The sequence below is a fragment of the Oncorhynchus tshawytscha genome, linkage group LG21, assembly GCF_018296145.1.
Source record: "Oncorhynchus tshawytscha isolate Ot180627B linkage group LG21, Otsh_v2.0, whole genome shotgun sequence".
In the NCBI taxonomy this organism is placed as follows: Eukaryota; Metazoa; Chordata; class Actinopteri; order Salmoniformes; family Salmonidae; genus Oncorhynchus; species Oncorhynchus tshawytscha.
This window is the reverse complement of record NC_056449.1, coordinates 8,687,158-8,831,336: the sequence shown is the minus strand read 5'-3', so window position 1 is coordinate 8,831,336 and position 144,179 is coordinate 8,687,158. Positions and strand designations below refer to the sequence as shown.

The following is a 144,179-nucleotide window of genomic DNA, read 5'->3' as shown; positions in this document are numbered from 1 at the left end:
AATATGCAAGTATTTTCTCCTCCTGCCATTTGTCACAAACTATTTCATAACGGTAATACAATTGTTAGATGTCTCCCATGCATTCACTTGTATTAAGTTGGCGACACCTTAAAAAAAAAAAAAAAAAAAAACATGATTTGTTTTACCATTTTTGTTTGGAGGTCCAACAGTTTTCTGACTCTGAATGGCCGAACTATGACAGAAAGAAAAGAAAAAAACGAAGAGCAATGTTGTGCTGCAGGAACAATTTGGACCATATGGTAATGGTTCATTGAGTAACAAGAAGTCACTTACCACTCTCTCTCCTTGTCAAAAGGTAAAGCAAATGGCAGATGTAAGGAGACTGAAACAACAACTCAATCATTATTTAAATAGCAATGCAATCTAATGCCAATGTAAAAACTCAAGACATTCATTGATATCATCAGAGTGGGGGGGGAGAGAATACAACCCCTGCACATACCAAATTCTCCTCAGTCACAAAGCTGAAGATGAAGCCATAGATGGCTCGAAGATGGTCCTTGGAGTCGATCATGTCGAAAACAGTCAGCACCCACCGAAGGAAAAGAACCTGGAACACACCCCATAAGACCAGTTTCAAGCACGTAAAGGGAAAGAGTACACAGAGTAATCCTGATGAAACTAGTACTGTAATGTTACGTTCGGTCTTCAGTGTCAACCTTTAAATCTGTGAGTGTGACTTAGACCTTTGAGACAGAGGAGCTCTTTACCTGCGTGCTGATTGCTATCTTGCCGACACATAACCACGACACTGCTCGAACAACAGCCTCCTGTGGCACCACGGTTGCGGGGATTAGAAACTTCAGGACCCGAACACACATCACACCTCCTGCTCAGGGAAGAGAAACGCTGAAATGTTATGTATGGTCAAATTAATTCAGCATAGTGTAAATCTAAATTTCATGTCAGTCTGTAGTTGCAGTGGCTGCTGGTTGTTCGTACCCATACATAAGCTCATAGCGAAGTCCAACATGACGGAGATGGCCTCAGGAGGCAGTCCTCGACTGAGCCCCACTCTCTCCACCAGCACCAGGTTCCTCTTCAGTACATCGTTCCCCGCGCGTGGGGTACCTGCCTTCACTAGGAAACAAACAGCTCATGTGAAGCCATGGACATTCTGTGACTGGATGCGGTTTAGTTACTATAGCTAGCTAGTTAGCTATTGAATTCCAATGTACTTCATTAATAGCAAACAATGTTAGTAGGTAACATCCAGCTGTAACATTTCGAATCACATGATTGTATTTATTTTGTACGTTGTGTAACGTTAGCTAGATATCCTCTTATTGTTTATGTGTGATTAACCTTAGCATTAAATAAATCTGTTGAATAATAAAATTAAGTTATATGCAATTGTTGTACTTCGTAACTAAATGATCACTTGCAAATTGTGCATACTACATACCTTCCTTTCCTTGTTCAGTCAAACCATACCCCACCCACGCTGGTTATGCATTAGCTAACTAACGTCAGCAAAATAAGTTACAGTAAAAGTTCACTTTGGAACACAACATCGGCAGTCTCTGTAATGGTTTTTCCTATGTTGTGTCCAAGATAAGTAAAATGGTGTTTCCAAAACAAGAAGACTGGGCGGGGTCTGATAAGATCACATAGCAATAAACTGGGCTGCCATACGGTCAAATAGCTAGTTCACTTTGGTTAAAAGGTAGCTACAACATTAACGTTAGCTACGCTTGCCTTCTGCAAGCAATGTTATACTAGCAGGCTAGCAAACGTTAGCTTCTCTTGCTACCTTCTGAGAAGTACTTCAGCGCAAGTACAAATGGATCACCGGTCTGGTTCTTTCTTCTTTCCTTCTCTGCCAGTCGCAAACTTCTACAAGAAGTTCGGCTTGAAACTGACAACTGGCTTTCAAATGAAGAGTCCAAATCTGTCCTCGTCAGGTTGGAAGATTTTGACATTGCTAGCTCCATAGTTAAAAATCCACGTATTATCTTTTCCCCAGGCACGAAGTCAATCAAACAAAACTCAAATACTGCGCGCGACCGTTTGTTTTAACAGGCGCACTAACTACTTCCGAAAATGTCTTGCGCACTAGTTTAGTGGGAATTAGTGGTCCAACGTTTCTTCGATTAGGTTTAACGGCGGTTGGCATCTAATCTATGTTACATTACCGCCACCTACTAGACTGGAGTACTCACTTATACTTTGCTTAAAAAATGTTTAAAAAAATACTCTACCATCTAACACTACACTCACAAAACAAAATAAAATAATAATTATAAAAAATAACACCACCCTACTCCACTATTTAAATATATTTTATCCTACCTCAGGCCAACAAGCTGAAAGGATGGGACACCACCACTTAACACACCTTGTAACTCTTCTGATGTCAAGTCACACCCACATACCTCTATGCAGCTGCCACCACAACCTCCATTTCTGCAATACAGTTGATAACCATTGCTATAAATGCTAAAAATCCAATCTTACTGAAACATAAATCACTTGTTGGCCTATCCCTCAGTACTGGTACAGATCTACTATACACACAACTCCTCTCAAGATCCCACCCCCTTGACCTATCTTCCTATACTTTCTTCACTGCCTCAGCATATGCCCACTTCTGCACTACTCTAACCCTGGAAACTTCAACCTGCCTCTCTCCCACAGGACATTTCTGATCCCCAGCCCCCATGGGCACCCCTACAATTAACACATACCACTACTTTCCCCAATGCCACACATTCCTTTGTCTCATGCCCTTCTGCACACTTCTCACACCTAGGAATCTCCCTCCTACATACTGCTGCCACATGCCCATAAGCTTGACACCTGTAACAACGTAATGTATTCGGCACAAAAGCTCCTACAGGATAACTTATATATCCTAATATCACTTTGTCGGGAAAAGACTCAACATCAAAACTCAAAAGAACAGAACAGACAATCCAATATGTTGCATTACCGATCCCCCAACTGAACTATAGTATAGATCCAATATACTTTGTGATAAAAAAAAAAATCGGAACAGGGATTTATTTTTATTTTTATATATACATATACAGTGCCTTGCGAATGTATTCGGCCCCCTTGAACTTTGCGACCTTTTGCCACATTTCAGGCTTCAAACATAAAGATATAAAACTGTATTTTTTGGTGAAGAATCAACAACAAGTGGGACACAATCATGAAGTGGAACGACATTTATTGGATATTTCAAACTTTTTTAACAAATCAAAAACTGAAAAATTGGCCGTGCAAAATTATTCAGCCCCTTTACTTTCAGTGCAGCAAACTCTCTCCAGAAGTTCAGTGAGGATCTCTGAATGATCCAATGTTGACCTAAATGACTAATGATGATTAATACAATCCACCTGTGTGTAATTAAGTCTCCGTATAAATGCACCTGCACTGTGATAGTCTCAGAGGTCCGTTAAAAGCGCAGAGAGCATCATGAAGAACAAGGAACACACCAGGCAGGTCCGAGATACTGTTGTGAAGATGTTTAAAGCCGGATTTGGATACAAAAAGATTTCCCAAGCTTTAAACATCCCAAGGAGCACTGTGCAAGCGATAATATTGAAATGGAAGGAGTATCAGACCACTGCAAATCTACCAAGACCTGGCCGTCCCTCTAAACTTTCAGCTCATACAAGGAGAAGACTGATCAGAGATGCAGCCAAGAGGCCCATGATCACTCTGGATGAACTGCAGAGATCTACAGCTGAGGTGGGAGACTCTGTCCACAGGACAACAATCAGTCGTATATTGCACAAATCTGGCCTTTATGGATGAGTGGCAAGAAGAAAGCCATTTCTTAAAGATATTCATAAAAAGCGTCGTTTAAAGTTTGCCACAAGCCACCTGGGAGACACACCAAACATGTGGAAGAAGGAGCTCTGGTCAGATTAAACCAAAATTGAACTTTTTTGGCAACAATGCAAAACGTTATGTTTGGCGTAAAAGCAACACAGCTCATCACCCTGAACACACCATCCCCACTGTCAAACATGGTGGTGGCAGCATCATGGTTTGGGTCTGCTTTTCTTCAGCAGGGACAGGGAAGATGGTTAAAATTGATGGGATGATGGATGGAGCCAAATACAGGACCATTCTGGAAGAAAACCTGATGGAGTCTGCAAAAGACCTGAGACTGGGATGGAGATTTGTCTTCCAACAAGACAATGATCCAAAACATAAAGCAAAATCTACAATGGAATGGTTCAAAAATAAACATATCCAGGTGTTAGAATGGCCAAGTCAAAGTCCAGACCTGAATCCAATCGAGAATCTGTGGAAAGAACTGAAAACTGCTGTTCACAAATGCTCTCCATCCAACCTCACTGAGCTTGAGCTGTTTTGCAAGGAGGAATGGGAAAAATGTCAGTCTCTCGATGTGCAAAACTGATAGAGACATACCCCAAGCGACTTACAGCTGTAATCGCAGCAAAAGGTGGCGCTACAAAGTATTAACTTAAGGGGGCTGAATAATTTTGCACGCCCAATTTTTCAGTTTTTGATTTGTTAAAAAAGTTTGAAATATCCAATAAATGTCGTTCCACTTCATGATTGTGTCCCACTTGTTGTTGATTCCTCACAAAAAATACAGTTTTATATCTTTATGTTTGAAGCCTGAAATGTGGCAAAAGGTCGCAAAGTTCAAGGGGGCCGAACACTTTCGCAAGGCACTGTACTTGAATTACCCTACCAACGAACCCTATACTCATGATAATCTGATCACCTTATTCCACTACTTTAGCCCGATCTGATCCTACCCCAGGCCAACACCTGAGAGGACGGGACACTACCACTCAACATATGCTGTAACTCTTCTGAAGTCAAATATTGTACCCCCAAGCACTTATCTGCAGCTGCCACTACAACATCTATTTTCTGTGATTTACTTTCCATTTCAGCGGTGCAGTTGATAACCATTGCTTTGAACGTTAAGAAGCCAACCTTACTGAAGCATATACAGTGCATTTGGAAAGTATTCAGACCCCTTGACTTTTTCCACATTTTGTTACGTTACAGCCTTATTCTAAAATGCATTAAATAAAAACTTTCCTCATCAATCTACACACAATACCCCATTACGACAAAGCAAAAACAGGTGGAAAAAAAATAAACAAAAATACCTTATTTACATAAGTATTCATACACTTTGCTATGAGACTCGAACTTGAGCTCAGGTGCATCTTGTTTCCATTGATCATTCTTGAGATGTTTCTACAACTTGATTGGAGTCCCCCTGTGGTAAAGTTGCTTGATTGGACATGATTTGGAAAGGGGCACACCGGTCTATATAAGGGCCCACAGTTGACAGTGCATGTCAGAGGAAAAACCTAAACATGAGGTCGAAGGAATTGTCCGTAGAGCTCCGAGACAGGATTGTGTCGAGGCACAGATCTGGGGAAGGGTGCCAAAACATTTCTGCAGCATCGAAGGTCCCCAAGAACACAGTGGCCCCCATCATTCTTAAATGGAAGATGTTTGGAACCACCAAGACTCTTCCTAGAGCCAAACTGAGCAATTGGTGAAGGGCCTTCTTCAGGGAGTTGACCAAGAACCCAATGGTCACTCTGACTGAGTCCCAGAGTTCCTATGTGGAGAACTTTTGAGAAGTACAACTATTTCTGCAGCACTCCACCAATCAGGCATTTTTGGTAGAGTGGCCAGACGGAAGAAACTCCTCAGTAAAAGGCAAGTGACAGCCCGCTTGGAGTTTGCCTAAAGAAACCTAAAGGACTCACAGACTATGAGAAAAAGATTCTCTGGTCTGATGAAACCAAGATTGAAGTCTTTGGCAGGAATGCCAAGAGTCACGTTTGGATGAAACCTGGCGCCATCCGTGCGGTGAAGCATGGTGGTGGCAGCATCATTCTGTGGAGATGTTTTTCAGCGGCAGCGGCTGGGAGACTAGTAAGGATCGAGGCAAAGATGAACAGAGCAAAGTACAGAGAGATCCTTGATGAAAGCCTGCTCCAATGTGCTCAGGACATCAGACTGGTGCAAAGGTTCACCTTCCAACAGGCCAACAACCTTAAGCACACAGCCAAGACAATGCAGGACAAGTCTTTAAATGTCCTTGAGTGGCCCATCCAAAGCTCAGACTTGAACCCGATCAAACATCTCTGGAGATACCTGAAAATAGCTGTGCAGCGACACTCCCCATCCAACCTGACAGAGCTGGAGAGGATCTGCAGAGAAGAATTAGGGAAAGCCCCAAATACACACGTGCCAAGTTTGTAGCGTCATACCCAAGAAGACTCGAGGCTGTAATCACTGCCAAAGGTGCTTTAAAGTAAAGTGTCTGAATGCTTTTGTAAATGTGATGTTTCAGTTTATTTTTATTACACTTGCAAAGATGTCTAAAAACCTGTTTTTGTCATTATGGGGTATTGTGTGTAGATTGATGGGGGAAAAACAATTTAATAAAGTTTAGAATAAGGCTGTAACGTAGCAAAATGTGGAAAAAACCAAGGGGTCTGAATACTTTCCCAATGCACTGTATCACTCATTGGCCTATCCCGCTGTGCTGGAACAGATCAACTATTCACATGGATCCTCTCAGAATCCCTCACCCTTGACTCATCCTCCTCTACTTTCTTCACTGCCTCAGCATACCACACCTTCTGCTCTAATCTGACTCTAGCCATGTCAAACTGCCTCTCTTTCGTCGGACACTTCCGATCCCCAGAAACACGTGCACCCCTACAGTTGACACAAACAACATTATCCACCGAAACTACACAATCCTCTATCCCAGACCTCCTGCACACTTTCCACATCTTGGAATCTCCCTCCTACACATTTATGTGACATGAACATAAATGTTGCACCAGAAATAGCACAGTGGATTCACCACAAAAGCTCTAAAAAGATAACTGATATATCCTAACATGAGCTTGTCAGGTAAAGACCCCGACTCAAAACTCAGAAGGACTGAGAGTGACTCCTATGTTTCACTAGCCCATTGTCCTACTGAAAAACAAATGATAGTCCCACTAAGCCCAAACCAGATGGGATGGCATATCGCTGCAGAATGCTGTGGTAGCCATGCTGGTTAAGTGTGCCTTGAATGATGATCTCCACACCATCACACCACCTCCTTCATGCTTCACGGTGGGAACCACATATGCGGAGATCATCCGTTCACCTACTCTGCATCTCACAAATACGCGTTGGTTGGATCCAAAAATCTAATATTTGGACTCATTGGACCAAAGGACAAATTTCCACCGGTCTAATGTCCATTGCACGTGTTTCTTGGCCCAAGCAAGTCTCTTCTTATTATTGGTGTCCTTTAGTAGTGGTTTCTTTGCAGCAATTCAACCATGAAGGGCTGATTCACACAGTCTCCTCTGAACAGTTGATGTTGAGATGTGTCTGTTACTTGAACTCTGTGAAGAATTTATTTGGGCTGCAATTTCTGAGGCTGGTAACTCTAATGAACACCTCCTCTGCAGCAGAGGTAACTCTGGGTCTTCCTTTCCAGTGGCGGTCCTCATGAGAGCCAGTTTCATCATACATAGCGCTTGATGGTTTTTGCGACAGCACTTGAATACATTTGAAAAGTTCTTGACATTTTCCGGATTGACTCACATTCATGTCTTAATAAAGTAATGATGGACTGTCATTTCTCTTTGTTTATTTGAGTGGTTATTGCCATAATATGGACTTGGTCTTTTACCAAATAGGGCTATGTTCTGTATACCACCCCTACCTTGTAACAACACAACTGATTGCCTCGAACACATTAAGAATGAAATAAATTTTAACAAGGTACACCTGTTAATTGAAATGCATTCCAGGTGACTACCTAATTAAGCTGGTTGAGAGAATGCCAAGAGTGTGCAAAGCTGTGTTGTGGAACATTCTAATCAAGAGAGAGAGACTTTGTAATTTCTTCAAACAATCATCTTTATTTAATATTGATTAATTATTGCAATAATGAAGCTGGTCGATCCTACAGTCTGAAGTGTGATGACAAGAGCTCAACAAGCAGAACTGAGCCACAGTATTTTATAGTTAAGACACATCCACATGACAAACAACAGATGTCTGGAATAGGTCTAACAGGTTAGGATTTATATGTGAGAAAGGAGTATCCCCCAGCCAGATAACATTTACTGTGAAGACTGTTCCAATTGTATAGAAACCAGGGTTTGGCCCCTAAGACAAGGCTCCTCCCATCAGCCGTCCATACCAGAGACATCTCCTCCCTGGTATCTCACCGTATACAAATACCAACTCATTCTATGGAATGCAGGCTGTAGGTTTTCTCACTAAGCCATCATAAATCAATTGCCAGCGCCAAGCCCCAGAGGTCCAACTCAGTTCCACAGACATAGATGAGAGAGTGCTCATCAAATCTTATTTGATGCATAAACAGTATTAAAACATCATCTTGTAATTTTTTCTACCATAGCTGTCATCAAGGCAAAGGGTGGCTACTTTGAAGAATCTGAAATATAAAATATGTTTTGATTTGTTTAAAACTTTTTTGGTTACTACTTGATTCCATATGTGTTATTTCATCATTTTGATGTCTTCACTATTATTCTGCAATGAAGAAATAGTAAAAATAAAGAAAACCCCTGGAATGAGTAGGTGTGTCCAAACATTTGACTGGTACTGTATGTAAATAAGGTATCTGTTTTTTATTTTTAATATATTTGCAGAAATGTCTAAAAAACTGTTTTTGCTTCGTCATTATGGGGCATTATTTGTAGATTGATGAGGACATTTAAAAAAAATCTATTTTAGAATAAGGCTGTAACTTAATTTTTTTTAGAAAAAGTCAAGGGGTCTGAATACTTTCCGAATGCACTGTATACATAGAAATGTCAATAGAAAAAAAGGTCAAACAAAATTAAATGCAGCTACTTTGCTGTTATTCTAGCTCCACGGTTTGACGTGACTGTGTTAACCGTAGTTGGCTAGCTAGCAAGCAAGGGATAAGAGCATTGCCAGCCAGCATTGCAACGGAACATTTAAAACGAACGACTGGGACATAGAACAAAGACGTAATTTTAGTATAAGCAGAACCCAGAGATGTTCAAACAGACGGCCAGACTCTGGTCTCATGTGTACGCCGGCGCCCCCTCCTCCAGTCCAGAGTACACCCGCAAAATAGACAAACTCTGTGGCATAGGCTTCGACAAAGTCATTGGGCCCCACGTGACTAGCTCTAATGCTGTCTCAGCAGTAGATACCTTCATCACATTTTATTATGGTTCACCAATGGATCTGTTTTGTGTTTGAATACTGTAGCATAGTTATGACTGTGTTATAAACTTCCTTCTCTACTGTTTGTCCCGTCTCCACAGAATGCAGTAATAGTGGCGTTGTCGTCGAAATCCTGGGACGTGGAGACTGCGACAGAGCTACTGCTCAGTAACTGAGTCTCAATGGCCCCCTGGTCCCAAACCACCCATCACACCACCTCACCCGGCCCCCATCTGACTCCTCTATACACACCCTCTCCCTTCAGTCTCCCTCCATCTGAAGCACCCTCCTCTGTTCCTCTGACCCCTTACCTCCACACCTGTTGGATACCCCCTCTCAACCTACTGGCACTTCTCCCCTTAGTCATAATCACCATCGTCTCTGCTCTGTACCATGCTCCAGCTTTCCTGCCATCTTCACATTGGCACTATACCCTTCCATTTCACATACCTCAATCAAATGACTTGAACCAAGTGCCCTTCCTCTGTGCGCATGCTGGACCCCATTCACACGCTGGCTTTGTCCAAACACTCTTCACTGGCATCCTATTTAACTATACAATCCTTTTAAATCAGCTATGACCTTGAAGAAAGTAAGAAAGCAGTGTTAGATTGTTTGAACAGAGCCATTTTCTTCACTCCACTCTTTTGGCACTTGCTAGGAAACATTACTGATGTTTCTTTGCAGTAGCCACATCCATATCATGCCCATCAAGTCACCTGTCTTTTCAGTTTTAACCTTCCGAAACTCCCCTCCCCAGCCCATCCCATCTGCAGGTAGCCCCACCCCCCTCATGATTCATAATCATCACTCTTTCCTCCCCCTTTTTATTTGGTTCTGGCCTCCTACAGGAAGACATTTGGATTCCCATTTTTTGAAAGAAAGAAAGAAAACAAAAAGCAGAAAACGCTCACCTCATCGTTCACCGATAACGTTACTCAAGCAAATTGGGATTGGAAGTTTAATTTTTTTTTGAAAGAATGAATCTGTAAATAAAGCTATTAAAGTCTGTGTTAATTCATCCAAAACCTGTATTTTGTACTATGTGCTTTTAAGAAATGCATAATATTGTATAATTATCTATGATTTTGTGTGTTTGCATTTGCGTGTGCGATTAGTAGTCTTCCCTGTGTGTGTGTGTGTGTGTGTGTGTGTGTGTGTGTGTGTGTGTGTGTGTGTGTGTGTGTGTGTGTGTGTGTGTGTGTGTGTGTGTGTGTGTGTGTGTGTGTGTGTGCGTGTGCGTGTGCGTGTCTATGTGTGTGTAAAAATCTGGGGTGAGAGGCTACTTTTATGATGCTGGGGAAACAAAGTCTAGTGGGAATTATATACTTGGGGAAAGCAGAACGAGCATATTCATTACAATAGAATTGTGGGCGTATGCAGTTAACCATGCTGCATACATATGCATATTTATTTAAGAAATCACTCCTTTCAATGGTGCCCTGTTCCTAAGAGCAAAGCAAGAAACAGATCTTGACTCAAGTTGTGTGACACGGAGCACCTGCTCCCTCTGGTCAGAAGAAACACAAACAAATATCACAAGTATCACGAGTCCACTACAGGTTACCTTCACTGATTCAATGGCACCCAACTCCTTTCCCAACCGCCCTTAAACCACAAATGGATCCACATAAAAGGCAAGGATCCACTTTCTCCAAAAATGCCACTCCTACTGGACCAAACGTATCTTTATCATAACCATGTCCATCAATGCAAGGCTTGGGCTCTGAGCTCCTCACAACACCTTCTACCCCTTCCATTTCACCTCCAGAACTTGAACTGGCGTCCGGCTCACATGTTTGAACTTGACACCAATCTTCCTCGACATACCCTCTCCCTTGTTATTGCGAGCTTCAACAGATTCAAATCCCTTAGTCTTTTCAACCTCCTCTCTCTTTCCCTAAAACTCACCTCACTTAGCCAATTACCCAACTCTTGAAAATATTAATATTTTCTAAGCCAAAATCTCTTTTTAGCCCCCTCGAGAGACACGCTAAGCCCTATACTTCCTCAACTTCAAACTCGACCCATCTGCCAGTTCGCTTTCCTTCCTACATGCATAAACTGATGTGAAGGTAATGATTTATATACATAATTGTGTGTAGTAGGCTCATTCACTTCAAGGATGCAAGTTCAGGTACTCTAAATTTGCAATGAACTGAATGCAAATCCAAGCGTTCATTCTTCTTTTCACACACTTTATGTTTGGAATGTTTTGCAAATAACTGCTGACTTGAACTGGATTGAAATGATACACAATGAACACACAGCTTGGAGATCCACCTGTACATTTTTTTATTGAGCTCATCTTGTTTTGCAGAAGTATTGTGAATGTTAAAGACCACCTGAACAACCGCTCATCTGACCAAAAACCTCCCTTTATCTACTCATCATTACTGAAGGTAGCACCACTTATATATTAATCAAATACATTTACATTACAAGAAGAACCCAGTGGTAATGTTAATACTCATATGAATACTTATCTAATATAGTAATTCAACAGAATACTATTAAAAAAAATCAAAGCGCAAAATAGACTCACAGATAAACATAAGCCTTTGTTGTCACTGGATGTAAAGAGAGACAGTCCTTTATTAAGAGACAAATATCAAGTCCTTTATTGGACATGTCAATTGACACAGCATTTGACAAAGTAGCTGGACTACTGACTGTGTTCCAGAGACATAGAGACAGCACTAGGCTAGCAACCATAGACATATTATGTATGTACATAATTGCTAGCAAAATGCCTTCCTATAGGTCTCTCCTCCATATGAGTTCTTGAACAAAAGTGTTGGGTGCAACAAAGTGATTCATCAATTTGTGATGAGCGAAAGACTTGTCATTTGACCGTTCAATTTTTCTTTGGGGAAAAGGGGTACATTTTCATGCATAGGAATACTTACAAGAAAATCGAATGAACAGGTAAAAGCTTTAACGAAAGTCATCTGAATTCACTGAAATGATTCTTATTTTACTAATACCAATGGAAATATGTGATATTGTGTATTATATTTAAATAAATGTGAGTCAATATTCACCAACAATATATCTTGAACAGTGGTGATAGGATATGAGTTTGTTTTAAACCATTTAATATGAACTATGCTTAATTGTTGTAAAATAACAATTGAATTCAAGGGATATCATTAGCTTTCTAGCTAAAATGTGAAAAATAGAAAAGTACCAATCTTCAATAGCGGAAAACATTAGCAGTCTCAAAGCCAACAAAGTCACTCAAATTAGTATTTGTGTCAAAAAGAAACATAAAAATATCACTTGTAAAATAGCGACTGTGTTTCTTTTGAATCAGAATTGCTACAATCCAAAGAAATACACAAGGTTCCATTTTGCTGTTGCTCTGCCCAGACTAGACGATTGGGCTGGATTAGGACTGCTTGACTTTGTTCTTTTCCTGGACATTGATGTGTTCTTCCCTGCTCTCCTCCCTCTCAGGCCGGTCCTCACTCTGCCGGGCAATGAGCAGTCGGCAGGTGAGCAGAATGCCAAAGACCAGAGCATGGGCATATCGTTTCAGGGGGTCTCCTACTAGCTGGTGGAAGAAAAGGACCGCCAGCATGACCAGCAAGAGCAGGAAGTTAGCCACATCCTTGGGTCTCCCTGGCACCAACGTCAGAACCACACCACAGCCCACCTCTAGTGAGCCAACGATCTTACGGAGCAGCACCGAACTGATACCCATCTTCTTTAGACCTGGCAAGGCCTTTGCGTAGCTTTTGTATGCCCTTTTCTAAAGAAAAAAACGTGAGAGAGAACATTTCAGCATTCATTTTCATAGATATCAAAGAGAGAACTTGCTCATTAGTGGTATACTATAGGCTACAGTATATACTTTCTCCGATTTGTAGAACCTGTAAGGAAGTTCCAGATCTATATCAAAAGTTGGAGTGAGACGATACATTTAATGTCTTAATAGAAATTACGCATTGCCTCTTATCCGCTCGTCGTCCTCTTATGCCATAGTTTGTACATCTCAATTGTCAGTAGAAACCACGTTTGTTTAAGCAAGTCAGCCATATGTTTTTTTTAAAAGGCAGTAAATGAGGCTGAATGAACTGTTTCCCTGCCAGACAAGGCTCCGTTGATAGCCAGGTGTAGCAGTGGTAAGGATTCACTCCATGTTCCTGAAAAGAAAGCTCTGCTGTTGGGAGAGCTTTATGTAGTCCTAACAGTTTGTGGGCACCGTTTGTCACCGTTATAGTGCAATTCATGTTTTGATACGTGTTGGGTAGTGGCTTTGCTGGCATGCATCTAAACATTGTTTTGTTGTTGTTGAGGTTGCCCCACCAAGATGTACATGCTAAAATCGCCACTGACACTAACAGATATTTTTCTGTTGTTTTTCACAAAATAGTCTAACTATAGGGTTTAAGAGTTGTACTTGTAAGTAGCCTATGCAAGCACCACCAAAACCACTGTCCTTGATATCGGCCTATTACATAAAATGTTCTATCGTTGGGGCCTCCCGAGTGGTGCAGCGGTCTAAGGAACTGCATCGCAGTGCTAGAGGTATCACTACAGATCCGATCACGGGCTGTTTCGCAGCCGGCCATGACCGGGAGATCCATGAGGCGGCACACAATTGACCCAGCTTCGTCCGGGTTAGGGGAGGGTTTGGCTGGCCAGGATGTCCTTGTCCCATCGCGCTCTAGCGACTCCTGTGGCGGGCCGGGTACATGCACGCTGACAAGGTTGCCAGATCGGATGCACATTGGTGCGGCTGGCTTCCTGGTTAAGCGAGCAGTGTGTCAAGAAGCCGTGCTGGTTGGCGGCGTCAGGTTTTGGAGGACACATGGCTCTCGACCTTCACCTCTACCTATTCCGTACTGGGACAAGACTGTAACTACCAATTGGATATCACTAAATTGGGGAGAAAATGTGGTAAATGTACAAAAATAAATAAATAATAATAATACTCAATGACCAAAATATAGGCTAATGAAGGGGCCTATTCACCATATAATAAGAATTACATTAGAACATATATGAATGAAGAGAAAAGCACAGATGAGCATTAACATCATTGGTAGGGAGAAACTCAACATCAGCCCCACACCGGCAGGTGCACCCCTAGCTAATTAAACTCAACTCCACGATTTGCAATGGAGTTGAGTGGGGGCTAGTGTCGGCGGACTGGAGCTCCGACATCACATAAAGGGACGTTTTTAACAAAAACGACTGATTTCAGCACCCAAAGAATAGCTCGAAATTACACAGAACAATGTCGTGATGTCGGAGCTCCAGTCCGCCCACAGTAGTCGCCGCTCAACTCCATCATTAAAGAGTTTAATCGACTGGTCGGCTAGTGAATCCCAGAATTTGACTATAGAATTTGTTCGAATGCGCTGCCTAGTCTAAAATGTACCTTCAAATACCATTAAGTCATATTTGGCTAATAATAACAAATAATTCGCCATAAAACACTACTGAACAAACGTGTAGGCTACTGTTAGCCTATATCCTAGTCTTATCGTATTTCAAACAAACAGGCCTATATACCTGTAGCCAATTCATTCGATTTCAATTATGTGGGTTTATCTGAAATGCCTAATGGTAATATTTAGTTTTTTTGTCATAATAGTCATGTATTTCTATCGTCAGACTTCAATAAATAATTTTGCCTATTATAGGCTATATAATAATGCAGCAGGTACCATCATCTCCTTGCTTGCTTAAATTCATTCCCAAGATTGAAACAAAACATACATTCAAATCATATGTGTCAGTTAGATATGATATGCTATTTTATTTCATGATCCAAATGTGGGTCAGCAGCGCACAGCACATTAGAGCCTGAGAGCGTCCATAGCCAGAACAATGGCTTTCGCTTCCAGCTGCGGTTTGTTGCTAAAGGTTTACTTACCATCTCACTGTACGCATCTTTGCTTAATCTTGGTGTGAGCTTTATAGTGCCCATGAAGACGAAAAAAAGACCAAGAGCAAAAGAGAGGGCCACAATTGTTATCGTCCTCGGTGAAGCCATCTTCAGTGTTGTGTGTCCCGATCCCCCCACCAACCTGTGTGTCTCGGCGCGGCCGCTATTTAGTGGAGGCCTATTCACTGAAACAACTGGCTGTAATGTGTTCTGTCCTGTCAAGATGCTGAGGGGGGTGGGCTTCTCGAAGAGCGAAAAAATGGCGAAAGTGAATTTGTACACAGGGTTCAAGGTCCAAATGCCCAATTATGGAGCCCATACCAAGATATATTATCAGTTTATATGTAATATAATTACATAAATTACGAATGGATATTATTTGTACATAGTCCAACAATATATATATATTTTTTTAGCAGTTTCTTTTCCAGCATGCATAAGTAAATAATAGCTAATACCGAATGAAATAGGAAACATGGTTACATATGGCTGACTATTAGTTTGGCGCTTGACCTATTTGTTTGGACTGTTTTGAATCTGGGTCAAACAACAGAGCATTATCATCTTCAAGGTGAACGAACACGAGCACACTTCAAGGCATATGGTACATTGTAAAAGGAAGCACGTGATTGTTTATTGTACATTTCAGTTTTGTATTTGTTCTTTGTTCAAAATTGACCTGCTGGTGTTCTCTTCAAATTCTATTTTCCTTTCACTGACCCTTTTGTGTTGTTGAAAAACAGGGTCTGTGAGACATTTGTCAAATAGTCATATAAAAAGAAAACGAACATTACAAAAGCATGTCACTTTTTCCATCAAAATTACAATATACACAGATAAACTCTATTCATATTTATGAGGGATTAAAATATTTTGGCCAGTACATTCATCATGTTTGTAAACAACTGTTTACTTATACTGCAGATAATTAAGTAACCACTAATAAATAAATATTTCATATAACATATTTTGGTAAGATAAAATAAACACATTTCTCAGGGGGTGCATTGTGGATTTGCAGTTCCTGCACAGTAGCAGCGAAGAAAAACATCCATCAAGTATTTTGAAATTGTCCTTCAAAAGCTGTTGAATACTCCAATTGTAATCCAGAAGTTAGAAATGTGAGGTAATTGAATGGAAAATGAGGTTGTGGAGGATTTGCAGGCAGGGCATGTCTCCCTCTGTCAATCAGTCAGTCAGGTCGCTGTCTGGGTGGTTTGCAGGGAAGAGGCTGGGGGTGAGTCACTAAGGTGTCTCAGCGTGTTTATAAATCACTGGAGTGCTGCCCTTGCCAGGATAGCAGACTGCGTCATCACACACTGCACCTAGGACTCTCTGTCAGCCCTCTCCTCTCACTGGCCCTGATTCTGTCGCTCTTTCAGAGCCAAAATGGCTTTTCGGTAAAGATCTATCAAGAAACAGGGAAATCACATATCTCAGACAGTCTCATTTTTTGCATTGCATTTCAGTGTGAGTTAAAAAGGAGAGACTGGGGGCTCACCAAAGGTCGCAGAGAGGTCAACTGGCTGGGAGTATGCTCCTGGCATCTTCTCAGAGTTTATCCTGTTCTTTTTCACTTTCACCACTTTTTTCTTCTTCTTCTTGTCCCCTTTATCAACAGATGAGAAAATGTGAACGTTATCAACTCAGATGCACATTTCAATATTAAAAAGTGCCAACAACATGTTGTAACTTGTTAATACATCATAAAACATGCTCCAATACATTGGAGGTAGATTGAAGTGTTGTTTGAGGAGCACAGCTACCTTTATTCAAGTTGTCTTTGTCTTCGTTGTCAACTGATTCTGGGAGCTCTTGGGTCTCTTCCTTCACTTTGGCTTTACGTTTCAGCTTCCTTCGTTTCGGAGGTATTAGGGGACTGTTGGCCTTCTCTTTCTGCACACTGTGTTCTGGGTCTGCCTCTGTGCTACCTTCCTCCTCCTCCGCATTCTCTCCTTCGCTTTTCTCTTCTGTGTCCTTAATCTTCACCTGTTGTTTCTTCTTTTTATTAAGCCTCTTTTTCAGAGTGCTCTCCTACAATAAACAAGGCTTTTCAGTTCACATATTCCAGCAGTGAAAATGAATGTGCACCTCCAGATGTACTAAAACTAGTAGATTGTTTCACTACAAATAATCAATTGGAATCTTATCAAGATCAAATGGATCTACAACTAAAGATTATCAGTTGATTTGTACATTTCAATGTCTTTACCTTTTTCAAGATGTTTCGAATGGGTTGTAGCGAGGGGGTCTTGGGTCTTAGGTCCCTTTCATGAGGGCTTTGTACTTTACGAAGGTCATTTTTGCTGGCACGGATTCTACACATAGACATTTCACATAAGAAAGGGTCCATACCATGATGCTTTAGCTAACATGGGCCATGTCTTTGCAGTAGTTCATGGATACATTCTGTGAATGCAATATTAACACATTGGCCAAGACAGATGATATCCTGTCTAACTGAAGGCACATCCCACTCATGGGCACACCATGTCATTTCAACGTGGAAATGTGGATACCAATTGGTTGAGAAGTTGATCAATGAGATTTATAACTTTTATTCACCGACTCCAATAGACAGACAGGTTGTTGAATTCCCAATGTGTTATCACTGTGCTTTCAACCATCTAAAAGGACACCAACGTTCAAATGGAAATACAATGTCAGACATTTTGTATTTATACAACAACGTAACGGGTTATCACTGTGCATTACCTAATAGCAGAAACAAATGGATTGCTGTTGAGATTACATTAAAAGTACATAGTGCAAGTGATCAATGCTGTTCAAGATTCTGCTCAGATTATTACAGCAATTGTGAAGATCTCCACAGACCTGCGAGCTTTGCATGCTATCTTGAACTTGCACGCTTTCTATGATTACGTACTGTAAGAAGACATTTACAGTTCCAGTAACCTCAATTTGTCCATGGAAGTGTTACTCATTTTAAGGTTGAATAAATACGTTTACATTAGTTTGTAAGAGCCTTTACTTTAAGCTATTTACTCTTACTACAAAAAGATAATTGAATTGTGTTTGGTTGACATTGTAACCAAATGTCAACATTTAAAGGATATGCTTGGATAATTTCATTTGAGCCACTGGCTTAATCCTATTATTTAACTTGTATTTTTGGTTTATTTGGAGATGTGAATTGGAGAGTTTACTTGTCTGGAAATCTACCAATCCTCCATCGTTAACACAATGGAAAGGTCAAATGCTTTATCTAAATGTTGAAAGTGCGTGAGCGAGAAACAAAATGGTGCAGTTTGAGGCCATGTGGCAGAGGGCCACTGGAGATGGGGGTGTGAGCAGGTGGGTCTGGGCAGGGGGGATGTTGTGGATGTTTGTGTAAGTCTGTATGTTGTCATTTGTATGTTTATGTTTTTTATTGTAAAACAAAAAAAACAAAAAAATCTTTGAGCTATTGTTTAATAAAATATTTAACAATGGCTGTTGATGACTTTGCAAATGCTATATAGGCTTAAATAGTATAATTGATGATATTTTACCTAATAAGTATGGTTTCATTTAATTTGCCCTGTTAAACCTACCCTTTGGAATGACTTCAATAGCAACAGTGAATATATTTAGTTATTAAGGGATCTCTCAATAATCATTCTCACGATAGCACATTGGTAGTAGTCAGTGACAAAAATCAAAGCTGGGCTTAGTTAAAATCCTGGATGGGAAACCAAATGAATAGCTTTAGATCAACTCTCCAGTAGGAGGTGCTGCTATATTTTTTAAATAGTGTATATGACGTTGAAGTTCTGAAATAGTTTCAAAGGTACAAATTCAACATATTTTATACAGGGTGTGTCTATCTTGAAAATTGTATTGTAACCTTAAATTTCACACTCAAAGCAACAGTTTCCATTGATTACTTTTTAAAATCCACGTCACAATACGTTGACAAATTACATTGAAACAACGTTGATTCAACCAGTTTGTGCCAATTGGGATAGTTATGGTCGCTCTTACCTTTCCTCTTTGGGCTTGCGGCTCCTCTCTATCTTCCCACGCCTGTCCCTCTCGTCTGGTGCTAGAGGTCTCCTGTCCCTGATGTCCCTGATTATGCGAGAACAGAGTTCTGGGTAATCCAGATTGACAGCACGCAGAAGCCAGCGAAGACCCCGCAGCGTCTTCCTGTCTGTCCACCTCCGCAGGTCTATTAAGGCTGAGCAAGGCTCCTAGAGCGAAAAGGCACAACATAATCAAATATATTTGGCCTACATGGATTTCTGTCTGTCTATGTATCTATCTGTCTCTTGAACATAATAAACATAATCTGTCTGTCTGTCTGTTTGCCTGGCTGTCAGTTTGTCTGGCTGTCTGTCTGTCTGGATCTTATGTCTGGCTCTTCTGTCTGGCTGTCTGTCTAGCTCTTCTGTCTGGCTGTGTGGAGAGTGGTGTGTGTGAGAACTAGACTCACAATGTGGCACAGAGAACGGCTCTGGTTCACCAGTCTCTCCAGAGACAGGAGCTCAATTATCTCACATCCCAGCAGGGCATTCATCTTGTCTTGCTTGTTGGCCAGCCTAAAACACAACACAGTTTATTCAGTGGAATCAAAAAAGGAAAAAAAACTACACTGAAAGCACTAATCAGTTTCGTTACTGTGCTTCCTTGCCCACTGTACCATGGCAACACTAAGGTTTTAATGTAGGTAGTATAGATTCTGTCACTTTGTCATGTACATCTCATAGAATATTGTATAACATACTTATAAACTATAAATATAACAAATATAGCTTTACTTTTTATTTTAAGGTTGATCAAGTATTCTATTCACATGAACTCAAACTTGATATAAGAATTATTCCTTACACCAGTAGTGGTTTTCCCGCCACTCTAGGTTGCTTCAGCAGGTCCGTCAGAAGTTCCTTGACCTCTTTAATCCTCTGCCGGTCACTGGAGTCCACCACAAAGATGAACCCATGGACCTCCCCATAGAGATCCCTCCAGGACCCCCGCAACTCCGGGGCCCCACTGATGTCAAGCAGGGTGACCAGGAAGTTCTCCACTCTCAGCTCCGTGCGGACACACCCATGTGTTGGACCCACGTCCACCGGGGGCACTGCAGACAGCGAGAATAGTTACAAGAGGACCTCAGTCAGCCATACGCAGATTTCTGTGTAATGTCTACTATAATGTTACTGTTAATTGTTTTGTATTGAAGTCACTGTTACATTACCTCTTAACATCCCCCTGACAGTGGATGTTTTTCCTGCTTTATCAAGACCGACCACGAGTACATTGACTTTCCTGTGTGAAAATACGAGACATGGGGCTGGAGTTAGCATATGGAGCAATTTAAGTCAGAGTATTTGTAATCACAAGTGACTGAGGGACTGTTAATGTTAATCCATTTGAGAGAAAGTAATTCTTACCTGATGGGTTGCTGGAACTTGGAGACCCAGCTGCAGCAGTTGGTTATCAGGTTGAACATGTTCAGTTGTGGTGAAACAGAACAAGGTGAGCACAGCGGCAACCATCTTCTCCTCAGTCCCCACCTGAAAGAAGAGCTCATTTTGACACAGGGTCGACGTGCAAACTATAGACTTACAGAATGACCGGTGCTAAGTCAGCTGAGGTAACAAAGGCTACTGTCAGGTGATCAGGGTCAGGGCCAATAAACCCCTGAGGACTTCAGAGCCATTTAGATCTTTATGTAAAAGTTGATCATTTATTTACTGTTTGAAATCTCTTTGACAAAGGTTAGCATTATCTGTGTGACTATATAAACTTCACTATTAGAAAAAAAATACTCTTTGTAGAACGTAAAATGGTTCTTCAGCTGTCCCCAAAGGGGAACCCTTTGAATAACTCTTTTTGGTTCCAAGTAGAACCATTTTGGTTCCAGGTAGAACCATTTTTGGGCTCCATTAGGACCCTTTCCACAGAGGGTTCTACATGGAACCCAAAAGGGTTCTTCTATGGGGACACGCAAAGAACCCTTTCAACCCTTTTCTCTAAGAGCATGGGTTATAGTACCTGGCTAAACTAGGTAACTTCGTTTGTACCCACAGTGCATTCCTATCCCTTTCGGGATACACTATTCATTGGGTCTGTGCATTACCTGCTTACTGTATATCCTTTTTTGCTATCCCCATAAACTAGTCCATCGGTTTCCACCATGGGGTTTGTTTTATTGTTTTACAATGCACAGCATAAATGTATGGAGACTCTCGACTACATGTTACGGAACTATGTGGCTGAACTGGCTGGCACAGTCTGGTTACATAGCCTACCAGTTGTCTGACAAATATTTGTACATGTGTGTAGTCTGCCACAGACTGTGTAGAACCAAACAGCAGGTGTGTGAGTGTGTCCATCTGAGGTGTGCTAAATAAATCCAGCAGGCCTCAGCTCTCTGCCCTCTGCATCTGCTCAATCTCCCTAAGCTGCCTAAGCCCAGACTAGTCAGGTAGAGCATAAACTAGCAACAAGACTTCAAATGACAGCATGGTTATCCAACTGGCGAGACTCGGGCAGATTTAGTACAAAAATAAAATACACACACACACAGTTGAAGTCAGACGTTTACATACACCTTCACCAAATACATTTAAACTCAGTTTTTCACAATTCCTGACATTTAATCCTAGTAAAAATGCCCTGTCTTTGGTCAGTTAGGATCACCACTTTATTTTAAGAATGTGAAATGTCAGAATAATAGTAGAGAGAAATATTTATTTCATCACATTCCCAGTGGGTCAGAAGTTTACATACACTCAATTAGTATTTGGTAGCATTACCTTTAAATTGTTTAACTTGGGTCAAACATTTTGGGTAGCCTTCGACAAGCTTACAACAATAAGTTGGGTGAATTTTGGCCCATTCCTCCTGACAGAGCTGGTGTAACTGAGTCATGTTTGTAGGCCTCCTTACTCGCACACACTTTTTCAGTTCTGCCCACAAATTGTCTATAGGATTGAGGTCAGGACTTTGTAATGTCCACTCCAATACCTTGACTTTGTGGTCCTTAAGCCTTTTTGCCACAACTTTGGAAGTATGCTTGGGGTCATTGTCCATTTGGAAGACCCATTTGTGACCGAGCTTTAACTTCCTGACTGATGTCTTGAGATGTTGCTTCAATATGTCCACATCATTTTCTTTCCTCATGGTGCCATCTATTTTGTGAAGTGCACCAGTCCCTCCTGTAGCAAAGCACCCCCACAACATGATGCTGCCACCCCGTGCTTCACGGTTGGGATGGTGTTCGTCGGCTTGCAAGCCTCCCCCTTTTTCCTCCAAACATAACAATGGTCATTATGACCAAACAGTTCTATTATTGTTTCATCAGGCCAGAGGACATTTCTCCAAAAAGTACGATCTTTGTCCCCATGTGCAGTTGCAAACCGTAGTCTGGCTTTTTTAATGGTTGTTTTGGAGCAGTGGCTTCATCTTTGCAGAGCGGCATTACAGGTTATGTCGATATAGGACTAGTTTTTCTGTGGATATAGATACTTTTGTACCCGTTTCCTCCAGTATGTTCACAAGGTACTTTGCTGTTGTTCTGGGATTGATTTGCACTTTTCACACCAAAGTACATTCATCTCTAGGAGACAGAACGTATCTCCTTCCTGAGCGGTATGATGGCTGCGCGGTCCCATGGTGTTTATACTTGCGTACTATTGTTTGTACAGATGAACGTGGTACCTTCAGGCGCTTGGAAATTGCTCCCAAGGATGACTTGTGGAGGTCTACAATTTTTTCTCTGAGGTCTTGGCTGATTTCTTTTGATTTTCCCATGATGTCAAGCAAAGAGGCACTGAGTTTGAAGGTAGGCCTATATCCACAGGTACACCTCCAATTGACTCAAATGATGTCAATTAGCCTATTAGACGCTTCTAAAGCCATGACATAATTTTCTGGAATTTTCCAAGCTGTTTAAAGGCACAGTCAACTTTGTGTATGTAAACTCCTGACCCACTGGAATTGTGATACAGTGAATTATAAGTGAAATAATCTGTCTGTAAACAATTGTTGGAAAAATTACTTGTGTGCATGACACAACAGACTTGCCAAAATATTAGTTTGTAACAAGAAATTTGTGGAGTGGTTGAAAAACGAGTTTTAATGACTCTAACCTAAGTGTATGTAAACTTCCGACTTCAACTGTATATACAATCTAATTTTGGAAATATGTTCCCAAGTATTCCCACGCATAATAGAGATGTGATTGTACACAAATGTAAGCATGGTTTGAAATTATTATGTTTTAGTGAAGTATTATATCTGTGGTCAATTTGTAGTATACAAATTATGTGTAATTGTGGATGTTCATAAATTCAGTGCACTCTGGCGTTCGTAGATTCAGAGCGCTGTCATATTGTCCGTTCTTAAATTCAGAGCGTATCACTCTCGAGGCGTTCAGAGCCACAGTAGGGTTGATCCAAGCGTTGTCACAACTGCAGTCAAGCACCCAAGCTAACTGGCTAAATTTGGCTAGCTACTTCCAGTCACAAATGAGAGAACAACTCACTCCGTCCTTTTACTCGCCCTATCAGAGCTGGTTAAGCTGATATCATGAAATCTAGATAGAGTGTTGTGGTGACTGTAACTGTGCTGCTGGCAACAATTGAATAAAACAAATTTGTTTTACGTTTTACTGACACCGGTCATATTCAACAGGTGTTGCACATTCGGAAATTAATCAGTTATTCTGTACTCTGGCTCATTCAGACAGAGTCCTCTGAAATCGGAGTAGATAGCCAGAGTGAATTTATGTTTCCCGGCCCCTCGACCATCCGCGCAAGAAAAAAATCGTCCCAAAATTGATCCCTGACCTACAGAATATATTTTCAATATTCATATTTCTTATTGATACGGTTTCGGGTGTCAGGTGAATTATTTATCAAATAAATGTTTGTCTCTATACAAATTCCAATGTAGCAATAAAAGGCTATTTAAGTTCAGACATTTAGACCATAAAAGTGCAAATTAAGCACGTTGTCAGATTAAAGTAAAAAGAAAAAACTGATTTAAATAAAATACGTCACTGACTGCAATGATGAATATTGATATGGTTGAATCTGAAGACAACAGAGTGTGCTTTATTAGTAAACAGTGATAACCATGTGTACAACCTCTTAATGTAAACAATGTGCAAAAGCCTAAATGCATTGCCCATCATATAAATTATGCAAAACTGTATTAGTCCATGACAAAATATCCAATCCACACACAGCATTGTTCACTCAAAAACTCGTTCATATTACTTGTTTAATCCCGCAAATAGAACACTTTCACCACTGTTCTCAGGGGTAAATCTATGAAAATAGAAGCCGCGTGAAATGATAGATAGAATATAAACAAAATAACATCTCAGCATACTTACAGTAGGATGTCAGTGTCCATACGTTTGTTTGAGTGTGTTTCTCTTGTGGCATCTTGTATGTACCAGATAACTAATCAGGGCTCAATAATTCCACTAATCCTGTGGTCACCTCATGTAGGTGGTGCAACCTGGGAAACACAGTGGTAACCTGTCTACCAATCATTCGGGTGTTTGTTAGATCGGCCTTCAACCGGATAGGTTGCTCTACTGTAAAGGTCCAATGCGGCCGTTTTTATCTGAATATCAAATCATTTCTGGGTAACAATTAAGCACCTTACTCTGATTGTTTTCAATTAAAAGAGTTAAAAATGAACAAAAATAGATTCTTAGTAAAGATACATTTCTCAAGCTAGAATTTTGCTAAAACTTTCTGGATTTATTCTGAGTGGGTAGGGGAAATCTGAGAACTAGCTGTAATTGGCAGAGAGGTTTGGAAAGCTCTTTCTTATTGGTTTATTAACACATTTACGCCAATGGTGATCTCACCTGGCAGTCCAAAACTCCATCCCAGCAAAATATGCTGGAAATTCAGGCTGTCTTTTCAAACAGCTCTTATGCTAAAAGGGTATTATGATAATTTTCACAATTTCACAATATTATTCCAACCACATATTGTGGAAATATTTATAAAATGAATCACGTTTTTGATTGCATTGTGATTTAGCTTGGCCAGATCAGGACACCTGCTCATGGCCAATTTTAACAAAGATGTTTCATGATGTGGTTTTAAAAACAATTATTTATTTTTTTTACATCTAGTGCCCCTCCTTTAACAATGGAAGAGAGAAATCCAGATTGTTGGTACTACCAGAATCCCCTCACATTTAATTGAGTTCAATTTGACCTATGATCTCCTGTGATGTCCATAATGAGTGGATAGAGAGGTGGTATCTTTACACCGATGGAAATAAAACAGGATAAACATTCAGTATGAGGCAAATGTAAGTATGTTTCATTTTATTATTGACGCCTTGTAACATTGTAACATCTTTACAAGTTAATACATTATTACAATGGCCACTAGATGGCCTCAATTTCTATGGAACCATTCACATAATGGAGCTGTGATTACGTCACGGTGTGTGGTCTTGCTAAACAAGAGCTGACATAGGGAGGAAAGAATTTGCCCTGCAGTCTGTCTACTCATGACAACAAACAAAAACATCTCCAAGCGAACCTTCTTAACAACCCACAACAATACTTAAGAAAATTGTAATTTTATAAACAGTTAGTCCCAGTACAGTCAGTATGGAAAATGCAAAGTAAAATCTGAGAGATTTGCTTACTTTAAATGTTTTCCATAACAAGGATAACATATCCTGGAACTGCCCTATGTGTACATCCTTCATCTCGTTAAGTCATTACCCCAGTGTCCAATCAGGCATGGGCTTCATCTGCTGACTAGACTCATCCGAGGCTCTGACCACTTCGTCAGCTGGCAATGACACACACATACACACACACACACACACACATGCACATACACACAACACACACACACACACACAGCAGCAGAAGCAGCAGCAAAGGCTTAGCACAACGTCCTTATGCCCTGCCCTATATACCCATGGCCCCACGCACCTAACATCTCTGAGAGACCTGACAGCTGAATTTATGTCGGAGGGTTATGTTCCCTCTGAAGTCGCTCTGCTTTCGTTTAGAATGATCTACTAACTAGGGCTACAGAATGTTACTACGGAATAGTACACCACTGAACATCTATATGCCTCTGATGACTGTTGGATATACTGTTTCAAACTGATTTCATTAGTTTGAATCTTGGCTCGGATTGTCTTCAGCTTTTTGTTCAATGACAGAATAGGGAGTGTGTGTGTACATACAGGGTGGGGTCCTAAAGACCTGCTAGGCCACTAATGACAGGGCCTTGGTTCTACACTGCCGCCTTCCTTCCAGAAAGTAAACAACCACTACGGTTTGCAGCCACTGACCCACAGCGCTGTCTCGCCACTCACATTAATTAATAATAGGAGGAGGGCCTCCAGCAGACATTCACAATGCAGCGCCCACATCATTGCCTGTCTGAGACCCATCTGGTTACACTGGGGGAGTGATTTTCATTTTGGGCTGAGCTATGGGTAACATTGTGCCTTTGAGCTATTATTGTACTGCTCTGGAAAAACATGAATGTTTAATCTGGATTAAGGCTTTCATATGGAAAACAGTGCCCTGGGATCATAATACGAATTCAAAAATGAGATCGATTTATCATCCAAACTAGTGTTATTGAAACAATCTACATAACAGTCTGTATTTGAAGTACTCTGTTGATGGGCACAACATCTTATTTCAAGCTTAGCAACAGTTTGAAATGACTGGCCAGATTGAAGTCAACATTCAATTAAAGGAACCACATTTGCACTGATGAGCAAAAGCAAAAGGTGGTCAAAGGAAGCAGATGGGATCCCTCTCATAGGCCGAGCACCAATTCTAATAATCCCTGTTTGCACAGTAGCCCGAGCAAACAGAAAACCGTTTCACTAGGTTCCATTCATTCTAAAGGATGTGATGTAGTTGGTCATTTGTTTACTAAAATGTAGTACCAAGTGTAAATGTAATCCAAATGTAACATTGTGTCAAGTTACGAAAATACAAATCCTCAATTTTGGGGTATGAGCTAGCCTGGCCTTCCCACAGCACATGTTGACATAGCAGCGTTCCACATAGCTCTGGTGCTGTAACAGGGCCAAGTCTGTCCTAGTGGTGGTGTGATAGCCTAAAAAGGGAAACAGGACAACTGATCTATCTGGGCTCCTGCCCTGCACAACACACAGGCACTGAGAGAGAGAAGGTTGAGATGTACTGTATATAGCTGGCTGTAGTAGTGTTTCTAAGCTGTCATGATTTGTAGTAGCCCCACCTACTTCAATAACCTTCTGAAAGTAATTGCCCAAGATTTCAACTTTTTTCTATTCTGTGCTTTTGTGATATCCCCACATTACCATTGGGGCTTTCGTTATAGTTTTTTAGGATCCAAAACAGTGATGGCACTCTTATTGAAAATAGTCAAGTATAAATAGGTTGCAAGCATGCACTCTCGATGACATGCACACAGCTGCACGCAGTAAGCGTAGATAAAGGCTCAGGACCCAGGAGCAGTGGGAGGGAGCACTCACCCTCCAAGACCTATGTGAAGCTAGCCACAATAACGGTTAACCACAATAGTGGCGTTTGCGGTTCGCCTTCAAATTAAAAGTTCCCAATTGAACGTGACCCATTGAAAGTGATGCCATTTGTACTAGATCAAGGTTGGGATGTTGTTATATAAATTCAACAAAATACAATAATTAGCTAATTTGACCCCCAAAAATAAATAAAAGGGCTGAAATTGCACTGTGGATTTATTTAACTTAAGAATTTCTTTGGACGCATTCTTAGATTTCACTGTACAGTCTTATCTATGGATTGTGTCTCCGTGAAATGGTGTATCAGCCTACTCAGTGACACGCACAGAACATAACTGTGAAGAGTTTACCCAAATATTAGTGTCGTAGCTCTTATTAGGTACGACTAGCTGTCACAATTGGCGTCGGCTAATGGGGATCCTAATCAAATCTATTAGGGGACTTTGTGGTAAATCACCTCCCCAGTCAGCCTATTGTGCGTTTTGGCATTCATATTTCACTGTAGAGCCTTACATATGGACTGTGGATCCATGGAATTGTGTATCAGTCTACTCAACACAACTGTGAAGAGTTTACACAAATATTAGCATCGTAGATCTTATTGCAGGTCTTTGACACCAGTGTGAACTGAGGCACGCTAGTTCACCAGTCAACCTACAATGTGCATTGAACATTCATATTGCAATGTTCAGCTTTACCTATAGATTGTGGATCCATGGAATTGGGATATCAGTCTACTCAGTGACACCCACAGAACATAACTTTGAAGAGTTTACACAAATATTAGCATTGTAGCTCTTATTAGGGAACTTTAACTATGGCAATTCCCCTCACTATTCAGCATATTTACGCATATTGACGTTAATATTTCATACCCCATTTCATGGATCCACAATCCATACGTAAGGCTGTACAGTGAAACATGAATGTAAATACGCACAATAGGCTGACTGGGAGGCGATTTACCACAAAGTCCCCTAATGATAGTATCAAGGCTAACATTTGTGTTAACTCTTCACAGATGTGTTCTATGGGTTTCACTGAGTAAGCTGATACACAGTGGTGTAAAGCACTTAAGTAAAAATGCTTTAAAGTACTACTTAAGTAGGTTTTTGGGGTATCTGTACTGTACTTTATTTTTGACTACTTTTACTTTTACTTCACTTCATTCCTGAAGAAAATAATGTACTTTTTACTCCATACATTTTCCCTGACACCCAAAAGGTACTCATTACATTTAGAATGCTTAGCAGCACAGGGAAATGGTCCAATTTACGCACTTCTCAAGAGAACATCCCTGGTCATCCCTACTGCCTCTGATCTGACGGACTCACTAAACACAAATGCTTTGTTTGTAAATGATGTCTTAGTGTTGGAGTGTGCCTCTGGCTATCTTTAAAAAATGTAAAATAAAAATATGGTGCTATCTGGTTTGCTTAATATATGGAATAAATGATTTATACTTTTACTTTTGATACTTAAGTATATTTTAGCAATTACATTTACTTTTGATACTTACGTATATTTTAGCAATAACATTTACTTTTAATACTTAAATATATTTAAAACCAAATACTTTTAGACTTTTACTCAAGTATTTTACTAGGTAACTTTCACTTTTACTTAAGTAATTTTCTATTAAGATATCTTTACTTTTACTCAAGTATGACAATTGGGTACTTTTTCCATCACTGCTGACACACCATTTCATGGATCCACAATCCAAAGGTAAGATTGTACAGTGAAATATAACTTTGACCCCAAAGCAATTCTGAATTCTAACACATCCACAGTGCAATTTCAACTGACCTTTTTTTGTTGTTGGTTAAATTAACTAATTATTGTATTTTGTTGAATTTATATAACAACGTTGGACCATTATCTAGTCCAAATATGTCATAATTCCACTATTTTTATCCGTTTGCACCACTTTCTATTGTGAACTCTTATTTTGAAGGCAGATTCGACTAGCGTTGCTAATCGTTATTGTTGCTAGCTTCGCATAGGTGTGAAGTTAGCAGCAATAGCATGTTCAGACACACCTGCCTTCTTGTTCAGTGGAGGAGCTAAAAAAAACATTCACTTTTGCATTTCCTCAAGTTTTCAATGGGACTCTACAGCGAATAAATTGCTTCAGTTTTGATTATGGTTCAACAGTCGACTTTGCTTTGCAACAAGTAAATGTGGGTATTGAGCCCATCATTTGCAGGCAGACATCAGCGGCATGACTTTTGCATTGCGCTGGAAAATGTATTTGCCGATCTTTAAGGTTGTGGGAGTATGACTCGTATTTACACGTATGAAACAACCACTGGATTCGATTTGGAAGACTACCCTAGAGATACTATATGGGTGGTGGTTTATTTTGTATTTTTTGTATTGTGGCCACGGGTGGCAATGCCACGTAATATAGGCTATTGATACACAAAGGAGTTATTCTTGATGTGCGTGGAAAGTGGGCGAAAGGACAGGACCTACCGCAGCAAACAATAAAACGTTAAAGACGTTGTTTAACAAACTTGATACATTCATGAATGATAACAAACTGAAGTGCTTTGTTTGAAGAAGTCGATACATTGTTGCTGGATAAGGATACATACAATCTGACACTTGGAAACTACACTTTTCTTTGAACCGTTCGTCAGCCCTATAGGTCTCCATTGTGTGACGTTGATTTTAGTCTTTGAGCCATGGAAGAAGAGGGCGAGCCAGTCGTAAACATCTCGGACGTCGAGCAATTCCACCAGGAATCCCCCTCTGAAAACGGAGTCATGTTGGTTGTAAACCACAGTAACATTCAACCCCCTTTCAGCGTGGTGTTGGCCACTTTGTTGTATTGCGCTGAGTTTGTCTGCGCGGCTGTGCTTTGCAACATGTACCACAAGAGCGATGACGACACCTGGATGGGGTTGACCATCACCTTCATGTTGGTGCCCGCTGTATTGACTCAATTGGCGCTGACATTCATTCATAGAGACTTGGGAAGAGACCGCCCCCTGGTCCTCTTCTTGCATCTACTTCTCCTGGGCCCACTCATTAGGTAGGTAGTAGAATAATGTCATGAGTGTTGCACTGCCTTTACCCAAGGCCCAGGCTTTCCTGGTACAGGGAATAGTGCTCTCACCTCTGGCCCCCAATCAGCTGTTCTCTCTCCCTACATTGGTGGGATCATTCTGGTGCTCTCTCGGGTAGGATGCTGGGGAAGCGTACCAGTTGACAGGTGGAACTGTGAGCGAGGAGGCTTTTCGAAGGAGAGGGTAAAATGGCTTATATAGGACTGTTCTACTGCCTCACAGGGACTAGAGCACTTGACTGCACCACAGGTTCATATACTTTAGTCCCCAGTGAACTCTCTTTCCCGCAACAGCGCTGCAGGCCTACTAAGAAATGCCTCTGTGGAGAGTAAAATGCTCTACAAGTTAAATTCACTTATCCTAGAATCAGGGCAGTAAGGGCAGTATTTTCCCGTCTCTTCAAACCTGTTTGACCAGATGTGAAGTGGGTCACGGTTAAGATAGACGCTCTCATTTACACCTCTGTTAGACATGTGACTCACGCAGCCTACTGTAGATACAACTGCTAATTTGTCAACCCACTTCTAAATGGGTTTGAACTGCCACTGCCAGAGGTGTATTTATTACGCAGTTCTGTTGCCAAACGGCACAAAGCGGGAAAGGCCCTACCTGAATTTGTCCAATAGAAACTCAAGATTTGCTCTGTTTGGTCCCTAAACGGTTTCCGTAATGAGTATACCCCAGGCACATGTGACAATTCACAATGAGATCAACCTCATTTTTGAGGTTATTGGTATTCCGAAATTAATCTTAGTTTAGATCAGACATATTTCATTCGTTTCACATACAGCTGAAGTTGTTTCACTTTGGTCAAATGTTTCTGGTAGCCTTCCACAAGCTTCCCATAATAAGTTGCCTGCATTTTGGCCCATTCCTCCTGACAGAGCTGGTGTAACTGAGTCAGGTTTGTAGGCCTCCTTGCTGACACGCTTTTTCAGTTTTGCCCACAAATTTTCTATAGGATTGACGTCAGGGCTTTGTGATGGCTACTCCAATACCTTGACTTTGTTTTACTTAAGCCATTTTGCCACAACTTTAAGTATCAAATCAAATCAATCAAATTTTATTTGTCACATACACATGGTTAGCAGATGTTAATGCGAGTGTAGCGAAATGCTTGTGCTTCTAGTTCCGACAATGCAGTACTAATCCAACAAGTAATCTAACTAACAATTCCAAAAAAAACTGTCTTATACACAGTGTAAGGGGATAAAGAATATGTACATAAAGATATATGAATGAGTGATGGTACAGAGCGGCATAGGCAAGATACAGTAGATGGTATCGAGTACAGTATATGCATATGAGATGAGTATGTAAACAAAGTGGCATAGTTAAAGTGGCTAGTGATACATGTATTACATAAGGATGCAGTAGATGATATAGAGTACAGTATATACGTATACATATGAGATGAATAATGTAGGGTATGTAAACATTATATTAGGTAGCATTGTTTAAAGTGGCTAGTGATATATTTTACATCATTTCCCATCAATTCCCATTATTAAAGTGGCTGGAGTTGAGTCAGTGTGTTGGCAGCAGCCACTCAATGTTAGTGGTGGCTGTTTAACAGTCTGATGGCCTTGAGATAGAAGCTGTTTTTCAGTCTCTCGGTCCCAGCTTTGATGCACCTGTACTGACCTCGCCTTCTGGATGATAGCGGGGTGAACAGGCAGTGGCTCGGGTGGTTGTTGTCCTTGATGATCTTTATGGCCTTCCTGTAACATCGGGTGGTGTAGGTGTCCTGGAGGGCAGGTAGTTTGCCCCCGGTGATGCGTTGTGCAGACCTCACTACCCTCTGGAGAGCCTTACGGTTGTGGGCGGAGCAGTTGCCGTACCAGGCGGTGATACAGCCCGCCAGGATGCTCTTGATTGTGCCTCTGTAGAAGTTTGTGAGTGCTTTTGGTGACAAGCCGAATTTCTTCAGCCTCCTGAGGTTGAAGAGGCGCAAAGTATGCTTTGGGTCATTGTCGATTTGGAAGACCCATTTGCTACCGAGCTTTAACTTCCTGACTGATGTCTTGAGATGTTGCTTCAATATGTCCACATAATTTTCTTTCCTCATGGTGCCATCTATTTTGTGAAGTGCACCAGTCCCTCCTGCAGCAAAGCACCCCCACAACATGATGCTGCCACCCCGTGCTTCACGGTTGGGATGGTGTTCTTCGGCTTGCAAGCCTTCCCCTTTTTCCTCCAAACATAACAGTTCTATTTTTGTTTCATCAGACCAGAGGACATTTCTCCAAAAAGTACAATCTTTGTCCCCATTTGCAGTTGCAAACCTTAGTCGGGCTTTTTTATGGTAGTTTTGGAGCAGTGGCTTCTTCCTTGCTGAGCGGCCTTTCAGGTTATGTCAATAGAGGACTAGTTTTACTGTGGATATAGATACTTTTGTACCAGTTTCCTCGAGTATGTTTACAAGGTCCTTGCACCAAAGTACGTTCAACTCTAGGAGAGAGAACGCGTCTCCTTCCTGATATGACGGTTGCGTAGTCCCATTGTGTTTATACTTGCGTACTATTGTTTGTACTGAAGAACGTGGTACCTTCAGGCGTTTGGAAATTGCTCCCAAGGATGAACCAGACTTGTGGAGGTCTACAATTTTTTCTCTGAGGTCTTGGCTGATTTCTTTTGATTTTCCCATGATGTCAAGCAAAGAGGCACTGAGTTTGAAGGTAGGCCTTGAAATACATCCACTGGTACACCTCCAATTGACTCAAATGATGTCAATTAGCCTATTAGACGCTTCTAAAGCCATGACATAATTTTCTGGAATTTTCCAAGTTGTTTAAAGGCACAGTAAACTTAGTGTATGTAAAATTCTGACCCACAGTAATTTATACAGTGAATTATGAGTGAAATAATCTCTGTAAACAATTGTTATAATAATCTCTGTAAACAAAAATGACTTGTCATGCACAAAGTAGATTTCCTAACCGACTTGCCAAAACTATAGTGTGTTAACAATACATTTGTGGAGTGGTTGAAAACTAGTTTTAATGACTCCAACCTAAGTGTATGTAAACTTCTGACTTCAACTGTATCTAATTGGCTGAAATGACACCAATCATAGCTCTCATTTTGTTTTGGTGTGGAAAATGCACACACTTTGAAGGCTCTAATACTGACATTTCTGTAAAGCACTCTACCCCATGACAGTTAAGGTTTCTCTTTGTTTCTAGACCTGTTTGAACAAGCCGTCATTTGTCACTGGTGAATTAAGGTTAAGGTGGAGTCTGGTTGCTGTTTCAAAACTGAGCATATCTGAGTGATACTGTTGGTTAACTTTGGTGTGTCAACAGAACCTTGGATTTTACAATTTGATCACTGTCGGCCTAGTAGATAGCTGCGGGTGTGGCCCATAACACTGTACAAAGTAGACCTTCAGCATGTTGACTTTACCTCTGCATTGCTTACCATTCAAAGAGCCAGAAAAGCAGAATAACGGTGTTCCATATTTCATTTGAGGTGTTCTGCATTCAATCTTTTCAATTCCGCAACAAGGACTGCCTTGAATCTGCGAGGTGAATGTGCTCCGTTAGAAGTGAAGCGTGATTATCAGCTATGTGTGTCAAGTATTCAAATATCTAGGAGAGCCTAGGACTGGAATGTGGAAGCAGTGCCCTGTGTCATATCACTTGAGATTTCTCTAAATGTTATATATTGTAAGATAATAGATGGTTCTATTCTAATAAACACCTTATCTACATACAGTGCCTTTTGGAAAGAATTCAGACCCCATTATTTTTTCCACATTTTGTTATCTAATCTAATTTTATTTGTCACATACACATGGGTAGCAGATGTTAGTGCAAGTGTAGCGAAATGCGTGTGCTTCTAGTTCCAACGGTGCAGTAATATCTAACAAGTAATCTAACAATTCCCCAACAACTCCTAATACACACAAATCTAAAGGGGTGAATGAGAATATGTACATGTAAGTATATGGATGAGCGATGGCCGAGCGCTATAGACAAGGTGCAATAGATGGTATAAAATACAGTATATACATGTGACTTGAGTAATGTAAGATATGTAAACATTACTTAGAGTGGCATTGTATAAAGTGACTAGTGATCCATTTTGTGGCCAGTGATTGGGTCTCAATGTAGCCTCTCTGAGTTAGTGATTGCTGTTTAGTAGTCTGATGGACTTGAGATAGAAGCTGTTTTTCAGTCTCTCGGTCCAGCTTTGGTGCACCTGTACTGACCTCGCCTTCAGGATGATAGCGGTGTGAACAGGCAGTGGCTCGGGTGGTTATTGTCCTTGATGATCTTTTTGGCCTTCCTGTGACATCGGGTGCTGTAGGTGTCATGGAGAGCAGGTAGTTTACCCCTGGTGATGCGTTGTGCAGACCACACCACCCTCTGGAGAGCCTTGCGGTTGAGGGAAGTGCAGTTGCAGTACCAAGCTGTGATACAGCCCTACAGGATTCTCTCGATTGTGCATCTGTAAAAGTTTGTCAGGGTTTTGAGTGACAAGCCAAATTTCTTCAGCCTCCTGAGGTTGAAGAGGCGCTGTTGTGCCTTCTTCACCACACTGTCTGTGTGGGTGGACCATTTCAGTTTGTCTGTGATGTGTACATCAAGGAACTTAACTTTCCACCTTCTCCACTGCTGTCCCTTCGATGTGGATAGGGGGGTGCTCCCTCTGCTGTTTCCTGAAATCCACAATCATCTTCTTTGTTTTGTTGACGTTGAGTGAGAGGTTGTTTTCCTGACACCACACTCCGAGTGCCCTCACCACCTCCCTGTAGGCTGTCTCGTCGTTGTTGGTAATCAAGGCCACTACTGTTGTGTCGTCTGCAAACTTGATGATTGAGTTGGAGGCATGCATTGCCACACAGTCGTGGGTGAACAGGGAGTACAGGAAGGGGCTAAGCACGCACCCTTTTGGGGCCCCAGTGTTGAGGGTCAGCGAAGTGGATATGTTGTTTCCTCCCTTCACCACCTGGGGGCGGCCAATCAAAGTCCAGGACCCAATTGCACAGGGCGGGTTTGAGACCCAAGGCCTGCAGCTTGATGAGGAGCTTGGATGGTACTATGGTGTTGAATGCTGAGCTGTAGTTAAAGACTTATTCTAAAATGGATTAAATAAAAATTAAAAATGTCCTTAGCAATCTACACACAATAGCCCATAATGACAAAGTGAAAACAGGTTTTTAAAACCTGTTTTTGCTTTGTCATAGGGTATTGTGTGTAAATTGAATGGGGGGGGACTATTTAATCCATTTCACTACAGACACCCTGGTTCGAATCCACGCTGTATCACAACCGGCAGTGATTGGGAGTCCCATAGGGCGGCGCACAATTGGCCCAGCGTCGTCTGGGTTTGGTCGGTATAGGTTATTGTAAATAAGAATTTGTTCTTAACTGACTTGCACAGTTAAATAAAAAAATACAATAAAATACCCATAAGGACTTAAGGCTGTAATTGCTGCCAAAGGTGCTTCAACAAAGTACTGAGTAAAGGGTCTGAATATTTATGTAAATGTGGTATTTAATTAAAAAAATATGAATTTGCAAAAAAATGTTTTACTTGTTTTTGCTTTGTCATTATGGGGTATTGTGTGTTGATTTATGAGGGGGAAAAACTATTCAATCAATATCATAATAAGGCTGTAAAGTAACAAAATGTGGAAAACATCAAGGGGTCTGAATACTTTCCTGTATATGCACGGTATATGTTCAATTCAAAGGGCAGGTTTGGCGTGATCTCTGACTGTACTAGCTCCACCTTTTATGACAAATCAAGTGACTGACTTGCAGGCATTTTCCAAGCCCGCACAAGGCATCACATTGGCACACTGTTTACAGCCATGCTCCCCCACTCCCTCACTGTAGCAGTACTGATCAGTGAGAATCAGACCTTTTTTATTTGTTTTGTTTTCAGAAGAACTAGATCAAGGTTCGGTTTCAGGGTTTTTCTGCTACAGCTACACAGTTCTATAATCATACTCTGGAGGGTGGCTTGTTTGGGGATGTGGTTCCCTCCGTAGAGGAAGCTACATATCATTCCCGTCCTGACATTTTCCTGCCTTAAACCATATTTTGTTTCTAAGTGAACAGTTAACTAGATAAACAGATGCACTAGATAAACAGCTGTGCGTTAGTTCCAGTTACTCCCACAGGCCACATCTCCGCTCTGGGCTGATCTGCTGTGCACTTCCTGTGGAGCATGGTGGATGATGTCATCATCAGATCATCTGCTGTGTAGGCGCAATTCAATATTGCATGTTGCCCAGCAACTCCACCCAAGGGTTTGAATGTTGTTGACTGCACGGCTTGCTTTACCAAGTAACAGGCAAGGACTCTAGCTCACAGGGTTGTATCCGTCTTGTAACTCACATTCTCACATGTCAATGAATGAACACACAGTAAAGTTTCACAAGCAACGTAGCTTAGAATCTTTCTAAGATAATACTGTATGTTGACAAGATGTCACATGGCCAACTGGGAATCTCTGTATAGTGTCAGGTTGGTTCCCTGCTTGAGTGACCCTTGTCACAGCTTGTCTAAGAGAATATAATTATCCTCCGAGGCAGAGGAGACTACATACTTAGTCATTACTGTCCCTGTCCCATCATGCAACTCTGAAAGTGTTTACACACAGCGAGGAAAGGTTGGTGTCTTGTGATGTCCTGTATTCTGAAATGCTAACCTAGTGCAAACACTCAAAGAAATTGAATTTGTCCGAAGGTCAAAATTGATCTCTTTTTTTTGGGGCACCAATGTCTCTTGTGGGTGTTAAGTCAAAGCACTGTTAAGCATAACAGGGTGAGAAATCTCTACTGGACCTTAAGGAGCATGTTGAAAGTATTTCCTGATGATGAAACCGCCCTTGTGACATTTTCTATGAAAACAAAAGCCGCAGTTGCTTGAACTGCAGCCCATACCTTAAAGCAGGGTTTCTCAAATCCTGCCCACAACTGGCAGCACCTAAGTGATCATAAATTCGGAGCACAGGTGCAGCTGACCCGTTCGTAATGCTCGTGGTCAATTTGGTTTGACATTTGATATCCCTATGGGGCTAGTTGGGGACCATCATTAAATAACATGGGACAATATATGAAAATGGCAATAGCTCCACATTTGAGTGACAAACCTCAAACCAACTATAAATTGTAGAAATTAATATACAAATATTGAAAGTGTTAAAATACACTATTTACAAAAGTATGTGACAGACAACCCCTTCAAATGAGTGAATTTGGCTATTTCAGTGACACACGTTGCTGACAGGTGTATAAAATTGAGCACACAGCCATGCAATCTCCATAGACAAACCTTGACAGTAGAATGGCCTTACTGAAGAGCTCTGACTTTCAACGTGGTACTGTCAAGTTTGTTTCTGCACTGCTAGAGCTGCCCTTGTAACTGTAAGTGCTGTTATAGTTAAGTGGAAACGTCTAGGAGCAACAATGGCTCAGCCGCAAAGTGGTAGGACACAAGCTCACAGAACGGGACCGCCGAGTGCTGAAGCGCGTTGCGTGTAAAAAAAAATAGTCTCTCCTCGGTTGCAACACTCATTACCGAGTTCCAAACTGCCTCTTGAACAATGCGCAATGCCGAGTGTCGGTTGGAGTGGTGTGAAGCTCGCCACCATTGTACTCTGGAGCAGTGGAAACGCGTTGGAGTGATGAATCACACTTCACCATCTGGCTGTCCGATGAACGAATCTGGGTTTGGAGGATGCCAGGAGAACGCTACCTGCCTGAATGCATAGTGCCAACTGTAAAGTTTGGTGGAGGAGAAATAATGGTCTGGGGCTGTTTTTCATGGTTTGGGCTAGACCCCTTAGTTCCAGTGAATGGAAATCTTAACGCTACAGCATACAATTACATTCTAGATGATTCTGTGCTTCCAACTTTGTGGCAACAGTTTGGGGAAGGCCCTTTCCTGTTTCAGCATGACAATGCCCCCGTCCACAAAGTGAGGTCCATACAGAAATGGTTTATCAATTCTGCGAGCCAGACCTAATCGCCCAACATCAGTGCCCGACCTCACTAATGCTCTTGTGGCTGAATGGAAGCAAGTCCCCGCAGCAATGTTCCAACCTCTAGTGGAAAGCCTTCTCAGAAGAGTGGAGGCTGTTATAGCAGCAAAGGGGGGACCAACTCCATATTGATGGCCATGATTTTGGCATGAGATGTTTGAGCACATGTCCACGTACTTTTGGACGTGTACTGTATGTGCTTCATGAAAATATTGTCCCATTTACATTGTGTAACATTGAAATGGGCTATCCAATGTCAAACCACACCAGCCAGCTGAAGCTAGTTGGCTAGCACTATCTAGCCTAGGCGACTTCAAGACACACAACTTGAAAACAGTGTAACCGGGTCATCTAGAAGGGTGAGTGACTAGCTGTGAACTGTTTTGACAGTGTGACTGTACAAACACTTGCCACTTGCGAACACACACACACACACACACACACACACACACACACACACACGAGACACCCACATTACCCCCCCAAGACAACTAATTTGGCTTCAGTCATGGCCACTGCATTTCAGCCCCCCCTATTTAAGTTCCTTATTGCATGTGTGTTTTACTTTGCTCTTTTTACAAGAACTTGTACTGTAAGCTGAGAACAAAGTGATTTTTATGGCCTGGGAGTGATTACCTGGCAGTAGGCACTTTGCTTCAGCCAATGGTACCATTAGATGCTGCTGTGGACATCGGGCATATTGATTCTGCCAGCCAACCTTTTTCTCAGCTGTGCTTTTTCCTGTAAGTGTAATGCATTTAGTCTCTTAGTCATTTTTTTTCAGTGCTGGCTGGCTAGACTGACTCAGCACTCATTCTCAGCTGCATTATGATGCCAAATTTCCCTGGAAGTAAATCAGTCTTGTGCCTGCTACTTCTCTCCATCTGTAGACCTTAGTTTCACGATTGTGCAATCAGACAAGATGGCCTCGATTCTTATGCATGGGCTACCAGTATTGTAATACCACTCGAGCGATGAGGCAGCTTGTGGATGGCACAGAGTGCCTTCCCTACCCCTCCTTTAAATGTATCTCAGTTCAGCGAGAGTTGAAGTCAAAGACGAGAGGCAGCATGTTTTGGTTATGCACCGCAAGGTCACAGCCAACGTGATTCCACCAGCAGCACAACAGCTGAAAAAACACAGTGGCTGAAAATGGCTGACGGACTGTATGCCAAGAGGGCTCTCGTAGCAGCACAAAGCTGAGCTGCCAGGAAGTGAATCCTAGTAGTAGCCAGCCTGTCTGTGTGTTCTCTCCCCTAAAGCCCATGTCCAAAGTAGGAGCTGTTTTAGTCTGAAAGACAACATTCCAGCAACGTGCTGTGTGATTTAGTAGTTGAGTGTGGATACATTGGATGTTATTAAGTGTCTTGTGTACAGCTAACCCCTGCACTAGTACTATTCAACATAAACAGACGTAAAGGAGAGCTACACCACATGTTTATCAGTGAACAGTGAAAGCATTTACCTCTGGGAAGGGAACACACCCTTCTTAGGTTTCGGTGCTATAGGCTTAGGTTTCAGTCATGCTGTCACATAGACTGCCCTCTGGTGGAGTCATATATAAATGTCACATTTCAGTATCAAATTTAAATGTGAAGCAAAATATGATATTTATTGAATGATAATACAAACCCTTGACTGAAAATAAACAAGACAATGTTTTTTTGTTAGCCCGTGTTTCCCTTTGGTGGTTATGTGAAATTGCTCAATTTTCAATGGCCCTCTTCTGTCCTCAGGTGTTTTGAGGCTCTGATGGTTTATTTTAAGGCAGGCAAAAAGGAGGAGCCGTACGTGACCATCTCCAGGAAGATCAAGCTGAAGAAAGACCAGGGCACGCCCATGGAGTGGGAGATTGGCCACTCAGAGCGCAAGCTGGCCACCCACCGGAACGCCTTCAAACGCACCGCCGTCATCCAGGCCTTCCTTGGCTCCACCCCTCAGCTCACCCTGCAGCTGTACGCCACCATCCAGGAGAAGTACTTACTCCCCGTCAGAAGTAAGAGTTCTCTTGATGGCATTAATGGTGAATGCTGTATGTCTTGTTTTGGAGGGTCTAACGAGTGCTTTGTCTCTGTGTTCATCCCAGTGACTCTGATGATTATCTGCCTCATCTCCGTCACCTACGGGGCCCTGGTGTGCAGCGTGCTGGCCATCAACATCCGCTACGACGACTACAAGGTGCGGCTGCGCCCGGCCGCCTACCTCTGCATGATCCTGTGGCGGGTCCTGGAGATCGCCACGCGTGTCACCTCCCTGGTACTGTTCAGCACGGCGCTCACCTACTGGGTGATCCCCGTTGGCCTAGGCAACCTTCTTTTCTTCTTCCTGCTGCCCTGGGTCGAATTCTGGGCACGACGCGCCTCGCTGCCCGACAACGTAGAGAAGAACTTCAGCAAGGTGGGCACCACAGTGGTACTGTCGCTGGTTACCTTCCTGTACGCCTGCATCAACATCTTCTGCTGGTCGGCCGTGCAGCTGGACCTGGGCCACCGCGACCTTATCGAGAAGAAGCAGCGCTGGGGCCGCCTGGCCGCCTACTACGGCGGACGCTTCCTGGAGAACGGCGCGCTCATCACCCTCTGGTACTTCCACAAGTCGGACTTCTACGAGTACGTGTGTGCCCCGTTGTTGGTGGCTCAGCTGCTCATCTGCTACAGCCTGGCCGTGCTCTTCATGCTACTCTTCTACCAGTTCTGCCACCCGTGTCGGCGCCTCTTCAGGCACAACGTGCACGACTGCCTGGCCTGCGTCTGCTGCTGTATCTGCTGCCGCAGGGGTGTGGGGAGAGAGGGGCAGGGGCAACCCAATTCCTATTCCACCACTGCCACCATGGTGCTGGTGCCATTGGAGCCGCCAGAACTGCAGCCCCCCGACCTAACCAGCCAGCTGGTGGAGCGGGAGACAGCCATCATTGAAGACATAATGGAGGCGGCTTGAGAAGGCCCCATGTGATGATTTGATGATATGGGGTCATTGCGTGGTACAGCTACTGAACTAATGGCTATGTACACTCAGGACTGTTATACTGTGAGTGGTGCAGATGAGACGGACAGAGCTGCTAGTTCTGCACTGCGGTGCACAGAGGACAAGTTGGTCCCAAGTGGTTAGCTAAGCGCATTTGAAATTGGTACCATGATTTTATTGATTTTCCTCATTTTAGAATAACACGTGCATGCAGAGCTTTGGGCTCGAAAAGATCAGCTGTGATATAGACAATGTTGCATCACTGTTGTTGAATGGGCATACTGTACAGGTAGAGAGGCAGTGGGCCACGGGAGACCAAAGAATATACTCTGATAAGATATGCCGCCGTGATGCATAAAGGCAGACTTGAGAATAGCAGCATGGGGGTCAGATACAGGGGGGCCAGGTGTGTGGAAACATGTGGCCTCGGGCCGACTTGCCCTGTTAACTGGGACTTCCCCTGATTACCAGCGGTTTACTTAATGAATAAACCCAACTTGTTGCATTAGGTCTCTTTCATCCACACGTCAAAGCCCATATGTAACATGAAGGAAATGAAAGGTCAGATGAAATCCAAGCTACCTTCCTCAAACACCACTCCACCAACTGTGTATTTAATGAATGGTTTGTACTATTAGTACCTGGCCTTTTTTTTGTTGCCTTTTGCGCACAGTGTTTAATTAAAAGTCAAGCTCAGTGAGTCATGCCGTGTTCACTTGCTAGTCGGGAACTAGGAAACTCAAATGTCCAACTTGCTAACCGGTTGAACGCGGCACGACTTACAAGTTGGACATTTCAGAGTTTTGTAGTTCCAACTAGCACGTGAACGTGGCAATTAGACATGGATCATTTTAAAGAACAAATGGGTTAAAGAGACAATGGAGATTTTATGTAATCACACACATTGTAATTGAGATGCAATTCACAACTGTTTACGTTCAATGATGCCTTACCGGTAGTCTGAGTACCAGTCTCTTTACCTAACGTTCCACTCCTTTTCATTGCCAATTGGGATTAGCTAAAGAGACTGGTACCCAGGCTACCTTAATGGTACCGTATGTCTGAAATATTCAAGTCCATTATTAGTCTGCTTTTTAAGTGTATGGTCTGTTCAATGGCATGTTAAGTGCCTTAACTACTACATTATTACTTGAATAAAAAGGTTATTGAATACTAAATTCTGTAATATAAAGAAAACACATTTTAATTTTAGCAGTAGTAGCCTGTATGGACTTTCCTAAAACCATATATAGTTCATTCTGAAAATATTCAGACAACTTGACTTTTTCCACATTGTTACATGCCTTAATCTATAATTTATTCAATTGTCCCCCCCCTCCATCTGCACACAATACCCCACAATGACAAAGCAAAAACAGGTTTTTAGAAATGTTAGCAAATCCATTAAAGAAATCACTGAAATAACATATCCGTAAGTATTCAGACCCTTTTGTTGAAGCACCTTTGGCAGCGATTACAGCCTTGAGTCTTCTTTGGTATGATGCTACAAGCTTGGCACACCTGTGTTTGGGGAGTTTCTCCCATTCTTCTCTGCAGATCCTCTCAAGATCTGTCAGGTTGCATAGGGAGTGTTGCTGCACAGCAATTTTCAGGTCTCTCCAGAGATGTTTGATCGGGTTTGTCTGGGCTTTGGCTGGGCCACTCGGAGACTTGTCCCAAAGCCACTCCTGCGTCGTCTTGGCTGTGTACTTGGGGTCATTGTCCTGTTGAAAGGTTAATATTGACCCCAGTATGAGGTCCTGAGTGCTCTGCAGCAGGTTTTCATCAAGGATCTCTCTGTACTTTGCTCCGTTCATCTTTGCCTCGATCCTGACTAGTCTCCCAGTCCCTGCCACGGAAAAACATACCCACAACATGATGCTTCCACCACCATGTTTCACCATAGAGTTGGTGCCAGGTTTCCTCCAGATGTGACGCTTGGCATTCAGGCCAAAGAGTTCAATCTTGGTTTCATTAGACCAGAGAATCTTGTTTCTCATGAGAGTCCTTTAGGGGCCTTTTGGCGAACTCCAAGCGGGCTATCGTGCATTTTATTGAGGAGTGGCTTCCGTCTGGCCACTATATCATAAAGGCCTGATTGGTAGATTGCTGCAAAGACAGTTGTCCTTCTGTTAGGTTCTCCCATCTCCAGAGAGGGACTCTGGAGCTCTGTCAGTGTGATCATCGGGTTCTTTGTCACCTCCCTGACCAATACACTTCTCCCCTGATTGCTCAGTTTGGCTGGGTGGCCAGCTCTAGGAAGAGTCTTGGTGGTTCCAAACATCTTCCATTTAAGAATGATGGGGGCCACTGTGTTCTTGGGGACCTTTGACGCTGCATAAATGTTTTGGTACCCTTCCCCAGATGTGTGCCTCGAACACAATCCTGTCTCGGAGCTCTATGGACAATTCCTTCGACCTCATGTTTTGGTTTTTGCTCTGACTTGCACTGTCAACTGTGAGACCTCATATAGACAGAGCGTGTACCTTTCCAAATCATGTCCAATCAATTGAATTTACCACAGGTAGAATCCAATCAAATTGTAAAAACTTCTCAAGGACGATCAATGGAAACAGGATGCACTGAAGCTCAATTTCGAATATCATAGCAAAGGGTATGAATACTTATGTAAATAAGGTATTTCTGATGTTTTTTTAATACATTTGCAAAAAATATATAAAAACCTGTTTTCACTTTGTCATTTTGGGGTATTGTGTGTAAATTGATGAGGGGGAATAAAATACAATTTTCGAATAACACTGTAAAGTAACAATGTGGAAAAAGTCAAGGAGTCTGAATACTTTCCGAATGCACTTTAGATCCATAGGAAAGTAACTTGAGATGTTCTATAGGTGCAGGCATGGATAGACATGATCGGGTGGTGGTTTACCCGAATATGGCTCAAAATTGTCTAAAGAAAAAGGCCTCTCCTCAATTCCTCTGCTTGGAGCCCAAGAGCCAACCAAAGTCGGTCCAAAAAAAAGTCTTCCTCATTCCAAAGGCGTGGGAAAGGGGATTCTGACACGCTCTCAACAAAAATAAATGATTACATCCTCCCTGGGGAAATGCAATTTGGATGGACTGTATTTCCTTGGCATAACTTTGACTACTGACCTGAAATGGGTGGGGTTCGAACAGGTGCACTGTATAAAAACGACTGGTAACGGCTTAAAGACCAGTAGTGGTGGATGGCAAAAGTCATTCAAAATGGGCAACTGGATCATTAACCATGGACTGACATACTTCATACTGGTAAGAATATGATGTATTACCTTAATCATATTGGATAATGTAGGCTATAGTCAATGTATCATTTGAGTGAATGCGATACATGTATTTGGGCTTTTAAGGACAGCCAGACAAAGCGCATTTGAGTGATGCCCCAGATGCGTAATATCTCTACAAATGCACAAAATAGGATAACTTGGTTAGCTTTACTGAAACCCCAAAAGGTCGTGTCTATACTTGACACTTGCATGCGACTTCTGCTACCAGAATATGAAGATTGCATTGAAAAGACGGGTCTATTCGCTTCGTGGTCTGATATTGTACAGATCTGGCTGACCACTTCACGAGGTGGTCAGGGATGTGTGCGGATTTCTCCTTAGTCTGAACGCAATCAAGCTACCGAAAGGGCATACATTGGGCGAGCTCATCACCTATCCCCCCGCAAGGCTCCAGAAAACTTGTGTTTTGGACCGAGAGGCAGCTTTTTATTAATAAGTTGAAGGAAAAACGTTCCTAGCGTGTGAAGGCACGTGTCTACTGGCCTCATACACGCTAGCTAATATGTTTGGTTTGGCTAGAGTTACGCTAACCCGTTTGAAATCGCTTTAGCATTGCTTGCTGGCTAGCTACTGAGGTAGTTACTGCCACCAGTTGTTGTTGTGTTGTCGTATTTAGCCTATTCCACTGTTCGTAGAACGCATACTGTCATTTGAAAATAGCGCGGGAATCCGGACACCCTGTGGACAGGGTAGACATAATTTAAAATGTAGTGTCCGTGCATGACTCGTTAGGGAATTCCATGATCACCCTTACAAAAAAAGATTACCGTTTTTAAACTGTAGTCGACTGTGGTATTTCGGACGCAGTAATTGCAGCGGTCTAAAGGCACTGCATCTCAGTGCAAGAGGCGTCACTGTAGTCCCTGGTTCGAATCCAGGCTGCATCACATCCGGCCGTGATTGGGAGTCCCATAGTGCGGCGCACAATTAGCCCAGAGTCATCCGGGGTAGGCCGTCATTGTAAATAAGAATTTGTTCTTAACTGACTTCCCTAGTTAAATAAAGGTAAAATAAATACGTTGCAGAATAACTGAAATGTAACTGCAGTTACTCTGCAAAATTACTGTAGTAAAAAAAAGTGTTATTTTGGACGCAGTATTTGGAACATACTGCAGTTAGACTGCACTTTTTCTCCAGTTGTACTGCAGTTATGCTGCACTCTGACTGCAATTTTTTTTTGTAAAGGCAGAACTATGATCAGAATACTAAAGCTGCATGAACTGTCAAGTCTAGACAACTGCAAGATATGTTATTTTGAGAGGAAGGCATGTTATTTTTAAGAGTAATAAATAGAAGACTACAATATTCCCAATCCTGCTGTTTTGGTCATCTTTTCCTGGCTGGATTTACAGGTGGTCTGGATGGCCATCAACATATTCATTTTCGTCTGGTTCTACTTCTTGTACGACTTGGGGGATCGGTTTTTCTACACGCGACACCTTTTAGGGGTGAGTCTTACCATAATATTTAGGCCTTGGGTAGTATAAACATAGTATACCGTAAATGCTCAATTAATAATGCATTCCTATGATTTAAGTAGGACTAGTATGAAGTATCTGACTTTGTCTGTTGAATTTGTTTCTATTTAGTAGTTTACACCATTCCTTATGATAGGACAGATGTCACAGAGGGTATGTATAGGATAACACACTGCAGAGGTTGACATGGGTGTCCTTGGGCTTTCAGTCTGCATTGGCCTGGGCCAGAGCCCCTGCAGCCGTCCTCAACTTCAACTGCCTGCTGATTCTGCTGCCTGTGTGTCGGAACCTGCTGTCTCTTGTCCGCGGCTCCTTCGTGGTAAAACTAATCCTCAGGGTTTAGCCAAGGGGTCATGCAATTATTGTCTAATTTGTCATCACAGCATCTTGAAGCAAACATTCCTCTGTACATTACTGTATACTTATATTGTCTGATGATAACTATAACGGAACGGACTTGTATGGTTGAAGTGCTTTGCCAATATATTAAAGGTTCATGGCTTTTAATTGACTTTCATTGTCATCCTCCTAATTTGTCTTGAACTTCCTTGTGTTGCTGTTTCAGTGCTGTGGGCGAACTATGAGGAAACAGCTGGACAAAAATATCAGTTTCCACAAGCTGGTGGCCTACATGATTGGCCTGATGACAGGTATGCGATGCTTGCTTCCTGGTCAGATAACCAGCGGAAAACCCTAACCTGAAGCCTTTACTTTCTCATGCACTGATAAGTAATCTACTCGTAAACAAAAAGTTCGATTTTAGGTGACAATGGTGATGAAACGTTTAAGATTTATTTGAAATTGTTACCAGTGTTATTTGGTCAACACAAAATATGACACTTTCTTATTGTGGCAATGGCACAATTAAGGTCAAGGGGTGAAAAAGACCAGGAGACTGAAGCTGGAAATGGACTTACTAGGGTTGTTGGATGGGGAGATCCTGACCTCGGAGAGACTAAAGGCCTTACAAAGTATTTCTCAACAAGAACCGAGTAAACAGATCTGTCACATTTGATAGAACATTTGAACATTCATCCAGTATCTTTTGATATCGCCTGATGGAGTATTCAGGCTATGTTGAAGATGTCATTGAAAACCTCAGCTTCGGTTTAAATACCAGTACATGGTTCAACATAGATTGAAATGCTCGAGGAATGGAGAACGACATTCAGACACTGCTTCTTTCATGTTGTTTGTTATCCCTGTGCCGTTATCCCTGTGCCGTTGTCCCTGTGACATTATCCCTGTGCCATACCAGCACATGGTTCAAAGTAGATTAAACCATTTCAACATAGATTGTGCCATTATCTTTGCCAATTTCTACACTTTTCTATTCTTAAATAATAGTGTTTCTATAGAATGGAGTAGTGGTATCCAATCAAGGCAGTGACTCCGATCCAAAGTTCAACTCATTTACCTGCGCTGCCCTGACTGGATGTCAAATTTGGGGGTGGTTTATTCAGATCCCCATTAGATTTTGCCAAAGCAGCAGCTATTCTTCCTGGGGTGGAATGATCCTGTTGAACATATAGGAATCTTGAGTCTATTCCTAATGCTAATTTAAACGTTAAAGTGTCTATTTCCTCTTGTTTTGTGGCAGCGGTTCACATCATTGCCCATTTGCTGAACGTGGAGTGGTACTACAACAGCTGGCATGGAGAGTATGATGCCCTCAGCATGGCCCTGTCCAGACTTAACGACTCGGGCAACACCACCTACCTGAACCCAATCCGCTCTACAACCACTGTACGGCTTGCAAGCCATTGGAGTTTTAATCACTTGTTCAGTACTGTATTATAATTCTTTGTATGTTATTGTAATTAGGGCACCAAGTTTTTCCTAGTCAGGTCTGGTATACCAAACAAACTCCTGGCACAAGTCCTTGTAGAAGTTTTATATAGGCCTAGAGGTCATGTGAATGACTTGGGTGCATTCTGATTGGCTCCTTCTGCCTCAGACTCCGAACCTCCTGGTGTTCACCACCATCGCTGGGATCACGGGCGTAATCATCACGCTGGCACTCATCCTTATGATCACCTCGTCCATGGAGGTCATCAGGCGCAGCTACTTCGAGGTCTTCTGGTTCACACACCACCTCTTCATTGTCTTCTTTGCTGGGCTGGTCATCCATGGAGCCGGGTAAGGTACTCTCTTTTAAAGCTACAATATCTGACCAAATTCACATAGAAATGGCAGTTAGAAATCTCATTCTCATTGAAAGCAAAGCTAAGAAGCAGTAGATCTGTTCTATATGCACTATTTCTATGTTTCCTGTTTTTAAGTTTAGTTTTTGGTTTAGTACACCAGCTTCAAACAGCTGACAATAGAATGTTTTTTGTTATGGAAAAGGTATTTCACAGAGGTTTAGATGGTGCAATGATTCTCTACACTACACTTGCTAGTTTTGTCACATAAACAGAAATTATGCGAACTACTGTATTAGAATTTTTGCAACCAGGAAATGGTGGAGTGATTTCTGCATAGTGCACATTTAAGAGTAAAGGTTTGTTTTGGATTAGAAGTCAATGGTTATGTCCATTGTCCCTACAGACGCATAGTTCGAAGTCAAACAAACGCCAATCCACCATATAATATCACCTTCTGTAAAGATCATATAGAAGACTGGGGGAAGAAAAAGATGTGTCCCGTCCCTCAGTTTGCAGGGGGGTTCCCACAGGTAAGAGGTTCCTCAATCACACGTAATAATATCACCTACAATCAAAAATAACTTCAAGAGAATCGTCTTAGATACAGTATGTCCTGTGTTTCCATGTCCTTATAGACCTGGATGTGGGTGATCGGTCCCATGGTCCTCTATGTGTGTGAGCGCTTGCTGCGCTTCATCCGCTACATTCAGGCTGTCAAATACAGAAAGGTAAGTGTGCACTGCAGCAACTACTAACTATTCTGTGTAATTGACAATAATTTTATTTTCCTTTCCATGACCAGATAATCAATATCTGTTTCTCTAACGCTCCCCTCTTAGATAGTGATTCGGCCGTCCAAAGTACTGGAACTGCAGCTGGTGAAGAATGGTTTCAAAATGGACGTGGGCCAGTACGTCTTCCTCAACTGCCCAGCCATCTCCCAGCTGGAGTGGCACCCCTTCACCATGACCTCTGCCCCCGAGGAGGACTTCTTCAGCGTGCACATTCGCTCTGTAGGTGACTGGACCCAGAAACTCATCAGCATCGTGGAGCAGCTCCCTGAGGGGGCTCAGGGACCGAAGTAAGTTTTCTTTATAGAAAAGCAGACAATGGCTTATAATGTAGCAGCAAGCTCCTCATCTTTGTTGATGGGGAGGATAAGGGGCATCAATGCATGATTTCTGTGAAAGGTCCAAGTTATATGCACAGATTAAGTTGGAAATCATTCCTGAATGCATAGGAATTAGGTTTAGCTGGTCAAATCTTTCTGCCCTCCTATCCTGTTTGTGATGGCTTGACCTTTGACCTGTCCCTCAGAATGGGTGTGGATGGACCGTTTGGTACGGCCAGTGAGGATGTGTTTGACTACGAAGTCGCCATGCTGGTTGGCGCTGGAATCGGAGTCACCCCCTTCGCCTCCATCCTCAAGTCCATCTGGTACAAATTCAAGGACTCCAACCCCGAGCTACGCACCAGAAAGGTAGGGAACATATTGATACTCTCTGGCTTTCCATTGAAGCTACTAACCAGACACCTTTAGTCCTGCATACCAGTCTAATTCCATGATGCACCTGAATGTCTCTGTGAACATTAGTATTTTTCATGGACTTTTGCCAGCATAGCATGTTATAGCTTCGGTATTGAATTGTTTGAAATCACATCCTCATATTTACTTCCTGGTTGCAGATCTACTTCTATTGGCTGTGCAGGGAGACGCATGCATTCGAGTGGTTTGCAGATCTGTTGCAGGTGCTGGAGAGGGAGATGGAGGACAGAGGCATGGGAGACTTCCTCACCTACAAACTCTACCTCACTGGATGGGATCAGAGCCATGTATGTGAGGCAGTATACATACACCCACCGACAATCTGAATTACCATATTCCACTGTGAGACATGCAATAGTTGTGGTAGCGTCTGTTCTTTCTTCCCCATAGGCAACTCATGTGATGGTTCATGCCGATGCGGACACAGATGTGGTCACTGGTCTGAAGCAGAAAACCAACTACGGCAGGCCCAACTGGGATAAGGAGTTTGAACAAGTGTGCCAAGAGAATCCGACGTACGTTAGTTTACAACACGTCTTGACATGACAATATTCCCTTATAAATCAGTTCTGGACAGTAGTAAAAGCTGCCATGTGTAACTTTTTGGGGCGACTCTACCAAATTCACTCATTCAATTCATTCATTCAAGTCTAAGAAGCTGTACATCTGTTCTATGGGCACTATTTCTATGCTTCCCATTCTTATGTGCACAAAATGAGAGAAATAAACTTTTTAGAATTTTAGCGACCAAGAAAAGGCAGAGCGATTTCTGCATCTTTAAAAACAGGGGTATTACATATAGCTTGGACTGTACCCTTCATTGACTAAACTACTATATATGTCTCTCTTATCAATGTCTACAGGTCAGTGGTGGGCACGTTCTTGTGTGGCCCTGTGGTCTTAGCTACCGTCTTGTCAAAGAAATGTGTCAAATACACGGATGTTGATCCCCGAAAGACCAAATTCTACTTCAACAAGGAGAACTTCTGAGCAAAACAATGTCTAATCTGCCCCCCAACCAAAGCTGGCTCTTTGGTCTTCAAAATGTTTGCAAAGAGTTTTTTAAAAACTATTCATCTGGGAGCTTCTTGAGTGGTGCAGCGGTACTTCCGGCCGGGATTTCCTTGTTCCATCGCGCTCTAGCGACTCCTTGTGGTGGGCCGGGCGCCTGCAAGCTTACTTCGGTTGCCAGCCCGACAGTGTTTCCTCCTACACATTGTTGCGGCTAACTTCCGGGTTAAGCAAGCAGTGCGACTTGGCAGGGTCATGTTTCAGGGGATGCATGGTTTTTGACTTCGCCTCTGAGTCCGTAGGGGAGTTGCAGCAATGGGACAAGACTATAACCAAATGGATATCAAGAAATTGAGGGGGAAATATATTTTTTACAAGAATCTGAACATGACAGATGCTGTAGAATATATCAGCCCTTAATACCTTTTTCTGGTTCCTCCACAGAAAACTGACAAGCCTTGCACATTTAGACAAATGTCTACAAAATGAGAAATAAGCTTTTTGTGCATATGAAACATTTCATTTCAACTCAAACATGCAACCAACACTTTAAATGTTTTATTCAGTGTAGAATAAAGAATCAACAATGGCTCTTCAATCTGAACATGACACTGAGACCTCTGAGTGTCACGCTTTCAAGGTGTAGCTACAGAGAAGGAAATGATAAATGTTTTTACAAAAGCCCTATTGTATATCCATTTCCTTGTAAACGATACAGGTGCACTGAAATGTTAAGAGGGCGAGGCATTGCCAGTCAAAGCTACATAATCTGTTCTAGAACAAATGAGTCACAATCCTATGAAGCATGTATAAACATGTACTTTCCTCACATTTACAAAATAATTCCAAGGACTCTTCCACTCCGTGTACCCCCTCAACCTACACAATTGTTTCACTTCATTTGTATGTCCTTTTCTTATGAGCAAATAGTTTGTTTTAATCTACAATGACACTTTAAATCCTCTCCTGTACATACCAACATCCCATCTGAATAAAATACAGTACTGAAATTGTTGTCTTTTATTGATAGACAATATAAAAACCCATAACATCCGGCAATACTTCTGTTGAAGTGTTGCCATTTGAAGATGAACTGACATTCTTCAAATCACAAGCACTCACTTCAATCTTCCATTAAAAAAAGACAATATAATACAAAACAATCTACAAAATGTTTCAAATTAGGATGGGGTGACGTCGACATTATAGGGGACAGGGAGTTGGTTGTTCTTTAGGGTGCCCCGGCGGTCTTCTGGATCTGCTCTTTGAGGATGAGGATGCTCTGCCTCTGCTCTGGGGGCAGCATGGCAATCTGTTCTGGGGTCAGCTGCAGCACCTGCATGATCAAGGCGGCCTGGAACACAATAGACAAACTGGTGAACCACACTGCTCTCAGATCAGATATTGACAGGCAGGCAGTAATGTTAAAACCAAAATACCTCCAAAAGCACAACTTGTATACAAAAGGAAAGTCAGATCTTTCAAAATAGTTTACACAGAACACGTTCAATTGAATAACTACGTCATGTAGTGTATTCCATTGGTTGTTATCGCATTGAAATAAATGGCTTTTCATTGAGTGCTAATGCATTGCTTATTTTGTTGCCCTGACTCGTTACTCTTCAGGTAGCCAAAGAAAGCAACGAGCCCCAAGTTGTCTCCACAAACTCAAGTGCTTGAGATGTCATCCTCTTCTCACCCCATTCCTCAATAACTTCCTCCCAGACTGCTGACAGGTTAGGACAGACAGAGACCTTTCATTTAAAAGTTGGGGTTTAAGCTTATTGTCATTGAGCATCTTTTTTATTTGACCTTTATTTAACCAGGTAGGCCAGTTGAGAACAAGTTCTCAATTACATCTGCGACCTGGCCAAGATATAGCAAAGCAGTGCAACAAAAACAGTTACATAAACGTTCAGTCAATAACACAATAGAAACATCTATGTACAGTGTGTGCAAATGTAGAAGAGTAGAGAGGTAATAAATAGGCCATAGAGGCTAAATAATTACAATTTAGCATTAACACTGGAGTGATAGATGTGCAGATGATGTGCAAGTAGAGATACTGGGGTGCAAAAGAGCAAGACGGTAAGTAATAATATGGGGATGAGGTAGTTGGGTGTGCCATTTGGCTGTGTACAGGTACAGTGATCGGTAAGTTGCTCTGACAGCTGATGCTTAAAGTTAGAGAGGGAGAGATAAGACTCCAGCTTCAGTGATTTTTGCAATTCATTCCAGTCATTGGCAGCAGAAAACTGGAAGGAAAGGCGGCCAAAGGAAGTGTTGGCTTTGGGGATGACCAGTGAAATATACCTGCTGGAGCGCATGCTACGGGTGGGTGTTGCTATGGTAAACGGTGAGCTGAGATAATGCAGGGCTTTACCTAGCAAAGACTTAGATGACCTGGAGCCACTGAGTTTGGTGACGAATATGTAGTGAGGACCAGCCAACGAGAGCATACAGGTCGCAGTGGTGGGTAGTATATGGGGCTATGGTGACAAAACGGATGGCATTGTGATAGACTACATCCAATTTGCTGAGTAGAGTGTAAATGACGTCGCCGAAGTCAAGGATTGGTAGGATAGTCAGTTTTACAAGGATATATTTGGCAGCATGAGTGAAGTAGGCTTTGTTGCGAAATAGGAAGCCGATTCTAGATTTAATTTTGGATTGGAGATGCTTAATGTGAGTCTGGAAGGAGAGTTTACAGTCTAGCCAGACACCTAGGTATTTGTAGTTATCCACATATTCTAGGTCAGAATCGTCCAGAGTAGTGATGCTAGTCGGGCGGGAGGGTGCGGGCAGCAATCGGTTGAAGAGCATGCACTTAGTTTTACTAGCATTTAAAAGCAGTTGGAGGCCACGGAAGGAGTGTTGTATGGCATTGAAGCTCGTCTGGAGGTTTGTTAACACAGTGTCCAAAGATGGGCCAGAAGTATACAGAATGGTGTCATCTGCGTAGAAATGGGTCAGAGAATCACCAGCAGCAAGAGTGACATCATTGATATATACAGAGAAAAAACGAGTCAGCCCGAGAATTGAACCCTGTGGAACCCCCATAGAGACTGCCAGAGGTCCGGACAACAGGCCCTCCGATTTGACACACTGAACTATCTGAGAAGTAGTTGGTGAACCAGGCGAGGCAGTCATTTGAGAAGCCAAGGCTGTTGAGTCTGCCAATAAGAAAGTGATGATTGACAGAGTCGAAAGCCTTGGCCAGGTCGATGAAGACAGCTGTACAGTACAGTGCCTTCAGAAAGTATTCACACCCCTTGACTTTCACATTTTGTTGCGTTACAGCCGGAATTTAAAATTGTGATTTGTCACTGGCCTACACACAACAACCCATTATGTCAAAGTGGAATTGTGTTTTTTACAAATCAATAAAAGTGGAAAAGCTGAAATGTCTTGAGGCAATAAGTATTCAAACCTTTTGTTATGGCAAGCCTAAATAAGTTCAAGAGTATAAATATGCTTTACAAGTCACATAATAAGTTGCATGGACTTTGAATACAAGAGTGTTTAAACATTATTTTTGAATGGCTACCTCATGTCTGTACCCCACACATAATTTTAAAGGTCCCTCAGCTCGAGCAGTAAATTTCAAACAGATTGAACCGCAAAGAATGGAGGTTTTCCAATGCCTCGCAAAGGGCACCTATTTGTAGATGGGTAAAAAAAGAAAGAAAAAGACATTGAATATCCCTTTGAGCATGGTGATGTTATTACACTTTGGATGGTGTATCAATACACCCAGTCACTGCAAAGATACAGGCGTCCTTACTAACTCATTTGCCGGAGAGGAAGAAAACCGCTCAGGGACTTCACCATGAGGCCAATGGTGACTTTAAAACAGTTACAGAGTTGAATGGCTGTGATAGGAGAAAACTGAGGATGGATCAACATTGTAGTTAGTGCCTTCGGAAAGTATTCACACCCCTTGACTTTTTCCACATTCTGTTATGTTACAGCCTTATTCTAAAATTTATTAAATTGTTTTCCCCCATAATGACAAAGCAAAAACAGGTTTAGAAATGTTTGTGAATGTATTAAAAATAAACTGAAATGTCACATTTACATAAGTATTTAGACCCTTAAAAATAAGTACTTTGTTGAAGCACCTTTGGCAGTATCGATCGAGTCTTCTTGGGTATGACGCTACAATCTTGGCACACCTGTATTTAGGGAGTTTATCCCATTCTTCTCTGCAGATCCTCTCAAGCGCTGTCAGGTTGGATGGGGAGTGTTGCTGCACAGCTATTTTCAGGTCTTTCCAGGTATGATCGATCGGGTTCTAGTCCGAGCTCTGGCTGGGCCACTCAAGGACATTCAGAGACTTGTCCAGAAGCCAGTCCTGAGTTGTCTTGGCTGTGTGCCTAGGGTGGTTGTCCTGTTGGAACGTGAACCTTCACCCCAGTCGGAGGTCCTGAGCGCTCTGGAGCAGGTTGTCATCAAGGATCTCTGTACTTCATCTTTGCCTCGATCCTGACTAGTCTCCCAGTCCCTGCTGATGAAAAACATCCCCACAACCATGCTTCACCATAGGGAAGTGCTGCAGGGATGGTTATCCTTCTGGAAGGTTCTCCCATCTCCACAGAGGAACTCGGTCAGTGACCATCAGGTTCTTGGTCACCTTCCTGACCAATGCCTTTCTCCCCTGATTGCTCAGCTTGGCCGGGCGGCCAGCTCTAGGAAGAGTCTTGGTGGTTCCAAACTTCTTCCATTTAAGAATGATGGAGGCCACTGTGTTCTTGGGAACCTTCAATGCAGCAGACATTTTTTGGTACCCTTCCCCAGATCTGTGCCTTGACACAATCCTATCTCGGAGCTCCAGGGACAATTCCTTCAACCTCACGTGTTGGTTTTTGCTCTGACTTGCACCGTCAACTGTGAGACCTCATATAGACAGGTGTGTGCCTTTCCAAATCATGTCCAATCAAGTTGTAGAAACATCTCAAGAATGAGTAATGGAAACCAAGATGCACCTGAGCTCAATTTCAAGTCTCATAGCAAAGGGTCTGAATGGTTATGTAAATAAGGCATCGGTTTAATTTGTATACATTTGCAGGCATTTCTAAAAACCTGTTTTCGCTTTGTCATTATGGGGTTGTGTGTGTAGATTTCTGAGGACTTCTATCCCTTTTAGAATAAGGCTGCAACGTAACAAAATGTTGAAAAAGTAAAGGGGTCTGAATACTTTCCAAAGGTTATGTATGCCACAATACTAACCTGCTGAACAGAGTGAAAAGGAAGCAAGCCTTTACAGAATAACATTTTCCTAAACATGCATTCTGTTTGAACAAGGCACTAAAGTAATACTGTAAAAAATGTTGCAAAGCAATTAACCTTTTGTCCTGAATACAAAGTGTTATGTTTGTGGAAAATCCAATACAACATGACCGAGTACAACTTTCCATACTTTCAAGCATAGTGGTGGCTGCATCATGTTATGGGCATGATTGTAATAGTTAAGGACTCGGGAGCTTTATAGGATAAAACAAAGACAGAATGGAGATAAGCACAGGCAAAATTCTAGAGGAACTCCTGGTTCAGTCTGCTTTCCAACAGACACTAGATGACAAACATACCTTTCAGAAGGACAAAAACCTAAAGTACAGGGCCAAATCTACACTGGAGTTGCTTACCAATTAGACCTTGAAGGTTCCTGAGTGGCCGTTTTAAAGCGACATAAAAATCTATGGCAAGACCTGAAAACGATTGTTTAGCAATGATCAACAACCAATTTGACAGAGCTTGAAGGATTTTGAAAATAAGAAAATGGGCAAATGTTGCACAATCCAGGTGTGCAAAGCTCTTCGAGACTTACAGTTGCAATCGTTGCCAAAGGTTATTCTAACATGCATTGACTCAGGGGGTTGAATACTTATGTAATCAAGACAGTGTTTTTTTTTATACAAATGTTTGAATTGTTCTTCCACTTTGACATTAGGGTATTTTGTGCAGATCATTGACCAAAATAAATCACAATTAAATACATTTCAATCACACTTTAACACAACAAAATGTGGAAAAAGTCAATAGATGTGAATACTTTCTGAAGGCACTTAATGCTCTAGTTTCTCTAGACAGCCAACACTAATTTGAGCCAATATCTTCTAGTACTAGCCAGGCATTTTAAGGTGAAACTGAAAGTTAATCGTGACACAATGGTGACATGACAAACCCACCTTCTCATGGTCCTGTGAAGTCACCTGGCTTTGCCCTGGGCTGAAGCTACCTCCAGACTGTGGTACACCAGGACCCTGAAAAAAAACAGTTATTAGAACTGTTTTCTTTCATTTCTTTTGACAAAGACCTAATGTTGAAGACATTTGCTGTAGGTAGGCAGTACCGGTCTGGCAGTTGGAGGGGCATTAGGATTCATGGAGTGAGGGGGGGGACCCTGCATTCCTTGGGCCATGGGAACCCTCTGGCCTGACACTGGTCCACGGGTGTCCACCGCTCTGGGGTCACGACCTTTAGAAACAACAGCCATTCCTCACGTGATTACTCATTACAGATCTGATCTAACTAGTCTAAGCACAGGAGCTTTTCCACCTGTTTTCCACACAATTCTAAATTATGGCAATAATGCTTCTTATAAAATGTCTGCTAATAAAATAAACTTAATTGGACTTGACGTTAATACTGTGATGTGGTTACCTCTTGTCTCCATGGGGGGTCCCCTGGGCTCCATCATGGGTGGTCCCCGGGGCTCCCCCATCATGCCCCTGGATTCACCCATGGGGGGTCCCCGGGGCTCCCCCATCATGCCCCTGGGTTCACCCATGGGGGGTCCCCGGGGCTCCCCCATCATGCCCCTGGGTTCACCCATGGGGGGTCCCCGGGGCTCTCCCATCATGCCCCTGGGTTCACCCATGGGGGGTCCTCTCATGTCGTGAGGTGGCCTCATGTCCGAAGGAGGCCCGCCAACGATCTGGTTCATGTGCATGGGGGGCCCCTGGTGTGGTGGGGGGGCGCCAATGAAGGCTCCTCCCCGACTGGACACAAAGAGAACAGAATAAGCCAGTCAGTCGTTCACAGAAATTGAAAAGGTGCTTTAAGAATGCAATTGATTTAACTCAATGACGGTAAAACTACACTAACAACAATGGCTCCTCTTTCACCTGGGTTCGATGACCTCTCCTGTGACTGAGAGCAGGGTTCCTCCTCGGGGGTCGTTGGGGCCGTCGCCAAGCAGGCCTCTGGGGGGGATACCACCTGGTCCTGAGGGGGGTATACATCAGTCAGCTATAGACATGTCGGAGGGACACCACCTATCACAGAACACAACATCACTACACCGTAATGCATCCAAAGAACTACAGTTCTAATTCTATGGTCATGTCACTCATCACACCATGGTGATTTAATTTCACAATGACTCCCATAGGTCACACAGAAAGACACACTAACCACAGCACAGAAATGACCCATCACACCAGACAGAGGACCGAGGTAAAAACAACAAGGAGTTTTATACAAAAGGAGCACGGCATATCTTTGAAAATGTTCCGTTTTCAAGTCGTTTGCCTACTTGCGTCTTGCACATCTGGTATTGTTGGACCGGACACGTCAATAGAAGAGGCATGTGTTAGCGACATGAAAAAAGGCCATTGGTGTTACCATGAAATTGCTAAAACAGCATTAGCACAAATCTATTTTGTTGACTACAATAAATGTATTAATCCCATTCCTCATCATGGAATTTTCTAACAGGTGATTACAATTGAGGTTATTTGTTCATGCGGCCGCCTTTGGAAAATCACACTTGTATCTTGGGACTATTGTTCATATTTGCAGTTGCATCACACTGACATGATAGGGTGTGAATGTGTATTTTTAGCCTGAAGTAAAACACCCACTGCATGACCAGTCAGATTAACAATACATTTCTAAATGACAAAAATGTATTTACTCTAACAGGACATAATTTATGCTCTCATGGTCTAAAAAGAGTCCATATTAACAAAAGGAAACTGAAGGACTAACAGTACAGTTAGATATCAATTTTTAAAAACTGTACCATAGAGGTACAAAATAAGTTAGAGGAAAAACAAAAAGAAATGGGGGAACTTACTCAAGAAAGAGCAAGTGTAATATATTATATAAATAAATCGAAATGGAATGCACCAAATTATTTTACAATCTTCAACATAGAAATGCTACAATTTTTTTTTATTGAAACATGTTAAATGGAGTCACGCATGATACTCTTTTCAAAATATTGTTCAGTGTAAGTGAAGTACGTTAAGAATATGTTTCCATTTCAGTTTCCTCCATCTCCACTAACCAAAGCTAATTGTATGGATTTTTTCCCTATTAATAACGTAAAATTAACATCTGTACAGAAAGACTCATGTGAAAGCCAAATTGCAGAGGAGGAACTTCTTGATGCAATTAAAGCCTTTATCGCTGGGAAAACTCCAGGGCTGGATGTCATACCAGTGGAAGTATACCAAACATGTATTTTTAGATATACTTAGTAGACCAATATTAGCATGTTTTAAGCACTCCTATATAAACAGATTACACAACAAGAAGGTTGGATTTCATTATTACTGAAACAGGATCCAAGTGATATATATATATATTAATCTCCGAGGTCGACCGATTAATCGGAATGGCCGATTAATTAGGGCCGATTTCAAGTTTTCATAACTATCAGAAATCTGTATTTTTGGGCGCAGATTTAAAAAAAATAAAAAAAAAATGGTATACCTTTATTTAACTAGGCAAGTCAGCTAAGAACACATTCTTATTTTCAATGACAGCCTAGGAACGGTAGGTTAACTGCCTTGTTCAGGGGCAGAACGATAGATTTTCACCTTGTCAGCTCGGGGGATTCAATCTTGCAACCTTACAGTTAACTAGTCCAACGCAATAACGACCTGCCTCTCTCTCTCGTTGCACTCCACAAGGAGACTGCCTGTTACGAGAATGCAGTAAGCCAAGGTAAGTTGCTAGCTAGCATTAAACTTATCTTTAAAAAAACAATCAATCAGAATCACTAGTTAACTACACATGGTTGATGATATTACTAGATATTATCTAGCGTGTCCTGCGTTGCATATAATCTGACTGAGCATACAAGTATCTGACTGAGCGGTGGTAGGCAGAAGCAGGCGCGTAAACATGAATTCAAACAGCACTTTCGTGCGTTTTGCCAGCAGCTCTTCGTTGTGCGTCAAGCATTGCGCTGTTTATGACTACAAGCCTATCAACTCCCGAGATGAGGCTGGTGCAACCGAAGTGAAATGGCTAGCTAGTTAGCGCACGCTAATAGTGTTTCAAACATCACTCGCTCTGAGCCTTCTAGTAGTTGTTCCCCTTGCTCTGCATGGGTAACACTGCTTCGATGGTGGCTGTTGTCGTTGTGTTGCTGGTTCGAGCCCAGGGAGGAGCGAGGAGAGGGACGGAAGATATACCGTTACACTGGCAATACTAAAGTGCCTATAAAAACATCCAATAGTCAAAGGTTAATGAAATACAAATGGTATAGAGAGAAATAGTCCTATAATAACTACAACCTAAAACTTCTTACCTGGGAATATTGAAGACTCTTGTTAAAAGGAACCACCAGCTTTCATATGTTCTCATGTTCTGTAGGTACTGAAACGTTAACTTTCTTACATAGCACATATTGCACTTTTACTTTCTTCTCCAACACTTTGTTTTTGCATTATTTAAACCAAATCTGAACATGTTTCATTATTTACATGAGGCAAAATAGATTTTATAGATGTATTATATTAAGTTAAAATAAGTGTTCATTCAGTATTGTTGTAATTGTCATTATTACAAATAAAAGTTAAAATATATACATTTTATTTTAAAATCGGCCGATTTATCGGTATCGGCTTTTTTGGTCATCCAATAATTGGTATCGGCGTTGAAGAATCATAATCGGTCGACCTCATATATACATACACACACACACTGCTAAAAAAATAAAGGGAACACTAAAATAACACATCCTAGATCTGAATGAATGAAATATTCTTATTAAATACTTTTTTCTTTACATAGTTGAATGTGCTGACAACAAAATCACACAAAAATGATCAATGGAAATCAGATTTATCAACCCATGGAGGTCTGGATTTGGAGGAGTCACACTCAAAATGAAAGTGGAAAACCACACTACAGGCTGATCCAACTTTGATGTAATGCCCTTAAAACAAGTCAAAATGAGGCTCAGTAGTGTGTGTGGCCTCCACGTGCCTGTATGACCTCCCTACAACGCCTGGGCATGCTCCTGATGAGGTGGCGGATGGTCTCCTGAGGGATCTCCTCCCAGACCTGGACTAAAGCATCCACCAACTCCTGGACAGTCTGTGGTGCAACGTGGCGTTGGTGGATGGAGCGAGACATGATGTCCCAGATGTGCTCAATTGGATTCAGGTCTGGGGAACGGGCGGGCCAGTCCATAGTATCAATGCCTTTCTCTTGCAGGAACTGCTGACACACTCTAGCCACATGAGGTCTAGCATTGTCTTGCAATAGGAGGAACCCAGGGCCAACCGCACCAGCATATGGTCTCACAAGGGGTCTGAGGATCTCATCTCGGTACCTAATGGCAGTCAGGCTACCTCTGGCGAGCACATGGATGGCAGTGCGCCCCCCCCAAAGAAATGCCACCCCATACCATGACTGACCCACCGCCAAACCGGTCAAGCTGGAGGATGTTGCAGGCAGCATAACGTTCTCCACGGCGTCTCCAGACTCTGTCACGTCTGTCACATGTGCTCAGTGTGAACCTGCTTCATCTGTGAAGAGCACAGGGCGCCAGTGGCGAATTTGCCAATCTTGGTGTTCTCTGGCAAATGCCACACGTCCTGCACGGTGTTGGGCTTTAAGCACAACCCCCACCTGTGGACGTCGGGCCCTCATACCACCCTCATGGAGTCTGTTTCTGACTGTTTGAGCAGACACATGCACATTTGTGGCCTGCTGGAGGTCCTTTTGCAGGGCTCTGGCAGTGCTCCTCCTTGCACAAAGGCGGAGGTAGCGGTCCTGCTGCTGGGTTGTTGCCCTCCTACGGCCTCCTCCACATCTCCTGATGTACTGGCCTGTCTCCTGGTAGCGCCTCCATGTTCTGGACACTACGCTGACAGACACAGCAAACCTTCTTGCCACAGCTCGTATTGATGTGCCATCCTGGATGAGCTGCACTACCTGAGCCACTTGTGTGGGTTGTAGACTCCGTCTCATGCTACCACTAGAGTGAAAGCACCGCCAGCATTCAAAAGTGACCAAAACATCTGCCAGGAAGCATAGGAACTGAGAAGTGGTCACCACCTGCAGAACCACTCCTTTATTGGGGGTGTCTTGCTAATTGCCTATAATTTCCACCTGTTGTCTATTCCATTTGCACAACAGCATGTGAAATGTATTGTCAATCAGTGTTGCTTCCTAAGTGGACAGTGATTTCACAGAAGTGTGATTTACTTAGAGTTACATTGTGTTGTTTAAGTGTTCCCTTTATTTTTTGAGCAGTGTATATATAAAGAACCAGTCCATTAAAAAAATTGGAGGCCTCTTACACTTCAGTGTTGTGATGCAAAAATAGCTAAATGCTTGGCGCATAGAATTTAAAAAAAGGTTTTGTCAGATATTATTCATCCTAATCAGACAGGTTTTTAACATGGACGACACATTGGAGATAAGAGAAGTAATGGAAACAATAGAAAACCAGGCCTGGTATTCATAGCAGCCTTTAAAAAGGCTTTTGATAAAGTACGACTGCAGTTCATATATAAATGCCTGGAATATTTCAATTTCGGAGAATCTCTTATAAAATGGGTTAAAGTTATGTATAGTAATGCTAGGTGTTAAATTGTAAATAATGTCTACATCTCAGAAAGTTTTAAACTGTCGAGGAGTAAAACAAGGTTGTCCATTTTCCACATATCTATTTATTATTTCCATTGAAATGTTAGCTGTTAAAAGTAGACCCAAACAATAATATTAAGGGATTAGAAATCCGTACACTGATGATTCATGTTGTTTTCTTTTAAAACCACAATTAGAATCCCTCCACAGCCTCAGAGGATCTAGATAGTTTTTCTAACCTCTCTGGATTAAAACCACATTATGATAAGTGTATTATCAATATTACATATTGGATCAATAAAAAAATGCAACTTTTACATTACTGTGTAGTTTACCAATAAAATGGTCTGATGGTGATGTGGACATAACTTGTTATACATATCCTGAAAGAAAGAAATGATCTCACTCCAATAACTTTTAATAGAAAGTTGGCAAAAATAGATAAGATCTTACTACCATTGAAAGAAAAATAGCTGTCTATTTGTGGAAAAATCCCAGATTAACTCTAGTCAAATCACAGTTTACCTATTTGCTTATGGTTTTGCCTAAACCTAGTGACCTGCTTTTTAAATTATATGAACAAAAAAAAATATTCACTTTTATCTGGAATGGCAAGCCAGACAAAATTAAAAGGGCCTATCTATTTAACGAACATGAATTCGGAGGGCAGAAATGAAATATTAAAGCATTAGCCCTCTCACTAGAGGCATCAGTCGTACAAAAGTTATACTTAGTCATTTAATAGAGAAATCCGAAATGGTTAAGACTGTCTCACCCCATGTTCAAGAATGGCCTTTTTCCCTTTATTCAGATTACAACTGCTCGCTTTCGGTTATTTGAAAACAAAATCTCCAAAATATCGTTATTTTTTTTAAACAAGCCTTAGAAAGTTGGATGAAATTTCAGTTCAATCCACCTGAAAAGACAACAAATAATACAACAAATAGTGGTTAAACTCAAATATACTAATTGATTAAAAAAAATAAAAAAATCCCCCTTTTCTACATTTAGCGAAAAATAAAACTAATCTTTGTAAATTATATCATAAATAGGATATATGGAGTTGTCATACATGCAGCTAACAAACACAAATGGAAATGTCTGCTCTACCCAAAATTACAACCAACTAATTGCAGCATTACCATAAAAATGGAAGAGGCAAAAGTAAGGAACTTGTCTGTTGGCCCTGCATTAAATACCAAAAATGGTTAAATAAAACTGTGATAAATAAAAAAATGTATACCAATTTCATTGAAGGACCCCCCAAAAATGACAGCTGTGCCATATACATTTCTAAATAGTTGGGAAGAGATTTGCAATATACCGATTATATGGCACATGGTTTATGAATTGACAAGCAAAATTATGCCGGATTCAAAACGTCTAATTTTTCAATTTAAATTATACAAAATTCTTGCGACAGACACACAGTTGAAGTCGGAAGTTTACAAATATCTTAACCAAATACATTTAAACTCAATATCACAATTCCCGACATTTAATCCTAATAAAATGTTCTTGTCTTACAATGGGTCAGAAGTTTACATACACTCAATTAGTATTCGGAAGCATTGCCTTTAAATTGTTTAACTTTGATCAAACATTTCTGGTAGCTTTCCACAAGCTTTCCACAATAAGTTGGGTGAATTTTGGCCCATTCCTCCTGACAGAGCCGATGTAACTGAGTCAGGTTTGTAGGCCTCCTTGCTTGCACACGCTTTTTCAGTTCTGTCCACAAATTTTCTATGGGATTGAGGTCAGGGCTTTGTGATGGCCACTCCAATACCTTGACTTTGTTGTCCTAAAGCCATTTTTCCACAACTTTGGAAGTATCCTTGGTGTCATTGTCCATTTGCGACCAAGCTTTAACTTCCTGACTGATGTCTTGAGATGTTGCTTCAATATAATCCACATAATTTTCCATCCTCATGATGCTATTTTTTTGAAGTGACCAGTCCCTCCTGCAGCAAAGCACCCCCACAACATGATGCTGCCACTTCCATGCTTCACAGTTGGGATGGTGTTCTTCAGCTTGCAAGGATCCCTCTTTTTCCTCCAAACATAACGATGGTCGTTATGGCCAAACAGTTCTATTTTTGTTCTTTCATCAGACCAGGTTTCCTTCCTGAGCGGTATAACGGTTGCGTGGTCCCATGGTGTTTATACTTGCGTACTATCGTTTGTACCTTCAGGCGTTTGGAAATTGCTCCCAAGGATTAACCAGACTTGTGGAGGTCTACAATTTTTTTTCCTGAGGTCTTGGCTGATTTCTTTTGATTTTCCCATGATGTCAAGCAAAGAGGCACTGAGTTTGAAGGTAGGCCTTGAAATACATCCACAGGTACACCTCCAATTGACCTCATATTATGTCAATTAGCCTATCAGAAGCTTCTAAAGCCATGATATCATTTTCTGGAATTTTCCAAGCTGTTTAAAAGGCAGTCAACTTTGTGTAGGTAAACTTCTGACCCACTGGAATTGTGATACAGTGAAATAATCTGTTTGTAAACAATAGTTGGAAAAATTACTTGTGTCATGCACAAAGTAGGTGTCCTAACCGACTTGCCAAAACAATAGTTTGTTAACAAGAAATTTGTGGAGTGGTTGAAAAACGAGTTTTAATGACTCCAACCTAAATGTATGTAAACTTCCGACTAACTGTATGTATGCATGTATGTGCTGGGCGATATGGACAAAATATCATGTCACCGTATACAAATGGTATTTGACAGCATATTGTTTTTAAATTATAAAATGTCTAAATTAGCTTTATAAGTAGTGCATGACCTCAGTGTCAACATATACATTCTAAGTGATTTCAATGGTCTTTCTCCATTCTTATCGTTTCAGAAAATGTTAAATTCAACCCCAATTTTGTTGTTGTTGCATTTTCATACATTTCTTGATTTCATGCACACATTTGAGATCATTTCGACACTGCCATGTAGGGCTTCACGATACGGGAAAACAATCTAAACTTTATTTTGAACCAAATGTTGCAATAGCGATTTGACTTATGATTTAGAGCTAAACACTTGGGTAAAATGTTGGAATCATGGAAATAGAATGACTATTCTAATTCTATAGTTAGAATATGGTGGGCAATTTAAATAGTGTTGTTTGACATGAAAACAAATGAAAATGCCAGGGAGGAGTTAGTGATAGGAACCAAAGTATTGATAATTGTTTCCTAGGGGACCCTATAATCTTTGGCTACATTGTCTGTTCTCTCTTAGCTACTTCATGTAGCTAACCTATTAATGCTTCTTGTATTCCTCTTTGATTTAGAAGGTACTGTTGCACAAACAGCATGTTGATTTAGGTGTACACCATCACTGGTATTATCAGGCTCTATAACTAATTATGTTTGCTCTAACTCAGTACATTATCTAGCTACCTAGCGATTAGCGGCTTTAGGCCCAACTTGCAAAGAAAAACTAGCAGATGTAAGCAACACAAACTAAGTGTAATTATAGAACGCTACTGGAAGAATATATGAAGAAGCAAAGTGAAAACAGCATTGTTGCATTGACCATGCAGACTGAATACAAGTGTCTTGTGGTCGAGGAACAACAAATGCGCTCCTTGAGTGACAGGGGGCAGGGCTAGGTCTGTGTGGAAACCGGCATTGAGAGAGCGAGAGGACTCAAGAAGCAAACTATAAAAATGGACGTTAAACACAGCGCATCATATTTAACAAACCAAACATTGAAATACCGTTATAGAAGGTGAAGTAAAAACCCAAATCGGTCCATGAATCAATACAGGTTTATCGTAAAATACAGTATACTGCCCAGCATACATACATACTTTACCCAAAAAACATATGGGGGATTGGAAATGGTGCAGACAATTACATTAATGGGAGCAACAATCTATCCGCAATATTAAAGCCGATCCACCACCTGAAATTAAAATATATAAAAAAATAATGCATGCGCTCAAGAGACAGCCTATAACAGTTGGCTTGGCTGGAGTCTGGGACAGGCCAGAGCCTGGGGTTAGGGTGTGAGTGATACCTTGAGGCCGCTCGATAGCAGCTTGCCCAGACGATCCTACGGGAGAGTGCTGGAGGTTTCCTGAGCCAGCATTAAGTGAAAAAAACAAACAGGAGACAACTCAGAGAGCAAAGCAGCAACACATAGGAGTGCACCCACCGCATGCCACACTGACAGAGAAGCCCACAGACTTCATAGCAGGAGCTCAGAACACACACAGAAAGCAGCACTACTGACATGGATGGCTGAAGTGGATGAGGTGGCAGAGGTGCGTTTAGTGGTTAAAATGTACACACACGTGTGTGTGTGTGTGTGTGTGTGTGTGTGTGTGTGTGTATGTATGTATGTATGTATGTATGTATGTATGTATGTATGTATGTATGTATGTATGTATGTATATATATATATATATATATATATATATATACGTGGTTAAAATGTACACACACATGTGTGTATATATATATATATATATATCAGATAGAAATGTACTTATGTTCTTAATCCCCCCAAGAAAATAGTCTCGGTAATCTTTACATAGTTGGACAATCATCAGGCTCCCGAGTAGAGCAGCGGTCTAAGGCACTGCATCTCAGTCCTAAAGGCGTCATGGGAGACACCTCGAATCCAGGCTGTATCACAACCGGCTGTGATTGGGAGTCCCATAGGGCGGCGCACAATTGGCCCAGCGTCGTCCGGGTTTGGCCGGTGTAGGCCATCATTGTAAATAAGAATTTGTTCTTAACTGACTTGCCTAGTTAAATAAAGGTTAAATAAATAAATCCAAAATAAAATCATGGCTGATCTATTACTTTAACTGCAATGCTATGATCTCATCCACCCGAGTTGGCCCCATGTCCTGAGGCACTTAAACCACTAGTTTCCTCTGCCACCAAGTGTCAACAAAGAGTAATGACATGCACAGGAGGAAAGGAAGACATGAACAGGTAATGCTAAGACTTAACTGGTAAATACTTCAATTGAAGCCCCGGCTAGGAATGGATGGATTGTAATGCCATTAAAACTAGTTTCATTGGAGACACAGGGGACAAGGTAATCTAACATGCCTATCGATAGGAACGGGACCTCCCTGAGGCATTCCTATCGGTGGCTGTATCCCACCTGGGGTGAGATGGCAAGGTGAAGCACAACAGGGGTGCCCCTTTGACTTTTGGATACCGAGAGGCTGTCTATGGGTGTGGGTGTGTGTGTTGGTTCTTCTATCCTTGTGGAGACCTAAAATCCCCACAAGGATAGTAAAACAAGGAAAATTCTCCATTGTGGGGACATTTCCCACATCCCGATTAGGACAAAAGCTATTTTAAGCTTAGGGGTTAGGTTTAAGAAAATGTATTTTAGGTCCCCATGAGGATAGAACATAAACGTGTGTGTGTGAGAGATAAAGGGTCTCTCTTTACCTGGTGGTCCCACTAGTCCCTGCCCTGGCATGGGCCCAGGTCCTCCACCTATGGGAGGGGGCTGCATCATCTGGGGGGCTCCGTTCATGTGCATGCCCGGCTGACGACCACACACACAACCAGACATTAGGACGGGGAACACCACACATGAATCATGTAACAATTATTAAAATGTACAGTACCAGTCAAAAGTTGACACCTACTCATTCCAGAGTTAGTTTATTTGTACTATTTTCTACATCGTTATTCTACAGTGAAGACATCAAAACTATGAAATAACACATATGGAATCATGCAGTAACCCCCCCCAAAAAAGTGTTTAACAAATCAAAATATATTTTATATTTGAGATTCTTCAAAGTAGCATTCCAGGTGAAGCTGATTGAGAGAATGCCAAGAGTGTGCAAAGCTGTCATCAAGGCAAAGGGTGACTACTTTAAAGAATCTAAAATACATTTTGACTTGTTTAACACATGATTCCATGTGTTATTTCATAGTTTTGATGTCCTCACTATTATTCCACAATTTAGAAAATAGTCTAAATAAAGAAAGACTCTGGAATGAGTAGGTGTCCAAACTTTTGACTGGTCCTAGATTTAGCATTAGAGATTGTGTAGGTTGATCTCAGATGTAGGAAACTGACAGATGGTCTTCAGTTGACCTAAATCATAATAAATTGAATGATTTGCTATTAAACAATTAGTTATGGGTCTGCCAAAGTGGAGTCACCATTGGCTGTGACTGGGAGACAGGAGCGTTGGGCAGTGGAATAGGCTGGTTGGCCACTGGCACTGGTCCAGCTTGACTGTTGGGAACCAATGGCTGCACTGGGGTTTGACGGTGAAGCATTTTCTACAGCAGAGGTCAAACGAGCAGAGGAACATCAAGTTAAACGTTGACGATTCTCTTGACGACAACATGTGCAACAATATCTCTGAATGAGTTCATGCTCAAGGTCTATGAAGAATACAATCTTAACCATTACGCTCTAAAGTCAGTAAGACACCTAACCCCATATCACTGGAGTGCATTTGCACTGACCCAAGTTTCGAGTAACCAGGTCTCACCAAGGCGATCTCAGGGTCTACGATCCTCATGACCACCTGGGCCTGGAGCAGGGCAAAGGCCAGCTGGGGGTTCTGCAACAGCATGTTCCTGGCCTCCTGGGGACTGTTTTGCACACACAGCTGGAGGGGATAATTACACCACAATGGGAGTCAAATGAATTTGTCTTTGGATTATCCACAAGTGACTGTCTATGCATGGATGTGATGATATACAATCTCAAAACAAGGAAACTGGGGTCTAAAGAGAGAAAACTCACCTTCATCTGTTTCATGAGCTCAAACATCTGCTCTGGGGGCAGACTGGCCACAGCTCTGCTTATAGACTCTGGAGCCTCATCTGGTATTATGTTGTCCCCGTAGGGAGACTCAATGATAGGGGCCCCTGTCCCCAAACCTAGGGGAGACAACAGGAGTTATGTCCGAAGAGTTATGCTGAAAGCTTCACACTACCAATTATTGAGAAGCAGCAAAACATGTCCCAACCCATTTTCAGATGTTTGCTATGGTGAATAGTGCACTGCACACATTCCATTGTGGTTAATCGTGCACTGCAGTGTAGCGGGCCAATAGACCTGCGGGTTCTGACATTACGGGATGAGATCATTACGGTGCAGTCTGCATTTTTTATGCTGCGGTTGTGAGTGGGCGGTCACAAAGACAGACACCTTTGGGATTAAAATATTTGTTGTCGTCCCGCAGATTATTTCAAAACTGACATTATCTGCTTTGCATGCACTAGCCTACCTATTGTATTAAAAGCACATCTGTCGCATTATTCACACTCAGAATTCGCTGCTTCAAGTTAAGTAGCATATCTCCTAGTTGGGCGTGCTAGATCAAGTGCACCTAGAATGTTTAGTCTCAATGAAATAGAGTAGACTGCCTATGCATGGACGGAGATTGACGTGGCATTAACTTTCCAAGGAAATTAAATATGATTTGACTATATTTTCCTACAGTAGCTGGGTTGCCATCCAATTTGCGACAGATTATCATGAGAATATTTTAAAATCTGCATTAAACAATTTGCACGGTTTCCCACCAGAGATGTTTCCATCAAACATACCTTTTGCGGATAAAAAGACTGCGCATGATGACGTAGTGCACATAAAAACACTTTTGCTGTTAAAAAAAAACACACAAAAACAAGTTAAATGGGTTTCCATCGCATTTTCAACTTTTTCAAATGTTTTAATTGAACCTTCATTTAACTACGCAAGTCAGTTAAGAACAAATTCTTATTTACAATGATGGCCTACCCCAGCCGATACTGGGCAAATTGTACTCCGCCCTATGGGACTCCCAATCACGGCCGGATGTGATACAGTCTTGATACGAACCAGGGACTGTAGTGACACCTCTTGCACGGAGATGCAGTGCCTTATGCAACTCGGGAACTCTGGTTGCCACAAAAACGGTTGCATTATACAGCGCATTCGGAAAGTATTCAGAAACCTTGACTTTTAGCACATTTTATGTTACCGCTTATTCTAAATTTGATTAAATAGTATATCCCCCCCTCAATCTACTATTAAATCTATTAAAATTTTTAAAAAACTGAAATGTCACATTTACATAAGTATTCAGACCCTTTACTCACTACTTTGTAGAAGCACCTTTCGCAGCAATTACATCAGAGTCTTCTTGGGTATGACGCTACAAGTTTGGCACACCTGTATTTGGGGAGTGTCTCGCAGGACAATCTCGGAACTCATGACACGCGATGGCGCCGACAGAGGGGTCTGTCTGCCTCGCTTCTCGTTCTTAGCAAACTTTGCAGTATTTTGTTGTGTATTATTTCTTACATTTTTATCCCAGAAAATGTTGTGTTATGCAATAGTTATTCCCGGCTGTATGTAATATCAGAGCGGCGGTAACTCACCAACACTAACAGTATTTTTGACTTTCCCGAAGCGGATAATTTGTTCGCGCCATCCAGGGCAATTTAACTGATTCTAGAGGCCAACACAAAACAACACTGGTGGAGAAGAAGAATTCGGAGCGGTCTTCTAGTCAGACTTAGGAGGAGCGCACACCACCCACCGCATCCGAGTATATTACTCGCCAATGTTCAGTCCATGGGAAACAAAGTTGACGAGATCAGGCAACGGTTTCTTTCCAGAGAGACATCAGGGATTGTAAAATAGTCCATTTCACAGAAACATGGCTCTCTCTGGATATTCTGTCGGAGTCAGTCTAGCCATCTGGATTCTCAGTTCAACGCGCCTCCAGGAAGGGTGGGGTGTATGTTTCATGATTAACAACTCATGGTGCAATTGTAATAACATACAGGAACTCAATTCCTTTTGTTCACCCGACCAAGAATACCGCAAACAAATGCTGATCGAATTCTCTTCGGTTATTGTCACAGCCGTGTATATCCCCCCTCAAGCTGATACCATGAGGGCCCTCAAACTTCACTGGACTTTATGCAAACCATAAATACTGAGGCTGCATTTATTGTAGCTGAGGATTTTAAAGAAAATTAGGAAAAGGCTACCTAAATTCTATCAGCATATCGACTGTAGTACTCACGCTGGAAAAACACCGACCATTGCTTCTCCAACTTCCGGGATGCATACAAGGCCCTACCCCGCCCTGCTTTTGGCAAATCTGACCATGACTCCATTTTGGTCATCCCTTCCTATAGGCAGAAACTCAAACAGCCATGAAGTGCTTTGTGAGGCTAGTTACGGAAAATACCACCGCCACCTTACCGGTCACTCTAGACCCACTTCCATTTGCTTACCACCCCAAAAGGTCCACAGACGATGCAATCGCCATCACACTACCCATGGGAATACCCGTGTAAGAATGCTGTTCATTGATTACAGCTCAGCATTCAACACCATAGTACCCTCCAAGCTCATCATTAAGCTCAGGGCCGTGGGTCTGAACCTCACCCTGTGCAATTGGGTCCTGGACTTCCTGACAGGCCACCCCTAGGTGGTGATGGTAGGAAACAACACCTACACTTCGCTGATACTCAACACTGGCGCCCCCACAAGGCTGCGTGCTAAGACCCCTCCTGTACTCCCTGTTCACCCATGACTGCGTGGCCATGCACGCCTCCAAGTCAATCATCAAGTTTGCAGACGACAACAGTAGTAGGCTTGGTTACCAACAATGACGAGACAGCCTACAGGGAAAAGGCGAGAGGCTCTGGGAGTGTGGTGTCAGGAAAATAACCTCTCAACGTCAACAAAAGAGATGATTGTGACCTTCAGGAAACAGCAGAGGGAGCCACCCCCTATCCACATCGACGGGACAGCAGAGGAGAAGGTGGAAAGCTTCAAGTTCCTCGGTGTACACATCACTGACGATCTGAAATGATCCACCCACACAGACAGCGCAACAGCACCTCTTCAACCTCAGGAGGCAGAAGAAATTTGGCTTGTCACCTAAAACTTCTACAGATGCACAATTTAGAGAATCCTGTCGGGCTGTATCACCGCCTGGTATGGCAACTGCACCACCCACTACGGCAGGGCTCTCCAGAGGGTGGTGCGGCCTGCAAAACACATCACCGGGGGCAAACTACTCCAGGACACCTACAGCACCCGATGTCACAGGAAGGCCAAAAAGCTCATCAAGGACAACAACCACCCGAGCCACAGCCTGTTCACCCCGCTGTCATCAGAAGGCAAGTACAGGTGCATCAAAGCTGGGACCGAGAGGCACTAGCAGAACGGCTGCTGCCTACATACAGACTTGAAATCATTGGCCACTTTAAGAAATGTAACACTAGTCACTTTAATAATATTCACATACAGTTGAAGTCAGAAGTTACATACACTTAGGTTGGAGTCATTAAAACTTGTTTTTCAACCACTCTACAAATGTATTGTTAAACTATAGCTTTGGCAAGTCGGTTAGGACATACAGTGCCTTGCGAAAGTATTCGGCCCCCTTGAACTTTGCGACCTTTTGCCACATTTCAGGCTTCAAACATAAAGATATAAAACTGTATTTTTTTGTGAAGAATCAACAACAAGTGGGACACAATCATGAAGTGGAACGACATTTACTGGATATTTCAAACTTTAACAAATCAAAAACTGAAAAATTGGGCGTGCAAAATTATTCAGCCCCTTTACTTTCAGTGCAGCAAACTCTCTCCAGAAGTTCAGTGAGGATCTCTGAATGATCCAATGTTGACCTAAATGACTAATGATGATAAATACAATCCACCTGTGTGTAATCAAGTCTCCGTATAAATGCACCTGCACTGTGATAGTCTCAGAGGTCCGTTAAAAGCGTAGAGAGCATCATGAAGAACAAGGAACACACCAGGCAGGTCCGAGATACTGTTGTGAAGAAGTTTAAAGCCGGATTTGGATACAAAAAGATTTAAACATCCCAAGGAGCACTGTGCAAGCGATAATATTGAAATGAAAGGAGTATCAGACCACTGCAAATCTACCAAGACCTGGCCGTCCCTCTAAACTTTCAGCTCATACAAGGAGAAGACTGATCAGAGATGCAGGCAAGAGGCCCATGATCACTCTGGATGAACTGCAGAGATCTACAGCTGAGGTGGGAGACTCTGTCCATAGGACAACAATCAGTCGTATATTGCACAAATCTGGCCTTCATGGAAGAGTGGCAAGAAGAAAGCAATTTCTTAAAGATATCCATAAAAAGTGTTGTTTAAAGTTTGCCACAAGCCACCTGGGAGACACACCAAACATGTGGAAGAAGGTGCTCTGGTCAGATGAAACCAAAATTGAACTTTTTGGCAAAAATGCAAAACGTTATGTTTGGCGTAAAAGCAACACAGCTCATCACCCTGAATACACCATCCCCACTGTCAAACATGGTGGTGACAGCATCATGGTTTGGGCCTGCTTTTCTTCAGCAGGGACAGGGAAGATGGTTAAAATTGATGGGAAGATGGATGGAGCCAAATACAGGACCATTCTGGAAGAAAACCTGATGGAGTCTGCAAAAGACCTGAGACTGGGACGGAGATTTGTCTTCCAACAAGAGAATGATCCAAAACATAATGCAAAATCTACAATGGAATGGTTCAAAAATAAACATATCCAGGTGTTAGAATGGCCATGTCAAAGTCCAGACCTGAATCCAATCGAGAATCTGTGGAAAGAACTGAAAACTGCTGTTCACAAATGCTCTCCATCCAACCTCACTGAGCTCGAGCTGTTTTGCAAGGAGGAATGGGAAAAAAATTCAGTCTCTCGATGTGCAAAACTGATAGAGACATACCCCAAGCGACTTACAGCTGTAATCGCAGCAAAAGGTGGCGCTACAAAGTATTAACTTAAGGGGGCTGAATAATTTCGCACGCCCAATTTTTCCGTTTTTGATTTGTTAAAAAAGTTTGAAATATCCAATAAATGTCGTTCCACTTCATGATTGTGTCCCACTTGTTGTTGATTCTTCACAAAAAAATACAGTTTTATATCTTTATGTTTGAAACCTGAAATGTGGCAAAAGGTCGCAAAGTTCAAGGGGGCCGAATACTTTCGCAAGGCACTGTACTTCGTGCATGACACAAGTAACTTTTCCAACAATTGTTTACAGACAGATTATTTCACTGTATCACAGTGGGTCAGAAGTTTACATACACTAAGTTGACTGTGCCTTTAAACAGCTTGGAAAATTCCAGAAAATTACGTCATGGCTTTAGAAGCTTCTGATAGGCTAATTGACATAATTGGAGTCAATTGGAGGTGTACCTGTGGATGTATTTCAAGGCCTACCTTCAAACTCAGTGCCTCTTTGCTTGACATCATGGGAAAATCAAAAGAAATCAGCCAAGACCTCAGGAAAAAAAATTGTAGACCTCCACAAGTCTGGTTAATCCTTGGGAGCAATTTCCAAACGCCTGAAGGTACAGCATTCATCTGTACAAACAATAGTATGCAAGTATTAACACCATGGGACCACGCAGCCATAATACTGCTCAGGAAGGAGATGCGTTCTGTCTCCTAGAGATGAACGTACGTTGGTGCAAAAAGTGCAACTCAATCCCAAAACAACAGCAAAGGACCTTGTGAAGATGCTGGAGGAAACAGGTACAAAAGTATCTATATCCACAGTAAAATGAGGAGGGACTGGTGCACTTCACAAAATAGATGGCATCATGAGATAGGATTTTTATGTGGATATATTGAAGCAACATTTCAAGACATCAGTCAGGACGTTAAAGCTCAGGTCGCAAATGGGTCTTCCAAATCGACAGTGACCCAAAGCATACTTAAAGTTGTGGCAAAATGGCTCTAGGACAACAAAGTCTAGGTATTGGAGTGGCCACCTCAATCCTATAGAACATTTATGGGCAGAACTGCAAAAGCGTGTGCGGGCAAGGATGCCTACAAACCTGACTCAGTTACATCAGCTCTGTCAGGAGGAATGGGTCAAAATTCACCCAACTTATTGTGGGAAGCTTGTGTAAGGTTACCCGAAACGTTTGACCCAAGTTAAACAATTTAAAGGCAATTCCACCAACTACTAATTGAGTGCATGTAAACTTCTGACCACTGGGAATGTGATGAAAGAAAGAAAAGCTGAAATAATTGTCTACTATTATTCTGACATTTCACATTCTTAAAATAAAGTGGTGATTCTAACTGACCTAATAGAGGGAATTTTTACTTGGATTAAATGTCAGGGAAAAACTGAGTTGAAATATATTTGGCTACGGTGTATGTAACAACTATCTTGCATTACTCTTCTCATATGTATATACTGTATTCTATACTATCTACTGTGTCTTAGTCTAGAAGCACAAGCATTTCGCTACACCCGCAATAACATCTCTAAACCCGTATGTGACCAATAATGTTATTTGATATCCTTCGACCTCATGGCTTGGTTTTTGCTCTGACATGCACAGTCAACTGTGGGACCTTATATAGACAGATGTGTGCCTTTCCAAATCATGTCTAATCAATTGAATTTACCACAGGTGGACTCCAAGCAAGTTCAAATCAAATTGTATTTGTCACATACACATGGTTAGCAGATGTTAATGCGACTGTAGCGAAATGCTTGTGCTTCTAGTTCCGACAATGCAGTAATAACCAACAAGTAATCTATCTAACAATTCCAAAACTACTACCTTATAGACAAGTGTAAGGGGATAAAGAATATGTACATAAAGATATATGAATGAGTGATGGTACAGAGCGGCATAGGCAAGATACAGTAGATGGTATTGAGTGCAGTATATACATATGAGATGAGTATGTAAACAAAGTGGCATAGTTAAAGTGGCTAGTGATACATGTATTACATAAAGATGCAGTAGATGATATAGAGTACAGTATATACGTATACATATGAGATGAATAATGTAGGGTATGTAAACATTATATTAGGTAGCATTGTTTAAAGTGGCTAGTGATATATTTGACATCATTTCCCATCAATTCCCATTATTAAAGTGGCTGGAGTTGAGTCAGTGTGTTGGCAGCAGCCACTCAATGTTAGTGGTGGCTGTTTAACAGTCTGATGGCCTTGAGATAGAAGCTGTTTTTCAGTCTCTCGGTCCCAGCTTTGATGCACCTGTACTGACCTCGCCTTCTGGATGATAGCGGGGTGAACAGGCAGTGGCTCGGGTGGTTGTTGTCCTTGATTATCTTTATGGCCTTCCTGTAACATCGGGTGGTGTAGGTGTCCTGGAGGGCAGGTAGTTTGCCCCCGGTGATGCGTTGTGCAGACCTCACTACCCTCTGGAGAGTCTTACGGTTGTGGGTGGAGCAGTTGCCGTACCAGGCTGTGATACAGCCCGACAGGATGCTCTCGATTGTGCATCTGTAGAAGTTTGTGAGTGCTTTTGGTGACAAGCCGAATTTCTTCAGCCTCCTGAGGTTGAAGAGGCGCTGCTGCGCCTTCTTCACGATGCTGTCTGTGTGAGTGGACCAATTCAGTTTGTCTGTGATGTGTATGCCAAGGAACTTAAAACTTACTACCCTCTCCACTACTGTTCCATCGATGTTTTTTTAATTTTTTTTTATTTCACCTTTATTTAACCAGGTAGGCCAGTTGAGAACAAGTTCTCATTTGCAACTGCGACCTGGCCAAGATAAAGCAAAGCAGTTCGACAGATACAACGACACAGAGTTACACATGGAGTAAAACAAACATACAGTCAATAATACAGTATAAACAAGTCTATATACAATGTGAGCAAATGAGGTGAGAAGGGAGGTAAAGGCAAAAAAGGCCATGGTGGCAAAGTAAATACAATATAGCAAGTAAAACACTGGAATGGTAGTTTTGCAATGGAAGAATGTGCAAAGTAGAAATAAAAATAATGGGGTGCAAAGGAGCAAAATAAATAAATAAATTAAAATGAAATACAGTTGGGAAAGAGGTAGTTGTTTGGGCTAAATTATAGGTGGGCTATGTACAGGTGCAGTAATCTGTGAGCTGCTCTGACAGTTGGTGCTTAAAGCTAGTGAGGGAGATAAGTGTTTCCAGTTTCAGAGATTTTTGTAGTTCGTTCCAGTCATTGGCAGCAGAGAACTGGAAGGAGAGGCGGCCAAAGAAAGAATTGGTTTTGGGGGTGACTAGAGAGATATACCTGCTGGAGCGTGTGCTACAGGTGGGAGATGCTATGGTGACCAGCGAGCTGAGATAAGGGGGACTTTACCTAGCAGGGTCTTGTAGATGACATGGAGCCAGTGGGTTTGGCGACGAGTATGAAGCGAGGGCCAGCCAACGAGAGCGTACAGGTCGCAATGGTGGGTAGTATATGGGGCTTTGGTGACAAAACGGATTGCACTGTGATAGACTGCATCCAATTTGTTGAGTAGGGTATTGGAGGCTATTTTGTAAATGACATCGCCAAAGTCGAGGATTGGTAGGATGGTCAGTTTTACAAGGGTATGTTTGGCAGCCTGAGTGAAGGATGCTTTGTTGCGAAATAGGAAGCCAATTCTAGATTTAACTTTGGATTGGAGATGTTTGATATGGGTCTGGAAGGAGAGTTTACAGTCTAACCAGACACCTAAGTATTTGTAGTTGTCCACGTATTCTAAGTCAGAGCCGTCCAGAGTAGTGATGTTGGACAGGCGGGTAGGTGCAGGTAGCGATCGGTCGAAGAGCATGCATTTAGTTTTACTTGTATTTAAGAGCAATTGGAGGCCACGGAAGGAGAGTTGTATGGCATTGAAGCTTGCCTGGAGGATTGTTAACACAGTGTCCAAAGAAGGGCCGGAAGTATACAGAATGGTGTCGTCTGCGTAGAGGTGGATCAGAGACTCACCAGCAGCAAGAGCGACCTCATTGATGTATACAGAGAAGAGAGTCGGTCCAAGAATTGAACCCTGTGGCACCCCCATAAAGACTGCCAGAGGTCCGGACAGAAGACCCTCCGATTTGACACACTGAACTCTATCAGAGAAGTAGTTGGTGAACCAGGCGAGGCAATCATTTGAGAAACCAAGGCTGTCGAGTCTGCCGATGAGGATGTGGTGATTGACAGAGTCGAAAGCCTTGGCCAGATCAATGAATACGGCTGCACAGTAATGTTTCTTATCGATGGCGGTTAAGATATCGTTTAGGACCTTGAGCGTGGCTGAGGTGCACCCATGACCAGCTCTGAAACCAGATTGCATAGCAGAGAAGGTATGGTGAGATTCGAAATGGTCGGTAATCTGTTTGTTGACTTGGCTTTCGAAGACCTTAGAAAGGCATGGTAGGATAGATATAGGTCTGTAGCAGTTTGGGTCAAGAGTGTCCCCCCCTTTGAAGAGGGGGATGACCGCAGCTGCTTTCCAATCTTTGGGAATCTCAGACGACACGAAAGAGAGGTTGAACAGGCTAGTAATAGGGGTGGCAACAATTTCGGCAGATAATTTTAGAAAGAAAGGGTCCAGATTGTCTATGTGGATAGGGGGGTGTTCCCTCTGCTGTTTTCTGAAGTCCACAATCATCTCCTTAGTTTTGTTGACATTGAGTGTGAGGTTATTTTCCTGACACCACACTCCGAGGGCCCTCACCTCCTCCCTGTAGGCCATCTCGTCGTTGTTGGTAATCAAGCCTACCACTGTTGTGTCGTCCGCAAACTTGATGATTGAGTTGGAGGCGTGCGTGGCCACGCAGTCGTGGGTGAACAGGGAGTACAGGAGAGGGCTCAGATCGCACCCTTGTGGGGCCCCAGTGTTGAGGATCAGCGGGGTGGAGATGTTGTTGCCTACCCTCACCACCTGGGGACGGCCCGTCAGGAAGTCCAGTACCCAGTTGCACAGGGCGGGGTCGAGACCCAGGGTCTCGAGATTGATGACGAGCTTGGAGGGCACTATGGTGTTAAATGCCGAGCTGTAGTCGATGAACAGCATTCTCACATAGGTATTCCTCTTGTCCAGATGGGTTAGGGCAGTGTGCAGTGTGGTTGAGATTGCATCGTCTGTGGACCTATTTGGGCGGTAAGCAAATTGGAGTGGGTCTAGGGTGTCAGGTAGGGTGGAGGTGATATGGTCCTTGACTAGTCTCTCAAAGCACTTCATGATGACGGAAGTGAGTGCTACGGGCGGTAGTCGTTTAGCTCAGTTACCTTAGCTTTATTGGGAACAGGAACAATGGTGGCCCTCTTGAAGCATGTGGGAACAACAGACTGGGATAGGGATTGATTGAATATGTCCATAAACACACCAGCCAGCTGGTCTGCGCATGCTCTGAGGGCGCGGCTGGGGATTCCGTCTGTGCCTGCAGCCTTGCGAGGGTTAACACGTTTAAATGTTTTCCTCACGTCGGCTGCAATGAAGGAGAGTCCGCATGTTTTGGTTGCGGGCTGTGTCAGTGGCACTGTATTGTCCTCAAAGCGGGCAAAAAAGTTATTTAGTCTGCCTGGGAGCAAGACATCCTGGTCCGTGACAGGGCTGGTTTTCTTTTTGTAATCCGTGATTGACTGTAGACCCTGCCACATTCCTCTTGTGTCTGAGCCGTTGAATTGAGATTCTACTTCGTCTCTATACTGACGCTTAGCTTGTTTGATTGCCTTGCAGAGGGAATAGCTACACTGTTTGTATTCGGTCATGTTTCCGGTCACCTTGCCCTGATTAAAAGCAGTGGTTCGCGCTTTCAGCTTCACTCGAATGCTGCCATCAATCCACGGTTTCTGGTTTGGGAATGTTTTAATCGTTGCTATGGGAACGACATCTTCAACACACATTCTAATGAACTCGCTCACCGAATCAGCGTATTCGTCAATGTTGTTGTTTGATGCAATACGAAACATATCCCAGTCCACATGATGGAAGCAGTCTTGGAGTGTGGAATCAGATTGGTCGGACCAGTGTTGAACAGACCTCAGCGTGGGAGCTTCTTGCTTTTGTTTCTGTCTGTAGGCAGGGATCAACAAAATGGAGTCGTGGTCAGCTTTTCCAAAAGGAGAGCGGGGCAGGGCATTATATGCGTCGCGGAAGTTAGAATAGCTTTAGCAATGATCCAAGGTTTTTCCAGCCCTGGTTGCGCAATCGATATGCTGATACAATTTAGGGAGTCTTGTTTTCAGATTAGCCTTGTTAAAATCCCCAACAATGAATGCAGCCTTAGGATATATGGATTCCAGTTTGCTTGCAAAGAGTCAAATAAAGTTCGTAGAAACATCAAGGATGATCAATGGAAACAGGATGCACCGGAGCTCAATTTCAAAGTCTCATAGCAAAGTGTCTGAATACTTACAAGCTTGGACATACTCAATCAAGTAAACTACATGCTTTCCAGTCGTAGTGGGAGGACCACACAACATATCATCACGTGACTCCAAGTTTACTTCGATATGTTATTCCACCGCCATTTCTCACATAATTTGGGTCTCCCGAGCTGTGCAGCGGTCTAAAGCACTGCATCTCAGTGCAAGAGGTGACGCTACAGTCCCCGGTTCGTATCAAGGCTGTATCACATCCGGTCGTGATTGGGAGTCCCATAGGGCGGCTCATAATTGGCACAGCATCGTCCGGGTTTGGCCGGAGTAGGCCATCATTGTAAATAAGAATTTGTTCTTAACCGACTTGCCTAGTTAAATAAATAAAAAATATAATAATAATAATAATAATAATAATAACTCATTTTACAGATACAAAAAGATCCCACCATGTGGAACCAACAAATTGTCTGTCGGCATTTATAAAATTGTAATTGTTCATCAGCCCGGTCGTAATTCATCCGCATGAAAATGGTTGGATGGAAACGTGGTTAGTGTCTGTAAATAAATATTGATGAATGGAAATAAGTGGAGGGCACTCAACCAACGTGAGTTGAAGTGCAATCAAATAATTTGAGAACCAGTGAAAAGGCGCAACACGCACAGGCTACCATGGTGAGCAAGTGTTGCGCCTTTTCATTTTAAATAAATATCGATGACTAATTTGTCTCTGCCTCCAGATCGTCCTCCTAAAAAAAAGGTGGGCTATATCCTATATGCAAAACGTAGCTCAAGAGAAAGGTCTGTGTCTGCTCTCATCATTCTTGCTGACCTATTCATGGTCCAAACACACAACAGTTGTGAAGAGGACACGACAGTACCGCTTACCCCTCAGGAAGCTGAAAAGATGTGTCATGGGCCCTCGGATTCTCAAAAAGTTCTCCAGCCGCACCAATGAAAGCATCTTTACTGGATGCATTACCGCTTGCTATGGCAACTGCTTGATATCCGACCGCAAGAGGGTAGCACGTACAACCCAGTACATCACTGAGTCCCGTGCTCCGTGCCATCCTGGTATCGAGGCGGTGTCAGAAGATGGCCCTAAAAATGTTCTAACAGCCACTGAAGTCAGACTGTTCTCTCTGCTACCGAATGGTAAGCAGTACCGGAGCACCAAGTCTGGGACCAAAAGGCTCTTGTACAGCTTCTGCCCAAAGCCATACGATTGCTGAACAGTCACTCAAGTGGCTACCCGGACCATTCACATTGACCCCTTTTTATTTTAGCACTGACTCTCTTGCCCTGATTCTATGCACACTCACTGGACTCTACCCACACACACTGCTACTCTGTTTATTATATATCCTGATTGCCTAGTCACTTTTACCCCTACCTACATGTACATATTACCCCTGCACATTGACTCTGTACTTGTATATAGCCTCATTGTTGTTATATTGTGTTACTCTTTCCTTTTTTATTTTGTGAATTAGTTATAAAAAAAATTAATTGGTACTCTTGGGAAAGGGCTCGTTAGTAAGCATTTCACGATAATAGCCTTATATAAAAAATTAAAAAGTCTCATGCAATGTAGGCTTGCATTGAACACCACAGTCTACTGTAGGCTACATCATAGAAATCAAAAGCTATTTCCATGTCAAAATGTTATGGGATTTTTGCCATTGGTTTTGTTGGTAGGCCTACACTATGCTCAAATAGTCTATTGGCAACTGTCTAAAACTGTAAGGGTACATCCTCAGTGTAGTTGCACAGAATTCTCACAATGTTGAAGTTTCTGCTCATAAGACCTAAAATTTGCACAGTGTCCCAATTTTTTTAGGTAACATTGCGTATGGCGAAGCTACAGACAATGAACACAATTGCATTTTACCGAAGGGCAATTTGAATGCACAGAGATACCATGAAAAGTTGAGGCTCATTGTCGTGCCATTCATCTGCCGCCATCACCTCATGTTTCAGCATAAAAATGCACGGCCCCATGTCGCAAGGATCTGTACACAATTCCTGGAATCTGAAAATGTCAGTTCTTCCATGGCCTGCATATTCACCAGACATAACCCATTGAGCATGTTTGGGATGCTCTGGATCGACATCGTGTTCCAGTTCCTGCCAATATCCATTAACTTCCGAAAGCCATTGAAAAGGAGTGGGACAACATTCCACAATCAACAGCCTGATCAACTCTATGCGAAGGAGATGTGTCGCACTGCATGAGGCAAACGGTTCTGATCCACGCCCCTACTTTTTTTTTTTTTTTAGGTACCTGTGACCAACAGATGCATATCTGTATTCCCAGCCATGTGAAATCCATAGATTATGGCCTTATTTATTTAAATTGACTGATTTCCTTTTATGATCTGTAAAACCCGGTAAAATCTTTGAAAATGTTGCATGTGGCATTTATATTTTTGTTCCAATATAGTAAAATTAAAATGGTGTAATACTTTGGAAGAAGAACTATTTCCCTAAGAATCCTGTTTACATGGACACCTGATGGCCATCTGATAAATGCAGAACATCGCCAATCAAAATAAATTTCCTAAGACAGCAACCATGTTATTTTTCAGAAGCATATTTTATTCTGAGTTCAGGTATATAAAGTTTGTATGCTAGAACTACTTCTAAGAAGCATATATTCAGTTGTTCCGAACTCACTTCACTATAGATAAAGAGGGTGGCTCGCTCAGCTGGTGCTAGCACATGCGCAGATCAAATACACCACTGTAACACCAATTAAGGTGTTTACATGTTCTAATAATTCAAAAGATCGCTCAGAAAACAGGGTTTAAGATAAACAGACCAAGGTGTTTACATGACTATTGCATAATCAGGTTAATATTGAATTATTACTGTGTATGTAAACCTAATCCATGTAGTTAATAGTGCATTGCAGTAGATACTTTCCATTGTGGATAATACTGCAGTGCATACTTTCCATTGTGGTTAATAGTGCACTGCAGTGCATACTTACTCTTGAGCTCTTCTTTATTCTTCTCACTAGCAGCATTGTCGACACGGAGAGCTCGGCCACTGAACTCTCTTCCGTTAAGGTTCCGCATGGCACTGAGGGCGGTCTCCTGGTCTTGATACTCACAGAAGCCATATCCTTTTGGCTTGCCTGTCTCCCTATCATACACTAACCTGAAAAATTGTGTAGGGTTACAAAACAATTTTCAAAAGGTGACCAAAAAGCCATATTAGCGTGTAATTACTTGAAGAATAGCCTAGTGCACAGCAGCAATTGTTTTAGGCAGATGAAACGGTAAACGTTGCCTTAAGACTGCTTACGTACCTAAAGCTGACAACAAGCCCGACTTCTGAAAAAATGTCTTTCAGTTGCTCCTCTGTGGCCTCATATGGAATGTTTCCCACTGTTAAATTGAGTTAAAAGTTCAAGACAGCAACTCGACTGAGTTGTGGAAAAACTCACAGAATACAAGAACCCTAAACAACTAACATGCAAAAGACATGAGCGGCAAAGTTCTTAGTTAACGTTACTGTTGTCTATGGCTGAACCACCTGTTGCTAGTAGCAATGTGTAACGGTAATTCAGACACCATTAGCAAACTAGCTAGTTAACTATAAAACTTGTTAACACAGGTATACACTTCGCTAACTTGCCACATACGTATGTGATACAGACAGAGGAATACCTTGGCTAACTAACGTGAGGCACACTTGCTAGCTATACAAATGCGTTTGATACTAATCCTGCACACATTAGTTAGTTAGCTATCTGCTGATGTGCTATGTCTAGCGCGGTTTGTAAGCTATCCAGCTCGCTAGCTGTGAGTACAAACGTATTGTCCGACATACACTTTTGAATCAGTATTCGCCCATTAATACATTTACCAAAGACAGAGCGCAATGAACGGTCAACGGCGGGATCTCTACCAGCGGCAGCAACAACAGCAGCTGCTAAATTCGCCATTTTAGGGAATAACAAGTGTAACAACAGGAAATGCTAAACTTTAAAGTGTAACACCATCCGGTTTACGAGGGGGGCTCGTTCAGTGTTTCAATGCATCAGCGTTTCATCACAGATGATACATTAGGTTGCATATTGACCAGATACTCTAATGGCCGTTCTAACAATGAAAATACATCATCAAATAAAAGGCAGTTGGGAGGAGGCAAGATCAGGTGGGACCATTCGCGCCAATGAGAGGGCAGATAAGCGTGTGAACAACAGACACAACGGTTTCCATTAGTTACCACAGCCACCAAGTCAAAATGATCTATATCGTAACAATTTGCTTTTTGGTCTTCATGTAAGAATATGGTTATGCATAAGGCTACGGTTAGGTTTAAAATCACATTTTAAGAAGATAAAGTGTAAAAATGGGTGAGGTGTAAGACTTTGTGGTTGTGGTAACTAGTAACGACTAGACAACTCCGGTATTGTGTTTGGATGTTTACGTGTCCTACTTATATCAGTACACTCGTAACAACCTACTACTCGTTACGAAACTTAGATTCTATCAAGTAAGCCACACGTAGCAAATAAACCATTCAATGTTTTGTTAGCAAAATTCGATACTCTGCCATTGGCCTCCATGCAAAAACTCCTGGCTTGAGCGGAAAAAAAAACAACTAAAAACGCCACCCTCTGGAGAAGACAGTATTTGGGCCCATATATCCCTCTCGCTTCGCCTCTTCCTCTCTGGTTTCATACTAAACGATCATTGAATGAACCCTTCCTCCTTGAAGTGAGGAGTCATTGATTCAATTAATGAAAGTACCTACATGTTTCCGGTGATGTCCACTGAAAATGTACATTTTAAATCAAATAACAGCACTACTATTCATATATTTGCATACATAACGTTCACATTTGGCGGGAAAAACACACCAATTTCTTTGTCCAATAGGGGGCATCGTTTCTTGCAGCAGGTAACATGCATGCGCCTTGACTAACGTTTTAGTTCAGGAACCTCTGGGTGCCAACTTCATAAACGCTTTTATATAGCTTGCTAAACAAATGGGTCAAGTCAAGTGTGCGAACACAGAACATATACATTTAATTATTTGGTAAGTAGCTAATGTGAAAGCTGAGATGAATGAATGATAAGTGTAGGCATATTGCTAACATTAGCCTCGCCCTGGTTATCTAACGTCTGCCATTCTAGTTAACTTCCTTGACTACAACGCGCTTGAATTGATAGCTAGCAATAAGCTAGCAACATGTATCTATCCGAATTTTGCGAACAAGCTAGCTAGATTAGTTTACCTAACTAGCAAGATTGAATTATTAGACAGTTCCTCCATGTGGACCAAGATAACTAGCTAGTATGCAAGTCTAAGATTATCATAGATGTCAGTGCTGTAATCAGACACAGTCAAATATTTTCTTAGCAGTTAGGTAACGTTAGCTAGTTTAAGTCATTGTGTTTCATTTTCAAAACGGGCAAACATGTCAATTTAGGTTGAGTTTAGTTTATGAATGGAAGGCTTTTTAAAATGATGTCCTCATAGTGTCTATTTATTGCCCATAGTGTGTATTTATTTAGGAAAAGCCACCATTGTAAGTCAATTGATAATTGGTCATAACTATCTGCTGTATATGTTTATGCAGAGTCACAATACCCAGCAGGATTTATCACATTGAAACGATTTAATCTGAAATCAGTGTTTAGTCATGATTCTTCTAGAATACTCATTATGGAATCAAATGCATTATGAGAGAGTGGAGAAAGTATTTGAGAAAGTGATAGGCCCAATCCCAAATGGACTCCATAACATGCCTATGCCCTATGCACTTGTGGAGATCTGAGAGGATTTGACAGGTGTAAGCAATATGGTAATAGCGCCACTTTGCCCTTTGATATGCTAGGTGGAAGTTTCACCATGTTGCTTATATGAATCAATTGAAAAAGAAAAGGAGAGCCTCACTCTAGGAGCTCAGATGCAATAATTGTATAACCAACGTTTATATGTCCATTTGGGATTGGGCCACAATGCAGAGGACATGGGCATGGTGGCAGCACAGTTGGCAAGGATATCAGCCTGGATCAGCTAGAAGTGGTTTTTCAAATATCCAGTCACCATTGTCTGTTTTACAAGGCTAGCCTGAGAGAGTGCTGTATCCTTATTAACTCACCAATTATCTTGGAAGGCCTTGGGACCCTGTAAAGAACAGATTTAACAGTAGGGGGTGCTAACTAACAAGATAAAAAAACAAACAGCTTGATCATTGGTCATTTATTTTAGTCCACAAGGATTCAATTATTGTAATTACTGGTACTTGTTACCTATTAGAAAAACACGGACAATACAACCACAATGTAAAGAAATTGCTTTGGATATATAGTTATTGTTGCTGAGACTTTTTAATTGGGTATTTTGTAGGGCTGGGAATTGCCAGGGACCTCACGATACGATTCAATACAGTGCATTTGGAAAGTATTCAGACCCCTTGACTTTTTCCACATTTTGTTACATTGCAGCCTTATTCTTAAATGGATTAAAAAACAAACAAAAAACTCATCAATCTACACACAATACACCATAATCAAAAAGCGAAAACAGGTTTTTAGACGTTTTTGCAAATGTATTAAAAATTAAAAATATTGAAAAGTATTCAGACCCTTTGCAATGAGACTCAATATTGAACGGAGCAAAGTACAGAGAGATCCTTGATGAAAACCTGCTCCAAAGCGCTCAGGACCCCAGACTGGGGCGAAGGTTCACTTTCCAACAGGACAACAACCCTAAGCACATAGCCAAGACAACGCAGGAGTGGCTTTGGGACAATCTCTGAATGTCCTTGAGTGGCCCAGCCAGAGTCCGGACTTGAACCCAATCGAACATCTCTGGAGAGACCTGAAAATGGCTGCAGCAACGCTCCCCATCCAACCTGAACGTTTCAGAGTATCTGCAGAGAAGAATGGGATAAAATCCCCAAATACAGATGGGCCAAGCTTGTAGTGTCAATACCCAAGAAGACTCGAGGCTGTAATCGCTACCAAAGGTGCTTAAATTCTGTTTTCAATAGAAGTATGGCATAATTGGTATTATGAAGTCAAGTGTTGACCTTGTAATATTTTAAAACAAACTGATAGCCTACTCATGTTACATTCAGAAATATTTCACCTGCCTGGATATCGTAGGTGTGAATTATCAGCTAAATTACTATGATTACCAATGTTATCATGAAACAAGAGTCTTCAGACGTCGGGGGTACGCCGTCGGGGGGTACACCAAATAAAAATGTGATTCACATTTTTAAAAGGGGTTTAACTTTTTTCCCCCTTCGCATTTTCAAACAGTCCGTTTATATTTTCCAATGGTGCTATACATTTGGGTGAGGTTTTTTTCTCGCCTGAGTAGCCTCGTTTCACTGCCAAAAATAAAATTATACCATCTAGTGTTCAGCGAAATAACAACACAATGTCAAATACAGCTAGCCTAGTCAAATAATTAATGTCCAATCGCATTAACCGTTACTCTCTTGTGGGAATTCCACTAACGGTCCGTATGTAGCCAAAGTAGCTGCTGCTCATGTTGGTATCTGTACTGATAGCGCAAAAGCCATGACAGGGAGACATAGTGGAGTGGTAACGCACGTGCAAGCAGTTGTTCCCGATGCCACTTGGGTACACTGCAGCATCCACCGAGAGGCTTTTACTGCCAAGGGAATGCCTGACAGCTTGAAAGATGTTTTGGACACTACAGTGAAAAGCAAGGCCCCTGAACTCTTGTGTATTTTCTGGATTATGCAATGATATGGGCAGCGACCATTTAACACTTTTACAACATACAGAAGTGCGCTGGTTATCAAGGGACAAAGTATTGACACATTTTTTTTTAAATTGAGAGACGAGCTTAAACTTTTCTTTACGCCAAACATTTTCACCTGACTGACCGCTCACACGACTATCTGGGTGATGTTTTTTCTCGCCTGAATGATCTGAATCTAGGATTTCAGGGACTCTCCGCAAATATGCTGCCACAATGTGCGAGACAAAATTGAGGCTATGATTAAGAAGTTGGAGCTCTTCTCTGTCTGCATTAACATCATCATCGTATGATTTTTATTGTGTGCAAATTAACGCAAGCTTACAGACAATGTCAAATGTGATACAGCGAAGCACCTGACTGAGTTGGTTGCGCAATTACTTTCCCGAAACGGATGACACATTATCATTATCCCTTTCATGCCCTGTCTCCAGTCCACTTACCGATATCATCAAGATTGCAACAAGCGGTTCAGTGAATTTTTTTTATTTTTTAAATCTTATTTTACCCCTTTTTCGTGGTATCCAATTGTTTTAGTAGCTACTATCTTGTCTCATCGCTACAACTCCCGTACGGGCTCGGGAGAGACGAAGGTTGAAAGTCATGCGTCCTTCAATACACAACCCAACCAAGCCGCACTGCTTCTTAACATAGCACGCATCCAAACCGGAAGCCAGCCGCACCAATGTGTCGGAGGAAACACTGTGCACCTGGCAACCTTGGTTAGCGCGCACTGTGCCCGGCACAGGAGTCGCTGGTGCATGATGAGACAAGGATATTCCTACCAGCCAAACCCTCCCTAACCTGGACAACTGTGCGTCGCCCCACAGACCTCCTGGTCGCGGACGGTTACGACAGAGCCTGGGCACTAGCATGAAAACTAAATAAAGGCACAGACTGTGTGTGGAAAATTATTTAAGACTGAGGCTCTCTCCAATACAACCCAACATTGCAGAGTTATGTGCATCCTTTCAAGCACACCCTTCTCATTAACCTGTGGTGAGTTATTCACAATTTTCGATTAACAAATAAGGTTTTATATGTAAGATGGTTAAATAAAGAGCAAAATTATTGATTATTATTATATTATTTGTGCCCTGGTCCTATAAGAGCTCTTTGTCACTTTCCATGAGCCGGGTTGTGACAAAAACCCGTACTCATTCTTACGTTTAATAGATGTATCCTATAGTGTGTGTGTGTGGCAGGCTTACAATGATGGCAAAAAAACAACATTTGAGTGTGTTGACCCTGGTGTTAGAAGTGGTATGCAGCTGGAGGTTGAATGTTTGAAGGGGTACGGGGAGTACAAAAAGTTTGGGAACCACTGGCACAATGCAGTTTACAATAGGCAGCTTGTTTGTTATTGAGATAATACATAGGAGGTTTGGTACCATACTGGCATGTACTGTAGTGACTGTGTGTGACCATTAAATCTGATTATCTGAGAACAAATGTTGTTCCTATATGTCTAAAAATGTCATTAGATAACAGATCTTAGATATTGATTCATGATGTGTGTATTAGCCTACATTTAGCTATCAGTATGGAGCGTTTAATGTTTTCTCTAGGTCAATAAAAAGTGGTGGTTCCACTGGGGCTCGAACCCAGGACCTTCTGCGTGTAAAGCAGACGTGATAACCACTACACTATGGAACCAGGTGGTAACGTTGGCCAAATACACGTTTCATGTAGATGACCACGCCACGGTAGTTCTGAATGTTTTTCATTAAATAATATTGTTTGACCAATATTAGATGTATTTAACTGCTTGGAATATTATGAGATGATATCTTCATTTTTGAGACACGCATGGAATTGCAGTCTTGTTGGAATTCATTAGCTGTATAGACCTATATTAATGCCGGGGAGTGCAGTCGTGTGTATAAGTGCATTTGCAATGGCAAGCTATTTGGTTTAGTGCTGAGTTGTGTCAGGTTAGTATTATAGCTTTCTGCTTTGATTCAGCACCATCTGGCATTAAACCTGCGCCATAAATAGTCACCAAATACGAACTTGATCTAAAAATGTCAAAATGTACACATTGCACGAACATTAAAATGCTGGCCTATAATAAACTGTATTTAATCCGTACCGGCACTGACATACCTCTCGTTGAGTTGGATCCATAGGTTTTTAGCGCACAATGTTGTGCAAAACCGAAACTTTTACCAGGCTCAACTGACACCATATTTCTTTCCCCTTGTGAAATGTCCGGAATGCATTGGTTATGACGGATTGTGTAATGGGTCTGTATACATAATTTGAGCCACATGGTTATTTATTTAAAGCGAATTGACCAATAATAACGGTTTTATAAATTGGAGAACATTTGAAAGGCTCTCCAGTCTCGACAGCACGTTCGTCGGACCAACTCATGCTGGTACAGTATGACAAACTGTTATCCATTTCCGTCGCCTGTTTTGTACAAATGAGGAAAGCAGGGCACGGTGAGACACACCCTCGTGACCACCACACAGGCTATTGACAGGGTTCTTGTTTATGGGGAGGTAAAACTGGTTGCCTACTGCCTACATTATACTTGACTAGTTTATTGGATTTCCACTCTAGTCACCCGTATCGAGTGGAAGGTTAGGGTCTATAATCTACCTGTGTGAAGCTAGCCACAATAAGGATTAGTCACAATAGTAGGTAAGGCACCAATCGCAAGGCTGTACAGTGCGTATTTGTTTGCCCAACATGGTCTCAGAGCAGTTCGTATTATTCTGTCAAATCTGATGCGCCACATTTAGTACGATGGCATGTATTAATTTGTGGATGACCATCACCTATTTCGTAATATATGTTACGATTTACAATTCGTATTATATGTTACGAATTTGCAAAACGTACAACATGTTACCAATTTGAAAAACATACAATATGTTACGAATTTGCTAACGTATGATATGTTACGAATTTTAGCTAGGTGGTTAGATTGCAAACATTAGCTAACTCGCCAATGTTAGCTAGGCTAGGGGTTAGGATTAAGTCTAGGAGTTAGGTTAAATGGTTAAGGTTATGGTTAGCTAAAAGGGTCAAGGTTAGGGAAAGGGTTAGCTAACATGCTAAGTAGTTAAAAAAAAAAGTTGTAAGTAGTTGAAAAGTTGCTAATTGGCTAAAATGCTAAAGTTGTCTGTAATGAGATTTGAACTCGCAACCTTTGAGTTGCTAGAAGTTCGTGTTAACCACACTCCTTTCTTTTTTGCCTGAAATAACCATCTATCTAATGTAACTACAAACGTAACATATACTAAATGGGAGTGTCCTCGGGTTTTTGTACAGAATAGGTTGCAGCACACCCAATGCAATTATACAGTTTAATAAATCCAATGTTTTTTCTGTTTATTGTCAAATTAATACATTATTGTATTTATTTTTACCTTATATAACAACATACCTTGTTTAGCATTATCTAGTCCAAATATGGCCTTATTCCACTATTTGTATCCGTTTGGATGTTTCAACAGGGACCTTTATTTTGATGGCGAAATGCAAATCCTTATTGTGGCTAGCTTCACTCAAGTCTCTAAAACTCAGTAACTAAACGAGGTGTCCTCTCTTCACATCGCACATTTAATAACGCAATTTTGGGACATTGTAGTGGAAACAGGACAGCAACGTTGAGACGGATTCTGCCGAAGTTATTTTTGTGTCTTGGGTGTAATTATAGGGGACTAGAATGCGACGTAAAGGAAATGTGCATTCTTATTGAATGGCAATAATAACTTTACAGTAATATGAAGAAGGACACTCCTGTCCAAACCCTCATGATAACAATGTAAGCTTTTACACAACACGTATTTTATGTCATCATAGTGATCATGTGTTATGCATTGCAGGGGGAAAAAATCCCATATTTGTGCCACAGTTGTTTTATACTTATAGTTTAGTATCTTTCCTTACATTCATATCTTTGTCCGGAAGAAATATCCAGTAGCCAAATCGTATGATGTGCCTATGCTTAATAACTACCATTCTGTCAGCTATCTAATGATGGTTCATAAACACACACTTTCAGCCATAACATCACTTGGGTCATCAGTTTGGCTGTTGTGGTAGACCTATTTCCGTATTAGAAGGGATGATTCTAATTTCCAAAGATGATTCCAAAAATGTCCATGTTTTGAATAGGAATTTACAATTATATAAGGGCTCGACTACGGTCACCACCTGTTATTCACCTGTAGGCCTCTGTCGGCGCTAGGACCCAGGGTGCGCGATTTTCATCTCCAGCTGCTGCGGTCTGAAAACGGGCGATGAGAGAAGATCGCGAGGAGAAGCCGACATGTCACACTGGAATTATTCTACCACAAAATCACATTCCTGACCCTTAACAGAAGTCACCAAGTCTCAAACAATCACTTGTCGTGGTGTGAAAAGCTCTATTTGCAAGCTTTGAAAGGGCAGTTTGGAGCGCAAGGTAAGGCGGTGCGATACCATGCGATTACTAATAACAAAGGCGTACTGGAGAGCAGGGGGCAATAAGGGGGGCATTGCACAACGGCATGGAGGGCAACAGTCAACTCTCCCAAACTTTTGCTGTGAATAATTGTGTACAGTAAAGTTTGTAAATCCACGTACAGGCCATAACAAACCTGTCTAACGGTATTCAAGGTATGCATTTTGTTAACGTAAAGTCTTCAAGTGTGAGGATAAACGTGTCACATGTTTCTTGGGGTGAATTCCTGTCTCAGTCGGCAGTGGCCCACATTATATTTTGCTAAGGCTACAATAACCAAAAAAGGTCGTGAATTCTAGTTTCACTGTATTTCATTATAACATTAATCTTCCATCTGCCATGAGTTTACACATCGTGGCATCTTCAACCTGCCAACTCAGAGCATCGTCTCCAACTTGTTCCCTGCCTCCATGGTATAGCCTACATCAGGTCCAATCCTTTTACGCACATATGAACAAAAGTGATCGTCTTTTTACTTAGTTGGTGGTGACATATTTCATGCTTTGCATGATTTACTACGTTCTCAACGTAAACATTTGGTCAGGTAATGGCAACCGCGAACTCAGACGGGACATGCCATGCTGTAGCTACTACTCTATAGCAGCAGTATCCCAGGCCTAGGTTGTTTGGACGAGGCGTTCGAATATTCCATAAATCGACCAAATTTACTCTCCGTAGCCTAAGCCCCATTTTGAAAGGGAACGACAGTAATTTTGACGAGGCCTCAAACAAAACATTGTGGCTTCCTTCACTGTAAACTTGCTGTTTTGAGTGTGATTGTTTTAATCACCAGTCAAATGTGCACTGGAGTGTGCAAATGTATATTCACTGTATTTACGTTTTTTGAGCCTATGGCGTCAAACGTTCACTGGTCGTGGCAGTGACCAAAACTAGTCGATAGCTGAAGACCGGAGCAGCCGGCCACAACCGGGATCGCTCTGTCGTTGAGGTCTCTGGGTAACCCCGCTCTGACACAATGCAATGTGGAGACAACCTGGTTCCTCTTGTGCTCGATAGGGAGGCACAACAATCAGTCGTGTTATTCTGTAGCTCGGATAGTGTGATGTGTATATTGGTTCTATTTTGATATTTGGCAATATGTCAACGACTAGTCTGTCAGCCGACATGCAACACTCAGTGCTATTCGCGAGTGAATGGTGTTGGGCAATGGACAAATGATCCTACACTCCAATAGCTAGCTACCTTCACCGAGATGAAGGCTGCGAAATAGTAGAAAGACGAAAATGTATCCGGTGGGGTGCATCACTGTGCAGCAACGGCCGGGAGACAGGAAAGAAATAGGTCATTGTTAAACAACAAACTTGTTTACTTCCATTATCATTTAGACTACCAGACATTTAGACAGTTGCTATAACCGGGTGTATATATCACAGTTATGTCATTCACAAGTCTGTGAAATTGTATTCCATAAGCTACTTAGTTTATACCTGCGTATGATTTAGGTAAGATTCCTGCGCTGGCCTGATTAAAGGTATCCGAAATTGGGAAAGCCAGATGTACCAAAGGCTTTTTTTCCTAGATGTCAACTGTATGAACGCGTGGCCTGCTGAATGTTTTGGCGTACGCTATTGTGTCTATTCTGCATTAAGCAGACAACACAGGCTTCGAGACCTGTCTTTAGGCGGTTTGACCTTGCAAGGCAATAGAACTTATAGGTTCTCAGCTCGCATATTATAGCCTCATTATAATCGAGTGGCGAAACATTCCAGTGTATTTTTAGGACAAGCCTGTTCAAGTTAACTGTAAGATGTATCCATCCACCTGACACTCTTTGACACTTGCAACCAGTATTAAATTGGTGCAAATGCTGATCCTCTAACCTTGATCATTCACACCTATTTTACCTCAGCATTTACAACTATGAAAATAATTAATCAATGGTCCAAAACGTGAAAGATGTGTTGTTAATTGTTAATTACCACCTGTAATGGCGTATATGAGAGGAGTGATATCAGCATCATATTTCATCATGAAAACGTGTAGGTCACTTCAAATATTGAAATGCTTATCTCTGAACTATCAGCCAAAAGGACTTGGGCTGATACACTTCTCAAACATCAAATATGACTTATTGTATGCACATATATTGTATGCACACATCATGATAATCACTCAATAAAAAGGCGTTCATACATCACATGGTGCCAATAGTATTTAATATTATATGAGATAAAGGTCGAATTTCTGAACACATAATGCATATTTTTCCAAAATTGATTAATCTCACATTCAGTAGGGGACAGATCGAAATTTACCAGGGGGAGGGGCTGGTCCAACTTGAGGTGTCTTTAAAAAAATGCACTTCCCTTCCCCAACGTTACAAATGTTTTCACATGACCTTCCCCTTGTACAGTAAAATAAATTGAACGCCCTCCCTCCTCAGAAGTAACTCAAAATAATGTTTAAGACCACAAATAAGAATAACTGTAGCGACCCTTTGTTTATATAGGTGGATATCAACTTTGCCACTTCAGCATGCTTTTGTGGCCCGGTCGATGCAAAGCAGGGCTACGAGGCAGAAGGTTAGGAGTTCGCTGACCACCATAGACGAGCTCACTCTCCCTGCCTGTTTCTTTACACTACAATCAGAGCCAGCTGCATACAATGATCAGCTATGGGGAAGCAGATTTTTTACATTATGATGCCATATTTATAATTATATAAAATATATGCAAAGAATATTCCAGCGACAGGTTTCTGTGCCAATGCACCACACAACCAATAACAAAGCATATCAACTTCGGGCACTTCAATATCATGGTTTGCATTTTCAGCACCACAATAAATAAACTATGTACATTTCGACAAACAGAACATACAGTGGGGCAAAAAACGTATTTAGTCAGCCACCAATTGTGCAAGTTCTCCCACTTAAAAAAGATGAGAGAGGCCTGTAATTTTCATCATATGTACACTTCAACTATGACAGACAAAATGAGAGTAAAAAATTCAGAAAATCACATTGTAGGATTTTTAATGAATTTATTTGCAAATTATGGTGGAAAATAAGTATTTGGTCACCTACAAACAAGCAAGATTCCTGGCTCTCACAGACCTGTAACTTCTTCTTTAAGAGGCTCCTCTGTCCTCCACTCGTTACCTGTATTAATGGCACCTGTTTGAACTTGTTATCAGTATAAAAGACACCTGTCCACAACCTCAAACAGTCACACTCCAAACTCCACTAGGGCCAAGACCAAAGAGCTGTCAAAGGACATCAGAAACAACATTTTAGACCTGCACCAGGCTGGGAAGACTGAATCTGCCATAGGTAAGCAGCTTGGTTTGAAGAAATCAACTGTGAGAGCAATTATTAGGAAATGGAAGACATACAAGACCACTGATAATCTCCCTCGATCTGGGGCTCCACGCAAGATCTCACCCGTGGGGTCAAAATGATCACAAGAACAGTGAGCAAAAATCCCGGGACCTAGTGAATGACCTGCAGAGAGCTGGGACCAAAGTAACAAAGCCTACCATCAGTAACACACTACGCCGCCAGAGGGACTCAAATCCTGCAGTGCCAGACGTGTCCCCCTGCTTAAGCCAGTACATGTCCAGGCCCGTCTGAAGTTTGCTAGATAGCATTTGGATGATCCAGAATAAGATTGGGAGAATGTCATATGGTCAGATAAAACCAAAATATAACTTTTTGCTAAAAACTCAACTGGTCGTGTTTGGAGGACAAAGAATGCTGAGTTGCATCCAAAGAACACCATACCTACTGTGAAGCATGGTGGTGGAAACATCATGCTTTGGGGCTGATTTTCTGCAAAGGGACAAGGACGACTGATCTGTGTAAAGGAAAGAATGAATGGGGCCATGTATCGTGAGATTTTGAGTGAGAACCTTCTTCCATCAGCAAGGGCATTGAAGATGAAACGTGGCTGGATCTTTAAGCATGACAATGATCCCAAACACACCGCCCGGGCAACGAAGGAGTGACTTCGCAAGAAGCATTTCAAGGTCCTGGAGTGGCCTAGCCAGTCTCCAGATCTCAACCCCATAGAAAATCTTTGGAGGGAGTTGAAAGTCCGTGTCGCCCAGCAACAGCCCCAAAACATCACTGCTCTAGAGGAGATCTGCATGGAGGAATGGGCCAAAATACCAGCAACAGTGTGTGAAAACCTTGTGAAGACTTACAGAAAACGTTTGACCTCTGTCATTGCCAACAAAGGGTATATAACAAAGTATTGAGAAACTTTTGTTATTGACCAAATACTTATTTTCCACCATAATTTGCAAATAAATTCATATAAAATCCTACAATGTGCTTTTCTGGATTTCTTTTTCTCATTTTGTCTGTCATAGTTGAAGTCATATGTCTGTCATATGATAAATTACAGGCCTCTCTCATCTTTTTAAGTGAGAGAACTTGCACAATTGGTGGCTGACTAAATACTTTTTTGCCCCACTGTACATCCCTCCCTACATTGTAGGCTTACCCAATATAGAAGGCTTGGCTTGACAATATCTGAATGTCATTGAAGTTTTGGTGTTTTGTAACAGATGTCTCTTTCCATTCATCAATTGGCCGCTGCATAGTTTGGATTTATATATTCTATTCGTCGGTTTTTAAAAATACATATATACACAAAGATTTAAAAAGTGACCGGGATGCACGATACAGTCGGGGACTTATTTCCATTGTGGTCAATATTTTTTACATATACAATTACAGAGATAGAGCCGAAAAAATGCTCAACCTCCAGGTGAGTATGAGGGAAAAGCTTGTTTGGCTGGTAGCTTATTCTTTAGATGTTTGGGGCTGCTTGTGAACCATGATGTACAGTGCCTTGCGAAAGTATTCGGCCCCCTTGAACTTTGCGACCTTTTGCCACATTTCAGGTTTCAAACATAAAGATATAAAACTGTATTTTTTGTGAAGAATCAACAACAAGTGGGACACAATCATGAAGTGGAACAACATTTATTGGATATTTCAAACTTTTTTAACAAATCAAAAACTGAAAAATTGGGCGTGCAAAATTATTCGGCCCCCTTAAGTTAATACTTTGTAGCGCCACCTTTTGCTGTGATTACAGCTGTAAGTCGCTTGGGGTATGTCTCTATCAGTTTTGCACATCGAGAGACTGAAATTTTTCCCAGTCCTCCTTGCAAAACAGCTCGAGCTCAGTGAGGTTGGATGGAGAGCATTTGTGAACAGCAGTTTTCAGTTCTTTCCACAGATTCTCGATTGGATTCAGGTCTGGACTTTGACATGGCCATTCTAACACCTGGATGTGTTTATTTTTGAACCATTCCATTGTATATTTTGCATTATGTTTTGGATCATTGTCTTGTTGGAAGACAAATCTCCGTCCCAGTCTCAGGTCTTTTGCAGACTCCATCAGGTTTTCTTCCAGAATGGTCCTGTATTTGGCTCCATCCATCTTCCCATCAATTTTAACCATCCTCCCTGTCCCTGCTGAAGAAAAGCAGGCCCAAACCATGATGCTGCCAACACCATGTTTGACAGTGGGGATGGTATGTTCAGGGTGATGAGCTGTGTTGCTTTTACGCCAAACATAACGTTTTGCATTGTTGCCAAAAAGTTCAATTTTGGTTTCATCTGACCAGAGCACCTTCTTCCACATGTTTGGTGTGTCTCCCAGGTGGCTTGTGGCAAACGTTAAACAACACTTTTTCTGGATATCTTTAAGAAATGGCTTTCTTCTTGCCACTCTTCCATAAAGGCCAGATTTGTGCAATATACGACTGATTGTTGTCCCATGGACAGAGTCTCCCACCTCAGCTGTAGATCTCTGCAGTTCATCCAAAGTGATCATGGGCCTCTTGGCTGCATCTCTGATCAGTCTTCTCCTTGTATGAGCTGAAAGTTTAGAGGGACGGCCATGTCTTGGTAGATTTGCAGTGGTCTGATACTCCTTCCATTTCAATATTATCGCTTGCACAGTGCTCCTTGGGATGTTTAAAGCTTGGGAAATATTTTTGTATCCAAATCCGGCTTTAAACATCTTCACAACAGTATCTCGGACCTGCCTGGTGTGTTCCTTGTTCTTCATGATGCTCTCTGCGCTTTTAACGGACCTCTGAGACTATCACAGTGCAGGTGCATTTATACGGAGACTTGATTACACACAGGTGGATTGTATTTATCATCATTAGTCATTTAGGTCAACATTGGATCATTCAGAGATCCTCACTGAACTTCTGGAGAGAGTTTGCTGCACTGAAAGTAAAGGGGCTGAATAATTTTGCACGCCCAATTTTTCTGTTTTTGATTTGTTAAAAAAGTTTGAAATATCCAATAAATGTCGTTCCACTTCATGATTGTGTCCCACTTGTTGATGATTCTTCACAAAAAAATACAGTTTTATATCTTTATGTTTGAAGCCTGAAATGTGGCAAAAGGTCGCAAAGTTCAAGGGGGCCGAATACTTTCGCAAGGCACTGTACAAGCATAATCAAAGTGACATTGGACTAGTGCACTAGCTACGTTTTCATTTAATTGGCGACAGATTTTCGGAAATCTTCATAAAAACAATATGCCATTTCAGAGTTACCTTTTGAAAAATTTTGCGCCGGACAGCATGACCGGGAAGATTTTAATTTACCAGACATTTGAGGAATTTACCGGACATCCATATGCATTCAGATCCAACCTGGCGCAACCAGTGCCATCAATATATGAGGGATATTAGCCAAATGAGCCACATTTACGTATCCTTAAAAACAGCCTATAACAAATTACAAAAACACTATTACTTGTGTTTCGATGTGTAGCATATGCTAAACCTATTTTTGCTATTGGTTTTTAGGCTACTTTCCTAAAACAATAATTGTCCACCTCACGGTTCATTTGTATCAGGGCATTGTATGCATAGGCCTATAGGCTTAGGTGTCCACTGTATGATATTAACAATTTAATAAATGTATACAGTAACTATCAAAAGTTTGGACACACCTACTCATTCCAGGGTTTTTCTTTATTTTTACTATTTTCTACATTGTAAAATAATAGTGAAGGCATCAAAACTATCAAATAACACATATGGAATCATGTAGTAACCAAAAAGTGTTAAACAAATGAAAATATATGTTATATTTGATATTCTTCGAAGTAGCCCTTTGCCTTGAAGATTGCTTTGCACACTCTTGACATTCTCTCAACCAGCTTCATGAGGTTGTCACATGGGATGCATTTTAATTAACTGGTGTGCCTTGTTAAAAATTAATTTGTGGAATTTCCTCAGAAATTGCAGCCCAAATAAATGCTTCACAGAGTTCAAGTAACAGATACATCTCAATATCAACTGATCAGAGGAGACTGCATGAATCAGGCCTTCATGGTCAAATTGCTGAAGAAGAAAAAAACACTACTGAAGACACAAATAAGAAGAAGAGACTTGCTTTGGACAAGAAACATGAGCAATGGACATTAGACCGCAGGAAATCTGTCCTTTGGTCTGATGAGTCCAAATTTTAGATTTTTGGTTCCAACCGCCGTATCTTTGTGAGACGCAGAGTAGGTGAACAGATGATCTCCGCATGTATTGTTCCCACCATGAAGCATGGAGGAGGGTGTGGGGGTGCTTTGCTGGTGACACTGTTGTGATTTATTTAGAATGCAAGGCACACTTAACCAGCATGGCTACTAGAGGTCGACCGATTATGATTTTTCAACGCCGATACCGATTATTGGAGGAACACCACACAAAAAAAGCCGATACCGATTAATCGGTCGATTGTTTTATTTTTATTTGTGATCATGACAGTTACAACAATACTGAATGAACACTTATTTTAACTTAATATAATACATCAATAAAATCTATTTTGCCTCAAGTAAATAATGACACATGTTCAATTTGGTTTAAATAATGCAAAAACAAAGTGTTGGAGAAGAAAGTAAAAGTGCAATATGTGCTATGTAAGAAAGCTAACGTTTCAGTTCCTTGCTCAGAACATGAGAACATATGAAAGCTGGTGGTTCCTTTTAACATGAGTCTTCAATATTCCCAGGTAAGAAGTTTTAGGTTGTAGTTATTATAGGAATTATAGGACTATTTCCCTCTATACCATTTGTATTTCATTAACCTTTGACTATTGGATGTTCTTATAGGCACTTTAGTATTGCCAGTGTAACAGTATAGCTTCTGTCCCTCTCCTCGCACCTCCCTGGGCTCGAACCAGCAACACAACGACAACAGCCACCATCGAAGCAGCGTTAACCATGCAGAGCAAGGGGAAAAACTACTAGAAGGCTCAGAGCGAGTGATGTTTGAAACACTATAAGCGTGCACTAACTAGCTAGCCATTTCACTTTGGTTACACCAGCCTCATCTCGGGAGTTGATAGGCTTGAAGTCATAAACAGCGCAATGCTTGACGCATAACGAAGAGCTGCTGGCAAAATGCACAAAAGTGCTGTTTGAATGAATGTTTACGCGCCTGCTTCTGCCTACCACCGCTCAGTCAGATACTTAGATGCTTGTATGCTCAATCAGATTATATGTAATGTAGGACACGCTAGATGATATCTAGTAATATCATCAACCATGTGTAGTTAACTAGTGATTGTGATTGATTGTTTTTTATGAGATAAGTTTAATGCTAGCTAGCAACTTACCGTGGCTTACTGCATTCGCGTAACAGGCAGTCTCCTTGTGGAGTGCAACGAGAGAGAGTCAGGTCGTTATTGCGTTGGACTAGTTAGCTGTAAGGTTGCAAGATTGGATCCCGCGAGCTGACATGGTGAAAATCTGTTGTTCTGCCCCGGAACAAGGCAGTTAACCCACCGTTCCTAGGCCGTCATTGAAAATAAGAATGTGTTCTTAACTGACTTGCCTAGTTAAATAAAGGTATAAAGAAATAATGATAATAAAATAAAATGTCTAATTGGAGCCCAAAAATACCGATTTTTGATTGTTATGAAAACTTGAAATCGGCCCCAATTAATCGGCCATTCCGATTAATCGGTCGACCTCTAATGGCTACCACAACATTCTGCAGCGATACACCATCCCGTCTGGTTTGTGCTTAGTGGGACTTTAATTTGTTTCAACAGTATAATGACCCAAAACACACCTCCAGGCTGTGTAAGGCCTATTTGTCCAAGTAGGAGAGTGTTAGAGTGCTGCATCAGATGATCTGGCCTTCACATTCACTGACCTCAACCCAATTGAGATAGTTTGGGATGAGTTGGACCGCAGAGTGAAGGAAAAGCACCCAACAAGTGCTCAGCATATGTGGGAACTCCTTCAAGTATGTTGGAAAAGCATTCCAGATGAAGCTGGTTGAGAGAATGCCAAGAGTGTGCAAAGCTGTCATCAAGGCAAAGGGTGGCTACTTTGAAGAATCTAAATTCTAAAATATATTTGGGTACCACATGATTCCATGTTTTATTTAATAGTTTTGATGTCTTCACTATTATTCTACAAATAGTAAAAATAAAGAAAAACCCTTGAATGAGTAGGTGTGTCCAAACTTTTGACTGGTACTGTATATATAAAGAAAGAGAAGCTTAGGGCTAACCCCAGAGAGAGAGATATGTTGGTGGCATGTTATGACACTGACATGCATTTTTTATGTCTGATGGCATATATACAGATATATACTGAAATAAAATATAAATGCAACAATTTCAACGATTTTACTGAGTTACAGTTCATATAAGGCAATCAGTCAATTGAAATAAATTCATTAGGCCCTAATCTATGGATTTCACATGACTGGGCAGGGGCGGGCCTGGGAGAGCATGGCACACCCACTTGGGAGCCAGACCCAGCCAATCAGAATTACTTTTCCCCCACAAATGGGCTTTATTACAGACAAAAATACTCATCAGCTGTCTGGGTGGCTGGTCTCAGACTATCCCGCAGGTGAAGAAGCCGGATGTGGAGGTCCTGGGCTGGCATGGTTACACGTGGTCTGCGGTTGTGAAGCCGGTTGGACGTACTGACAAATTCTCTAAAACAACTTATGGTAGAGACATTTTAGTGGCCTTTTATTGTCCCCAGCACAAGGTACACCTGTGTAATGATCATGCTTTTTAATCAGCTTCTTGATATGCACACCTGTCAGGTGGATAGATTATCTTGGCAAAGGAGAAATGCTCACTAACAGGGATATAAACAAATTTGTGCACACAATTGGACATACATAATGAGGGTAGTTCATGAATTGTATTATTGGTTATTTTAACCAATGCATTAAATTGATCATTTTTTACCCAATGCAATGGGTTATCTAATCAACCAACATTTGGTTTAACTCTAACCCAATAGCTGGTTTCATAATAACCCATCTATATTCTTATTTGTATTTATTTTCTCCCTATTTTAATACTATTGTCATTAATTTAAGCAACAATACAATATTTAGATACTGAATGATGAAAGTAATGGATAATACAATGCATTAACAAGCATACATCATTTTTATTTCCTGCTAATAAAAGGTTTTCATACCATGTCAATGTGATTATTAATATTTAATAGTTGTATTTAATAGCTTTACACTTTAAACCCCTACCCATCAATACCCCACTCCCATTCCTTAACACATGGGATGTAAAATAAAAGTTAGAAAAAGACAAATACACTACATTTCAAAAGGTCCAGCAAGCAGTGTTTCCCCTATATTAATTTAGCATTGGTGCATCGCTGCTGTTAATTGTTGCCCTCACTGCAACAACAAAAAAACTGTCAACTGGGTGGGACTTCCTATGGGTTAAGGAAGGATCACATAATTCCATCCAGTTCATCGGGAGTGCTCAGACAATGAATCATACTTGTGAGCAAACATTCCATAACCGCAGGTGGCAGTAAATTGTCAACCTTGTCTTGTCAGGTGGCAGTGTGCACCCTTTCAGTTTGTTTACCTACTCATAGAAGTAGTAGGTGAAGAAAAATGTACTACTTCAAAATGGAGATGGCCTCAATGGCACTGCCCATTCTCTCACAGACACCATAATGGGACAGATGCAATGTTGCGTCCTCTAAATATCGCTATGAGATAACGCTATTAATAGATTTATGTAATAATTGTTAGCAAACATGCAGTAACGTTGCACTAGTTAAATTATATTTGGGTTTAATATAGAATTCTCTGGTGATGTAATTGAGATCAAGAGATAATTAATGAAACTGAACATTATAAAATGTTCATGCATTTTGGAGTAGAATGTCCCCAGTAGTGACCTTCTCACAGTCATTCAACAAAAATGTAATCTCCCGAGGGGCATGGCCCCGGACCCCCCTGGCAAGACCACAGCTTGTATACTTACATGTTGTATTATTAATATTATTATTATTGGGGCGGCAGGGTAGCCTAGTGGTTAGAGCGTTGGACTAGTAACCGGAAGGTTGCAAGTTCAAATTCCTGAGCTGACAAGGTACAAATCTGTCATTCTGCCCCTGAACAGGCAAGTCAGTTAAGAACAAACATGGTTAACTAACCCACTGTTCCTAGGCTGCCATTGAAAATAAGAGTTTGTTCTTAACTGACTTGCCTGTTCAGGGGCAGAATGACAGATTTGTACCTTGTCAGCTTAACTAACCCACTGTTCCTAGGCTGTCATTGAAAATAAGAGTTTGTTCTTAACTGACTTGCCTAGTTAAATAAATGTAAAATAAAAAAATTAAGGGTGAATCATTTCCCCATCCATTCTGTATGACCATGGAGGCAGGATGGCAGGTACCATCACAGGTCACCCCTGCATTTGATGAAACACAATATACAGTTGAAGTTGGAAGTTACCATACACCTTAGCCAAGTACATTTAAACTCAGTTTCACAATTCCTGACATTTAATCCTAGTAAAAATTCCCCGTCTTAGGTCAGTTAGGGTCACCACTTTGTTTTAAGAATGTGAAATGTCAGAATAATAGTAGAGAGAATAATTTATTTCAGCTTTCATTTCTTTCATCGCATTCCCAGTGGGTCAGAAGTTTACATACACTCAATTAGTATTTGGTAGCATTGCCTTTAAATTGTTTAACATGGGTCAAAAGTTTCAGGTAGCCTTCCACAAGCTTCCCACAATAAGTTGGGTGAATTTTGGCCCATTCCTCCTGACAGAGCTGATGTAACTGAGTCAGGTTTCTAGGCCTCCTTGCTCACACGGTTTTTCAGTTCTGCCCACAAATTGTCTATAACATTGAGGTCAGGGCTTTGTGATGGCCACTCCAGTACCTTGACTTTGTTGTCCCTAAGCCATTTTGCCACAACTTTGGAGGTATGCTTGGGGTTATTGTCCATTTGGAAGACCCATTTGCAACCAAGCTTTAACTTCCTGACTGATGTCTTGAGATGTTGCGTCAATATATCCACATCATTTTCCTACCTCATGATGCCATCTATTTTGTGAAGTGCACGAGTCCCTCCTGCAGCAAAGCACCCCCACAACATGATGCTGCCACCCCCGTGCTTCACGGTTGGGATGGGGTTCTTCGGCTTGCAAGCCTTCCCCTTTTTCCTCCAAACATAACGATGGTCATTATGACCAAACAGTTATATTTTCTCTTCATCAGACCAGAGGACATTTCTCCAAAAAGTATGATCTTTGTCCCCATGTGCAGTTGCAAACCGTAGTCTGGCTTTTTTATGGCGGTTTTGGAGCAGTAGCTTCTTTCTTGCTGATCGGCCTTTCAGGTTTTGTCGATATAGGACTCGTTTTACTGTGGATATAGAGACTTTTGTACCTGTTTCCTCCAGCATCTTCACATTTCCTCCAGCATCTTCACAAGGTCCTTTACTGTTGTTCTAGGATTGATTTGCACTTTTGGCACCAAAGTATGTTCATCTCTAGGAGACAGAATGCGTCTCCTTCCTGAGCAGTATGACGGCTGCGTGGTCCCATGGTGTTATTACTTGCGTACTATTGTTTGTAGAGATGAACATGGTACCTTCAGGCATTTGGAAATTGCTCCTAAGGATGAATCAGACTTGTGATACCATTTTTCTACCATTTTTTTCTGAGGTCTTGGCTGATTTCTTTTGATTTTCCCATTATGTCAAGCAAAGAGTCACTGAGTTTGAAGGTAAGCCTTGAAATACATCCACAGGCACACCTCCAATTGACTTAAATTATGTCAATTAGCCTACCAGAAGCTTCTAAAGCCATGACATACAGTGGTGCAAAAAAGTATTTAGTCAGCCACCAATTGTGCATGTTCTCCCACTTAAAAAGATGAGAGAGAGTGATTTTCATCATAGGTACACTTCAACTATGACAGACAAAATGAAAAAAAAAATCCAGAAAATCACATTGTAGGATTTTTTATGAATTTATTTGAAAATTATGGTGGAAAATAAGTATTTGGTCACCTACAAACAAGCAAGATTCCTGGCTCTCACAGACCTGTAACTTCTTCTTTAAGAGGCTCCTCTGTCCTCCACTCGTTACCTGTATTAATGGCACCTGTTTGAACTTGTTATCAGTATAAAAGACACCTGTCCACAACCTCAAACAGTCCCACTGTAATTTTCTGGAATTTTACAAGCTGTTTAAAGGCACAGTCAACTAACGTAAACTTCTGACCCACTGGAATTGTGATCCAGTGATTTATAAGTGAAATAATCTGTGAAATTACATGTGTCATGTGCAAAGTAGATGTCCTAACCCAATTGCCAAAACTATAGTTTGTTAGCAAGAATTTTGTGGAGTGGTTGAAAAACTAGTTTTAATGACTCCAACCTAAGTGCATGTAAACTTCCGACTTCAACTGTATATATTTATTTGAAACAATGTCTTAAACTGAAGAAATACAGTGCCTTCACAAAGTATTCATACCCCTTGACTTATTCCACATTTTGTTGTGGTACTGCCCGAATTCAAAATCGATTAAATCTTTTTTTTTCTCACCCAACTACACACGATACCCTATAATGACAAAGTGAAAACAGAATATTATAAAAAAAATTAATGAGTATGAAATATAGAAATAAATAATTTACACAAGTATTCACACCCCTGCGTCAATACATGTTAGAATCACCTTTGGCAGAGATTACAGCTGTGAGTCTTTGAGTAATTCTCTAAGAGCTTTGCGCACCTGGATTGTACAATATTTTGTCATTATTCTTTTCAAAATTCTTCAGGCTCTGTCTAAATGGTTGTTGATCATTGATAGACTACCATTTTCAAATCTTGCCATAGATTTTCAAGCAGATTTAAGTCAAATATGTAACTCGGCCACTCTGAGCATTCACTGTCTTGGTAAGCAACTGCATTGTAGATGTTTGCCTTTTTTAGGTTATTGTCTTGCTGAAAGGTGAATTCATCTCCCAGTGTCTGTTGGGAAGCAGACTGAATCAGGATTCTGAACTCTAGGATTTTGCCTGTGCTTAGCTCCATTCCGTTAATTTTTTATCCTGGAAAACTCCCCATTCATTAACAAGTACAAGCATACCCATAACATGATACAGCCACCATGTTGTATTGGATTTGCCTCAAACATGTATTTAACCTTTATTTAACTAGGCAAGTCAGTTAACCTCTCTAGGTTATGTGGGACGCTAGCGTCAGATTTCAAAAATGCTTTACGGCGAAAGCATACCTTATGATTATTTGAGAACATCGCCCAGTAGACAAATCATTACAAACAATAACCAGCCAGGTAGAAGAGTTACACAAGTCAGAAACAGAGATAAAATTAATCACTTACCTTTGATGATCTTCATATGGTTGCACTCAGAAAGCATTATTTTATTCAATAAATGTTCATTTTGTTCGATAAAGTCTCTTCATATCCAAAAACCTGCGTTTTGTTCCCGCGTTTTCTTCAGTAATCCACAGGCTCAAACGCAGTCACAACAGGCAGACAAAAAAATAAAAATTGTATCCGTAAAGTTCATAGAAACATGTCAAACGATGTTTATATTCAACAAAGGTTGTTTTCAGCCTAAATAATCAATAATATTTCAACCAGACAATAATGTCGTCAGTATAAAAGGTAAACAAGAAAGGCACTCTCGGTTGCGTGCATGAATAAGCTCTGTGACATGGCAGGGTCCACTCATTCAGACTGCTCTTACTCCCTCATTTTTCAGAATACAAGCCTGAAACAATTTCTAAAGACTGTTGACATCTAGTGGAAAGCATAGGAACTGCAATTTGGGTCCTAAGTCAATGGACACTGTAATGGCATTGAATAGAAAACTACAACAACAACAAAAAATCCTACTTCCTGAATGGATATTTTCTCAGGTTTTCTCCTGCCAAATCAGTTCTGTTATACTCACAGACACTATTTTAACGGTTTTTGAAACTTTAGAGGGTTTTCTATCCAAATCTACCAATTATATGCATATCCTATCTTCTGGGCCTGAGTAGTAGGCAGTTTAATTTGGGCACGCTTTTCATCCAAAATTCCAAATGCTGGCCCCTACCCTAGAGAAGTTAAGAACAAATTCTTATTTACAATGACGGCCTTGTGTTCAGGACAACTTTCTTTTCAGTATTACTTTAGTGCCTTGTTGGAAACAGGATGCATGTTTTGGAATATTTGTATCATGTTTCACTCTGTCAATTAACTGAGTTGAGGAAGGACACCTGTATCTTTGTAGTGATAACTTCACCATGCTCAAAGGGATATTCAATGTCTGCTTTTTTACATTTTTGCCCTTCTTTGTGAGGCATTGGAAAACCTCCCTAGTCAGGGTTTAATCTGTGTTTGAAATTCACTGCTCGACTGAAGGACCTTACAGATAATATGATTTACAGATTATATGTTTGGGGTACAGAGATGATGTAGTCATTCAAAAATAATTTATCAAAATCATTATTGCACACAGAGTGAGTCAATGCAATTCATGTGACTTGTTAAGCACATTTCAACTCCTGAACTTATTTAGACATGCCATAGCAAATGGGTTGAATACTTTCGGCTTTTCAATTTTCATTCATTTGTAAAACTTTCGTAAAACATAATTCCACTTTGACATTATGGGGTATTGTGTGTAGGCCAGTGCCAAAAAATATAAATTGAATCCATTTTAAATTCAGGCTGTAACACAACAAAATGTGGTAAAAGTCAGGGGTGTGAATACTTTCTTTTAACATTAGCCTAAGAAGAAGATGACAAAGGTTAAGACAAGATGATTTTAATATTGCATAACTCTTTGAAACAATGGGACCAGCTATGCTAGTTTGCAACGGCGCTGGTCATAGCAACAGCGCTGGTAGTTAGCAATGGCACAAGTAGTTAGCAACGGCACTAGTAGTTAGCAACGGCACTAGTAGTTAGCAACGGCACTAGTAGTTAGCAACGGCACTAGTAGTTAGCAACGGCACTAGTAGTTAGCAACGCCGCTGGTCTCATAAATGTGTTTATTTTTCAAAAAGCTTCCATATGGAATCATAACAAAGGTTAAGACAAGTTATCTTCAACCTAGACGTTAGCTAGCTTATGCTAGAAGCTATCTAGCTAGCAATTGCTGTAAAGTCACCAGAATTATTTGAAATAACGATTGAGGTAGTCGATTGAGGTATGTTATCTAGCTAAACAATTAGCTCATTTAAATAACTATAAATAAAGGTTACCTTACCCGTTTGTTTCTGTCCAGTGGCACAATAAGTGGCAATGGGTTTTGCAGAGAGTTGCCGTCCCCCGGTATCCGACTGTTGGGGTTTGATTACAAATGCCTGTCATGAGATTAATTGACTTGTACCCAACCTGTTGAGTTACTGTTAAAACAACCCAACAATCAGGAAATAACCCCCAAAAAATGACCCAACATCAGCAACCATTCTATCGGATTGTGGAAATAATACGTTTTTTGCTGTGTACGCCTATTGTGCCTCAATGAAAGGGCCAGGTTGTCATGCGTTTCAAATGATGAAATATACTGCATCTCTAAAAATGACCCTTATCTTACATCAGTACTCTTGAGTGATGTCAAAAACTTAAACATAGGTCTACAGTGCCTTCGGAAAGTATTCAGACCCCTGGTCTTTTTCCACATTTTGTTACATTACAGCCGTATCCTAAAATTGATTAAAACAACATTTTTCATCAACAATCTACACACAATACAATTTTAAAAAACAGATACCTTATTTACATAAGTATTCAGACCCTTTGCTATGAACTTGAAATAGAGCTCAGGTACAACCTATTTGCATTGATCATCCTTGAGATGTTTCTACAACTTCATTGTAGTCCACCTGTGGTAAATTCAATTGATTGGACATGATATGGAAAAGCACACACCTGTCTATATAAAGGTCCCACAGTTGACAGTGCATGTAAGAGCAAACATCATGCCATGAGGTCGAAGGAATTGTCCGTAGAGCTACGAAACAGGATTGTATCGAGGCACAAATCTGGGGATTGGTACCAAAACATTTCTGCAGTATTGAAGGTCAAAGAACACAGTGGCCTCCATCATTCTTAAATGGAAGAAGTTAGGAACCACCAAGACTCTTCTTAGAGCTGGCCGCCCGGTCAAACTGAGCAATCGGGGGAGAAGGGCCTTGGTCAGGGGGGTGACAGAGAACCCGATGGTTACTCTAACAGAGCTCTAGAGTTCCTCTGTGGAGATTGGAAAATCTTCCAAAAGGACAACCATCTCTGCAGCACTCCACCAATCAGGCCTTTATGGTAGAGTGGCCAGATGGAAGCCACTCATCAGTAAAAAGGCGCATGATAGCCCGCTTGAAGTTTGCCAAAATGCACCTAAAGACTCTCAGACCATGAGAAACAATATTCTCTGGTCTGATGAAACCAAGATTTAACTCTTTTGCCTGATTGCCAAGCATCACGTCAGACTTGGGCAAAGGTTCACCTTCAAAAAGGACAACACCCCTAAGCACACAGCCAAGACAACGCAATAGTGGCTCCAGGGCTGTCCTTGAGTGGCCTAGCCAGTGCCCGGACTTGAACCTGATCGGACATCTCTGAAGAGACCTGAAAATAGCTGTGCAGCAACGCTCCCCATCCAACCTGACAGAGCTTGTTCAAATGTTCATAAATGACCAGCATGGTCAAATAAGGCAGAACAGTTGAAATTTGGAGCAGCACGGCCAGGTGGACTGGGGTCCAAGGAGTCATCATGAGGATCTGCAGAGAGGAATGGGAGAAACTCCCCAAATACAGGTGTGCCAACAAAGTAATCAAATCCCCACCCACTTTGCCTAAAACCCCCAAAGCACAGCCCTAGGAAAAACCCCTAGAAAGGCCACCACTAGAGGGGATATCTTCAACCACCAAATGTTCATTGACCAGCACCATCCTGAGACAAGACTAGGGAGGTCCTATAGCCCACAAAGATCTCCAGATATAACCATGGCACACTGCAGCCTGGAGGCTGAGACAGGAGGGGGGGCGCCGAGGACACCCCGGACAGGGCCAAACAGGAAGGATGACCACCCATCAGTGAGATATCTTCAACCCATCCTGAGACAAGAGGTATAGCCCACAAAGATCTCCCCTTCCAGGGACAGGATGACCACATCAGTGAGAGAGCACCCCCCCGCATGAGAAAGTAAGCCAGTGACTCAGCCCCTGTAATAGGGTTAGAGGCAGAGAATCCCAGTGGAAAGAGGGGAACCGGCCAGGCAGAGACAGCAAGGGCGGTTCGTTGCTCCAGAGCCTTTCCGTTCACCTTCCCACTCCTGGGCCAGACTACACTCAATCATATGACCCACTGAAGAGATGAGTCTTCAGTAAAGACTTAAAGGTTGAGACCGAGTTTGCGTCTCTGACATGGGTAGGCAGACCGTTCCATAAAAATGGAGCTCTATAGGAGAAAGCCCTGCCTCCAGCTGTTTGCTTAGAAATTCTAGGGACAATTAGGAGGCCTGCGTCTTGTGACCGTAGCGTACGTGTAGGTATGTATGGTAGGACCAAATCAGAGAGATAGGTAGGAGCAAGCCCATCTAATGCTTTGTAGGTTAGCGGTAAAACCTTGAAATCAGCCCTTGCTTTGACAGGAAGCCAGTGTAGGGAGGCTAACTCTGGAGTAATATGATCAAATTTTTTGGTTCTAGTCAGGATTCTAGCAGCCGTATTTAGCACTAACTGAAGTTTATTTAGTGCTTTATCCGGGTAGGCGGAAAGTAGAGCATTGCAGTAGTCTAACCTAGAAGTGACAAAAGCATGGATTAATTTTACTGCATCATTTTTGGACAGAAAGTTTCTGATTTTTGCAATGTTACGTAGATGGAAAAAAGCTGTCCTTGAAATGGTCTTGATATGTTCTTCAAAAGAGAGATCAGGGTCCAGAGTAACGCCGAGGTCCTTCACAGTTTTATTTGAGACGACTGTACAACCATTAAGATTAATTGTCAGATTCAACAGAATATCTCTTTGTTTCTTGGGACCTAGAACAAGCATCTCTGTTTTGTCCGAATTTAAAAGTAGAACGTTTGCAGCCATCCACTTCCTTATGTCTGAAACACATGCTTCTAGCAAGGTCAATTTTGGGGCTTCACCATGTCTCATTGAAATGTACAGCTGTGTGTCATCCGCATAGCAGTGAAAGTTAACATTATGTTTTCGAATGACATCCCCAAGAGGTCAAATATAGTGTAAACAATAGTGGTCCTAAAACGGAACCTTGAGGAACACCGAAATTTACAGTTGATTTGTCAGAGGACAAACCATTCACAGAGACAAACTGATATCTTTCCGACAGATAAGATCTAAACCAGGCCAGAACTTGTCCGTGTAGACCAATTTGGGTTTCCAATCTCTCCAAAAGAATGTGGTGATCGATGGTATCAAAAGCAGCACTAAGGTCTAGGAGCACGAGGACAGATGCAGAGCCTCGGTCCGATGCCATTAAAATGTCATTTACCACCTTCACAAGTGCATTCTCAGTGCTATGATGGGGTCTAAAACCAGACTGAAGCATTTCGTATACATTGTTTGTCTTCAGGAAGGTAGTGAGTTGCTGCACAACAGCCTTTTCTAAAAATGTTGAGAGGAATGGAAGATTCGATATAGGCCGATAGTTTTTTATATTTTCTGGGTCAAGGTTTGGCTTTTTCAAGAGAGGCTTTATTACTGCCACTTTTAGTGAGTTTGGTACACATCCGGTGGATAGAGAGCCGTTTATTATGTTCAACATAGGAGGGCCAAGCACAGGAAGCAGCTCTTTCAGTAGTTTAGTTGGAATAGGGTCCAGTATGCAGCTTGAAGGTTTAGAGGCCATGATTATTTTCATCATTGTGTCAAGAGATATAGTACTAAAACACTTGTGCATCTCTCTTGATCCTAGGTCCTGGCAGAGTTGTGCAGACTCAGGACAACTGAGCTTTGAAGGAATACGCAGATTTAAAGAGTCCGTAATTTGCTTTCTAATAATCATGATATTTTCCTCAAAGAAGTTCATGAATTTATCACTGCTAAAGTGAAAGCCATCCTTTCTTGGGGAATGCTGCTTTTTAGTTAGCCTTGCGACAGTATCAAAAAGGAATTTCGTATTGTTCTTATTTTCCTCAATTAAGTTAGAAAAATAGGATGATCGAGCAGCAGTAAGGGCTCTTCGGTACTGCACGGTACTGTCTTTCCAAGCTAGTCGGAAGACTTCCAGTTTGGTGTGGCGCCATTTCCGTTCCAATTTTCTGGAAGCTTGCTTCAGAGCTCGGGTATTTTCTGTGTACCAGGGAGCTAGTTTCTTATGAGAAATGTTTTTAGTTTTTAGGGGTGCAACTGCATCTAGGGTATTGCGCAAGGTTAAATTGAGTTCCTCAGTTAGGTGGTTAACTGATTTTTGTTCTCTGGCGTCCTTGGGTAGACAGAGGGAATCTGGAATGACATCAAGGAATCTTTGTGTTGTCTGTGAATTTATAGCACGACTTTTGATGTTCCTTGGTTGGGGTCAGAGCAGATTATTTGTTGCAATTGCAAACGTAATAAAATGGTGGTCCGATAGTCCAGGATTATGAGGAAAAATATTAAGATCCACAACATTTATTCCATGGGACAAAACTAGGTCCAGAGTATGACTGTGACAGTGAGTGGGTCCAGAGACATGTTGGACAAAACCCACTGAGTCGATGATGGCTCCGAAAGCCTTTTGGAGTGGGTCTGTGGACTTTTCCATGTGAATATTAAAGTCACCAAAGATTAGAATATTATCTGCTATGACTACAAGGTCCGATAGGAATTCAGGGAACTCAATGAGGAACGCTGTATATGGCCCAGGAGGCCTGTAAACAGTAGCTATAAAAAGTGATTGAGTAGGCTGCATAGATTTCATGACTAGAAGCTCAAAAGACGAAAACGTCCTTTTTTTTGTAATTTGAAATTTGCTATTGTAAAATGTTAGCAACACCTCCGCCTTTGCGGGATGCACGGGGGATATGGTCACTAGTGTAGCCAGGAGGTGAGGTCTCATTTAACACAGTAAATTCATCAGGCTTAAGCCATGTTTCAGTCAGGCCAATCACATCAAGATTATGATCAGTGATTAGTTCATTGACTATAATTGCCTTTGAAGTAAGGGATCTAACATTAAGTAGCCCTATTTTGAGATGTGAGGTATTATGATCTCTTTCAATAATGACAGGAATGGAGGTGGTCTTTATCCTAGTGAGATTGCTAAGGCGAACACCGCCATGTTTAGTTTTGCCCAACCTAGGTCGAGGCACAGACACGGTCTCAATGGTGATAGCTGAGCTGACTACACTGACTGTGCTAGTGGCAGACTCCACTATGCTGGCAGGCTGGCTAACAGCCTGCTGCCTGGCCTGCACCCTATTTCATTGTGGATCTAGAGGAGTTAGAGCCCTGTCTATGTTGGTAGATAAGATGAGAGCACCCCTCCAGCTAGGATGGAGTCCGTCACTCCTCAGCAGGTCAGGCTTGGTCCTGTTTGTGGGTCCCAGAAAGAGGGCCAATTATCTACAAATTCTATCTTTTGGGAGGGGCAGAAAACAGTTTTCAACCAGCGATTGAGTTGTGAGACTCTGCTGTAGAGCTCATCACTCCCCCTAACTGGGAGGGGGCCAGAGACAATTACTCGATGCCGACACATCTTTCTAGCTGATTTACACGCAGAAGCTATGTTGCGCTTGGTGATCTCTGACTGTTTCATCCTAACATCGTTGGTGCCGACGTGGATAACAATATCTCTATACTCTCTACACTCGCCAGTTTTAGCTTTAGCCAGCACCATCTTCAGATTAGCCTTAACGTCGGTAGCCCTGCCCCCTGGTAAACAGTGTATGATCGCTGGATGATTCGTTTTAAGTCTAATACTGCGATATCATAACCGCCATTGATAAAAGACAGTACTGTGCAGCCGTCTTCATCGACCTTGCCAAGGCTTTCGACTCTGTCAATCACCATATTCTTATCGGCAGACTCAGTAGCCTCGGTTTTTCGGATGACTGCCTTGCCTGGTTCACCAATTACTTTGCAGACAGAGTTCAGTGTGTCAAATCGGGGGGCATGCTGTCCGGTCCTCTGGCAGTCTCTATGGGGGTGCCACAGGGTTCAATCCTCGGGCCGACTCTTTTCTCTGTATATATCAATGGTGTTGCTCTTGCTGCGGGGGATTCCCTGATCCACCTCTACGCAGACGACACCATTCTATATACTTCCGGCCCATCCTTGGACACTGTGCTATCTAACCTCCAAACGAGCTTCAATGCCATACAGCACTCCTTCCGTGGCCTCCAACTGCTCTTAAATGCTAGTAAAACCAAATGCATGCTTTTCAACCGTTCGCTGCCTGCACCCGCACGCCTGACCAGCATCACCACCCTGGATGGTTCCGACCTTGAATATGTGGACATCTATAAGTACCTAGGTGTCTGGCTAGACTGTAAACTCTCCTTCCAGACTCATATCAAACATCTCCAATCGAAAATCAAATCAAGAGTCTGCTTTCTATTCTGCAACAAAGCCTCCTTCACTCACGCCGCCAAACTTACCCTAGTAAAACTGACTATCCTACCGATCCTCGACTTCGGCGATGTCATCTACAAAATTGCTTCCAACACTCTACTCAGCAAACTGGATGCAGTTTATCACAGTGCCACCCGTTTTGTCACTAAAGCACCTTATACCACCCACCACTGCGACTTGTATGCTCTAGTCGGCTGGCCCTCGCTACATATTCGTCGCCAGACACACTGGCTCCAGGTCATCTACAAGTCCATGCTAGGTAAAGCTCCGCCTTATCTCAGTTCACTGGTCACGATGGCAACACCCATCCGTAGCACGCGCTCCAGCAGGTGTATCTCACTGATCATCCCTAAAGCCAACACCTCATTTGGCCGCCTTTCGTTCCAGTTCTCTGCTGCCTGTGACTGGAACGAATTGAAAAATCGCTGAAGTTGGAGACTTTTATCTCCCTCACCAACTTCAAACATCTGCTATCTGAGCAGCTAACCGATCGCTGCAGCTGTACATAGTCTTATTGGTAAATAGCCCACCCATTTTTACCTACCTCATCCCCATACTGTTTTTATTTATTTACTTTTCTGCTCTTTTGCACACCAATATCTCTACCTGTACATGACCATCTGATCATTTATCACTCCAGTGTTAATCTGCAAAATTGTAATTATTCGCCTACCTCCTCATGCCTTTTGCACACAATGTATATAGACTCCCCTTTTTTTCTACTGTGTTATTGACTTGTTAATTGTTTACTCCATGTGTAACTCTGTGTTGTCTGTTCACACTGCTATGCTTTATCTTGGCCAGGTTGCAGTTGCAAATGAGAACTTGTTCTCAACTAGCCTACCTGGTTAAATAAAGGTGAAATAAATTTTAAAAAATTAAAAAGTAATGGAGTCGCCAATGACTAGTGTTTTCAATTTGTCAGAGTTAATGGTGGGAAGCTTCGGCGTCTCAGACCCCGTAACGGGAGGAGTAGAGACCAGAGAAGACTCGGCCTCTGACTCCGACTCGCTGCTTAATGGGGAAAACCAGTTGAAAGTTTCTGTCGGCTGAATGAGCGACACCGGTTGAGCATTCCTACAGCATTTCCTTCCAGAAACCGTAAGAAAGTTGTCCGGCTGCGGGGACTGTGCCAGGGGATTTATACTACTATCTGTACTTTCTGGTGGCACAGATGCTGTTTCATCCTTTGCTACACTGAAATTACCCTTGCCTAACGATTGCGTCTGAAGCTGGGCTTGTAGCACAGCTATCCTCGCCGTAAGGCGATCGTTCTCCTGTATATTATGAGTACAGCGGCTGCAATTAGAAGGCATCATGTTAATGTTACTACTTAGCTTCGGCTGTTGGAGGTCCTGACGAACCGTGTCCAGATAAAGCGTCCGGAGTGAAAAAGTTGAGGGAAAAACTAAAATATAAACGGTAATTAAAAAGTAAAAACCGTAAAGTTGTCAGGTAGCAAAATAGGTTTACTGAGTAAAGGGTCTTAATACTTATGTAAATGTGATATTTCTGGGGGTTTTTATATATAAATTTGCAAACATTTCTAAAAACCTGTTTTTGCTTTGTCATTGTGGAGTATTGTGTGGATCGATGAGGGGGAAAAACTATTAAATACATTTTAGAATAATGCTGGAACGTAACAAAATGTTGAAAAAGACAAGGGGTCTGAATACCTTCCGAACGCACTGTATATCTAATGCATAGTTTTCATTGACTCCACACATTAATGATACAACTGGGAAAGTTAGATGAGATGTAAAGAAAGGTAAGGACGTGCAGGTTGAGTTCACCATTTATGTTTGGAATTTGCCCTGAGGTTTCAGTCATGAAGCAGTATAAATTCATTTGAACCATTCATCCTCAGAAATGGATTTTAATCAGAATGTTCTAACAGATAAAACTGTCTGCACAGTGATAAGAAGATGAAGAAATGAATTACCATGCAAGAGGGGTCAAGGACGGGTTTAGGGCCTATATGCTGTCCTGTGACTATATGAATGAGTTTGAGCAGGAAGAGTGGAGGAGTTGGGAGGACAGCGAAGGTCAATTTGAGAGAGCCCAGTTAAAATAACCATACAGAAAACAGTACCAAGTGATGTAGGCGAGACAGATGTGGGGTGCGAGGTAGAGAATGACTGATAATCATCCAAGCCAATATATCGGGCCATATTGGCCTTTTCTAGTCTATCAGCCCTGCTACTATGCCAGCCGCCACTCACTGCCTGAGCCACGAGCACTGTACAATGCAGAGGAATATCTAGCTGGGAAAATCAGCAGCAAGCTAGCTCATTCTCTAACAGAAAGGTGCAGTATTAAGAAATTTATAAATTAACACGGTGATAAAAATCTAATTCCTGTTGAAAATATTAGTTTAGTTAATTCACTAATAATAAGGCTTGTGTCAATGTGCCTGGACATGCATGCAATAAGCAAGCTAGCTAAGCATGTAGCTATGTGACCTGTTAGGAAGATTATGATAAGTAATTCTTTCATCTGTGGTGTTAGCTATCTAGCTGTATTGTCTACTATGCTAGCTAGCTGGCTAGATAAACGTGGTGCTAAAATATCAGATATGAGCTAACAGCTGGTTATCATTTTGAACATGCAGCGTTTTTGGCAACGAGCCATCTGACTTGGGGTGCAACGTTAGCTATTTACTGGTGTGCTAGTGTGCAGCCGCAATTGTACCCGTCAATTGACAATTGATAGTCGGATTAGATGATTGTCGTAATAGAGAAAGAAGGAATTGTTTTAAACTGCCTAAATAAAGGTTGGCAATAGGTTTAGCTACCTAAGAATCTTCCTGTGTGTTTATGTCATGTCCAAGAAAGCTGTAGATCAGTGCACGTGTGTGCATTCTCACCTCTCAAACTACAGGCAGATTTGAATCATTTAGAAAGAACATGCAACATTGTTTCAACTTTTTGCCTGCCCACGCTCTCCTTGTTAAGTATTATGCAAATGTATGGCTTGATAGCAAATGTCGTCGCCATTGAGCTAGTTCTCATAGTAGCAGTAAACAGCACCAAGTGATATGAGCAATGGAGAGAGATATGAAGGGAATGGAGTTACAGCCTAGTTCTATCCAATTGTAGCAGTAGGATCAAGTTAAAACCTGTTTCTTAACAGATAGCTGAACTAGCCAATTGAGTTGTTTCAATTTTTGTCCTGGCAGCTGAGTTGTTTAGAGATGCGTCCTGACAGTTGAAAAAAAAACTTTTCCCAGATCACGGAAAATGCATCCGTGATCACAAATCATGACCTTAAGTTGGACCCATTTGTATGGGTCAGCAGTGCCTACAGTATATGATGTCCTTCCATACAGGTGTGACATGCTGGAATGACACATTGGGGCGGCAGGTAGCCTGGCGGGTAGGAGCGTTGGGCCAGTAACCAAAAGGTTGCTGGATTGAATCCCCAAGCTGACAAGGTAAAAAATCTGTTGTTCTGCCCCTGAGCAAGGAAGTTAACCCACTGTTCCCCGGGCGTGTCGATTAAGGCAGCCCCCACACCTCTCTGATTCAGAGGGGAAGACACATTTCAGTTGAATGCATTCAGTTGTACATCTGACTAGGTATCCCCCTTTCCCTTCTATGCAAATGTTGTTGATCAGTAAGCTAACATCAGTCCCAAATGGAAGGCATAATTTAACAGATGTTATTGCGGGTGTAGCGAAATACTTGTGTTCCTAGCTCCAACAGATTGTTAATCATCTAGCACAATAGACTCCACTGATCAGCCAAAACAAGCTCAATAACTCAATGCATGCACACACTTCTAATGAATATGCTTTCACCTGTATTGTGAATAGACCTAGGCCATCTTAATTTACACAGTTTATCAATAGATCTACCATTTAAATAAATACCATTATGTTGTAATGTAATTAGATTGTTTTTACCAAAGTCAAATGTATTGTTTGATTTCAATTTAAAAAATTCACATTTATTGATATTGAATATTGGCCTAAAATAACGGTCATCGACCTCCTTGACCCCCAAAAATCGTTACTGGCATCGGCACAAAAAAATCTGTATCGGTCTTTCTCCAGTGTGAGGTGGGGAAATGGTTGCCTGGCTACCCAAACTCCTTGCTTTGGCCAAACGCTACTCCACGCCCACAAACAATAGTTTCTTCCCCGCAATGAGTCTGGATCTCAGTACCTCCCCAACAATTTCTAGAAACACATTCTAACCGTTCTGATTGGTCCCAGAAACCGATGGGTTGGGCTAGAGCCAGAACACACATGGATAAAGCGGCATTTTGAAAATGTGTCATTGGCTTTGAACTACAGAATGGCGCCGGAGGGGATGGCCACCATTTTACGGGCTCCTGACCAATCGTGCTATTTTGTGTGGTTTTTTTGTGCTGATCTTAATGTTTCATATGATCGAAAATATCTTCTGGACATCAAAACAGTAATTACTAACCTAGTTTTGGATGAGGAATGCAATTTCATCGAATCAGAGGTAAAGGACATGATGCTCATCCCAGACCAGGCCCAAATTCCTGTCACTGAGGAGGAGGAGGGGCCGCTATAGGGGCCAGCTTGTGGGATACCTAACAAGAATGCGACAGTGAATGGATAAGTCACCCTTACCCTCCATTCTATTGGTGAACGTGCAATCACTGGAAAATAAACAGGATGAGCTCCGTTCAAGACTATCATATCAAAGGGATCTGAATAACTGTAATACCCTATGTTTCACAAGGACATGGAAAACATAAATCTAGCTGTTTTTTCTGTACATCGGCAGATCAGAACAGCTGCGTCTGGTAAGGTGAGGGGGGGGGAGTGTGTTGTCAACAACAGTTGGTGGGCAATCTCTAATTTAAAGTCTCGAGGTTCTGCTTGCCTGAGTTAGAATACCTCTCATTATAAACAGTAGACCACATTATTTACCAAGAGAGTTTTAATTTATATTTTTCGTAGTGGTCTATTTAGCACCACAGACCAATGCTGGCCCTAAGACCGCACTCAATGAGCTGTATGAGGCCATAAGTAAACAAGAAAATGCTCAACCAGATTAGAAGCTCCCTAATGGCCCGGGAATTTTAATGCAGGAAAACTGACATTTCTACCAGCATGTCTCCTGTGCAACTAGAGGTGAAAAAAAACTCTAGATCACCTCTACTCTACACACAGAGACGCATGCAAAGACCTCCCTTGCCCTCCATTTGGCAAATCTGACCATAACTACATCCTCTTAATTACTGCTTACAAACAAATACTCAAACTGGAAGTACCAGTGATGTGCTCAATACCGAAGTGATCTGCTGAAGTGGACTCTAAGCTACAGGACTGTATTGCTAGCACAGATTGGAATATGTTCCGGGATTCATCCGATGGCATTGAGGAGTTTACCACATCAGTCAATGGCTTCATTAATAAGTGCATCGACAACATAGTCCCCACAGTAACGGTAACCAAACCAAAAGCCATGGATTACAGGCAACATCCAAACTGAGCTAAAAGTCTGGAGATGCCGCTTTCAAGGAGCGGGACAGAAATCCGAAAACTTACAAGAAATTCTGCTACGTCCTCCAATGAACCATCAAACAGGCAAAGTGTCAATACAGGACTAGGATCAAATCCTACTACACCGGCTCTGACGCTCGTCGGATGTGGCAAGACTTGCAAACTATTACGGATTACAAAGGCAAACCCAGCTGCGAGCTGCCCAGTGACGCAAGCCTACCAGATGAGCTAAATGCCTTCTATGCTTGCTTCGAGGCATGCAACACTGAGCCATGCATGAGAGCACCAGCTGTTCTGGATGACTATGTGACCACGCTCTTCGTAGCCGATATGAGTAAGACCTTTAAACAGGTTAACATTCACAAGGCCGAAGGGCCAGACGGGTTAAAAGGACTTGCGCTGACAAGCTGGCAAGTGTCTTCACTGACATTGTCAACCTCTCCTTAACCCTAATACCCATATGTTTCAAGCAGACCACCATAGTCGATGTGCCCAAGAGCACCGAGGTAACCTGTCTAAATGACTATCGCCCCGTAGCAATTGAATCTGTAGCCATAAAATGCTTTGAAAGGATGGTCATGGCTCACATCAACACCTTCCTCCCAGACACCCTGGACCCACTCCAATTTGCATACCGCCCCAACAGATCCACAGATGACTCAATCTCTATTGCACTCCACACTGCCTTTTCCCATCTGGACAAAAGTAAAAATCTACGTAAGAATGCTGTTCATTCGCTACAGCTCAGCGTTCAACACCATTGTCCCCTCCAAGCTCATTACTAAGCTAAGGACCCTGGGATTAAACACCTCGCTCTGCAGTTGGATAATGGACTTTCTGACGGGTCACCCCCAGGTGGTGAGAGTAGGCAAAAACACACGGAGGGCCTAGCACGCTCCCATTCACATCGACGGGGCTGTAGTGGAGACAGTCGAGAGCTTCAAGTTCCTCTGTGTCCACATCACTAAGGACCTATCAGGGTCCTAACACAGAGGGCACGACAACGCCTCTTCCCCCTCAGGAGGCTGAAAAGATTTGGCATGGGCCCTCAGATCCTCAAAAAGTTATACAGATGCACAATTGAAAGCATCTTGACTGGCTGCATCACCGCTTGCTCTGGCAACTACTCGGTATCCGACCGCAAGGCGTGACAGAGGGTCCTGCGTACAGCCTATTCCTATCCCAGTCATCCAGGACCTCTATACCAGGCGGTGTCCAGGGAAAGCCCTAAATATTGTCAAATATACCGCATGGCAAGCGGTACCCGAGCCCCAAGTCTGGGACCAAAAAGCTCCTGAACAGCTTCTATCGCAAAGCCATAAGACTGCTGAACAGTTAAACCAATGGCTACTCAGACTTTCTGCTTGTTACCCCTACCTACATGTACATAGTACTTCAATCAATCAATCAATCACCAAACCAACATGTACATACTGTATTACCTCAATCAATCACCCCAACTACCTCGTACCCCAGTACACTGACTTGGTCCCGGTGCTCCTTGTAGATAGCCTTGTTATTTTATTGTCAACACAAACGACTTCAACGATGGCAGTCTCAGACTTGAGTATGTAGGGAACATAGAGCAGCAGAATAATTCAGTTTGAGTCGTCAGACAAGGGAAACTATGCATTTCTGAATATCAGTAAATTGTGATTGGGGAGGGGATTGAAATTGAAGATGTCTGGAATAGGGCAAACGGGGTTGAATTCAGAGCAGTGATGGAGGTCAGTGTTAAGATGTTTGAGGTACACGTTGATTGGAGGCCTGGTTGTCAAGAGTGTGTAAACTTTATTTAACTAGGCAAGTCAGTTAAGAACAAATTCTTATTTACAATGACTGCCTACCCCGGCCAAACCTGGACAACACTGGGCCAATTGCGCGCCGCCCTATGGGACTCCCAATCACAGCCAGATGTGATACAGCCTGGATTCAAACCAGGGACTGTAGTGACCCCTCTTGCACTGAGATGCAGTGCCTTAGACCGCTGTGCCACTCAGGAGACAGGGTGAAAGAGAGGCATTGGGGCAATGTGTACTGTCAAGTAGTGTAAGCAGGGTATGTATAACTTGACCTCAAGTGGTGAGAATATAATGTGGTCATATCAATCTTAATTATTTTTGTGAAAATGTCATGTTTCATACTGTTTAGGAAAGTCTGTCCAAATACATTTCTGCCACAACCAGCAAGGATATGCCTATTGGCCATACATCAAACCCATAAAGCCTACTGTAATTTCATATGATAATGATGGGTACACAATTAGAGCTGGGAAGATAAACCGAAAATGATCGATACAGACCAATACCGAACACCTATCGCAGGCATTTTGCTGATATCATTCATTACAACATGTAGCCTATACTAGAGAAATGTGAAGTTAGAATTAAATAGGTTTGCTAATATGGGTGATTGTTAATGGGACAAGTAATTGATGGCTAAAACCATCAAAATAGTAATTGTAGTTTAAAGGATAATTATTTATTTTTAAAGGAGGTGCACATTAATGTTATACACTTATCTTTCTATTTATCGTTATTGCATCTATTGAGGCAATTTATTGCGATATGGATTGTTGTCTATATCGCCCAGCTCTAGACTCCATAACATAACTACACAGTGAAATTGGAGTATTTTCTCTTCACAGACCAGCCAAGATCTTGGTCCCTCGTGTTAATTCGCTGCTCTAGAACTAATACCTCTCACTCTTTTTTGTTGGCCTGCTTTAGTCCATAAATACAACCATCATCCGTAGGGGTACTTCCATTTATTGGATTATATATTATTGTTATTCGTGCATTCATTCAATATAACTTGGTGTCTTTATGATGAAAATGTCCATTTTCACTTTGTTAATTCGGTAAGCTTTTTCAGTTTAGCGCACCGTTGCGATCCCCCTTTCCCCTTGAGCGGCTGGTGTACTGCGTTGCATGCTGGTACCTGCAGTCCTTACTCCTCCCACTGCGTGCTATGTATCGTTTGGGCGTGGATAGCCAAACACTACAAGCCCCAGACTATCAGTCCACCTTCTGGCCCCTCTCTCCCACCAGACCGTAGACCGAGATACTGTACGGACTGTCTTGACGAACACCCCCCTCCCGACTTTCAGAACCGAAAACCGTCGAGATTAGTGAACAGCAACCGACAAGAACGGAAGACTTGATTCTCGCTGGAGCCGTGATATATACTGTTAATTTATACCCTGGACGAACGGGTTTGTAATTGTTTGTGCCATTTGACATCGTTATCTTGCTTGCTAATTACCTTTCGAATTATTCAGTATCAGGGACGAGAAGACTCGGTTCGGGTCGGACTCTTGCATGTCTTTGAACACAGAAGCGGTTCGGTAAGGGCTGATGAAAGAGTCAAATCAACATTTTGTGTCGCACGGCCGGAGATAAATACAGTAGCCTGTCTAAACATGCTTAGCACTGTGTAATGCAGACCAATACTGGCTTTGCGGAGACTTTGCTGCGCAGGGATCTGAAAATTGTTCGTGGTATTTTGAACATGAGTTACATTTTGTTTTCCTTATTGTGTATGGTGCACGTTACAGTAGCCAACTACAAGTTACGTGTAAATTGTTGCCCTACCCTCCGTTAGTTCTGAAAGACTTTTCATAAGAAAATGAGCTTAAGAAATAGTTCAAGTGTAATATATTCCTCATACAATCAATATTAGTCTATGCAATACAGTCCAACGTTATATCATTACATCGTTTCTTCAGTCATGTTATTTATCAGTAAAATACGTCATGGACTGTACCTCGTGGTCTATGGAATGATTCAATAATATAGTCATTGGAGTTTGGAATGTTTATTCCGCGATATTTGGCTGTTGATTGATGTTGGCTTCATTATGTGACAGTCGTTAGGCACATAATGTATGTATCATGCAAGTGCGGATGGACGATGTAAGTATTTGATAGGGCAAAGGATATTCTCGTGTCAGTCGTTTCGTTCTAGATATTGGAAATGCTTGCATTGTAGGCTATTGTGCTGGGTGCTATCGCATCATTCTCGCTTCAAAAATCAAGGGTGAATTTGGTTCCATTTTGATCATGTGTAGTCTGTCTTTGACAGGCTGATCACCTGAGAGGCAATAGTGTCGTCCTTGCCGATTATCATACTACAGCTCGCCAGCTCTTTGGGCGAGTGGGATGCCCGGAGTTTTAGCATGAATGTTTTGGTTTTATAGAGATTAAACACATTTCTCAATTAGTTTAAATAGTATATTAAAACGACCCCGCTCGTCGACTGTATTTTCTGCATTTTCAAATGCATAGATTTGACACTCGGATGCGTCTCTTTTGTGCATGTGTGCTCCAGGCTGCGCAGTCAGTTGACCAGGCGGACAAGTCGTCTCGAGTCAGAGGGAGATCAAGTCATCTCGAGTCAGAGGGAGATTATTTTATTATTATTTAGACGTAGCCGAAAGACTCTATGGGATAGCCACCTCATTATAGTTGGGACAGCTGTGACTTTGTTTTACCAGCATGGTGTGCAGACTGACAGCATGAGAAATTAAACCCAAAATATATGTTTCTAAAATACGTCCTAGCATTCCAATGGGCTACTCAGTGGAGGAGACGGCGTATCTGCAGCACAAAGACAAACTAGCAATATAAGCAAGTAGCAACATGAGGTTACGCGATAATGAATGCAAAAGCTTCTCATTTTCAGTTATAGACGCTTGCAACTATATTCAGCCCATGTTTAACGATTTCAGCGGAGATATGTCGCCTACCTGGGATGTCACTCACGTTTTCCGGTACGGGTATGTTTCGCCAACTACACTGATTTCAACACCCGGTACATTCCTCTGATATTTGCTGGTGGATAGTTATACCGGACCCATTTATAGTCATCACATTTATTTGTCGGGTGTGGTGGCTGCCTCACCTTTCCTCATTGGGTGTGTTGACGTGTGTAGTAGGTTGTCTGAAAGCTTTTAAAATGTTGCTTTTGGTCAGATATATTCATGAAGTTGCCATTCTTTAGGAATAACGTTACTGGAATATTTAAATGATTGTGCATGCATGTGATACCTACAGTGTCTTAGCCTGTCTGCTTAGATGTCACTGCTAATTGTTCTCTTTACTTTGGAATTTGGGCATCATGGTCAAGGGCAAAGGGAAACAGAAGCTAGATGTGTATGTTGAGGCTTCTTTACTCCCGGTGGTTTGAGACCAACTTTAGAATGAATTCTTGAGTAATAGAGTATCTGTAGTTAAGATTAAGAATGTGTATTACATTATATGGCATCAGCCCCAGGTTCTCCTTGCCCCTCAGATTGATCTCTAACATGAGCTGGAAATGAACTGAGGGTTAAGGCCGCATGAATGAGTTGGGTAGAGAGGGATTTCAAAATGATGTATCATGAAGGGTGGTGAGGAAACCATTACCCCTTCCCCCACCTGCCTACCATGTTTCTACTTCTCTCCATGGTCTCAGCCAGTCCACTCTGCTGCAGCGTGCATGGCGTGGTCAGCACTGACCACGTCCATCCGTGCAACAGTAAAGGAGAACTGTGAGAGAGATCATAAAATATGGTTTCCAAGTATCAAGCAATTATGTGACAATTTCCCTTGGTGAAGAGGGCAAAGCATCAACTCCTATGTTAGTATCTTTATGTCCATGCAAATAGGCCTGCCTACCCATAGTTAAATGACAAAGTATACATATGGAGTAAGTGAAAGTTATTGGCAAATATGCCTTGTACCAATATTGGATGTTTCTTGATAATATGAATATAACATAAAATAAAAAATAATATAAAGTAATATAATGTCAATTTTCTTAACTTAAACAATCAATTTACCTTCTTGGATTTTGTGACTGAGGACATTGTGGCATCTCACCTCATCAAGCTTCTCTTTCACACAGAAAACTATTGAACAATTTCTCAATAAAAAGCACAAAAAATCACTAAACAGTGATGTCTATCCTAAATGTGCCAACTTAACATGAGTTAATGCTACTGTTAGGAATGTATAGTAGCATTAGCAAAGGGCTGGCTAATTTGTTCCCTAACAAGATAAGGTAACTGATATTTTGCTAACCTCTTCTATGGCAAGACTCATGACCTAAGAATGAGGCATTTGACCAGTTTCGGTGTATTGAGCCAATGACACTATGATGAAAAATCCAATGTTATTGGTTGCGAACACATATTTAGTAGATATCGCAGGTGTAACAAAATACTTCTGTTTCTAGCTCCAACAGTGCAGTATACCTAACAATACAAAACAATACACACAGAGTCCAGAATACAAATACATATACAAATGTATGTGGACACCCCTTCAAATTAGTGGATTCGGCTATTTCAGCCACACCCGCTGTTGACGGGTGTATAAAATCGAGCACACAGGCATGCAATCTCCAAAGACAAACATTGTCAGTAGAATGGTCTTACTGAAGAGCTCATTGACTTTCAACGTGGCACCTTCATAGGATGCCTCCTTTCCAACAAGTCAGTTCGTAAAATATCTGCCCTGCTGGAGCTGCCCCTGGTCAACTAAGTGCTGTTATTGTGAAGTGGAAACGTCTAGGAGCAACAATGGCTCAGCCACGAAGTGGTGGGCCACACAAGCTCACAGAATGGGACTGCAGAGTGATGAAGAGCGTAACGCGTAAAAATAATTTGTCCTCGGTTGCAACACTCACTACAGAGTACCAAACTGCCTCTGGAAGCAACGTCAGCACAATAACTGTTCGTCTGGAGCTTCATGAAATGGGTTTCCATGGCCGGGCAGCCACACCTAAGTCTAAGGTCACCATACGCAATGCCGCACGTAAGCCTAAGATCACCATACGCAATGCCAAGCATCGGCTGGAGTGGTGTAAAGCGTGCCTCCATTGGACTCTGATGCAGTGTGTGATGAATCACGCTTTACCATCTGGCAGTCCGACGGAAGAATCTGGATTTGGCGGATGCCTGGAGAACGCTTCCTGCCCTAATGCATAGTGCTAACTGTAAAGTTTGGTGAAGGAGGAATAATGATCTGGGGCTGTTTTTCATGGTTCAGGCCAGGCCCTTTAGTTCCAGTCAAGGGAAATATTAACGCTACAGCATACAATGATATTCTAGACAATTCTGGGCATCCAACTTTGTGGCAACAGTTTGGGGAAGGCCTTTTCCTGTTTTAGCATGACAATGCCCCCGTGCCCAAAGCAAGGTCCATACAGAAATGGTTTGTTGAGATCAGTGTGGATTAACTTGACTGGCCTCCACAGAGCCCTGACCTCAACCCCATCAAACACCTTTGGGATGAATTGGAACGCTGACTGCGAGCCAGGCCTAATTGCCCAACATCATGGGAGGGCCAACATGGGCGGGACCAACTCCATATTAATGCCCATGATTTTGGAATGAGATGTTATGACGAGCAGGTGTCCACAAACATTTGGTCATGTAGTGTATGTCCAGTACTAGTCAAAAGTTTGGACACACCTACTCATTCCAGGGTTTTTCTTTATTTTTACTATTTTCTACATTGTAGAATATTAGTGAAGGCATCACAAATATGAAATAACACATATGGAATCATGTAGTAACAAAAAAAGTGTTAAACAAATCTAAATATTTGTTATATTTGAGATTCTTCAAAGTAGCCCCCCTTTGCCTTGATGACAGCTTTGCACACTCTTGGCATTCTCTTAACCAGCTTCATGAGGTAGTCACCTGGAATGCTTTTCCAACAATCTTGAAGGAGTTTGCACATATGCTGAGCACTTGTTGGCTGCTTTTCCTTCCCTCTGCTGTCCAACTCATCCCAAACCATCTCATTTGGGTTGAGGTCGGGTGATTGTGGAGGCCAGGTCATTTGATGCAGCACTCAAATAGGCCTTACACAGCCTGGAGGTGTGTTTTGGGTCATTGTCCTGTTGAAAAACAAATGATAGTCTCACTAAGATGATGGCGTATCACTGCAGAATGCTGTGGTAGCCATGCTGGTTTAGTGTGCCTTGAATTCTAAATAACTCACTGACTGTGTCACCAGCAAAGCACCATCACACCTCCTCCATGCTTCACGGTGGGAACCACACATGTGGAGATCATCCGTTCATCTACTCTGCGTCTCACAAAGACGGCGGATGGAACAAAAACTCAAATTTGGACTCATCAGAACAAAGGACAGATTTCCACTGGTCTAATGTCCATATGGCTAGTGTTTCTTGACCCAAACAAGTCTCTTCTTCTAGTAGTGGTTTCTTTGCAACTATTCAACCATGAAGGCCTGATTCACGAAGTCCCCTCTGAAGAGTTGATGTTGTTATGTCTTTTACTTGAACTCAGTGAAGCATTTATTTGGGCTGCAATTGCCGATTTCTGAGGCTGGTAACTCTAATGAACTTGTCCTCTGCAGCAGAGGTAACTCTGGGTCTTCCTTTCCTGTGGTGGTCCTCATGAGATTCAGGCATTCATCATAACGCTTGATGGTTTTTATGACTACACTTGGGGAAAAAATAAAGTTCTTGACATTTTCCAGATTGACTGACCTTCATGTCTTAAAGTAATGACGGCCTGTCTATTCTCTTTGCTTATTTGAGCAGGTCTTGCCATAATATGGACTTGGTCTTTTACCAAATAGGGCTATCTTCTGTGTACCAACCCTACCTTGTCACAACACAACTTATTGGCTCAAACGCATTAAGAAGGAAAAAAATTCCACAAATTAACTTTAAACAAGGCAAACCTGTTCATTGAAATGCATTCTATGTGACTACCTCATGAAGCTGGTTGAGAGAATGCCAAGAGTGCAAAGCTGTCATCAAGGCAAAGGGTGGCTAATTTGAAGAATCTAAAATATATTTTGATTTGTTTAACACTTTTTTGGTTACTACATGATTCCATATGTGTTATTTCATAGTTTTGATGTCTTCACTATTCTACAATTTAGAAAATAGTAAAAAATAAAGAAAAACCCTTGAATGAGTAGGTGTGTCCAAACTTTTGACTGATACTGTATGTATGTATGTATGCATGTACAGTTGAAGTCGGAAGTTTACATAAACTTAGGTTGGAGTCATTAACTCATTTTTCAACTACTCCACACATTTCTTGTTAACAAACTATAGTTTTGGCAAGTCGGTTAGGACATACTTTGTGCATGACACAAGTAGTTTTTCCAACAATTGTTTACAGACAGATTATTTCCCTTATAATCCACTGTATCACAATTCCAAAGGGTCAGAAGTTTACATACACTAAGTTAACTGTGACTTTAAACAGCTTGGAAAATTCCATAAAATTATGTCATGGCTTTAGAAGCTTTTGATAGGCTAATTGACATCATTTGAGTCAATTGGATGTTTACCTGTGGATGTATTTCAAGGCTTACCTTCAAACTCAGTGCCTCTTTGCTTGACATCATGGGAAAATCAAAAGAAATCAGCCAAGACCTCAGAAAAACAATTGTAGACCTCCACAAGTCTGGTTCATCCTTGGGAGCAATTTCCAAATGCCTGAAGGTACCACATTGATCTGTACAATCAATAGTACGCAAGTATAAACACCATGGGACCACGCAACCGCCATACCACTCAGGAAGGAGACGCGTTCTGTCTCCTAGAGATGAACGTACTTTGGTGCGAAAAGTGCAAATCAATCCCAGAACAACAGCAAAGGACCTTGTGAAGATGCTGGAGGAAACGAGTACAAAAGTATCTATATCCACAGTAAAACAAGTCCTATATCAACATAACCTGAAAGGCCACTCAGCAAGGAAGGAGCCACTGCTCCAAAACCGCCAAAAAAAAGCCAGACTACGGTTTGCAACTGCACATGGGGACAAAGATCGTACTTTTTGGAGAAATGTCCTCTGGTCTGATGAAACAAAAATAGAACTGTTTGGCCATAATGACCATCGTTATGTTTGGTGGACAAAGGGGGAGACTTGCAAGCCGAAGAACACCATCCCATCTATCAAGCACGGGGGTGGCATCATCATGTTGTGGGGATGCCTTGCTGCAGGAGGGACTGGTGCACTTCACAAAATAGATGGCATCATGAGGATGGAAAAATATGTGGATATATTGTAAGCAACATCTTAAGACATCAGTCAGGAAGTTAAAGCTAAAATGTGTCGTCCGAATTGACAATGTCCCAAGCATACTTCCAAAGTTGTGGCAAAATGGCTTAATTAAGGACAACAAAGTCAAGGTATTGGAGAGGCCATCACAAAGCCCTGACTTCAATCCTATAGAAAATTTGTGGGCAGAACTGAATGAAAAACCGTGCGTGAGCAAGGAGGCCTACAAACCTGAACAGTTACACCAGCTCTGTCAGGAGGAATGGGCCAAAATTCACCCACATTATTGTGGGAAGCTTGTGGAAGGCTACCTGAAACGTTTGACCCAAATTTAAACAATGTTAAGGCAATGCTACCAAATACTAATTGAGTGTATGTAAACTTCTGACCTACTGGGAATGTGATGAAAGAAATAAAAGCTGAAATAAATCATTCTCTCTACTATTATTCTGACATTTCACATTCTTAAAATAAATTGGTGATCCTAACTGACCTAAGACAGGGAATTTTGACTAGGATTAAATGTCAGAAATTGTGAACAACTGAGTTTAAATGTATTTGGCTAAGGTGTATGTAAACATCTGACTTAAACTGTAGATGGCATCATGAGGATGGAAAATTATGTGGATAAATTGAAGCAGCATCTCAATACATCAGTCAGGATGTTAAAGCTTGGTCGCAAATGGGTCTTCCAAATGGACAATGACTCCAAGTATACTTCCAAAGTTGTGGCAAAATGGTTTCAGGACAACAAAGTCCAGGTATTGGAGTGGCCATCACAAAGCCCTAAACTCAATCCTATAGAAAATTTGTGGGCAGAACTGAAAAACCGTGTGTGAGCAAGGAGGCCTACAAACCTGAACAGTTACACCAGCTCTGTCAGGAGGAATGGGCCAAAATTCACCCAACATATTGTGGAAGGCTACCTGAAACGTTTGACCCAAGTTAAACCATTTAAAGGCGATGCTACCAAATACTAATTGAGTGTATGTAAACTTCTGACCCACTGGGAATGTGATTAAAGAAATAAAAGCTGAAATAAATCATTCTCTCTACTATTATTCTGACATTTCACATTCTTAAAATAAAGTGGTGATCTTAATTGACCTAAGACCGATCATTTTTACTAGGATTAAATGTCAGAAATTGTGAAAAGCTGAGTTTAAATGTATTTGGCTAAGGTGTATGTAAACCTCTGACTTCAACTGTATGTATGTATGTATGTGCATATATAATTTTGATTTGATTTATTAGGATCTCCATGAGCCGACACCAATGGTGACAGCTAGTCTTATTGGAGTCCGACATATAGTGAGAAAGAGATTACAGACAAAATACTTTACAATTTATATACATTTAAAAACGTTAACATGTAGTGTAATGGTGTGTATAGACGGTATATGAATAGGAAAGGTGAGTTCAGCAATAGTTCTATAGAATGAGCCTAAACTACAGTATATACATATATAGTGGGTAAAACAGTACGTAAACATGATTTAAAAGTGACCCGTGTTCGATGACTATTTACATTGGACAGCAGTCTCTAAGGTGCAGGGTGGAGTACCGGGTGGTAGCCGGCTGGTAAAAATAGAAAATAAAAATGCAATATATGTGCAATTGTCTCTTTTTAGAACAACTGTCTTTTTCAGAACATTTTACAAGATCAAAAAAGGTCAATGCAGTCACAACTTTGTTACATGTTAAAGAAAAGAACAATCAGATCATCACAGATCATACTAAGTTTTCTATCTGTTTGTTCAACAGCATAGCGTCTTATACAGAGGAAGACCCCATTGCTGCAGACCTGAGGTCAACTACACCTAAGGAATGTTGTGTTAATGAAACACATATGCAGGTAATTTTTGTGCCTGAACACTGACTGAGTGAACTGTCAGCTTCACAGATGATGCAATGGTGCTTTACCTGGGAGATATTTACATGAGTAGTGAACATGGTCTTAATGTAACTTTCTTGTTATCTAGGTGGATCCCACTCCAATGAATGTAGGGGATGAAGGCACAGTGAGCAGAGAGATCAGTGCTCCGATTAAAGCATCTGCTAGCATGGTGGGAAATCCCCCTCAGACGCTGCCCCCTGAGCTCAGAGGAGATGTGCCCCTCAGTCAGCAAAACAAGACCAGCACAGAAACAGTCTGTAAAATGCCAGCCAACGTCTGTTCAGACCCTAGCAACTTCACCCATTGCCCAATGGACCCTCCCCCTCAAGAACACAACAATGCTCCAACGTCAGGCCCTCCCCTCATTATCTCTGACAAGAGAGAAAACAAGAGGTCAGAGGTCCCCAAATCCAAGGCTGATGGTCCTAGGGTCTTTCCCACACATCATTGGCCGTGTGGTACGAAGAACAGCTCTGAGGACCCAGTTAACCCAAGCCACAGTGGTGTGACGTCCAATAAGAAACCACATGTTCAGACCCAGTCAGTGATTAGTCTTCCCGCTGGGTTTCAACGCTCAACACTGTTTAAACCAGGCCAGCCTGTTACTTTTCTTCCCTCCACTAACTTCTCATCTCCACTCTGCAAAATCACTCTTCCACCCGCATTGGGTCAGATCGCAGCATTGAGAGAAGCCACAGCCAGCCAGTTTCAGAAGGGGAGTCAACCACTAAGCGCAACTGCTGGTGTTGCGCCACTGCTGCAGACTTATCCATATCACTTCTCAGTGGGTCAATGTCCAGCACCTCAAAAGAAAACACCCAACTCAACACCCAAACTCAAATGTAACTCGACATCCAGTAGCAAGAGCTCCAAAGCTGGGAGGGAGCATAAATCCACTATCGCCTCAGTGGTGGCCTCTCCCACTATTGCACTCCCAATACAGCACCCAGCATTAGGCTCTGCCGCACCAACCCGCTTCACGTTGTCTCCGTCCGCTGCCATCTGCTGTGCCCCTACACTGGCTAGCATCACCACTCAGGGCAGGCTGCTGAACTATGTGGAGAAAGACCGTACGCACCGCAGTGCAGACAAGACATCCGAAGGCTTTCTAAAACTGAAAGCTCCATCTGCTGCTGATGACCATGCAGTTGCATGCCCGACTGAAGCAAGAGATGTGCCCCTCGACCTGTCCGCCAAGTCGAAGCGTCCAAAAACGGTCAAAGACCCTCCAAACACGGTTGCCACCACAGAGCATCTCCATAACAAAGCACGTCAGAAAGTTGCCCTCCACCCAAAGAGGCCCCATACTGCCACGTATGGCTCTGCCTCGCCATACCCCATCCTACCCAACACCCAGCGAAATGGGGCTCTAAAGCAGGCTAGTAGGCCCCTAACTCATCAGGGTTTGGAACCCAACTCATCCTGGGTCAAAGGTTCCTCTCAAGCCCCCATTAATAACCTCCCAGGAACCTATGTAGGTGTGGCCAGCCCCATACTTGCTTCCACCCTGCGTAGCAAAGATGGGAAGGGGTCCTTTGAGGATGAGTTCCAGACTTTCGCTAGACAGGAGACTATCTCTATCATTGACCAAGGGGAACACCTGGCCTCAAGGGGAAAGAAGGCATCATTCATGACTAAGGGCAACCAGCACGTATATGGAATCAAGCACCCTAACAGTACCAGCCCAGCTGTAACACAAAACTGTCCCTCTAAGGGGGCTTTCGCCACAGCTCTGCCCGGCTCTGCCAACTCACACTCTCATCAGAAATCTGGAAGTGTCAAAGCAGCAATCCCATACTCCCTCACTGTCCTCAAGCCGTTATGGCAGCGACCAGCACTTCTTCCTCACCAAGGTGCTTCTGTTCAGAGAAAGGTCATTCAAGGGACTCCCAAGGTCATTCAAGGGACTCCCAAGGTCAAGGGGGGCACAGGTTCAGATGGTCCCAAATTTCAGGGTACCCATCAAAGCCCGTCCAGAATGGAAGCCGAAAAGTGGGACAGAACCAAGTCCCCCCTGTCCAACCTTGAGTCCATAGTGAAGCAGAAAGCTCTAGAGACCACTGCATTGACTAGCGAGGGATACTGCCATCTAGCACCTGTGGCATCCAGAAAGCCTGAAGTGGTGAGCTCCCACACTGCGGGCCAGGACATATTGTTACATCAGACTGCTGCTTTTGGATGCCCACCTATCAGATCTGTGGAGACCAACGAGACACTTTCCTTTCAAGGGGATTCCACACAAGTTATGAACAAACTTGAGAAAACGAGTGTCTCTGAGTCCAAAGAAAAGAGTACTGAGAAACATATTAAACTGGGGGAGCAGGCAGGTGGCAAAGAGATACAGGTCTCTGCAAACAGCACCAGCCACACCCATGCCTTTAGAAGCGGTGGTTCAGCTAACAGAAACAGGATGGACAGCAAATTGGCCCAGGAGTTGGAGGGAGGAACGGTGAAGGAGGAGAATATGGCCCCTGCTGGTCTCGCTCCCCGTGCTAAATTGGAGGGGATTGCCCTATCCATCCTCACTGAGCAGTGTGCAGGGGTAGCCGAGGTGGAGAAGACAAATGGAATTAAAGAGGAGTCTCCCACCAAAGCGAAAGCTGCCATCAGCAAACAGAAGAAGCCCCCTAGTCCAAGGAAGCCGGCAAAGGAGAAGTCTGCGGCGCCAGTGAAGAAAAAGCACGACCAGGAAGCCACACCAGTTAAGAAAGAACCAAGTCCCAAAAAGGTAAGTTGCTATTCTGCTGTTGCCCTATTTAGAATTCCATTTAGATGAGTTGCTTTGATTATGTGTTGTTTTCAATGGCATGATTGTCTTTTGTTGGCTGAACAAAGAAAGAAAAACTACTACATTCACACACTTGACTCATCTGCATTTATAACATCATTTTAAAAAATCTGTGAAATATCAACCGCCCGTCAAAACATACCTACCTGTGTTATTGCATTATGATTCAAGTATACTGATTTGAAATACAAAAAGGCAATTCAGTGTTTATACAGTCCAGTTGTTTCTCCGTATGCTCTCCATCACCATCCAAGCTTTATGATCGATTACCTGAATGGTCTATTTAGTGCACTCACTTTGTCCCCTGTGTGCTGCCACGGAAGAAACCATGTGTACCTGTACTGGAGCACAGTCTGTCGCTGGTGGAACCATCCCCACACAGGGATGAGGGGGAGAACACTCGCAAGGAGACGAGCAGCCCGACTGATAACAAGCAGGCTGCTCGCAACAAACCAGGTAGGTCTGTCTCTTGTGACAGTCTAGAATAGAACTTCACCTACTACACCTCAGCCAAAGATCTAATCAGAAGTCCTTCGTCACGATTCCTCTTGTCCACTTTGTTTTAGAGCGCTGTGAGTGAGTCTGTTTTTGATGTGGGTTCCACAGGTAGCGTGAGCAGTCCTCTCCTCAGTCCCCAGAGACCTGAGACCCCAGTCTCCCTCAGCAGCCCTGGCAGACCCAGTAAGGAGCCAGCGTCCTCCGAGAGCTCCACCCCCAGGCTGAGGAGGGGCCGGCGGAGGGCTGATGAGGCTCGGCTGGACGACTGGGGCTTCGCTACTCCCTCTCCTCCACCTCCCTCAACTCCTCCTCCCCCTACATACGCACCCCCCCAGCCACCCCGCCGGCCCAGGGGCAGACCACGCACCAACCCCCTGCCTGAGAAGGCTGAACAGTGCAAGGCCAGGCCCTTCCCCAGCACTGAGGGAGACACCCCGAAACGCAAGAAACGGAACCGCTGCCGGAACAGGAAGTATCAGAATGGGGAGTATATCACGGAGAGGGACAAGGATGGAGACGGAGAGGGGGAGGAAAGATCTGTCCTCACCAGACAGGGTACTCGATCAGGTACGGTTCACCTGGAAATGAAAAATAAAATAGACAGTGCAGTTGAAGGTTCGTTTGGATGTGGACCTTACACAGTGGGCCTTACACAATGCAAAGTTGGGTAGAGTTGAGTGACTGAATATAACTGTAAACAGTATAACTGATTTTGAATACAGTAGCTTCCCTCTATTTGTAGTTTATTATGTGAAATCATCCATGTATGTGCCATTAATGCACTCTTTATTTTGGATGGCACACTTCAGCAGAGATGGAAGGCATGTTTACTGTGAAGGGGCTAGCCTCATTGTTTGTGCCTCTAGTTGCCATCCACTACCAAGTGTGAAGAGTATACAAGAAGTCTGCCCAAACAAATATTGTGGCTTTATATGAGCCTGTCTGTACACAGCTGGTCATCCTCACCAGCATGAGACCACACCAACATTTACCAACACCCAACATACTGCTTATAAACGTTGAGTAAATCTTTTCTGTGTTGTGCTAGATTTGAGGACTGGCATGTACCCACGCCTCAGTGCCACTCTGACCTGTCGTGGCGCCAGCCCAGAGCCTGGTCACAGGAGGCCCTCGTTCACCCGCTCAGGGTCGGTGCGGCGCCCAGAGAGAGAGGCCTGCCCAGAGCCCAGCGACAAGCCCTCTGGGAAGAGGAAGTTCAAGAGCAAGCACTTGAGTGACACAGATGAGCCCAAGAAGGTAGGAAGTTTAGCAGCATCCATCGCAGAGGCCATAGATCTGGAGTTTCTGTTTCCTGTCAAACAAACTCTTGTTGTGAGATACAGTGTGCCGTGATGAGCCTAAAAGCTTGGCTCATGGTGCCCCCTTGTGGCACAAATCTATACTACGTATTTTGTGCTCTGGCAGCTGATTTCCTCCAGCGCAGAATGTGAGGCCGTTCGTCCTTGCTGTCACACTCTGTCACACACGACTTTCTCATTACCCTGTTTTTTTTATTTTATGCAGCTCAAGACCAAGTGTTCCAGCTTGGGCAAGCGCCCTACCTCTGTGGCAACTGATGATGACAGCCCCAACGCTAAGAAACCAGCAGGCCTCCCGGCCACCCCTAAGGGCCCGACCTCCCCTCCAGCCAATAAGAAAGGCAGAGGAGGGGCACCAGAGTCTCCTCCTAGCAGACCTGTTCCTCCAGAGGTTCGCCGGCTCATTGTCAACAAGAACGCCGGGGAAACTCTGCTACAAAGAGCCGCCCGATTGGGCTACCAGGTACTGCTCTACTGCACTTTCCCCCTGCCATTACTCAGGTGTGGTGGGCCCTACACCTCATACCAGACCCTAACCCCAAACAGAATTCAGTTTATCAAACATGAATTGACATTACATGTACATTTGAGTCATTTAGCAGACCCTCTTAGCCAGAGTGACTTATAGTTAATGCATTCATCTTAAAATACCTAAGTAGCTAAAGGTTACCTCAATAAAGTAGTTATCAGCAAAGTCATGGCTAGTAGGAAAATACAAGTTCAAGTGTTCTATTTTCTTTAGGATGTGGTGCACTATTGTCTGGAGAAGGATGTGCGGGAGGTCAATCGGCGTGACAACGCAGGTTACACAGCTCTCCACGAGGCCTGCTCTCGAGGCTGGAGCCATATCGTCCAGGTGCTGCTGAAGTACGGCGCCGACGTCAACTGCAGCGCCCAGGACGGAACACGGTGAGCTTCAAAGCACTACTGAACAGACTTAATGAGGATATTGTTTGCCATACACTCCTGAGCTGAAGGGTTATGCCTGCAATAAATCACTTTCTGGGCTATATCTGTTGCATAAAATATAACATTCAAGCTTGGCTTATATGAGATCCGTTGAAATGTATGTTAGTTGAAGAAGTGAAAAGTAACACATTTGTGCTATTGTATTTTGTCAGGCCCATCCATGACGCAGTGGCCAGTGATAATCTACCTGTGGTGTGGATGCTGCTGAACCACGGGGCAGACCCCACCCTGGCCACCTACTCTGGGCAGACAGTGGTCAAACTGGCCCAGAGCCCCAGCATGAAGACCTTCCTCAAAGGTACTCTAACCTGTCATCTCCTTAACCTTTGACCCCTGTGACAGACATCACACAACATTGTCACAGATCACTAGCATTGGAGGATTACTCATTTTGTTGATCTTATTGTCATTCATATCAGTGCCTGATGCTGTTTGACGTTTCCAGATTTACACCAGAAAACAGACCATTAGATTTTTATTTTACCTTTATTTAACTAGGAAAGTCGGCAAAGAACAAATTCTTATTTAGAATGACTGCCTACACCGGCCAAACCTGGACAACGCTGGGCCAATTGTGTGCCGACCTATGGGACTCCCAATCACGGCCGGTTGTGATACAGCCTGGAATCGAACCAGGGTCTGTAGCGACGCCCCTACCACTGAGATGCAGTGCCTTAGACCGCTGCGCCGCTCTGGAGCTCACTCAGGAGTCTGTCCTGTTCAGAACGTCACAGGGTAGTGTTTGGTGGCCTTTTTTAATCTGACCCTGAATGTTCTTTGTTTCAGAATACTTCACAGACCTGGAGGGGAGAAGTGACCAGGACCCCAGCCTGCCATGGGAATTCTACAGCAGCTCTGTGTTTGGTAAGAAACCTTCGCTTGATTGGTTTCTTTTCCTCACCATTGACCTCTGCATCCACTGTTATCTGTGTTATGACTTGATTAGAATGCATAGTGAATATATCATGATTAGAATGCATAGTGTGGTTATTAGGAACAGAACAGTCCACTAGGGGAGCCTTAAGCCCATGGTCAAACAAGAGGCTCTTAGTACTTAGAACGAAGGTGAAGCGAGTTCTCCCGGCCATCCTGAGCTCACGTCACAAAATGTTTTTTTCAGAGACTGGCCAGGAGGCATGCTGGGACTTCCTGCTCTCGCAGTGGGAGGAGGAGAGAGAGGGGAGTAAGGAGAGAGACTCCGATGGGGACTGTCTCCTGTTTGAATTTTCTTCAGAGCCCCTCTTAACCTGCTTCCATGTCCAAGTGTCGTTAACCCAGGGGTGAGTCAACACCAAAGCAGAAAATCACCTGTCAACACAATCATTCAAATACATAGTCCCAGCTTTTCTACCCATATTCTAGTGCTTTTGTTTCTGCTTGTCATTTTAAACCCAGAAGCACCTTTTGAAATCCTTGCAACCACTCTTCAGATTGTTGGATAGGCTCAGCTAGTTGTAATACAAACCTTATGTTTGTCCCTGACAGCTTTTGCAATTGGTTCCTGTTGACGGATGTTTTGAAGCGGCTGAAGATGTCGTCCCGGATATTCCGGGCGCGGTACCCGCACTTGGAGGTGGTGAGCCTGGCGCGGACAGAGCTGTGGAGGCAGGTGTCGGTCAGCCAGGTGAGCACAGCCTCTGCACAGCCTCAGGGAGAGGAGGAAGAGGAGGAGGACAGGGAGGGGGCGGGGCTGGTGGAGCTGGTACGCTGTGTACTGGAGCTACAGGGACTGCTGGGTTCCTCCATTCACATCCTACAGGAGGACGAGGGGGAGGAGGAAGGGGACAGGGCGGATACAGCCACTCCCTGCAGCCGGTAGCCCACCCTCCTCTCGCTCTCAGCCCCTCACACATCCAAACTGTTCCTCTACACGTCCCCAGTGTCTCAACCTAACCTCCCCGCGAGCAGCAGATCAAAGTAAACCATGTCTGGAGGCGCCGTCGTAACGGTGGTTGTGGCCAAGCTCTGGCTACGCCACTGGGAAGAACACACCTCACTAATGACCTGGGACCTCCACGTTGAGGTGAAATGGGGGCCACGGCAGCGCCACCTTGTGGATGGGTGCTCAGTGCTGGAGGGCAGCTTTCAGGTTCCAATCTGTAGGTATATTTCAGAATCCAAGAAAAAAAATCAGAAACCCCCTTTTTTATGATTCTATATGTTTATGTTAATATATGTATATCTTGCCACCAGGGTGAACACATTTGGTTGTAATGTATTCGTGTGGCAAGGGATGGATTATGTTTTAGGATTTTTTTGGTGTGTGGTTTTGTTCAGTTTGTTCCTGAGGGAAAGCGAATATTTCGGGGTGGGAGATAATCCAAGGCTTTTATCTTGGTGAACTCTTGCGTGCAGCTAAGAGGCTTACAGCCAGGCCAGGCCAGCTAACAGTGGCAGGAAGGCCCTGGGGCCAGATGGTCCCTCCATTAACCTGGGAGACCCACAGAGAACAGACCACGGACACACACATCTTCCCAGCTAACAGAACCATAGAACCATAGTGATCTAGAATCATGTGGACAACTTTCAGTAACTGAGAGGAAGTGCCACATGGTATCTGTGGAGTCCAGGGTCCTCTGGTTAACCTTCACTTTGCTGCATAAGACTGACTCATGGGAGGGATTGGATAGGTATCCTTTTACTGCTCCTTGCTCATCACTCCTCCGTCCTCCTCATTGCGCTACAGACGGACTCCAACGTGCTTTGTGGCGCGTGTGTTTTATTTACACTGTTTGTGCTTAATTTAATGGTCATTAATATATTTGAAAAAAATTCTTTGTATGGTTGGTGCTTCATTTGAAATGTACAATTAAGGATTCCTTTATCCTTCCCGAGATTTTCATTTTTCCCTTATTGCAAACAGTATTTTAACAAGCAAAAGTACAGTTTTATTGTACTGGTGCTAAGCTAGAATTTGTGTTGACAATCAATGAAGTTTTTGTTTGAAGTTAAAAACCAATAAATTATATTTAATTAAGGTGAAGTGACAGAAATGTAAAGAGAGTATAGTTTCATTACCTATGATGGAGAAAGTGGAATACATCTAGTCTGGAGAAGAGGACAATAATGTACTGCTTGTGTGAGTGCTGTTAAAACAGGTTAACCTTTTATTTGATTCTTTTTTATGAAATCAACCAGAATAAAGCATGATTGTGAAGTATTGTTTGTGGGTATTCATTTCACTCTTCTGAAAGCATACCCATCTAGCACATTTACTTCCTTGGAAGTTGTGGAAATGTAAGTTTTTGGTTTCCCATTGGTTCTGGGAACGAAGCCATACGCTTCCTGACCGGTAAAACTGAATGTTTTTAAACGTTCTGAGAATGGAAGTGAAAATTATACCTGTTCTGGGAACGTACATTTTTTTAGGTTGCATTGAGGGTCTGAGAATGTTTTACTATGGTACCCTGAATGTTTTCCTCTGAGGTTTTATTAACACTCTGAGAAAAGAAATGATACATTATTTGGAGGTTTTTGAATAACTTCCTTAAAACTTACACTGAATGTTTCAAGTCTTTTTAATAACAATTCTATCTTATTTTGGGTTAACTTTTTTTGAACTCCTATCACATATAGGCATTATTCATGGAAAAACATATTTTTTTTATTGTAACACAGCATCAGTGAGATTCAATCCTATAATATTTTGTTCACTAGCCATGGAATTAGCATGCTAGCTCCATCCTGGTGGTGCGGTGAACTAAGTTTTGTTCCCCATACAAAGATGTTCATTTTATTGTATTTAAACAGACCCCTTCTCAAAGGAAACAAGCGCTCATTAAAATCAGGTGTGGCCAATTACTGGGTGCGGCCAACACCTGAACACACTTAACAGGATAGAGGGAGTTTTGTTGATACTGAGAACGGAATGTATATGTTTTTAAATAACATTCTTAGAACTTTCTCTGAACATTACTAAAGTTTTCTTATGGGAAGTCTTCTTATCATTCTCTGAATAATTTAAGAACATGACTTGAAATAGAACCATGAGGAAATGTTATGCTGAAGTACTGAAATTCAACACAGAAGAACATTGTTTCTTAACGTTCTTGGAACAATTTGAGAACATTACTTTAAATAGAACCATGAGGAACCTGTAGGAAACATTATGCTGAAGTACTGAAATTCCCACAGAAAAATGTTTCTTAATGATCTCTGAACTATTTGCGAACATTCCCAATGTCAAACCAGTTGGAGAATGTTTCTAGAACATTACCAAAATTGAAATGAAATGTAACTATGTTTGAACTCTAAGGAAATGTTCTGTTAAAGTAATAAATACCAAGAAAATGTGCGAAGTGTTCCAAAGCCAAGCAACTATCCTGCACCGTTCCCAGAACGTTGTGGGAAGGTTGTATGTGAAATAACCGTAGGACAACCACACTCTCACCAAACATATGGTTCTCAGAACGTTATGTGCTATCTGGGTGTATTATATTTACAGTCAGTTGCTCTGAGCTCATTTTAAGATAACGCTTACCACAACCTTTTACATTTTAGATCGTATTGTGTAAGTCTAAAGGAAGACCGATAGATAGGTGTGGTGCGAGGCACACAAAGGTTCGCTGGAACATGGTCGTAATCCTCTGACTGGTGATAAATCGACCTCTTGAAGAGGTGTATGTAACCTACCCAATCTTATCATCAGCCTAATGACCATGATTGCCAATAACATCAAAAAATGTATCGCCTAAATAGGCCCACTGTAAATTATAAATGAACTTCTCTGAAATATCATTCAGAACTTGCACTGTCAAGCAAATATCCATCTTTGTATGAAATTCAAAGGTACACAGCATGACTCAAACCCCAGCATGGTGCTGTGATAAGGATTTGATGATCTCCACAAAAGAGAACGAGTGACCCAGTCTCGTGCCATAAATCAGTAAAGCTGGAGGGGTGCAAAGTGTAGAAGCCTACCTGCGTCAAGTCACGGCCTTCTTGCTGTATCACAACTAGTTTTAATTTAACTGGGTTTGGTTTTTGCAATTGAAAATACTTGTCTTTTTTTTTTTACCTTTATTTAACTAGGCAAGTCAGTTAAGAACAAATTCTTATTTACAATGACAGCCAACTGGGG

At 42.2% G+C, this 144,179-nt stretch overlaps 7 protein-coding genes, 1 long non-coding RNA gene and 1 other non-coding gene across 16 annotated transcripts in view; 4 read left to right on the top strand and 5 right to left on the bottom strand.

Moving 5' to 3' along the window:
* Positions 1 to 2,074, bottom strand: part of cenpi (centromere protein I) — a 21,211-nt gene extending 19,137 nt beyond the window's left edge. Inside the window, exons 1-6 of one of the 2 annotated variants that reach the window (XM_024387622.2) lie at positions 1,775 to 2,074; positions 964 to 1,101; positions 732 to 850; positions 464 to 571; positions 295 to 343; positions 147 to 193 (exon numbers count right to left, since the gene is read on the bottom strand). In XM_024387622.2, coding sequence (XP_024243390.1) covers positions 147 to 193; positions 295 to 343; positions 464 to 571; positions 732 to 850; positions 964 to 1,101; positions 1,775 to 1,955 — 642 coding nt within the window. In that variant the 5' untranslated portion in view covers positions 1,956 to 2,074. The other variant, XM_024387623.2, reaches the window with a different exon arrangement.
* Positions 2,075 to 9,031: 6,957 nt separating this feature from the next.
* Positions 9,032 to 9,613, top strand: LOC112223986. The gene is made up of 2 exons (XR_002949402.1): positions 9,032 to 9,156; positions 9,321 to 9,613. It is a non-coding gene; the product is annotated as an uncharacterized LOC112223986 (long non-coding RNA).
* Positions 9,614 to 11,490: 1,877 nt separating this feature from the next.
* tmem35 (transmembrane protein 35) lies at positions 11,491 to 15,383 on the bottom strand. The gene is made up of 2 exons (XM_024387626.2): positions 15,107 to 15,383; positions 11,491 to 12,973 (listed from the first exon to the last, which is right to left on the bottom strand). The coding sequence occupies exons 1-2, from the start codon at positions 15,224 to 15,226 to the stop codon at positions 12,611 to 12,613; spliced, it is 483 nt and encodes a 160-aa protein (XP_024243394.1). The 5' UTR covers positions 15,227 to 15,383; the 3' UTR covers positions 11,491 to 12,610.
* Positions 15,384 to 15,723: 340 nt separating this feature from the next.
* Positions 15,724 to 24,653, bottom strand: arl13a (ADP-ribosylation factor-like 13A). The gene is made up of 10 exons (XM_024387625.1): positions 24,465 to 24,653; positions 20,512 to 20,634; positions 20,316 to 20,386; positions 19,949 to 20,198; positions 19,554 to 19,659; positions 19,103 to 19,311; positions 17,331 to 17,436; positions 16,885 to 17,152; positions 16,620 to 16,727; positions 15,724 to 16,526 (listed from the first exon to the last, which is right to left on the bottom strand). The coding sequence occupies exons 1-10, from the start codon at positions 24,482 to 24,484 to the stop codon at positions 16,471 to 16,473; spliced, it is 1,317 nt and encodes a 438-aa protein (XP_024243393.1). The 5' UTR covers positions 24,485 to 24,653; the 3' UTR covers positions 15,724 to 16,470.
* Positions 24,654 to 29,626: 4,973 nt separating this feature from the next.
* On the top strand, positions 29,627 to 42,814 carry xkrx (XK related X-linked). The gene is made up of 3 exons (XM_024387627.1): positions 29,627 to 30,647; positions 40,416 to 40,675; positions 40,766 to 42,814. The coding sequence occupies exons 1-3, from the start codon at positions 30,298 to 30,300 to the stop codon at positions 41,614 to 41,616; spliced, it is 1,461 nt and encodes a 486-aa protein (XP_024243395.1). The 5' UTR covers positions 29,627 to 30,297; the 3' UTR covers positions 41,617 to 42,814.
* Positions 42,815 to 44,347: 1,533 nt separating this feature from the next.
* On the top strand, positions 44,348 to 52,122 carry nox1 (NADPH oxidase 1). The gene is made up of 13 exons (XM_024387628.2): positions 44,348 to 44,895; positions 46,283 to 46,378; positions 46,617 to 46,727; positions 46,974 to 47,058; positions 48,009 to 48,154; positions 48,366 to 48,547; positions 48,959 to 49,085; positions 49,191 to 49,283; positions 49,395 to 49,636; positions 49,873 to 50,035; positions 50,242 to 50,388; positions 50,492 to 50,616; positions 50,965 to 52,122. Exons 1-13 carry the CDS (start codon positions 44,686 to 44,688, stop codon positions 51,089 to 51,091), a joined length of 1,854 nt encoding a protein of 617 aa, XP_024243396.1. The 5' UTR covers positions 44,348 to 44,685; the 3' UTR covers positions 51,092 to 52,122.
* cstf2 (cleavage stimulation factor, 3' pre-RNA, subunit 2) lies at positions 51,656 to 85,141 on the bottom strand. 4 transcript variants are annotated; one of them, XM_024387630.2, is made up of 14 exons: positions 84,921 to 85,141; positions 84,361 to 84,439; positions 84,040 to 84,209; positions 69,688 to 69,824; positions 69,431 to 69,550; positions 69,093 to 69,215; positions 68,364 to 68,463; positions 66,967 to 67,026; positions 58,240 to 58,339; positions 57,944 to 58,113; positions 57,776 to 57,898; positions 57,465 to 57,589; positions 57,301 to 57,375; positions 51,656 to 52,466 (listed from the first exon to the last, which is right to left on the bottom strand). In XM_024387630.2, exons 1-14 carry the CDS (start codon positions 84,997 to 84,999, stop codon positions 52,344 to 52,346), a joined length of 1,584 nt encoding a protein of 527 aa, XP_024243398.1. In that variant the 5' UTR covers positions 85,000 to 85,141; the 3' UTR covers positions 51,656 to 52,343. The 4 variants fall into 4 exon arrangements, with proteins under 4 accessions (XP_024243398.1, XP_024243397.1, XP_024243399.1 ...); XM_024387629.2 differs by having other exon boundaries at positions 57,776 to 58,113; positions 84,921 to 85,140; XM_024387631.2 differs by lacking the exon at positions 66,967 to 67,026 and having other exon boundaries at positions 57,776 to 58,113; positions 84,921 to 85,138.
* A 5,247-nt stretch (positions 85,142 to 90,388) lies between these two features.
* trnav-uac lies at positions 90,389 to 90,461 on the bottom strand. Its single transcript has one exon. It is a non-coding gene; the product is annotated as a tRNA-Val (tRNA).
* A 2,531-nt stretch (positions 90,462 to 92,992) lies between these two features.
* bcorl1 (BCL6 corepressor-like 1) lies at positions 92,993 to 142,256 on the top strand. Of its 4 annotated transcripts, none has more exons than XM_024387635.2 (12): positions 92,993 to 93,225; positions 133,393 to 133,483; positions 133,611 to 136,253; positions 136,637 to 136,769; positions 136,920 to 137,378; positions 137,860 to 138,068; positions 138,336 to 138,593; positions 138,873 to 139,039; positions 139,252 to 139,397; positions 139,886 to 139,963; positions 140,220 to 140,379; positions 140,585 to 142,256. In XM_024387635.2, the coding sequence occupies exons 2-12, from the start codon at positions 133,478 to 133,480 to the stop codon at positions 140,916 to 140,918; spliced, it is 4,593 nt and encodes a 1,530-aa protein (XP_024243403.1). In that variant the 5' UTR covers positions 92,993 to 93,225; positions 133,393 to 133,477; the 3' UTR covers positions 140,919 to 142,256. The 4 variants fall into 4 exon arrangements, with proteins under 4 accessions (XP_024243403.1, XP_024243402.1, XP_024243404.1 ...); XM_024387634.2 differs by lacking the exon at positions 92,993 to 93,225 and adding an exon at positions 124,697 to 124,938; XM_024387636.2 differs by lacking the exon at positions 92,993 to 93,225 and adding an exon at positions 124,701 to 124,806.
* Positions 142,257 to 144,179: the final 1,923 nt, after the last annotated feature.

Excerpts from the sequence above, each read along its gene's own strand:
- nox1 (XM_024387628.2), top strand. The coding sequence starts at position 44,686 with ATGATTACATCCTCCCTGGGGAAATGCAATTTGGATGGACTGTATTTC. Across the intron at positions 48,155-48,365 it reads CAATCCGCTCTACAACCACT|ACTCCGAACCTCCTGGTGTT; the intron begins GTACGGCTTGCA and ends CTTCTGCCTCAG. Across the intron at positions 50,617-50,964 it reads GTGTGCCAAGAGAATCCGAC|GTCAGTGGTGGGCACGTTCT; the intron begins GTACGTTAGTTT and ends CAATGTCTACAG.
- tmem35 (XM_024387626.2), bottom strand. The coding sequence starts at position 15,226 with ATGGCTTCACCGAGGACGATAACAATTGTGGCCCTCTCTTTTGCTCTT. Across the intron at positions 12,974-15,106 it reads AAGATGCGTACAGTGAGATG|AAAAGGGCATACAAAAGCTA; the intron begins GTAAGTAAACCT and ends TTTTTTCTTTAG.
- bcorl1 (XM_024387633.2), top strand. The coding sequence starts at position 126,232 with ATGAGGTTACGCGATAATGAATGCAAAAGCTTCTCATTTTCAGTTATA. Across the intron at positions 133,484-133,610 it reads TTAATGAAACACATATGCAG|GTGGATCCCACTCCAATGAA; the intron begins GTAATTTTTGTG and ends CTTGTTATCTAG. Across the intron at positions 139,398-139,885 it reads CATGAAGACCTTCCTCAAAG|AATACTTCACAGACCTGGAG; the intron begins GTACTCTAACCT and ends TCTTTGTTTCAG.
- cstf2 (XM_024387629.2), bottom strand. The coding sequence starts at position 84,999 with ATGGCGAATTTAGCAGCTGCTGTTGTTGCTGCCGCTGGTAGAGATCCC. Across the intron at positions 67,027-68,363 it reads GGGACTAGTGGGACCACCAG|GAAACCTCCAGCACTCTCCC; the intron begins GTAAAGAGAGAC and ends ATGCTGGCTCAG. Across the intron at positions 58,340-66,966 it reads TGCTATCGAGCGGCCTCAAG|GACCAGGTGGTATCCCCCCC; the intron begins GTATCACTCACA and ends TACCCCCCTCAG.
- xkrx (XM_024387627.1), top strand. The coding sequence starts at position 30,298 with ATGGAAGAAGAGGGCGAGCCAGTCGTAAACATCTCGGACGTCGAGCAA. Across the intron at positions 30,648-40,415 it reads CTCCTGGGCCCACTCATTAG|GTGTTTTGAGGCTCTGATGG; the intron begins GTAGGTAGTAGA and ends TTCTGTCCTCAG. Across the intron at positions 40,676-40,765 it reads GTACTTACTCCCCGTCAGAA|TGACTCTGATGATTATCTGC; the intron begins GTAAGAGTTCTC and ends TGTTCATCCCAG.
- arl13a (XM_024387625.1), bottom strand. The coding sequence starts at position 24,484 with ATGGACACTGACATCCTACT. Across the intron at positions 17,437-19,102 it reads CGCAAGCCCAAAGAGGAAAG|AATCCGTGCCAGCAAAAATG; the intron begins GTAAGAGCGACC and ends GTCTATGTGTAG. Across the intron at positions 16,527-16,619 it reads TGACCTCTCTGCGACCTTTG|ATCTTTACCGAAAAGCCATT; the intron begins GTGAGCCCCCAG and ends GTTTCTTGATAG.